Below are 103144 nucleotides of genomic sequence, written 5' to 3'. Positions count from 1 at the left end.
TGCAACACAAAACAGCAATACCAACAACACAATACAACAACACCACCGTAGAACACGACAATACAAACATACACGATGCAAAATACAGCATGAACGATGCAAGGACACCATAGAACAAGATAATACAAAACTAGACGGTGCAAAACACTACCATACAAACAAGTCAATCATACACAACAATACACCATTTAAATAGAATACAGCTTGACAACAACGCCACAGTGCACACAATTACTTATGGGGGGGGAGGAGGGAGGTTTTTGTCCTTTTCCGAAATTATATTAAAATTGAACTACCATTACCATGAGCTGAATCTTCAGGAGTATAAACTGAGCAGTGCATTACCCCATTGGGGAAACGGCCCGCGGAAGTAAATACGAAGGAACTAGTTCTGAGATCCCGTGTATTCACATTTAGATGGCGTACGTGTACTTCATCAGGACGGAATCGGAAGAAATAAATAAACTTCATGGGTACCCGAGGCTCCCTCAACGCAATGCGGGAAGGCGTCTGGCACAGTGTGGCGACAACTATCGTAGAGTGCGGTCGTGTCGCGGTTCTCTGCGGTGAGTACAATGTCTTTAAAAACAACGGCACTATGCCTCTAAATAAAATGAACGCCAATCGTGTGTGCGTTCCAAGATTCAGCGGTGAATGGGCTACCCACTCTGCAACGTGCAGACGTCTCGGAACAGGAAAGGGTTAAGTGACCTTCAGATTTCCACAGTTAAGCAGTGTGAGGATGGAATGACGAGGCTAAGTGTCTTGCAGTGAGATGATGAGGTGGTTGATGATGATCCCTGTCCAGTTTAAAAGTTCAAGTTGCAAGTTTATTTAATTTAACCAGGTGAGAATTTTCATTCATTCTGAATTGGGACATTCTTTGTGGGATATCGTCGAGGAGAAACGATGTCCTCACGCGGTGCTGAGGAGATCGCGACTTTCGCTCTTGTGGCATAGGCAGATCTGATCGCAGTAATTGTCAAGCTTTCCCTTCGGGGAAAGATACTGTCCCTCAAGATTGGACAGAATTTTGTTTGTCCACTCCATGAAGGTAAGTTCCACCAAGCCATGATTTGATTCCTGGACGATTTCCATTCTTTCTGCAGTGATCAACATCTTTGGAAAACTAAACTAAATCTAAAATAGCAAATTGTGAATTCTATAATGGCTCATCTTGTCCTGAACCAAAAGCGAAAACTGGCTTTCGGGAAAATGACAGCGCAACATCAGCCGTGGTCGATACCTTTAATTTCATTTTCAGCGGTGCCAGATATTATTCTGTGGTGCCTTATTGCTGGATTTCTGCAAAGCATTGGGCACCGCTGTTGATCCAGACATCCAATGCCCTGGGCCACATCAATGTATCTTGCGGTGCTCATAAACGGGTGGACAGCTACCTCTGAAATTGGTCTCAAAGGGTACACTAATGATGTATCTACTGTTTTTATGGAAATGATAAAAGGGCGTCACGCAGGGATGTGTTCTGCGACCTACCCTCTATATGTTAATGATCTTGGTCATGGTCTCAACCAATCACAAATGACCCGTTTGCGAAATGATTCGGTCATGTCGAAATCACTTGAAACATTTTCAATATAAACTTCACGTTGACTTTAGCCTCATCTACGATCTACTGATGTCACTCAAACCTGTTCTAAATGCGATCAAGACTACGCTTGTGTTTTCCGTATCAAATGAAGATCACCCATGTCTAGCCCACTGATTATGGCTCTGGAGTGGCAAGTGTATCGTCCAAACCACATGCTACAAATCGCTTGGCCTCAAGGTCGAGTTCTCTGAACTTCCACTCACATATTGACGTTTACGTTCAACAAAGTGAAATGTAAAGTATTTTTTTTCTCTGTAGAAGTAAGCACTACTTTCAGGACACCCGCCTTCCTATTCCTGAAGCTATACCACCCTACCTCTGACTACTGCGATGTAGCCTACAGATCAGTCGCAAACATTCTCCTTAACAAACGACATCCTCTTCCATCAGTCGGCTCCAAGATTCGGCTTAGATACCCCCTTATAGAGCTCATCAGGGTGAGCTTTACGCTCAAGATAATCTAGCCTCGACGGAGTTACGCAGAGGATCTACTGTGTGTGATCTTTATCTAAAAAAAGATCTTAAATACAATCAGCTCGGTCGTCTTTTGTAACCGACATCCCCCATCCATTAAACAATTCAAGCAACCTTAGATGCACCTCTGATTGCCTGGTGACCATTTCTCGAACCAGAACTCGGACTGGCTCCAAGGCCATATCCTGCACAGCACCTACAACTAGAATGTCCTCGTAAACCAATGTCACTGGTCCGTCCACGTTCACCACCTCTGCAGCGCAAATCGGCAGATTACTTTTTCTTACACTGATCACAGCACAATTACAGAACCAAGTTACACAGACACGAAACTAATATGTGAACAGACGAGGATGTATAACCTCCCGTTTTCTCTGAGAACGTGTCGAATCACTTTCAGCGACACTCAGAGTTGGACAAAATCCACCTCGGCTGTGTTTGGACAAGTACAAGGTCTCGTTAGAGCCCGTAGACTTTCGCTTCTGCAATAACACTGTGACCTTTTGATTTAAAGCTTTCGTGACTGCAGGGATTCATATTCTTGGTTCTTTCGGTAAAGTCAAGTAGAATGGAAACAATGCAATAATACAAATATAAAACAATAAAATTCTCACGACGTTTCGACTGCAACACAAGCAATCATCATCAGGTGTGAAAACTACACCAAGAATTTTATTATTTTATTGTTTCCCTTCTACATGACTTTACCGAAAGAACCAGGAATAACACTGTGACCCTTAAAATAAGGACAAAACATACTATATATGATTGGCAACGTTTCAGACAATGTCTCTTTTATAGTACATAAATAAAGGTCAGGCAGATAGTTATTAAGGAGGCTCATTGCCTCAAACGTCACCTATTTATTTCTCGTATAAGGCCACTGTTTTTGTCGAATGTTGAGGGTGAAGTTTGTTATCTGTGCTTATGCACCACTGCCAACGCAGGGGCAGAAGTAGCAAATAATGTGTATTATCTTTAGCAAGGTCTGGATGTGGCACACATACAGATGTAGTGACATGGAATGGGTCACTGCGTAGCATAGCGTGGTTTGCTGGCAGAGAAGGGGATCTGCAGTTGCAGCAGCTCTCTCAGTAGGTCACGTGATAAGCCAGAGAGAGGGATGTAGGGGAAAGGTAATAGAGGGGGCACGTGAGGTAAGCCAGGGAACCCATTAGTCGGTCCTAGAAGGGGGGGGGCGTGGCCGGGGTGGAGCGAGGCCACGCTGGGAGGATGAAAGGGGACTCCGAGCGAAGGCTCGGGGCTGTCGCTTGGAGTGGGATCTCCTCGTCGTGCTGCTGGGGTCTTCGTGGCCGTCAACGGCATCGTCAGGCAGTCTGCCAGCTCTCCTGACTGAGAGTTGTAGTTACCTCTTGTAACCGGTGAAGGCTGATAATAGAGTGCCTCCGACTCCTAGTGTCTCTGAGTGCGTCACGACACATACGTGCAAATATCCACACGTAACAAAGACAAAGATTCCCCGTATAGCCTTAACAGACTGTTGGGGCAAATCATGTTAGCGTGAACCTATGAAGGCCGGTGCGATACACAAGAGGGTGGATGGCCAGCACCACGCCCGACCGCCTTTGTCTCCCTAGTGGCGATGTTTTTACAACCGCACCAGGTACTAATTTGAGTCTGAGTCGACTTAGGGGAGGCCCAGGACCGGTTCAGATAATCGTCACTTGTGTTGGCCGTGATCGGGAATCAAACTCGGGTCACCGGGTGTAGCGCAGCGCGCTAACCGTTGCACTACCGCATTCATACATCGACATTAACACATACATTCACACAACAACAACCGCCATTCGCCACTAAGTGGCGGTGACGTCACCACGATGCTTGTGCCAGGCCATGTGCACCTTGAGGCCACGTAAAGTGTCGAACGCCCGCGGGCAGGAGGTCACGGGGCAGACCCAGGTGCCACGGGTCGACTGACTGAGATGACTGGCTGGTGCACCACCTGTGCCCCCTACTGTGCCAACCTACTGTGCTATAGCCACCCGGCGCTCCGCTCGTTGTGAGCGTCGGTTCTCCGCCCTCCGCTGTTGTTGTAGATCGACTGCCTCCAACTGCCCAATAGCGTCCTTCACGAGCCTCCTCCACAGAGGCCGATCTTGACACCGCTGGTACCAGTCATCGGCAAGTCCACTCAGCTCCACGTCCTCCTGTACCACATCACCCCATCTCTTCTCTAGCCCGTGCCGCGCCCGTTTAGCCCCCTCGATCCGGCCCGAGCAAAAGCTGTTTAGGCATGCGGTGGCTGGGCATGCGGGCTACATGACCCAGCCAACGCAGCCTTGCCTGCCGGAGGAGCTCACCGATGGGACCTTGCCCAGATCTTTCAAGAATTTGTGAGCTCACACAATCCAGCCTGGTTAAACCCAGGATGGATCGTAGGCAGGCTCGCCTAAATGTTTCCAACCGGCGAAGATGTTCCATTAGGGGGGTCCACGTTTCGCAAGCGTAGAGAAGGGAGGGAATGACCATGGTCGAGAAGACCTGAAGCTTAGTGCGGAGCGACAGGCCAGGTAGCTTCCACACAGCGTTACGCAGCCGATGAAAAGATATTGCCGCTCGACTGATTCGGAGTGAGACCTCTGCTGTTAAACTGGAGCCGGTCATAAGCACACTGCCCAGGTATGGGAAACTCTCCACTCTCTCCACAACTGCCCCATCACCGATTGGGAGTTGTGGGGGTGGAGTGTCCGATGGTACAAAATACCTAGGCAGGTGCTTAGTTTTGGTGGGGCTGATGGTAAGGCCCCATCTCTTAGTGGCACGCTCCAGTCCCAGCAGCAGCGTCTCCAACATTCACACATAGCACATACACATTCACTGAGCTCGTGGAACTTTAATTCAGGGGTGGGGAATATTTTCCTTTGGCCGAGCCACGCGTTAACAGCACACGAGCTTAGCGTTATCCAATAACAGCGCATACATAAGTAAATACACACAATCCTCAATCGCAGTGTTGCTTCCAGGTAGAAAATATTATTCTCTAGCGCAAGATTAGTACTGCTAAGATGCTTGTCGTGACGAATGAGCATGATCTCAAAGTGTTGGGTCTCGTGTGGCCGCAGGACGTCTGAAACGATGTTCCAGAATCCTGCTGTAAGTCAAGTCGAGCTCCCAGGTATTGTAAACGCTTGGAACCGTTGCATCAACGTTGGGCTAACGTTGGCACGTGTACTGAGCTGAACGTTGGAGGAAGTATTGTAGAATAAAGTTACGTGGGTGGCTTCTCGTCACACCTGGCGAGTTGAGTGTTTCGTGTCTGCAAGGGTCGCCCCGCTTTGGTTTCAGTGATACGTTTACCTTTCCTATACTTTGAACAGCTGTCGCGTTGTATTTGTCGTAACTTTCTGACCCGCCCCTACTGGACATCTGTGAAAAAAGGAGCGGCATAGCTCTTCGGATACCTTCTGCAGTATAAATAAATATTATGATCTTCCTAAAAGAACACGACCGTCTGTCAGCCAACGAAGCACTGCCACTGACGAAGGACCTCAAAATCCCTCCAGCCACACTCCTGAAATCAGGCAGCCCTTAACGGAATCCACTTCCAACCCTACAAACCCACGACAGCCCTAACCTCTCGATGGCGCAACTCTGGATTGACTGCAAACGTCACCAATTGTGCAACCCGGCGATAACTGACCCGACCGGTGAAGTCCCAAGGTTCAACCTTCCACGGGAAATTTGGGACCACCCTCAAGCGCTAGAGGACAGGGCCAGGGAAGAAAATGCGGTCACATGCCTGCACAAGTGGAGCATGAGGAGCGGAACAAATTGTGACCGTGGTCAACCACCCAAGTCATACGATCGTCCCACGTACTGAACTCCTGGCCCTGAGAGATCAATTCACGGTGGCATCGCGACCACTCACTTTGTATGTACTGTACGTTGAACTTCTTTCGCGCCGTACGTAGCCAACCGTGCTAATCGGCTGGATACGTGCGGTGCGTTTAATGCCTCACCTGAAGCCATTGAATGGACTGCTAACCTGGATATGAATCTATACCTGCTTGCCCAGTCATACGAAGATGATTCCCCGCTCTGCACTTTTAGGACTGAGTGGCTGAGTAAGTGGGGCTCATGGGTCGAGGTCGGAGCCGTGACCCTCACCCGTCGGTTAATTCCGTTCAGCCTCTCGGCACCCACACAAAGCTGACCGCGAGTGACCGACCGAAGGATCTACTCCCGAGGGCCATGTGATGAATGTGCTGGTCACTGACGATGATCGTGATAAAGATGGTAGGTGGTAGTGATGATGATGATGGTGTTGTTGGCGGTGGTGGTGATCGTAATTGGTGATGATAATTATGGTGGTAGAGTTTTTATCTTAGTGGTAATTGATGATAATGATGATGGTGGTGTGGTAGTGGTTTTGATGGCAAATGATGAATATGATAATGGTGGTATTACGAGTTGCGTTGGTGGTAAATGATGGTGGTGATGATGGTGACGATGATGGTGATGCTGATGGTGTTGGTGATGATGATAATGATGGTAATGATGATGGTGATGATGATGATGGCGATGATGATGATGATGGCGATGATGATGGTGATGATGGCGATGATGATGGTGATGATGGTGATGATGATGATGGCGATGATGATGGTGATGATGGTGATGATGGTGATGATGATGGTGATGATGATGATGGCGATGATGATGGTGATGCTGATGGTGCTGGTGATGATGATGGTGACGATAATGATGATGGTGATGATGATGGTGATGATGGTGATGATGATGATGGCGATGATGATAGTGATGATGATAATGATGGTAGTGATGGTGGTGATGATGATGGTGCTGGTGATGATGATAATGATGGTAATGATGATGGTGATGATGATGGTGATGGTTATGGTGATGATGGTGCTGGTGATGATGATGGTGATGATGATGGTGATGATGATGATGGCGATGATGATGATGGCGATGATGGTGGTTATGATGTTGATGATGATGGCGATGATGATGGTGATGATGATGGTGATGATGATGGTGATGATGATGGTGATGATGATGGTGATGATGATGATGGTGCTGGTGATGATAATGATGGTAATGATGATGGTGATGATGGTGATGATGATGGTGATGATGATGGTGATGATGATGATGGCGATGATGATGATGGCGATGATGGTGGTTATGATGTTGATGATGATGGCGATGATGATGGCGATGATGATGGTGATGATGATGGCGATGATGATGGTGATGATGATGGTGATGATGATGATGGTGCTGGTGATGATAATGATGGTAATGATGATGGTGATGATGGTGATGATGATGGTGATGATGATGGTTATGATGATGATGGCGATGATGGTGATGATGATGGTAATGATGATGGTGATGATGATGGTGATGATGATGGCGGTTATGATGGTGATGATGATGATGGCGATGATGATGGTGATGATGATGGTGGTTATGATTGACTCGGCGATTGAGTGCGACGTGTGCGTCATCACGCGCGCCGCTCGCTATCTCTCTCGGGTCACATCTGTTAATCGCGCTAATGCTCCCTGCCTGACCTCCCCACCCCCCACTCACAGCCGGGCTAAAATCCGCTTTTCACGGAGGAGAGCAGGGCGGGAGATGATAGAGCTCTCCACCCCACTAAACCCCCCCCCCCCCACCAAAGTTTTCCAACCCCCTCCCCCAACCAAAGAGCCCAATCCGCTTACAGTGAGGGAAAAAAGTATTTGATCCCCTGCTGATTTTGTACGTTTGCCCACTGACAAAGAAATTATCAGTCTATAATTTTAATGGTAGGTTTATTTGAACAGTGAGAGACAGAATAACAACAACAAAATCCAGAAAAACGCATTTCAAAAATGTTTTAAATTGATTTGCATTTTAATGAGGGAAATAAGTATTTGACCCCTCTGCAAAACATGACTTAGTACTTGGTGGCAAAACCCTTGTTGGCAATCACAGAGGTCAGACGTTTCTTGTAGTCGGCCACCAGGTTTGCACACATCTCAGGAGGGATTTTGTCCCACTCCTCTTTGCAGATCTCCTCCAAGTCGTTAAGGTTTCGAGGCTGACGTTTGGCAACTCGAACCTTCAGCTCCCTCCACAGATTTTTTTATGGGAACAAGGTCTGGAGACTGACTAGGCCACTCCAGGACCTTAATGTGCTTCTTCTTGAGCCACTCCTTTGTTGCCTTGGCCGTGTGTTTTGGGTCATTGTCATGTTGGAATACCCATCCACGACCCATTTTCAATACCCTGGCTGAGGGAAGGAGGTTCTCACCCAAGATTTGACGGTACATGGCCCCGTCCATCGTCCCTTTGATGCGGTGAAGTTGTCCTATCCCCTTAGCAGAAAACACTTTTAAAGCATTGTTTCCACCTCCATGTTTGACGGTGGGGATGGTGTTCTTGGGGTCATAGGCAGCATTCCTCCTCCTCCAAACACGGCGAGTTGAATTGATGCTAAAGAGCTCAATTTTGGTCTCATCTGACCACAACACTTTTACCCAGTTGTCCTCTGAATCATTCAGATGTTCATTGGCAAACTTCAGACGGGCATGTATATGTGCTTTCTTGAGCAGGGGGACCTTACGGGCGCTGCAGGATTTCAGTCCTTCACGGCGTAGTGTGTTACCAATTGTTTTCTTGGTGACTATGGTCCCAGCTGCCTTGAGATCATTGACAAGATCCTCCCGTGTAGTTCTGGGCTGATTCCTCACCGTTTTCATGATCACGAGGTGAGATCTTGCATGGAGCCCCAGGCCGAGGGAGATTGACAGTTCTTTTGTGTTTCTTCCATTTGCGAATAATCGCACCAACTCTTGTCACCTTCTCACCAAGCTGCTTGACAATGGTCTTGTAGCCCATTCCAGCCTTGTGTAGGTCTACAATCTTGTCCCTGACATCCTTGGAGAGCTCTTTGGTCTTGGCCATGGTGGAGACTTTGGAATCTGATTGATTGATTGCTTCTGTGGACAGGTGTCTTTTTATACAGGTAACAAGCTGAGATTAGGAGCACTCCCTTTAAGAGCGTGCTCCTAAACTCAGCTCGTTACCTGTATAAAAGACACCTGGGAGCCAGAAATCTTTCTGATTGAGAGGGGGTCAAATACTTATTTCCCTCATTAAAATGCAAATCAATTTATAACATTTTTGATATGCGTTTTTCTAGATGTTGTTGTTATTGTCTCTCACTGTTCAAATAAACCTACCATTAAAATTATAGACTGATCATTTCTTTGTCAGTGGGCAAACGTACAAAATCAGCAGGGGATCAAATATTTTTTTCCCTCACTGTACATCCCTCGCCACGTGCACACGACCGTATATGCCTTAGCCCACATTGCCGGTAAAGCCCACAGTGTGGGTGTGCAACGGTGATGATCTTGGGTGTAAATGTGCAGGCTCCACACGCGTGCACACGCAAAATTCACTCGAGATTCGTTCCAAGAAATTGTTTTGTGTGTGTTTTTGCGTCTCATTTGTCCGCCGCCTCGTTTGTATAATTTCTCGTTTGTGTATTATTAAACGCATTATTTATTTAGTCCCCCCCCCCCCTTCTTTTTTTGCCTCGTTTGTCCACTTGTGTTGTTCGCCCCCGTTATCGTCACCTGCATGTTATTTTGCATACAATATATATTTTTTTTAAATCTATTGCAATACGCGTGAATCGACCCAATCACTATCAACCGTCGAATCAATGCATCGTCTGTATTGATCAATCAGCAGCCATGCTCAATCCACTGATGGGCGAAGGCATCGCCATCTCTTATGGGCACGGAATGTAACTATTAAACTATTACTTTTATTTTACCAGGTAAGGCCCACTGAGCTATGTAGGTATTTTTCAGAAGCGACCTGGTCACAAATGACAGCTCAACGAAGTGGCGTATCACGTGGACATTTATTGCAGCCAAATACTCTAAACGCGTGATGTCGATTATAAATGTTGAGGGGAAAACCGAAGGACCCAGAGAAAAAAACACGCGACCACGGTGAGAGAGACACACAAACTCCAAACATACAACAGGCGTCAGGGTCGGGATCGAACCCACGACCTCCTGCATACCGGGCGAGGTAATTTACGTCTCGCCTGTTAACCCAATCTGGTTCTCCCTGCACAGGAGGCGGATTGCATCGCTCCAACTCTGCGGTGGGTGTCATCCAGAAGTTCAGCATCCATGCATGGATGCTGCATGGATGCTGAATTTCTTTCGCACCGTAGGTAGCCAACCCTGCTAATCGGAGGCACGGGCAGGGCACGCCGCCTGGAAAGGATGACACATGCATGGCATAGCCACTTAGCGTTTCTTCGCGGTCAATGTAATGTCTCCATGACCTGCGTATGTCTTCTGATTCACGTGCTCCTCTTTCTCTCAATGTAATTCCAAGCATGAGTCCACTTCCAAGCTGGAGTCCCCCGGGTTAAGTCTGATGGGTTGTCGAGATGCACTTTAAGTCACAGCCAATTATCTAATTGTTTAACGGTCCTAGCGGTGGCATTAGGCGCTTGGCTAATTAGTGATTACACCGCCAGTAGCTGTGTTCGCATTGCGTGTGTGTGCGCATCTAAATATAACTACCTCCTCACGTAATCTACAGGCAATGGGCCAACACGCGCTCTCATACCGAGGCATGGCCTAATGCGTCAAGACGTGGTGAAATGAGAAGTAATTGCTTGTGCTGATGTCTCAGCAGAAGCAGCAGCAGCGATAGCCATGGTCAATCCACTGCTGGATGAAGGCCTCCCCCAAGCCGCCGCCACCCACCACGATCCTGCGATGCAACAATCTACCCAGCAGCTGCACGCGAACTGATTCCATCGATCCATCTCCTCCGCGCTTGGGCGCCCTCTCGGATGCGTTCCGTGCCCTGGCTGCCACTCCGCTGTTCCTCTTGGCCACCGCTCATCATCGTCCCTCTGGGCCACGTGCCCTGCCAAGGCGCGGCTTTACTTACACGCAGTGTCAGTCCACTGCTGGATGAGGGCCTCCCCACTCCGTGCGGATAGGGGGGTTATTTTGATTGTACTTCAACCAGTGTGGGTTGAAGGTGGAGAGAGTATAAAAGTGGGAGCATAGACGTACAATACAACTGCACTGGTCCTCTGCTGCCCACCACGCAGCCACAGATCACCATATATGCGCCCGATTTGGGAAGCTAAGCGGGTCAATCCTGGACAGTGATTGGATGCTGCATTCCAGTTGTTGTAGACTGCACTGTACGCATACATCGAGTGGTATTCGCCAGCCAATGGTGGCGGTACGGTTACAGGACGATATTTTTGTTCGCATTTGGTACTCGAAACATTTACAACGTGTGCACCGGGGGCCGATGCATCCTGGGGCAAGTGTCGCGGGTTGCGTCACGTGACGCGTGCACGCACAATGGGGGTGAGCCGTTCTCAGCCAACGTGTGCAGGCGCGGGTCAATGCGAAGTTCCTGTTCAAGCCACGAGCCGGCGAGAGGACCCCCACTGGCGTACCCCTGAAAATGTTTTGGCACCGTTTACCAGTACGGTAAAAATTTCTCACCTTATATCGTAGCAGAGAAAAGTTTGAAAAATAACAGGATAGATTTCAGGCAAGGTTGTAGCAAAATATAGTTTTTTTTCTACATTTGTTTTGTGGAAAGTTCCTTACTGGTTAAAAAAACAAGCATATATTCTGTAAACATGTTTTATTGTTTTTTTTACTGGAATTGACAAAAAAAATGTCATTCCAAATATAGCATAATTTCCAAATATTGATTAAAAATGCGTAACATTCTCATCCGTTATCAACGCTAAGTGGCATTTTGAGAAAGGAATTTTTGCCTGCCATTTTATATATATTTTTTATAACTTGTGAGTTAAACTCTTGCAGCCTCCTTTAAAGACACGTGGGGAGAACGATGATCAGAAATGAAAAAAACTTAGCTTCGAATTAATCGATCACCTGAGTTGGTACGAGAAGAGTACGAGAAGGGTACGACCCAAAAAATACCGTACTTTCTCGTACCATACCCGGTGAATAAATATCCTACCGTAATTTCGTACCGTACTACCTACCCCCCATGTAGCACCGACTGATGAAGCCGGCATGGCGCACTGGAGTGTAAGTTGTGGCCATCACCACTCTCGGCTGCCTTTGTCTTTTCCTTTGTGCTGATGTTCACAGACAGCACCGGGCACACATTTAAGGTTGAGTCGATCTACGGGAGGCCCGGAATCGTGTCCGATGCACATCGTCACTCACGGCACCCGAGGGCCGGGATTCGTGAGGGAGGTCGCCCGGTTTGTAACGCAAATGTCTCGCTGAAGCCACTGTTGGCGGAATGACCTCTACGATATTGGATGATTTAGCGAATGCTTTTACACGTGACGTTTACGCATAAAACCAGATACAAACAAAGACTATTAATGAATGCATGTGTATTTTGGAGCAGTAGCGCAGTGGTTCGTGCGCCAACCAGACACACGTGGAACACAAGGAGCGAGTGCGGACAGCGGGTTCAGTGCATTTCAAATTGGTTTATGTAGAGAGCACCACACAGATTTCGGGAAAAGCATTCTGTGACGACGCAGGTCGTGTAGTCGGATAGAAACTCACACACACGCACACACTAGGAGGACAAAGATACCTAAATTTGCCTTAACAGACTGTTGGGGAAAGTGCTGTGAGCGAGTAGCGCCTATGCAGACCGGCACGGCACAAGGGGGAGTGGCTGGACAGTGCCACGCCTGGCCGTCATCTGTCTCCCTAGTGGCGATTTTGACACAGCGCCCAAGGTTCTGTACTCGTTTGAGGCCGAGTCGACCTAGGGAAGGACCGGTTTAGCAGTGCGCTAATGACTACACTACCGCTCCTCCCACAAAAAAAGAAAGACAAAGATCCCCCGTATAACCTGAACAGACTGTTAGGGGCAAGTGCTGTTAGCGAGCACCTATGAAGGCTGGAACCGCACACAAGGGGGTGGATGGCCAGGACCACGCAGATCGCCTTTGTCTCCCCAGTGGCGATGCTTACTACACACCGCACCAGGTACTCACTGGAGGCTGAGTCGACCAAGGGGAGGGCCCAGGACCGGTTCAAATAATCATCACTGATGTTGACCGTGAGCGGGAATACGAACTCGGTTCGTAATGCAACGCGCTAACCACTACACTACCGCTCCCCCCCCTCCCCCCCACACACAGACACACACAAACACACGAAATCATGGCACATGCAGCAAACACACGAGAGACGTGCACATTTTAAAGTGGAGCTTTATTAACAGAATCACCGTATTCCCGGGATTATACGACGCACTGTTTCTCCTGCGTTTGGAAGCAAATGTTTCGAAGCGTCTAATAAACCCGGTAGCTGTGTGCGTATGAGAGAGAGACACCAGATTGTTGTGTAACTTCACTGACAACCGGGCACACGTTTTTCGGGTGCGTCTTACAGTCCCAACGGGTCTTGCAATCCCGAGATTCGACAACGTCTTATGCAAAACAACAACTTTAACTCACTAAACTGCCCCATCGAGTTTCATCGCAAAACCAATCGCGGTTCCTGAATGACGTCGACAACCCGAAACGTCGGATAAGATATTCGAAACATATTTTTTTGGCAGTTTTTGGCATTAATAACAATAATTATTACGACATATTTCTGTGTATATTTGCTAAATTGCCTCCGATTGTTCTACGCATACCCATGAGTTGAACTCTAACGCCGTCACTGAAATCCTCTTCGCCCTATACACCGCCGATGAACACACTGCGTCGCCAACACCACGGCAATGCCCAACGGGCACAGAGGCCAGCCGTGGCGAACAGACGCGCCGCGCCGCACGCATTTTAACCGCGTACATCGAGAGCGATCCGTTTATAGATACTACACTCATCTCTATTTCATCGCCTCTTACTTGCAATGGGGCGATATCAATCCACCCCCCCCCCCCCCCCCCCCACAGTAGCTACACCACGGTTCGTCGATCGGCAGCGGTCGCCTGTGATGGGGGTAAAGTGTGGGTAACTCGCACATCCTTCCAAGACGTCTGGTCATCGTGGAAGAGTAGACCAAGGTAGTGGAGGTCCTTTCGCCGGCGGTGGCTTGAGCAGGAACTTCGCCGTGGCCCGCGCCTGCACACGTTGGTTGTGAACGGCTCACCCCCATTGCGCGTGCACGCGTTACGTGACGCAACCCGCGACGTTTGCCCCAGGATGCATCGGCCCCGTGCCAACGTTGTAAATGATTCATTCATACACCGCGGATGCACGTGTTGCGTATTTCACACATATACCGCGTACATGGGCACACCGAGAGTGTACTGTTTTGCTGTACATCGGCTCTATGCAGTATTTGTATACACACTGACATATCATGGTACCTTTTTTGCCAACATCAAAGTATGAAAAATAATAGGTTTTACCCAAAGACAATGTCTATACTAATTATCAGAGCATGTTTTGTTTCCATGTTCGCCACAAGTGCGTGTGGTTAACGCAGTACTTTATTCCTTGCATAAAGGTATCGATTTGGTGTTTGAACATCTTAACACCCTGTCTTATTTCCAGAAAGGGTAAAACCTATTCTTATTATGTTTGTACACTCACAGTCTGTGTTCGTGCAACGCCTTAAACGGGCTAAAAGTTAAAACCATAGCAATAATTAAGCACGTGATGTCAATTCACCATACATTCACAAATACAATGGTCCCCCGTGTAGCCTTTAACAGACTGCTGGGGCAAGTGCTGTTCGCGAGCACCTATGAAGGCCGGCTGCCTTTGTATCCCTAGTGGCGATGTTTACACACCACACCAGGTACTCATTTAAGGCTAAACCGATCTAGGGGAAGCCCAGGACCGATTCAGATAATCGTCACTGCTGTTGGCCGTGAGTTGGAATCGAACTCGGCTCGCCGGGTTCGTAGCGCAGCGCGCTAACCGCTACCTAGAGAGCACACACACAGACACACAGACACACACACAGACACACACACACAGACACACACACATACACACAGACACACACACAGACACACACACAGACACACACAGACACACAGACACACACACAGACACACACACACAGACACACAGACACACACAGACACACAGACACACACAGACACACAGACACACACACACACACAGACACACACACATAGACACATACACACACAGGCACACAGACACGCAGACACACACACAGACACAGACACACACACAGACACACACACACAGACACACAGACACACACAGACACACAGACACACAGGCACACAGACACACAGACACACGCGTATACTCACATTTATAGACAACCATATGCACACGCACACACATCCACACACACATCTGTACGTGCGCAACGATCTCCCCGCCTCCCAAATCGTAGACATATTCGTGTCCTCCACGCTTCATATTTTAGATATTGTAGTCCTGCAGGTTTAGTAGTATTACACGCCAATCCCAGCGTGATCCACCAAACCAGGCTTCGCTAAGCTGGAGTGAGGCTTGCATTGAAAACCTCCTGGAATGTGAGCCCCTCCTGACCTATTGACCTCATGACCTCTACTGACCTCATTGACGCCTGTCCGACCTCTTGTAAGTGAACACCCCAATGTCAACGCAGTGACTTTAATCTGTGCAGACATTTGGTGATTCGGATCAGCCGCAGTTCTCCCGCGTGCGATGCCGACGACGCCTTCTTGGCATCCGATGGTTTGACTTTGTCAGAAATGGTCACCGTTGCGTCTGCGACCGGTCTCTGAGCGATCTCGAGAGCTGAGTTCGAGGGAGGAGACAGACGGCTGTGGTGTCACTTTGTGGACACGTCGCCCCGTCTTGGTGCGCAAAACTCCAGCAGCAAGTTGCGCTCACTTCGGTTGGCGGTCGACGTTCGAAGTTTACACTGCGACGACTCTCAAAGGAATGGCGCCGCCCCCCCCCGTGCCCCCCCCCCCCTTCCCGTGATACGTGGATCAAACAAATCACTCGAGACGTCGGGGTATGGCAGCAAGAGGTCGCACGACGTTCGGCGCAACGCTCCTTCGCTGCTGACTGCGCGCGATGGGTACATTGAGACCTTGGTGGCCGTCCTGAGACCATCAACTCGCCACGCATGGGGGAACCCGGTTTCATCACAGGCCGTGACTGAGACCCCCAATCGAACCCAGGTGCTCAGCGGCGCCGGCTCGGTGTTTTCTGTGTGACACGGATCATTGCGAACCCCACCGAGGCAGCCGTGGGCTCTTTTTTTTTACGAAAGGGATCGTCCATAAATGACGTCACGCGATTTTGGACAATTTTTGACCCCCCCCCCTCGTCACACGGCGTCACAAAAAGTCAGACCCACCCTCAAATATGACATCACAAAGCTCTGCCCCCCCCCCCAAAAAACCATATTTCCATTTTGAAAATACAACATGCTTTAAATCGCTTTAAAGTATTGCCATTGTAGTGCGTATTTAATGTGGCGCTGCACTCTGATGTTGTAGGAGAAAACATTTATTAAAATTATAATTAAGTAAAACGTGTTGTCTATAGTAATTTAAAGTTGCACATTTTGATGTGATGTCACATTTTTCAACCCCCCCCACCTCGTCACACATCGGCACAAATGTCTGACCCCCCCCCCCTCCTAGGTGCGTGACGTCATTTATGGACGGCCCCAAAGGAGGAAACGCAACGTTCGCCGCGTAGATGGAGCTACGCAACCAGCTCATTGTGCAGGAAGGAGCCAGACAGTTTGTCGCATTGCAAGCCCGTTCGAGGAAATGGGGGCGACGGCTTTGGGCAGGAGGTCTTCATCCAGCAGTGGATAGATCACGGCTGGTGATCGTCAACCCACCGGCCACCATCCGAAACCCAATCTCAACGACACGTCTTGCCCTCCTGACATCCGCTCGCCTCACAGCGTGGTGACCTTACCGCACCGTCTGACGCTCACGACGCCTCCTCTCGAGGGTGCAGGCGGTGCAACTGCATCGGGGCCCAGGCCCCTGGCTGTAAAGTGCGTGGGGCGGTGTGGGGGGGGGGGGGTTGGACAGAGGCGGAGGGGGGGGGGGTCACGACTTGCACCTGGACGGTCTAATCCAACTGCTCTGCTCTATTGACCTCCTTTACTCCTCCTCCTCCTGACGTCACACACCCTGACGTATATAGTATGTATGTTGAACTTCTTTTGCACCGTACGTATCCCTTGTCTAACGTGCATTGTATAGTGCCGCTTGATGCTGGCCGCTGGGCGATTTTTTTTTTGGGGGGGGGGGTAGGGCCTTTGCGTCCTGTGCTCAGAAATCGGGATATTGGTTTAGTTTGGTTGAAATCGATTTCTTGACCCCCCTTCCCACCCCTGCGCCCCCCCCCCCCGTTCACCCCCACCCCCCCCCCCCCCGTCTCATGCGAACATGACCACGGCTGCGGCGAGCACGAGGGCGAGCAGCAGCGCCCCTCCGCAGAACGCGGCCACGAGTCGGCGGCCCGGGTCGCAGCACGGCTCCCCGCGGGCCCCCTCTTCCGTGAGCATGGCCACGGACGAGCCGCTGGCCGTCGAGTGAAGTTCGGCGCCGGGTTCCCGCGCGGCCACCACGGACCAGCGCGGCACGTTCACCTTGTTCTCCATCTCGTTGAGCATCGTGCCGAGCTGCGGAGGGGTCAGAGGAGACAGCGAGGAGACAGCGAGGGGGAGGTTAGCAAAGGCAGTTTGTCAGCTATTCGACTACTCCCGGGGTTCGACCCCCTAACACCAGCGATCTGTGGTCAGCACGGAACCGCTGCACAACAGGGCACGGCAGATGCGGTTACCTCCTCCGTCAACGTAAAATGAAGAGCGGTCCGCAACGTGACTCATGTGGTCACTAGAGCCAGACCGTGGATCAGCTGATCCCACACTGCTCCCTGCACCTCCGATTCACAGACCATGGATCAGCTGATCCCACACTGCTCCCTGCACCTCCAAATCACAGACCATAGATCAGCTGATCCCACACTGCCTCCTGCACCTCCGATTCACAGACCATAGATCAGATGATCCCACACTGCCTCCTGCACCTCCAAATAACAGACCATGATCAGCTGATCCCACACTGCCTCCTGCACCTCCGATTCACAGACCATAGATCAGATGATCCCACACTGCTCCCTGCACCTCCGATTCACAGACCGTGGATCAGCTGATCCCACACTGCCTCCTGCACCTCCAAATCACAGACCATAGATCAGCTGATCCCACACTGCCTCCTGCACCTCCAAATCACAGACCATAGATCAGCTGATCCCACACTGCCTCCTGCACCTCCGATTCACAGACCATAGATTAGCTGATCCCACACTGCCTCCTGCACCGCCGATTCGCGGGCAATGTCACCGAGATTCACCCAGCCTCCAAAGAGACCGCTGAGTGGCTTCATAACCTCGGTATCAACACAGATACCTCTGCTAACTTCACTTCGACATACACAGCAGCAGATGTTGTTATCGACTACAACTTTGATAATAGTGCTGTTTGTTGCAGGTCGCTTGACGTTTTGAGCCTTTGTATGTATGTTAAACTTTCTTCGCACCGTGCGTAGCTAACCGTGCTAATCGGAGGTGCGGAGACGGACAACAAACCAAACACAAAAAGCAGTTTTAAAGAAATTCGTTTTCAATCTCGATTTAAAAGTACATAGCTCCATTGGCTTCCTAATATCGAAAGGAAGAGCGTTCCAGACGGCCGCAAAAGCGCATCTGAAAGTGCGCGATGCAGTGACCGTCTTTGTTCGATGGCGGGGGGGGGGTCAAGTCTATCCATATCCACTGTTGACTTTCTCACAAAGTTGTACTAATTTTATCGACCCCGGAAATAGGGAAGGATGATGGGTTGAAGTCAACAACCGCATGAGCCACGTGGCTGGATGATTTCACTTGCCGATGTTGAGGTGAAATCGTTATTTTTTATGCGTGGGCTGCCTTTACGGCCAATACAGTATTATGATAAAAAAAATTAGTCTATTTCTGGTCAAATCGTCGTGTGTTACATGTCGATTTTTAACCAGAACCCTCCACCACCCGCCAGAGCTAAGTTAAGTTGTCACACCATGGGCAAATGTGCCAATTATAATATATCTGTATCCTTTTTTTTTTAAAGCAAACCGGATTGCTTGCCTATACAGTAGACACCTGACAGTTCATCACCGTTGATTCAAGCAAAACCTGTCTCTGCTGCCGATGAGACACTGAATGTCGAAACGGGTCTAGGGTTTGTTTGTCTTGATTACCAATGCCGCTGCCGAGATACACTCTCAGAAGGCCGTGCGGCTGATGGGATGTGCAAAACCACTTTTTTGTCATATGTATATATTTATATTGTGGACACAGCTATGCGAAGACAGCTAATTGTCTGCTTATCTCCATACATATAAAAGGGAAATTTGTGAATGTGTGTCTGTTCAAAATGTTTAGCGTACTTCCTGACATGCAACAAACTGGAAATTTGCCATGGGGGTACTTTCCAGACTGTACACCATGCAAAAATTATAAAAATATATTTTTTTCTTTTTGGGGGGGGGGGGGGGAGCTCAATAATGCATTTATTTTTTGCACGGCAAGTGAGTTGGACATCAAATCTGTCACGTGACCCACGCATGTGAAAGCGTAACGCATTGTAGTGTAGTGGTTAGCGCGCCGTGCTACGAACCCGGCGACCTGAGTTCGATTCCCGCTCACGGCCACCACCGATGACGATTATTTTAACCGGTCCTGGGCCTCCCCAGCCTCAAACGACTAACTGCTGTGGTGTGTGAACATCGCCACTGGGGGGGACAAAGGCGGCCGGGCGTGGTGGATCCAAGTCCCGAGCGAAGCCTGGTAGTACAGTTAGTCTATAGCACAAGGTGCTTAAAATGTGTTATACTAAAATGGGACTATCGTTTTTTAATGGAAAAAGAACGGATAACGCACTGTAACATGATAACAAATGTACGTGAATAGCTTGAAAAAAGTCCAAGTCTCCCACTTGTTCACTGCACATTTCGTCATTTGTTTCCACTGTTGTGCCAAATGCCCAAGCAGTGGCCACATCTTTCGATCGCTCTTGTGACGTCGTCCTCAAGGCATTGTCCGTTAGGTATTCCTCTCCTTCCGGTTCATTCCATTTTTTGTTGTTTTATTTTCGTGGAGAGGGAGGCAGCCGTGGTTCGGAGACTAATTGCGATCACATCTCGAGAAGCTGTAGAGAGACAGTGGGTGCGTTGATTTGATAGAGAGGTGGGGGGGGGGGTTAGTTGGTCAGAGGTTAGGGCATTCCAGACAATGGGCATAGCAGAGAAGAATGAGTGACCCTCCACCCCTCCCCCCGCCACGGACCAAAGGTTGAACGGAGCACTTCGACTGCAAGCATTGGATGTTGGAGCAGAGAGTGCGTGGAGGGGAGTAGAGTGAGATGAGAGGGGAGAGGTAGGAGAGTGCGTGGAGGGGAGAAGAGTGAGTTGAGAGGGGAGGGGTAGGAGAGTGCGTGAAGGGGAGTATAGTGAGATGAGAGGGGAGAGGTAGGAGAGTGTTTGGAGGGGAGTAGGAGTGAGATGAGAGGGGAGCGGTAGTAGAGTGCGTGGAGGGGAATAGAGTTGGAAGAGAGGGGAAATGTAGGAGAGTGCGTGGAGTGGAGGATAGTGAGCTGAGAGGGGAGAGGTAGGAGAGTGTGTGGAGGGGAGTAGAGTGAGATGAGAGGGGAGAGGTAGTAGAGTGCGTGGAGGGGAGTAGAGTTGGAAGAGAGGGGAGAGGTAGGAGAGTGCGTGGAGTGGAGGATAGTGAGCTGAGAGGGGAGAGGTAGGAGAGTGTGTGGAGGGGAGTAGAGTGAGATGAGAGGGGAGAGGTACGATAGTGAGTGGAGGGGAGTAGAGTGAGATGAGAGGGGAGAGGCAGGGGAGTGCGTGGATGGGAGTAGAGTGAGTTGAGAGACGAGAGGCAGGGAAGTGTTTGGAAGGGAGAAGAGTGAGATGAGAGGGGAGAGGTAGGGGAGTGCGTGCAGGGGAGAAGAGTGAGTTGAGAGGCGAGAGGTAGGAGAGTGCGTGGAGGTGAGTAAATTGAGATGAGAGGAGAGAGGCAGGGGAGTACTTGGAGGGGAATAGAGTGAGATGAGAGGGAAAAGGCAGGGGAGTGCGGGGAGGGGAGTAGAGTGACATGAGAGGAGAGAGGCAGGGGAGTGCATGGAGGAGACTAGAGTGAGCTGAGAGGGGAGAGGTAGGAGAGTGCGTGGAGGGGAGTAGAGTGAGCTGAGAGGGGGGAGGTTGGAGAGTGCGTGGAGGGGAGTATAGTGAATATGAGAGGAGATAAATAGGAGAGTGCGTGGAGGGGAGTAGAGTGAGCTGAGAGGGGAGAGGCAGGAGAGTGCGTGGAGGGGAGTAGAGTGAGATGAGAGGGGAGAGGTACGAGAGTGAGTGGAGGGAAGTAGAGTGAGATGAGAGGGGAGAGGTAGGGGAGCGCGTGGAAGGGATTAGAGTGAGATGAGAGGGGAGAGGTAGTGGAGTGCATTGAGGGGAGCAGAGTGAGATGAGAGGGGAGATGTAGTAGCGTGCGTGGAGGGAAGTAGAGTGGGATGAGAGTCGACAGGTAGGAGAGTGTGTGGAGGGGAGTAGAGTGAGATGAGAGGGGAGAGGCACGGAAGTGCGTGGAGGGGAGAAGAGTGAGATGAGAGGGGAGAGGTAGGAGAGTGTGTGGAGGGGAGTAGAGAAAGTTGAGAGGGGAGGGGTAGGAGAGTACGTGGAGGGGAGTAGAGTGAGATGAGAGGGGAGAGGTACGAGAGTGAGTGGAGGGAAGTAGAGTGAGATGAGAGACAAGAGGCAGGGGAGTGCTTGGAGGGGAGAAGAGTGAGATGAGAGGTAGGAGAGTGCGTGCAGGGGAGGAGAGTGAGTTGAGAGGTGAGAGGTAGGAGAGTTTTTGGAGAGGAGTAGAGTGGGATGGGAGAGGAGAGGCAGGGGAGTTCGTGGAGGGTAGTAGAGTGAGATGAGCGGAGAGAGGTAGGAGAGTGCGTAGAGGGGAGTAGAGTGAGGTGAGAGGGGAGAGGTAGGAGAGTGCATGGAGGGGAGTAGAGTGAGATGAGAGGGAAGAGGCACAAGAGTGCGTGGAGGGGAGTAGAGTGAGTTGAGAGACAAGAGGCAGGGGAGTGCTTGGAGGGGAGTAAAGTGAGATGAGAGGGGAGAGGTAGGAGAGTGCGTGGAGGTGAGTAAAGTGAGATGAGAGGAGAGAGGCAGGGGAGTACTTGGAGGGGAATAGAGTGAGATGAGAGGGGAAAGGCAGGGGAGTGCGGGGAGGGGAGTAGAGTGAGATGAGAAGGGAGAGGTAGGAGAGTGCTTGGAGGGGAGCAGAGTCAGATGAGAGGAGAGAGGCAGGAGAGTGTGTGGAGGGGAGTGGAGTGAGTTGAGAGGGGAGAGGTAGTAGAGTGTGTGGAGGGGAGTAGAGTTGGAAGAGAGGGGAGATGTAGGAGAGTGCGTAGAGGGGAGGAGAGTGAGTTCAGAGGCGTGAGGTAGGAGAGTGCGTGGAAGGGAGTGGAGTGAGCTGAGAGGGGAGAGGTAGGAGAGTGCATGGAGGGGAGTATAGTGAGATGAGAGGGGAGAGGTACGAAAGTGATTGGAGGGGAGTAGAGTGAGATGAGAGACGAGAGGCAGGGAAGTGTTTGGAGGGGAGAAGAGTGATTTGAGAGGGGAGAGGTAGAAGAGTTGCATGGAGGGGAGTAGAGGTGGATGAGAGGGGAGAGGTAGGAGAGTGCGTAGAGGGGAGTAGAGTGGGATGAGAGAGGAAAGGTAGGAGAGTGCGTAGAGGGGAGTAGAGTGGGATGAGAGAGGAGAGGTAGGAGAGTGCGTGGAGGGGAGTAGAGTGGGATGAGAGAGGAGAGGTAGGAGAGTGCGTCGAGGGGAGTAGAGTGGGATGAGAGAGGAGAGGTAGGAGAGTGTGTGGAGAGGAGTAGAGTGAGTTGAGAGTCGAGAGGTGGGAGAGTGCGTGGAGGGGAGTAGAGTGAGATGAGAGGAGAGAAATATGAGAGTGCGTGGAGGGGAGTAGAGTGAGATGAGAAGGGAGAGGTACGAGAGTGAGTGGAAGGGAGTAGAGTGGGATGAGAGGAGAGAAATATGAGAGTGAGTGGAGGGGAGTAGAGTGAGATGAGAGGGGAGAGGCAGGGGAGTGCGTGGAGGGGAGTAGAGTGAGATGACAGACGAGAGGCAGTGGAGTGTTTGGAGGGGAGAAGAGTGAGATGAGAGGGGAGAGGTAGGAGAGTGCATTGACGGGAGCAGAGTGAGTTGAGAGGGGAGATGTAGTAGAGTGCGTTGAGGGAAGTAGAGTGAGATGAGAGGGGAGAGGTAGGAGAGTGAGTGGAGGGGAGTAGAGTGGGATGAGAGTCGACAGGTAGGAGGGTGCGTGGAGGGGAGTAGAGTGGGATGAGAGGGGAGAGGTAGGAAAGTGCGTGGAGGGGAGTAGAGTGAGATAAGAGGAGAGAGGTAGGAGAGTGTGTGGAGGGGAGTAGAGTGAGTTGAGAGCGGAGAGGTATGAGAGTGAGTGGAGTGGAGTAGAGTGAGATGAGAGGGGAGAGGTACGAGAGTGAATGGAGGGGAGTAGAGTGAGATGAGAGGGGAGAGGCACGGGAGTATGTGGAGGGGAGAAGAGTGATATGAGAGGGGAGAGGTAGGAGAGTGCGTGGTGGGAAGTAGAGTGAGATGAGAGGGGAAAGGTAGTAGAGTGTTTGGAAAGGAGTAGAGTGAGATGAGAGGGGAGAGGTACGAGAGTGAGTGGAGGGGAGTAGAGTGAGATGAGAGGGGAGAGGCAGGGGAGTGCGTCGATGGGAGTAGAGTGAGTTGAGAGACGAGAGGCAGGGAAGTGTTTGGAGGGGAGAAGAGTGAGATGAGAGGGGAGAGGTAGGAGAGTGCGAAGAGGGGAGTAGAGCTTGAAGAGAGGGGAGAGGTAGGGGAGTGCGTGCAGGGGAGGAGAGTGAGTTGAGAGTCGAGAGGTAGGAGAGTGCGTGGAGGTGAGTAAATTGAGATGAGAGGAGAGAGGCAGGGGAGTACTTGAAGGGAATAGAGTGAGATGAGAGGGAAAAGGCAGGGGAGTGCGGGGAGGGGAGTAGAGTGACATGAGAGGAGAGAGGCAGGGGAGTGCATGGAGGAGACTAGAGTGAGCTGAGAGGGGAGAGGTTGGAGAGTGCGTGGAGGGGAGTATAGTGAATATGAGAGGAGATAAATAGGAGAGTGCGTGGAGGGGAGTAGAGTGAGCTGAGAGGGGAGAGGCAGGAGAGTGCGTGGGGGGGAGTAGAGTGAGATGAGAGGGGAGAGGTACGAGAGTGAGTGGAGGGAAGTAGAGTGAGATGAGAGGGGAGAGGTAGGGGAGCGCGTGGAGGGGATTAGAGTGACATGAGAGGGGAGAGGTAGTGGAGTGCATTGAGGGGAGCAGAGTGAGATGAGAGGGGAGATGTAGTAGCGTGCGTGGAGGGAAGTAGAGTGGGATGAGAGTCGACAGGTAGGAGAGTGTGTGGAGGGGAGTAGAGTGAGATGAGAGGGGAGAGGCACGGAAGTGCGTGGAGGGGAGAAGAGTGAGATGAGAGGGGAGAGGTAGGAGAGTGCGTGGACGGGAGTAGAGTGAGTTGAGAGGAGAGAAATAGGAGAGTGCATGGAGGGGAGTAGAGTGAGGAGGTGAGAGGGGAGAGGTAGGAGAGTGCGTGGAGGGGAGTAGAGTGAGTTGAGAGTGGAGGGGTAGGAGAGTACGTGGAGGGGAGTAGAGTGAGATGAGAGGGAAGAGGCACAAGAGTGCGTGGAGGGGATTAGAGTGAGTTGAGAGACAAGAGGCAGGGGAGTGCTTGGAGGGGAGAAGAGTGAGATGAGAGGTAGTAGAGTGCGTGGAGGGGAGTAGAGTTGGAAGAGAAGGGAGAGGTAGGAGAGTGCGTGCAGGGGAGGAGAGTGAGTTGAGAGGCGAGAGGTAGGAGAGTTTTTGGAGAGGAGTAGAGTGGGATGGGAGAGGAGAGGCAGGGGAGTTCGTGGAGGGTAGTAGATTGAGATGAGCGGAGAGAGGTAGGAGAGTGTGTGGACGGGAGTAGAGTGAGGTGAGAGGGGAGAGGTAGGAGAGTGCATGGAGGGGAGTAGAGTGAGATGAGAGGGAAGAGGCACAAGAGTGCGTGGAGGGGAGTAGAGTGAGTTGAGAGACAAGAGGCAGGGGAGTGCTTGGAGGGGAGTAAAGTGAGATGAGAGGGGAGAGGTAGGAGAGTGCGTGGAGGTGAGTAAAGTGAGATGAGAGGAGAGAGGCAGTGGAGTACTTGGAGGGGAATAGAGTGAGATGAGAGGGGAAAGGCAGGGGAGTGCGGGGAGGGGAGTAGAGTGAGATGAGAAGGGAGAGGTAGGAGAGTGCTTGGAGGGGAGCAGAGTCAGATGAGAGGAGAGAGGCAGGGGAGTGTGTGGAGGGGAGTGGAGTGAGTTGAGAGGGGAGATGTAGTAGAGTGTGTGGAGGGGAGTAGAGTTGGAAGAGAGGGGAGATGTAGGAGAGTGCGTAGAGGGGAGGAGAGTGAGTTCAGAGGCGTGAGGTAGGAGAGTGCGTGGAAGGGAGTAGAGTGAGCTGAGAGGGGAGAGGTAGGAGAGTGCGTGGAGGGGAGTATAGTGAGATGAGATGGGAGAGGTACGAGAGTGATTGGAGGGGAGTAGAGTGAGATGAGAGACGAGAGGCAGGGAAGTGTTTGGAGGGGAGAAGAGTGATTTGAGAGGGGAGAGGTAGGAGAGTTGCATGGAGGGGAGTAGAGTTGGATGAGAGGGGAGAGGTAGGAGAGTGCGTAGAGGGGAGTAGAGTGGGATGAGAGAGGAAAGGTAGGAGAGTGCGTAGAGGGGAGTAGAGTGGGATGAGAGAGGAAAGGTAGGAGAGTGCGTGGAGGGGAGTAGAGTGGGATGAGAGAGGAGAGGTGGGAGAGTGCGTGGAGAGGAGTAGAGTGAGATGAGAGGAGAGAAATATGAGAGTGCGTGGAGGGGAGTAGAGTGAGATGAGAAGGGAGAGGTACGAGAGTGAGTGGAGGGGAGTAGAGTGGGATGAGAGGAGAGAAATATGAGAGTGAGTGGAGGGGAGTAGAGTGAGATGAGAGGGGAGAGGCAGGGGAGTGCGTGGAGGGGAGTAGAGTGAGATGACAGACGAGAGGCAGTGGAGTGTTTGGAGGGGAGAAGAGTGAGATGAGAGGGGAGAGGTAGGAGAGTGCATTGACGGGAGCAGAGTGAGTTGAGAGGGGCGATGTAGTAGAGTGCGTGGAGGTAAGTAGAGTGAGATGAGAGGGGAGAGGTAGGAGAGTGAGTGGAGGGGAGTAGAGTGGGATGAGAGTCGACAGGTAGGAGAGTGCGTGGAGGGGAGTAGAGTGGGATGAGAGGAGAGAGGTAGGAAAGTGCGTGGAGGGGAGTAGAGTGAGATAAGAGGAGAGAGGTAGGAGAGTGTGTGGAGGGGAGTAGAGTGAGTTGAGAGCGGAGAGGTATGAGAGTGAGTGGAGTGGAGTAGAGTGAGATGAGAGGGGAGAGGTACGAGAGTGAATGGAGGGGAGTAGAGTGAAATGAGAGGGGAGAGGCACGGGAGTATGTGGAGGGGAGAAGAGTGATATGAGAGGGGAGAGGTAGGAGAGTGCGTGGTGTGAAGTAGAGTGAGATGAGAGGGGAGAGGTAGTAGAGTGTTTGGAGGGGAGTAGAGTGAATTGAGAGGGGAGCGGTAGTAGAGTGCGTGGAGGGGAGTAGAGTTGGAAGAGAGGGGAAATGTAGGAGAGTGCGTGGAGTGGAGGATAGTGAGCTGAGAGGGGAGAGGTAGGAGAGTGTGTGGAGGGGAGTAGAGTGAGATGAGAGGGGAGAGGCAGGGGAGTGCGTGGATGGGAGTAGAGTGAGTTGAGAGACGAGAGGCAGGGAAGTGTTTGGAGGGGAGAAGAGTGAGATGAGAGGGGAGAGGTAGGAGAGTGCAATAAGGGGAGTAGAGCTGGAAGAGAGGGGAGAGGTAGGGGAGTGCGTGCAGGGGAGGAGAGTGAGTTGAGAGGCGAGAGGTAGGAGAGTGCGTGGAGGTGAGTAAATTGAGATGAGAGGAGAGAGGCAGGGGAGTACTTGGAGGGGAATAGAGTAAGATGAGAGGGAAAAGGCAGGGGAGTGCGGGGAGGGGAGTAGAGTGATATGAGAGGAGAGAGGCAGGGGAGTGCATGGAGGAGACTAGAGTGAGCTGAGAGGGGAGAGGTTGGAGAGTGCGTGGAGGGGAGTATAGTGAATATGAGAGAAGATAAATAGGAGAGTGCGTGGAGGGGAGTAGAGTGAGCTGAGAGGGGAGAGGCAGGAGAGTGCGTGGAGGGGAGTAGAGTGAGATGAGAGGGGAGAGGTACGAGAGTGAGTGGAGGGAAGTAGAGTGAGATGAGAGGGGAGAGGTAGGGGAGCGCGTGGAGGGGATTAGAGTGAGATGAGAGGGGAGAGGTAGTGGAGTGCATTGAGGGGAGCAGAGTGAGATGAGAGGGGAGATGTAGTAGCGTGCGTGGAGGGAAGTAGAGTGGGATGAGAGTCGACAGGTAGGAGAGTGTGTGGAGGGGAGTAGAGTGAGATGAGAGGGGAGAGGCACGGAAGTGCGTGGAGGGGAGAAGAGTGAGATGAGAGGGGAGAGGTAGGAGAGTGTGTGGAGGCGAGTAGAGTGAGTTGAGAGGCGAGAGGTAGTAGAGTGCGTGGAGGGGAGTAGAGTTGGAAGAGAGGGGAGTTGTAGAAGAGTGCGTGGAGGGGAGTAGAGTGAGTTGAGAGGCGAGAGGTGGGAGAGTGCGTGGAGGGGAGTAGAGTGAGATGAGAGGAGAGAAATAGGAGAGTGCATGGAGGGGAGTAGAGTGAGGAGGTGAGAGGTAGGAGAGTGCGTGGAGGGGAGTAGAGTGAGTTGAGAGGGGAGGGGTAGGAGAGTACGTGGAGGGGAGTAGAGTGAGATGAGAGGGAAGAGGCACAAGATTGCGTGGAGGGGAGTAGAGTGAGTTGAGAGACAAGAGGCAGGGGAGTGCTTGGAGGGGAGAAGAGTGAGATGAGAGGTAGTAGAGTGCGTGGAGGGGAGTAGAGTTGGAAGAGAAGGGAGAGGTAGGAGAGTGCGTGCAGGGGAGGAGAGTGAGTTGAGATGCGAGAGGTAGGAGAGTTTTTGGAGAGGAGTAGAGTGGGATGGGAGAGGAGAGGCAGGGGAGTTCGTGGAGGGTAGTAGAGTGAGATGAGCGGAGGGAGGTAGGAGAGTGTGTGGACGGGAGTAGAGTGAGGTGAGAGGGGAGAGGTAGGAGAGTGCATGGAGGGGAGTAGAGTGAGATGAGAGGGAAGAGGCACAAGAGTGCGTGGAGGGGAGTAGAGTGAGTTGAGAGACAAGAGGCAGGGGAGTGCTTGGAGGGGAGTAAAGTTAGATGAGAGGGGAGAGGTAGGAGAGTGCGTGGAGGTGAGTAAAGTGAGATGAGAGGAGAGAGGCAGTGGAGTACTTGGAGGGGAATAGAGTGAGATGAGAGGGGAAAGGCAGGGGAGTGCGGGGAGGGGAGTAGAGTGAGATGAGAAGGGAGAGGTAGGAGAGTGCTTGGAGGGGAGCAGAGTCAGATGAGAGGAGAGAGGCAGGGGAGTGTGTGGAGGGGAGTGGAGTGAGTTGAGAGGGGAGAGGTAGTAGAGTGTGTGGATGGGAGTAGAGTTGGAAGAGAGGGGAGATGTAGGAGAGTGCGTAGAGGGGAGGAGAGTGAGTTTAGAGGCGTGAGGTAGGAGAGTGCGTGGAAGGGAGTATAGTGAGATGAGATGGGAGCGGTACGAGAGTGATTGGAGGGGAGTAGAGTGAGATGAGAGACGAGAGGCAGGGAAGTGTTTGGAGGGGAGAAGAGTGATTTGAGAGGGGAGAGGTAGGAGAGTTGCATGGAGGGGAGTAGAGTTGGATGAGAGGGGAGAGGTCGGAGAGTGCGTAGAGGGGAGTAGAGTGGGATGAGAGAGGAAAGGTAGGAGAGTGCATGGAGGGGAGTAGAGTGGGATGAGAGAGGAGAGGTAGGAGAGTGCGTGGAGGGGAGTAGAGTGGGATGAGAGAGGAGAGGTAGGAGAGTGTGTGTAGAGGAGTAGAGTGAGTTGAGAGTCGAGAGGTGGGAGAGTGCGTGGAGGGGAGTAGAGTGAGATGAGAGGAGAGAAATATGAGAGTGCGTGGAGGGGAGTAGAGTGAGATGAGAAGGGAGAGGTACGAGAGTGAGTGGAGGGGGGTAGAGTGGGATGAGAGGAGAGAAATATGAGAGTGAGTGGAGAGGAGTAGAGTGAGATGAGAGACGAGAGGCAGGGAAGTGTTTGGAGGTGAGAAGAGTAATTTGAGAGGGGAGAGGTAGGAGAGTTGCATGGAGGGGAGTAGAGTTGGATGAGAGGGGAGAGGTAGGAGAGTGCGTCGAGGGGAGTAGAGTGGGATGAGAGAGGAGAGGTAGGAGAGTGCGTGGAGGGGAGTAGAGTGAGTTGGGAGGGGAGAGGTAGGAGAGTGAGTGGAGGGGAGTAGAGTGGGATGAGAGGGGACAGGTAGGAGAGTGTGTGGAGAGGAGTAGAGTGAGTTGAGAGTCGAGAGGTGGGAGAGTGCGTGGAGGGGAGTAGAGTGAGATGAGAGGAGAGAAATATGAGAGTGCGTGGAGGGGAGTAGAGTGAGGTGAGAGGTAGGAGAGTGCGTGGAGTAGAGTGAGATGAGAGGGGAGAGGCAGGGGAGTGCGTGGAGGGGAGTAGAGTGAGATGACAGACGGGAGGCAGTGGAGTGTTTGGAGGGGAGCAGAGTGAGTTGTGAGGGGAGATGTAGTAGAGTGCGTAGAGGGAAGTAGAGTGGGATGAGACGGGAGAGGTAAGAGAGTGTGTGGAGGGGAGTAGAGTGAGTTGAGAGGGGAGAGGTATGAGAGTGAGTGGAGGGGAGTAGAGTGAGATGAGAGGGGAGAGGTACGAGAGTGAATGGAGGGGAGTAGAGTGAGATGAGAGGGGAGAGGTAGGAGAGTTGCATGGAGGGGAGTAGAGTTGGATGAGAGGGGAGAGGTAGGAGAGTGCGTGGAGGGGAGTAGAGTGGGATGAGAGAGGAGAGGTAGGAGAGTGCGTGGAGGGGAGTAGAGTGAGTTGAGACGGGAGAGGTAGGAGAGTGAGTGGAGGGGAGTAGAGTGGGATGAGAGGGGACAGGTAGTAGAGTGTGTGGAGAGGAGTATAGTGAGTTGAGAGTCGAGAGGTGGGAGAGTGCGTGGAGGGGAGTAGAGTGAGATGAGAGGAGAGAAATAGGAGAGTGCGTGGAGGGGAGTAGAGTGAAGTGAGAGGGGAGAGGTAGGAGAGAGCATGGAGGGAAGTAGAGTGAGATGAGAGGGGAGAGGTAGGAGAGTGAGTGGAGGGGAGTAGAGTGAGATGAGAAGGGAGAGGTACGAGAGTGCGTGGAGGGGAGTAGAGTGAGATGACAGACGAGAGGCAGTGGAGTGTTTGGAGGGGAGAAGAGTGAGATGAGAGGGGAGAGGTAGGAGAGTGCGTGGTGGGAAGTAGAGTGAGATGAGCGGGTAGAGGTAGTAGAGTGCATGGAGGGGAGTAGAGTGAGATGAGAGGGGAGAGGTAGGAGAGTGAGTGGAGGGGAGTAGAGTGGGATGAGAGTCGACAGGTAGGAGAGTGCGTGGAGGGGAGTAGAGTGGGATGAGAGGGGAGAGGCACGGGAGTGCGTGGAGGGGAGAAGAGTGAGATGTTAGGGGAGAGGTAGGAGAGTGTGTGGAGGGGAGTAGAGTGAGATGAGAGGGGAGCGGTAGGAGAGTGCGTGGTGGGAAGTAGAGTGAGATGAGAAGGGAGAGACAGGGGAGTGCGTGGAGGGGAGTAGAGTGAGTTGAGAGGCGAGAGGTAGTAGAGTGAGTGGAGGGGAGTAGAGTGAGCTGAGAGGGGAGAGGTGGGAGAGTGCGTGGAGGAGAGTAGAGTGAGATGAGAGGAGAGAAATAGGAGAGTGCGTGGAGGGGAGTAGAGTGAGTTGAGAGGGGAGAGGTAGGAGAGTGCGCAGAGGGGAGTAAAGTAAGTTGAGAGGGGAGAGGTAGGAGAGTGCGTGGAGGGGAGTAAAGTGAGATGAGAGGAGAGGGGCAGGGGAATCCATGGAGGGGAATAGAGTGAGATGAGAGGGGAAAGGCAGGGGAATGTGTGGACGGGAGTAGAGTGAGTTGAGAGGGGAGAAGTAGGATAGTGCGTGGAGGGGAGTATAGTGAGATGAGAGGAGAGAAATAGGAGAGTGCGTGGAGGGGAGTAGAGTGAGATGAGAGGGAAGAGGCACAAGAGTGCGTGGAGGTGAGTAGAGTGAGTTGAGAGACAAGAGGCAGGGGAGTGTTTGGAGGGGAGAAGAGTGAGTTGAGAGGGGAGAGGTAGGAGAGTGCGTGGAGGGGAGTAGGGTGAGGTGAGAGGGGAGAGGTAGGAGAATGCGTGGAGGGGAGTAGAGTGAGCTGAGAGGGGAGAGTTAGGAGAGTGCGTGGAGGGGAGTATAGTGAGATGAGAGCGGAGAGGTAAGAGAGTACGTGGAGGGGAGTAGAGTGAGATGAGAGGAGAGAAATAGGAGAGTGCGTGGAGGGGAGTAGAGTGAGATGAGAGGGGAGAGGCAGGGGAGTGCGTGGAGGGGAGTAGAGTGAGATGACAGACGAAAGGCAGTGGAGTGTTTGGAGGGGAGAAGAGTGAGATGAGAGGAGAGAGGTAGGAGAGTGCATAGAGGAGAGCAGAGTGAGTTGAGAGGGGAGATGTAGTAGAGTGCGTGGAGGGAAGTAGAGTGGATGGAGAGGGTAGAGGTAGGAGAGTGCGTGTAGGGGAGTAGAGTGGGATGAGAGGGGAGAGGTAGGAAAGTGCATGGAGGGGAGGAGAGTGAGATTGGAGGGGAGCGGCAGGGGAGCGCGTGGAGGGGAGTAGAGTGAGATGAGAGGTAGGAGAGTGTGTGGAAGGGAGTAGAGTGAGATGAGAGGGGAGAGGTAGTGGAGTGCATGGAGGCGAGTAGAGTGAGTTGAGAGGTGAGAGGTAGTAGAGTGCGTGGAGGGGAGCAGAGTTGGAAGAGAGGGGAGATGTAGGAGAGTGCGTGGAGGAGAGTAGAGTGAGTTGAGAGGGGAGAGGTAGTAGAGTGCATGGAGGGAAGAAGAGTGAGATGAGAGGGGAGAGCTAGGAGAGTGCGTGGACGGGAGTAGAGTGGAATGAGAGGGGACAGGTAGGAGAGTGCGTGGAGAGGAGTAGAGTGAGATGAGAGGAGAGAAATAGGAGAGTGCGTGGAGGAGAGTAGAGTGAGGTGAGAGGGGAGAGGTAGGAGAGTGCGTGGAGGGGAGTAGAGTGAAATGAGAGGGGAGAGGTAGGAGAGTGTGTGGAGGGGAGTAGAGTGAGATGAGAGGGGAGATGTAGGAGAGTGCGTGGAGGAGAGTAGAGTGAGTTGAGAGGGGAGAGGTAGTACAGTGCGTGGAGGGGAGTAGAGTGAGATGAGAGGGGAGAGGTAGGAGAGTGCGTGGATGGGAGTAGAGTGAGTGGAGAGGGGAGAGGTAGGAGAGTGCGTGGTGGGAAGTAGAGTGAGATGAGAGGGGAGAGGTAGGAGAGTGTTTGGAGGGGAGTAGAGTGAGATGAGAGGGGAGATGTAGGAGAGTGCGTGGAGGAGAGTAGAGTGAGTTGAGAGGGGAGAGGTAGTACAGTGCGTGGAGGGGAGTAGAGTGAGTTGAGAAGTGAGAGGTAGTAGAGTGCGTGGAGGGGAGCAGAGTTGAAAGAGAGAGGAGATGCAGGACAGTGCGTGGAGGAGAGTAGAGTGAGTTGAGAGGGGAGAGGTAGTAGAGTGCGTGGAGGTGAAGTAGAGTGAGATGAGAGGGGAGAGGTAGGAGAGTGCGTGGAGAGGAGTAGAGTGAGACGAGAGGCAGGGGAGTGGTTGGAGGGGAGTAGAGTGAGATGAGAGGGGGGAGGTAGGAGAGTGCGGGGAGGGGAGTAGAGTGAGATGAGAGGCGAGAGGTGGGAGGGTGCGTGGAGGGGAGTAGAGTGAGATGAGAGGGGAGAGGCACGGGAGTGCGTGGAGGAGAGTAGAGTGAGTTGAGAGAGGAGAGGTAGTAGAGTGCGTGGAGGGAAGTAGAGTGAGATGAGAGTGGAGAGGTAGGAGAGTGCGTGGAGGAGAGTAGAGTGAGATAAGAGGAGAGAGGCAGGGGAGTGCGTGGGGGAGAGTAGAGTGGGATGAGCGGGGAGATGTAGTAGAGTGCGTGGAGGGAAGTAGAGTGAGATGAGAAGGAAGAGGTAGGAGAGTGCGTGGAAGGGAGTAGAGTGGAATGAGAGGGGGCAGGTAGGAGAGAGCGTGCAGGGGAGTAGAGTGAGTTGAGAGGGGAGAGGTAGGAGAGTGTGTGGAGGGGAGTAGAGTGAGATGAGAGGGGAGAGGTAGGAGAGTGCGTGGAGAGAAGTAGAGTGAGATGAGAGTGGAGAGGTAGGAGAGTGCGTGGAGGGGAGAAGAGTGAGATGAGAGTGGAGAGGTAGGAGAGTGCGTGGAGTGGAGTAGAGTGAGATGAGAGTGGAGAGGTAGGAGAGTGCGTGGAGGGGAGAAGAGTGAGATGAGAGTGGAGAGGTAGGAGAATGCGTGGAGTGGAGTAGAGTGAGATGAGAGGAGAGAGGCAGGGGAGTGCGTGGAGGAGAGTAGAGTGGGATGAGCGGGGAGAGGTAGTAGAGTGCGTGGAGGGGAGAAGAGTGAGATGAGAGGGGAGAGGTAGGAGAGTGCGTGGAGGGGAGTAGAGTGAGATGAGAGGGGAGAGGTAGGAGAGTGCGTGGAGGGGAGTAGAGTGAGATGAGAGGGGAGAGGTAGGAGAGTGCATGGAGGGGAGTAGAGTGAGATGAGAGGAGAGAGGCACAAGAGTGCGTGGAGTGCAGTAGAGTGAGTTGAGAGACAAGAGGCCGGGGAGTGCTTGGAGGGGAGAAGAGTGAGATGAGAGGGGAGAGGTAGGAGAGTGCGTGGAGATCAGTAAAGTGAGATGATAGGAGAGAGGCAGTGGAGTCGTTGGAGGGGAATAGAGTGAGATGAGAGGGGAAAGGCAGGAGAGTGCGGGGAGGGGAGTAGAGTGAGATGAGAGGAGAGAGGCAGGGGAGTGCGTGGAGGGGAGTATAGTGAGATGAGAGGAGCGAAATAGGAGAGTGCGTGGAGGGGAGTACAGTGAGATGAGAGGGGAGAGGCAGGGGAGTGCGTGGAGGGGAGTAGAGAGAGATGAAAGGGGAGGGGTAGTGGAGTGCATGGAGGCGAGTAGAGTGAGTTGAGAGGTGAGAGGTAGTAGAGTGCGTGGAGAGGAGCAGATTTGGAAGAGAGGGGAGATGTAGGAGGGTGCGTGGAGGTGAGTAGAGTGAGTTGAGAGGGGAGAGGTAGTAGAGTGCGTGGAGGGAAGTAGAGTGAGATGAGTGGGGAGAGGTAGGAGAGTGCGTGGAGAGGAGTAGAGTGGAATGAGAGGGGACAGGTAGGAGAGTGCATTGAGGGGAGTAGAGTGAGATGAGAGGGGAGATGCAGGGGAGTGCGTGGAGGGGAGTAGAGTGAGATGAGAGGGGAGAGGTAGTAGAGTGCGTGGAGGGGAGTAGAGTGAGATGAGAGGGGAGAGGCAGGGGAGTGCGTGGAGGCGAATAGAGTTGGAAGAAAGGGGAGATGTAGGAGAGTGCGTGGATTAGAGTAGAGTGAGTTGAGAGGCGAGAGGTAGTAGAGTGCGTGGAGGGGAGTAGAGTTGGAAGAAAGGGGAGATGTAGGAGAGTGCGTGGATTAGAGTAGAGTGAGTTGAGAGGGGAGAGGTAGTAGAGTGCGTGGAGGGAAGTAGAGTGAGTTGAGAGGGGAGAGGTAGGAGAGTGCATGGAGGGGAGTACAGTATAATGAGAGGGGACAGGTTGGAGAGAGCGTGGAGGGGAGTAGAGTGAGTTGAGAGGGGAGAGGTAGGAGAGTGTGTTGAGGGGAGTAGAGTGAGATGAGAGGGGAGAGGTAGGAGAGTGCGTGGAGAGGAGTAGAGTGAGATGAGAGAGGAGAGGTAGTAGAGTGTTTGGAGGGGAGTAGAGTGAATTGAGAGGGGAGCGGTAGTAGAGTGCGTGGAGGGGAGTAGAGTTGGAAGAGAGGGGAAATGTAGGAGAGTGCGTGGAGTGGAGGATAGTGAGCTGAGAGGGGAGAGGTAGGAGAGTGTGTGGAGGGAAGTAGAGTGAGATGAGAGGGGAGAGGCAGGGGAGTGCGTGGATGGGAGTAGAGTGAGTTGAGAGACGAGAGGCAGGGAAGTGTTTGGAGGGGAGAAGAGTGAGATGAGAGGGGAGAGGTAGGAGAGTGCAATAAGGGGAGTAGAGCTGGAAGAGAGGGGAGAGGTAGGGGAGTGCGTGCAGGGGAGGAGAGTGAGTTGAGAGGCGAGAGGTAGGAGAGTGCGTGGAGGTGAGTAAATTGAGATGAGAGGAGAGAGGCAGGGGAGTACTTGGAGGGGAATAGAGTAAGATGAGAGGGAAAAGGCAGGGGAGTGCGGGGAGGGGAGTAGAGTGATATGAGAGGAGAGAGGCAGGGGAGTGCATGGAGGAGACTAGAGTGAGCTGAGAGGGGAGAGGTTGGAGAGTGCGTGGAGGGGAGTATAGTGAATATGAGAGAAGATAAATAGGAGAGTGCGTGGAGGGGAGTAGAGTGAGCTGAGAGGGGAGAGGCAGGAGAGTGCGTGGAGGGGAGTAGAGTGAGATGAGAGGGGAGAGGTACGAGAGTGAGTGGAGGGAAGTAGAGTGAGATGAGAGGGGAGAGGTAGGGGAGCGCGTGGAGGGGATTAGAGTGAGATGAGAGGGGAGAGGTAGTGGAGTGCATTGAGGGGAGCAGAGTGAGATGAGAGGGGAGATGTAGTAGCGTGCGTGGAGGGAAGTAGAGTGGGATGAGAGTCGACAGGTAGGAGAGTGTGTGGAGGGGAGTAGAGTGAGATGAGAGGGGAGAGGCACGGAAGTGCGTGGAGGGGAGAAGAGTGAGATGAGAGGGGAGAGGTAGGAGAGTGTGTGGAGGGGAGTAGAGTGAGTTGAGAGGCGAGAGGTAGTAGAGTGCGTGGAAGGGAGTAGAGTTGGAAGAGAGGGGAGTTGTAGAAGAGTGCGTGGAGGGGAGTAGAGTGAGTTGAGAGGCGAGAGGTGGGAGAGTGCGTGGAGGGGAGTAGAGTGAGATGAGAGGAGAGAAATAGGAGAGTGCATGGAGGGGAGTAGAGTGAGGAGGTGAGAGGTAGGAGAGTGCGTGGAGGGGAGTAGAGTGAGTTGAGAGGGGAGGGGTAGGAGAGTACGTGGAGGGGAGTAGAGTGAGATGAGAGGGAAGAGGCACAAGATTGCGTGGAGGGGAGTATAGTGAGTTGAGAGACAAGAGGCAGGGGAGTGCTTGGAGGGGAAAAGAGTGAGATGAGAGGTAGTAGAGTGCGTGGAGGGGAGTAGAGTTGGAAGAGAAGGGAGAGGTAGGAGAGTGCGTGCAGGGGAGGAGAGTGAGTTGAGATGCGAGAGGTAGGAGAGTTTTTGGAGAGGAGTAGAGTGGGATGGGAGAGGAGAGGCAGGGGAGTTCGTGGAGGGTAGTAGAGTGAGATGAGCGGAGAGAGATAGGAGAGTGTGTGGACGGGAGTAGAGTGAGGTGAGAGGGGAGAGGTAGGAGAGTGCATGGAGGGGAGTAGAGTGAGATGAGAGGGAAGAGGCACAAGAGTGCGTGGAGGGGAGTAGAGTGAGTTGAGAGACAAGAGGCAGGGGAGTGCTTGGAGGGGAGTAAAGTTAGATGAGAGGGGAGAGGTAGGAGAGTGCGTGGAGGTGAGTAAAGTGAGATGAGAGGAGAGAGGCAGTGGAGTACTTGGAGGGGAATAGAGTGAGATGAGAGGGGAAAGGCAGGGGAGTGCGGGGAGGGGAGTAGAGTGAGATGAGAAGGGAGAGGTAGGAGAATGCTTGGAGGGGAGCAGAGTCAGATGAGAGGAGAGAGGCAGGGGAGTGTGTGGAGGGGAGTGGAGTGAGTTGAGAGGGGAGAGGTAGTAGAGTGTGTGGATGGGAGTAGAGTTGGAAGAGAGGGGAGATGTAGGAGAGTGCGTAGAGGGGAGGAGAGTGAGTTTAGAGGCGTGAGGTAGGAGAGTGCGTGGAAGGGAGTATAGTGAGATGAGATGGGAGAGGTACGAGAGTGATTGGAGGGGAGTAGAGTGAGATGAGAGACGAGAGGCAGGGAAGTGTTTGGAGGGGAGAAGAGTGATTTGAGAGGGGAGAGGTAGGAGAGTTGCATGGAGGGGAGTAGAGTTGGATGAGAGGGGAGAGGTCGGAGAGTGCGTAGAGGGGAGTAGAGTGGGATGAGAGAGGAAAGGTAGGAGAGTGCATGGAGGGGAGTAGAGTGGGATGAGAGAGGAGAGGTAGGAGAGTGCGTGGAGGGGAGTAGAGTGGGATGAGAGAGGAGAGGTAGGAGAGTGTGTGTAGAGGAGTAGAGTGAGTTGAGAGTCGAGAGGTGGGAGAGTGCGTGGAGGGGAGTAGAGTGCGATGAGAGGAGAGAAATATGAGAGTGCGTGGAGGGGAGTAGAGTGAGATGAGAAGGGAGAGGTACGAGAGTGAGTGGAGGGGGGTAGAGTGGGATGAGAGGAGAGAAATATGAGAGTGAGTGGAGGGGAGTAGAGTGAGATGAGAGACGAGAGGCAGGGAAGTGTTTGGAGGTGAGAAGAGTAATTTGAGAGGGGAGAGGTAGTAGAGTTGCATGGAGGGGAGTAGAGTTGGATGAGAGGGGAGAGGTAGGAGAGTGCGTCGAGGGGAGTAGAGTGGGATGAGAGAGGAGAGGTAGGAGAGTGCGTGGAGGGGAGTAGAGTGAGTTGGGAGGGGAGAGGTAGGAGAGTGAGTGGAGGGGAGTAGAGTGGGATGAGAGGGGACAGGTAGGAGAGTGTGTGGAGAGGAGTAGAGTGAGTTGAGAGTCGAGAGGTGGGAGAGTGCGTGGAGGGGAGTAGAGTGAGATGAGAGGAGAGAAATATGAGAGTGCGTGGAGGGGAGTAGAGTGAGGTGAGAGGTAGGAGAGTGCGTGGAGTAGAGTGAGATGAGAGGGGAGAGGCAGGGGATTGCGTGGAGGGGAGTAGAGTGAGATGACAGACGGGAGGCAGTGGAGTGTTTGGAGGGGAGCAGAGTGAGTTGTGAGGGGAGATGTAGTAGAGTGCGTAGAGGGAAGTAGAGTGGGATGAGACGGGAGAGGTAAGAGAGTGTGTGGAGGGGAGTAGAGTGAGTTGAGAGGGGAGAGGTATGAGAGTGAGTGGAGGGGAGTAGAGTGAGATGAGAGGGGAGAGGTACGAGAGTGAATGGAGTGGAGTAGAGTGAGATGAGAGGGGAGAGGTAGGAGAGTTGCATGGAGGGGAGTAGAGTTGGATGAGAGGGGAGAGGTAGGAGAGTGCGTGGAGGGGAGTAGAGTGGGATGAGAGAGGAGAGGTAGGAGAGTGCGTGGAGGGGAGTAGAGTGAGTTGAGACGGGAGAGGTAGGAGAGTGAGTGGAGGGGAGTAGAGTGGGATGAGAGGGGACAGGTAGTAGAGTGTGTGGAGAGGAGTATAGTGAGTTGAGAGTCGAGAGGTGGGAGAGTGCGTGGAGGGGAGTAGAGTGAGATGAGAGGAGAGAAATAGGAGAGTGCGTGGAGGGGAGTAGAGTGAAGTGAGAGGGGAGAGGTAGGAGAGAGCGTGGAGGGAAGTAGAGTGAGATGAGAGGGGAGAGGTAGGAGAGTGAGTGGAGGGGAGTAGAGTGAGATGAGAAGGGAGAGGTACGAGAGTGCGTGGAGGGGAGTAGAGTGAGATGACAGACGAGAGGCAGTGGAGTGTTTGGAGGGGAGAAGAGTGAGATGAGAGGGGAGAGGTAGGAGAGTGCGTGGTGGGAAGTAGAGTGAGATGAGCGGGTAGAGTTAGTAGAGTGCATGGAGGGGAGTAGAGTGAGATGAGAGGGGAGAGGTAGGAGAGTGAGTGGAGGGGAGTAGAGTGGGATGAGAGTCGACAGGTAGGAGAGTGCGTGGAGGGGAGTAGAGTGGGATGAGAGGGGAGAGGCACGGGAGTGCGTGGAGGGGAGAAGAGTGAGATGTTAGGGGAGAGGTAGGAGAGTGTGTGGAGGGGAGTAGAGTGAGATGAGAGGGGAGCGGTAGGAGAGTGCGTGGTGGGAAGTAGAGTGAGATGAGAAGGGAGAGACAGGGGAGTGCGTGGAGGGGAGTAGAGTGAGTTGAGAGGCGAGAGGTAGTAGAGTGAGTGGAGGGGAGTAGAGTGAGCTGAGAAGGGAGAGGTGGGAGAGTGCGTGGAGGAGAGTAGAGTGAGATGAGAGGAGAGAAATAGGAGAGTGCGTGGAGGGGAGTAGAGTGAGTTGAGAGGGGAGAGGTAGGAGAGTGCGCAGAGGGGAGTAAAGTGAGTTGAGAGGGGAGAGGTAGGAGAGTGCGTGGAGGGGAGTAAAGTGAGATGAGAGGAGAGGGGCAGGGGAATCCATGGAGGGGAATAGAGTGAGATGAGAGGGGAAAGGCAGGGGAATGTGTGGACGGGAGTAGAGTGAGTTGAGAGGGGAGAAGTAGGATAGTGCGTGGAGGGGAGTATAGTGAGATGAGAGGAGAGAAATAGGAGAGTGCGTGGAGGGGAGTAGAGTGAGATGAGAGGGAAGAGGCACAAGAGTGCGTGGAGGTGAGTAGAGTGAGTTGAGAGACAAGAGGCAGGGGAGTGTTTGGAGGGGAGAAGAGTGAGTTGAGAGGGGAGAGGTAGGAGAGTGCGTGGAGGGGAGTAGGGTGAGGTGAGAGGGGAGAGGTAGGAGAATGCGTGGAGGGGAGTAGAGTGAGCTGAGAGGGGAGAGTTAGGAGAGTGCGTGGAGGGGAGTATAGTGAGATGAGAGCGGAGAGGTAAGAGAGTACGTGGAGGGGAGTAGAGTGAGATGAGAGGAGAGAAATAGGAGAGTGCGTGGAGGGGAGTAGAGTGAGATGAGAGGGGAGAGGCAGGGGAGTGCGTGGAGGGGAGTAGAGTGAGATGACAGACGAAAGGCAGTGGAGTGTTTGGAGGGGAGAAGAGTGAGATGAGAGGAGAGAGGTAGGAGAGTGCATAGAGGAGAGCAGAGTGAGTTGAGAGGGGAGATGTAGTAGAGTGCGTGGAGGGAAGTAGAGTGGATGGAGAGGGTAGAGGTAGGAGAGTGCGTGTAGGGGAGTAGAGTGGGATGAGAGGGGAGAGGTAGGAAAGTGCATGGAGGGGAGGAGAGTGAGATTGGAGGGGAGCGGCAGGGGAGCGCGTGGAGGGGAGTAGAGTGAGATGAGAGGTAGGAGAGTGTGTGGAAGGGAGTAGAGTGAGATGAGAGGGGAGAGGTAGTGGAGTGCATGGAGGCGAGTAGAGTGAGTTGAGAGGTGAGAGGTAGTAGAGTGCGTGGAGGGGAGCAGAGTTGGAAGAGAGGGGAGATGTAGGAGAGTGCGTGGAGGAGAGTAGAGTGAGTTGAGAGGGGAGAGGTAGTAGAGTGCGTGGAGGGAAGAAGAGTGAGATGAGAGGGGAGAGCTAGGAGAGTGCGTGGACGGGAGTAGAGTGGAATGAGAGGGGACAGGTAGGAGAGTGCGTGGAGAGGAGTAGAGTGAGATGAGAGGAGAGAAATAGGAGAGTGCGTGGAGGAGAGTAGAGTGAGGTGAGAGGGGAGAGGTAGGAGAGTGCGTGGAGGGGAGTAGAGTGAAATGAGAGGGGAGAGGTAGGAGAGTGTGTGGAGGGGAGTAGAGTGAGATGAGAGGGGAGATGTAGGAGAGTGCGTGGAGGAGAGTAGAGTGAGTTGAGAGGGGAGAGGTAGTACAGTGCGTGGAGGGGAGTAGAGTGAGATGAGAGGGGAGAGGTAGGAGAGTGCGTGGATGGGAGTAGAGTGAGTGGAGAGGGGAGAGGTAGGAGAGTGCGTGGTGGGAAGTAGAGTGAGATGAGAGGGGAGAGGTAGGAGAGTGTTTGGAGGGGAGTAGAGTGAGATGAGAGGGGAGATGTAGGAGAGTGCGTGGAGGAGAGTAGAGTGAGTTGAGAGGGGAGAGGTAGTACAGTGCGTGGAGGGGAGTAGAGTGAGTTGAGAAGTGAGAGGTAGTAGAGTGCGTGGAGGGGAGCAGAGTTGAAAGAGAGAGGAGATGCAGGACAGTGCGTGGAGGAGAGTAGAGTGAGTTGAGAGGGGAGAGGTAGTAGAGTGCGTGGAGGTGAAGTAGAGTGAGATGAGAGGGGAGAGGTAGGAGAGTGCGTGGAGAGGAGTAGAGTGAGACGAGAGGCAGGGGAGTGGTTGGAGGGGAGTAGAGTGAGATGAGAGGGGGGAGGTAGGAGAGTGCGGGGAGGGGAGTAGAGTGAGATGAGAGGCGAGAGGTGGGAGGGTGCGTGGAGGGGAGTAGAGTGAGATGAGAGGGGAGAGGCACGGGAGTGCGTGGAGGAGAGTAGAGTGAGTTGAGAGAGGAGAGGTAGTAGAGTGCGTGGAGGGAAGTAGAGTGATGAGAGTGGAGAGGTAGGAGAGTGCGTGGAGGAGAGTAGAGTGGGATGAGCGGGGAGATGTAGTAGAGTGCGTGGAGGGAAGTAGAGTGAGATGAGAAGGAAGAGGTAGGAGAGTGCGTGGAAGGGAGTAGAGTGGAATGAGAGGGGGCAGGTAGGAGAGAGCGTGCAGGGGAGTAGAGTGAGTTGAGAGGGGAGAGGTAGGAGAGTGTGTGGAGGGGAGTAGAGTGAGATGAGAGGGGAGAGGTAGGAGAGTGCGTGGAGAGAAGTAGAGTGAGATGAGAGTGGAGAGGTAGGAGAGTGCGTGGAGGGGAGAAGAGTGAGATGAGAGTGGAGAGGTAGGAGAGTGCGTGGAGTGGAGTAGAGTGAGATGAGAGTGGAGAGGTAGGAGAGTGCGTGGAGGGGAGAAGAGTGAGATGAGAGTGGAGAGGTAGGAGAATGCGTGGAGTGGAGTAGAGTGAGATGAGAGGAGAGAGGCAGGGGAGTGCGTGGAGGAGAGTAGAGTGGGATGAGCGGGGAGAGGTAGTAGAGTGCGTGGAGGGGAGAAGAGTGAGATGAGAGGGGAGAGGTAGGAGAGTGCGTGGAGGGGAGTAGAGTGAGATGAGAGGGGAGAGGTAGGAGAGTGCGTGGAGGGGAGTAGAGTGAGATGAGAGGGGAGAGGTAGGAGAGTGCATGGAGGGGAGTAGAGTGAGATGAGAGGAGAGAGGCACAAGAGTGCGTGGAGTGCAGTAGAGTGAGTTGAGAGACAAGAGGCCGGGGAGTGCTTGGAGGGGAGAAGAGTGAGATGAGAGGGGAGAGGTAGGAGAGTGCGTGGAGATCAGTAAAGTGAGATGATAGGAGAGAGGCAGTGGAGTCGTTGGAGGGGAATAGAGTGAGATGAGAGGGGAAAGGCAGGAGAGTGCGGGGAGGGGAGTAGAGTGAGATGAGAGGAGAGAGGCAGGGGAGTGCGTGGAGGGGAGTATAGTGAGATGAGAGGAGCGAAATAGGAGAGTGCGTGGAGGGGAGTACAGTGAGATGAGAGGGGAGAGGCAGGGGAGTGCGTGGAGGGGAGTAGAGAGAGATGAAAGGGGAGGGGTAGTGGAGTGCATGGAGGCGAGTAGAGTGAGTTGAGAGGTGAGAGGTAGTAGAGTGCGTGGAGAGGAGCAGATTTGGAAGAGAGGGGAGATGTAGGAGGGTGCGTGGAGGTGAGTAGAGTGAGTTGAGAGGGGAGAGGTAGTAGAGTGCGTGGAGGGAAGTAGAGTGAGATGAGTGGGGAGAGGTAGGAGAGTGCGTGGAGAGGAGTAGAGTGGAATGAGAGGGGACAGGTAGGAGAGTGCATTGAGGGGAGTAGAGTGAGATGAGAGGGGAGATGCAGGGGAGTGCGTGGAGGGGAGTAGAGTGAGATGAGAGGGGAGAGGTAGTAGAGTGCGTGGAGGGGAGTAGAGTGAGATGAGAGGCGAGAGGTAGTAGAGTGCGTGGAGGGGAGTAGAGTTGGAAGAAAGGGGAGATGTAGGAGAGTGCGTGGATTAGAGTAGAGTGAGTTGAGAGGGGAGAGGTAGTAGAGTGCGTGGAGGGAAGTAGAGTGAGTTGAGAGGGGAGAGGTAGGAGAGTGCATGGAGGGGAGTACAGTATAATGAGAGGGGACAGGTTGGAGAGAGCGTGGAGGGGAGTAGAGTGAGTTGAGAGGGGAGAGGTAGGAGAGTGTGTTGAGGGGAGTAGAGTGAGATGAGAGGGGAGAGGTAGGAGAGTGCGTGGAGAGGAGTAGAGTGAGATGAGAGGAGAGAAATAGGAGAGTGCGTGGAGGGGAGTAGATTGAGGTGAGAGGGGAGAGGTAGGCGAGTGCGTGGAGGGGAGTAGAGTGAGATGAGAGGGGAGAGGTAGGAGAGTGCTTGGATGGGAGTAGAGTGAGTGGAGAGGGGAGAGGAAGGAGAGTGAGTGGAGGGGAGTGGAGTGAGATGAGAGGGGAGAGGTAGGAGAGTGCGTGGAGGGGAGTAGAGTGAGTGGAGAGGGGAGAGGTCGTAGAGTGTGTGGAGGGGAGTAGAGTGAGATGAGAGGGGAGAGGTAGGAGAGTGTTTGGAGGGGAGTAGAGTGAGATGGGAGGGGAGAGGTAGAAGAGTGCGTGGAGGAGAGTAGAGTGAGTTGAGAGGGGAGAGGTAGTAGAGTGTGTGGAGGGAAGTAGAGTGAGCTGAGAGGAGAGAGGTGGGAGAGTGCGTGGAGGAGAGTAGAGTGAGATGAGAGGAGAGAAATAGGAGAGTGCGTGGAGGGGAGTAGAGTGAGTTGAGAGGCTAGAGGTAGTAGAGTGAGTGAAGGGGAGTAGAGTGAGCTGAGAGGGGAGAGGTGGGAGAGTGCGTGGAGGAGAGTAGAGTGAGATGAGAGGAGAGAAATAGGAGAGTGCGTGGAGGGGAGTAGAGTGAGTTGAGAGGGGAGAGGTAGGAGAGTGCGCAGAGGGGAGTAAAGTGAGTTGAGAGGGGAGAGGTAGGAGAGTGCGTGGAGGTGAGTAAAGTGAGATGAGAGGAGAGAGGCAGGGGAGTCCATGGAGGGGAATAGAGTGAGATGAGAGGGGAAAGGCAGGGGAATGTGTGGACGGGAGTAGAGTGAGTTGAGAGGGGAGAAGTAGGATAGTGCGTGGAGGGGAGTATAGTGAGATGAGAGGAGAGAAATAGGAGAGTGCGTGGAGGGGAGTAGAGTGAGATGAGAGGGAAGAGGCACAAGAGTGCGTGGAGGTGAGTAGAGTGAGTTGAGAGACAAGAGGCAGGGGAGTGTTTGGAGGGGAGAAGAGTGAGTTGAGAGGGGAGAGGTAGGAGAGTGCGTGGAGGGGAGTAGAGTGAGTTGAGAGGGGAGAGGTAGGAGAATGCGTGGAGGGGAGTAGAGTGAGCTGAGAGGGGAGAGTTAGGAGAGTGCGTGGAGGGGAGTATAGTGAGATGAGAGCGGAGAGGTAGGAGAGTACGTGGAGGGAAGTAGAGTGAGATGAGAGGGGAGAGGTAGTAGAGTGTGTGGAGGGGAGTAGAGTGAGATGAGAGGGGAGAGTCATGGAGTGCGGGGAGGCGAGTAGAGTGAGCTGAGAGGGGAGTAGAGTGAGATGATAGGGGAGAGGTAGGAGAGTACGTGGAGGGGAGTAGAGTGAGATGAGAGGAGAGAAATAGGAGAGTGCGTGGAGGGGAGTAGAGTGAGATGAGAGGGGAGAGGCAGGGGAGTGCGTGGAGGGGAGTAGAGTGAGATGACAGACGAAAGGCAGTGGAGTGTTTGGAGGGGAGAAGAGTGAGATGAGAGGAGAGAGGTAGGAGAGTGCATAGAGGAGAGCAGAGTGAGTTGAGAGGGGAGATGTAGTAGAGTGCGTGGAGGGAAGTAGAGTGGATGGAGAGGGTAGAGGTAGGAGAGTGCGTGTAGGGGAGTAGAGTGGGATGAGAGGGGAGAGGTAGGAAAGTTCATGGAGGGGAGGAGAGTGAGATTGGAGGGGAGTGGCAGGGGAGCGCGTGGAGGGGAGTAGAGTGAGATGAGAGGTAGGAGAGTGTGTGGAAGGGAGTAGAGTGAGATGAGAGGGGAGAGGTAGTGGAGTGCATGGAGGCGAGTAGAGTGAGTTGAGTGGTGAGAGGTAGTAGAGTGCGTGGAGGGGAGCAGAGTTGGAAGAGAGGGGAGATGTAGGAGAGTGCGTGGAGGAGAGTAGAGTGAGTTGAGAAGGGAGAGGTAGTAGAGTGCGTGGAGGAAAGAAGAGTGAGATGAGAGGGGAGAGCTAGGAGAGTGCGTGGACGGGAGTAGAGTGGAATGAGAGGGGACAGGTAGGAGAGTGCGTGGAGAGGAGTAGAGTGAGATGAGAGGAGAGAAATAGGAGAGTGCGTGGAGGAGAGTAGAGTGAGGTGAGAGGGGAGAGGTAGGAGAGTGCGTGGAGGGGAGTAGAGTGAAATGAGAGGGGAGAGGTAGGAGAGTGTGTGGAGGGGAGTAGAGTGAGATGAGAGGGGAGATGTAGGAGAGTGCATGGAGGAGAGTAGAGTGAGTTGAGAGGGGAGAGGTAGTACAGTGCGTGGAGGGGAGTAGAGTGAGATGAGAGGGGAGAGGTAGGAGAGTGCGTGGATGGGAGTAGAGTGAGTGGAGAGGGGAGAGGTAGGAGAGTGCGTGGTGGGAAGTAGAGTGAGATGAGAGGGGAGAGGTAGGAGAGTGTTTGGAGGGGAGTAGAGTGAGTTGAGAGGGGAGAGGTAGTACAGTGCGTGGAGGGGAGTAGAGTGAGTTGAGAAGTGAGAGGTAGTAGAGTGCGTGGAGGGGAGCAGAGTTGGAAGAGAGAGGAGATGCAGGACAGTGCGTGGAGGAGAGTAGAGTGAGTTGAGAGGGGAGAGGTAGTAGAGTGCGTGGAGGTGAAGTAGAGTGAGATGAGAGGGGAGAGGTGGGAGAGTGCGTGGAGAGGAGTAGAGTGAGACGAGAGGCAGGGGAGTGGTTGGAGGGGAGTAGAGTGAGATGAGAGGGGGGAGGTAGGAGAGTGCGGGGAGGGGAGTAGAGTGAGATGAGAGGCGAGAGGTGGGAGGGTGCGTGGAGGGGAGTAGAGTGAGATGAGAGGGGAGAGGCACGGGAGTGCGTGGAGGTGAGTAGAGTGAGTCGAGAGAGGAGAGGTAGTAGAGTGCGTGGAGGGAAGTAGAGTGAGATGAGAGTGGAGAGGTAGGAGAGTGCGTGGAGGAGAGTAGAGTGAGATGAGAGGAGAGAGGCAGGGGAGTGCGTGGGGGAGAGTAGAGTGGGATGAGCGGGGAGAGGTAGTAGAGTGCGTGGAGGGAAGTAGAGTGAGATGAGAAGGGAGAGGTAGGAGAGTGCGTGGAAGGGAGTAGAGTGGAATGAGAGGGGACAGGTAGGAGAGAGCGTGCAGGGGAGTAGAGTGAGTTGAGAGGGGAGAGGTAGGAGAGTGCATGGAGGGGAGAAGAGTGAGATGAGAGTGGAGAGGTAGGAGAGTGCGTGGAGTGGAGTAGAGTGAGATGAGAGTGGAGAGGTAGGAGAGTGCGTGGAGGGGAGAAGAGTGAGATGAGAGTGGAGAGGTAGGAGAATGCGTGGAGTGGAGCAGAGTGAGATGAGAGGAGAGAGGCAGGGGAGTGCGTGGAGGGGAGTAGAGTGAGATGACAGACGAAAGGCAGTGGAGTGTTTGGAGGGGAGAAGAGTGAGATGAGAGGAGAGAGGTAGGAGAGTGCATAGAGGAGAGCAGAGTGAGTTGAGAGGGGAGATGTAGTAGAGTGCGTGGAGGGAAGTAGAGTGGATGGAGAGGGTAGAGGTAGGAGAGTGCGTGTAGGGGAGTAGAGTGGGATGAGAGGGGAGAGGTAGGAAAGTGCATGGAGGGGAGGAGAGTGAGATTGGAGGGGAGCGGCAGGGGAGCGCGTGGAGGGGAGTAGAGTGAGATGAGAGGTAGGAGAGTGTGTGGAAGGGAGTAGAGTGAGATGAGAGGGGAGAGGTAGTGGAGTGCATGGAGGCGAGTAGAGTGAGTTGAGAGGTGAGAGGTAGTAGAGTGCGTGGAGGGGAGCAGAGTTGGAAGAGAGGGGAGATGTAGGAGAGTGCGTGGAGGAGAGTAGAGTGAGTTGAGAGGGGAGAGGTAGTAGAGTGCGTGGAGGGAAGAAGAGTGAGATGAGAGGGGAGAGCTAGGAGAGTGCGTGGACGGGATTAGAGTGGAATGAGAGGGGACAGGTAGGAGAGTGCGTGGAGAGGAGTAGAGTGAGATGAGAGGAGAGAAATTGGAGAGTGCGTGGAGGAGAGTAGAGTGAGGTGAGAGGGGAGAGGTAGGAGAGTGCGTGGAGGGGAGTAGAGTGAAATGAGAGGGGAGAGGTAGGAGAGTGTGTGGAGGGGAGTAGAGTGAGATGAGAGGGGAGATGTAGGAGAGTGCGTGGAGGAGAGTAGAGTGAGTTGAGAGGGGAGAGGTAGTACAGTGCGTGGAGGGGAGTAGAGTGAGATGAGAGGGGAGAGGTAGGAGAGTGCGTGGATGGGAGTAGAGTGAGTGGAGAGGGGAGAGGTAGGAGAGTGCGTGGTGGGAAGTAGAGTGAGATGAGAGGGGAGAGGTAGGAGAGTGTTTGGAGGGGAGTAGAGTGAGATGAGAGGGGAGATGTAGGAGAGTGCGTGGAGGAGAGTAGAGTGAGTTGAGAGGGGAGAGGTAGTACAGTGCGTGGAGGGGAGTAGAGTGAGTTGAGAAGTGAGAGGTAGTAGAGTGCGTGGAGGGGAGCAGAGTTGGAAGAGAGAGGAGATGCAGGACAGTGCGTGGAGGAGAGTAGAGTGAGTTGAGAGGGGAGAGGTAGTAGAGTGCGTGGAGGTGAAGTAGAGTGAGATGAGAGGGGAGAGGTAGGAGAGTGCGTGGAGAGGAGTAGAGTGAGACGAGAGGCAGGGGAGTGGTTGGAGGGGAGTAGAGTGAGATGAGAGGGGGGAGGTAGGAGAGTGCGGGGAGGGGAGTAGAGTGAGATGAGAGGCGAGAGGTGGGAGGGTGCGTGGAGGGGAGTAGAGTGAGATGAGAGGGGAGAGACACGGGAGTGCGTGGAGGAGAGTAGAGTGAGTTGAGAGAGGAGAGGTAGTAGAGTGCGTGGAGGGAAGTAGAGTGAGATGAGAGTGGAGAGGTAGGAGAGTGCGTGGAGGAGAGTAGAGTGAGATGAGAGGAGAGAGGCAGGGGAGTGCGTGGGGGAGAGTAGAGTGGGATGAGCGGGGAGAGGTAGTAGAGTGCGTGGAGGGAAGTAGAGTGAGATGAGAAGGGAGAGGTAGGAGAGTGCGTGGAAGGGAGTAGAGTGGAATGAGAGGGGACAGGTAGGAGAGAGCGTGCAGGGGAGTAGAGTGAGTTGAGAGGGGAGAGGTAGGAGAGTGTGTGGAGGGGAGTAGAGTGAGATGAGAGGGGAGAGGTAGGAGAGTGCGTGGAGTGGAGTAGAGTGAGATGAGAGTGGAGAGGTAGGAGAGTGCGTGGAGGGGAGAAGAGTGAGATGAGAGTGGAGAGGTAGGAGAATGCGTGGAGTGGAGCAGAGTGAGATGAGAGGAGAGAGGCAGGGGAGTGCGTGGAGGAGAGTAGAGTGGGATGAGCGGGGAGAGGTAGTAGAGTGCGTGGAGGGGAGAAGAGTGAGATGAGAGGGGAGAGGTAGGAGAGTGCGTGGAGGGGAGTAGAGTGAGATGAGAGGGGGGAGAGGTAGGAGAGTGCGTGGAGGGGAGTAGAGTGAGATGAGAGGGGAGAGGTAGGAGAGTGCATGGAGGGGAGTAGAGTGAGATGAGAGGAGAGAGGCACAAGAGTGCGTGGAGTGCAGTAGAGTGAGTTGAGAGACAAGAGGCCGGGGAGTGCTTGGAGGGGAGAAGAGTGAGATGAGAGGGGAGAGGTAGGAGAGTGCGTGGAGATCAGTAAAGTGAGATGATAGGAGAGAGGCAGTGGAGTCGTTGGAGGGGAATAGAGTGAGATGAGAGGGGAAAGGCAGGGGAGTGCGGGGAGGGGAGTAGAGTGAGATCAGAGGAGAGAGGCAGGGGAGTGCGTGGAGGGGAGTATAGTGAGATGAGAGGAGCGAAATAGGAGAGTGCGTGGAGGGGAGTACAGTGAGATGAGAGGGGAGAGGCAGGGGAGTGCGTGGAGGGGAGTAGAGAGAGATGAAAGGGGAGGGGTAGTGGAGTGCATGGAGGCGAGTAGAGTGAGTTGAGAGGTGAGAGGTAGTAGAGTGCGTGGAGAGGAGCAGATTTGGAAGAGAGGGGAGATGTAGGAGGGTGCGTGGAGGAGAGTAGAGTGAGTTGAGAGGGGAGAGGTAGTAGAGTGCGTGGAGGGAAGTAGAGTGAGATGAGTGGGGAGAGGTAGGAGAGTGCGTTGAGAGGAGTAGAGTGGAATGAGAGGGGACAGGTAGGAGAGTGCATTGAGGGGAGTAGAGTGAGATGAGAGGGGAGAGGTAGTAGAGTGCGTGGAGGGAAGTAGAGTGAGATGAGTGGGGAGAGGTAGGAGAGTGCGTGGAGAGGAGTAGAGTGGAATGAGAGGGGACAGGTAGGAGAGTGCATTGAGGGGAGTAGAGTGAGATGAGAGGGGAGATGCAGGGGAGTGCGTGGAGGGGAGTAGAGTGAGATGAGAGGGGAGAGGTAGTAGAGTGCATGGAGGGGAGTAGAGTGAGATGAGAGGGGAGATGTAGGAGAGTGCGTGGAGGAGAGTAGAGTGAGTTGAGAGGGGAGAGGTAGTACAGTGCGTGGAGGGGAGTAGAGTGAGATGAGAGGGGAGAGGTAGGAGAGTGCGTGGATGGGAGTAGAGTGAGTGGAGAGGGGAGAGGTAGGAGAGTGCGTGGTGGGAAGTAGAGTGAGATGAGAGGGGAGAGGTAGGAGAGTGTTTGGAGGGGAGTAGAGTGAGATGAGAGGGGAGATGTAGGAGAGTGCGTGGAGGAGAGTAGAGTGAGTTGAGAGGGGAGAGGTAGTACAGTGCGTGGAGGGGAGTAGAGTGAGTTGAGAAGTGAGAGGTAGTAGAGTGCGTGGAGGGGAGCAGAGTTGAAAGAGAGAGGAGATGCAGGACAGTGCGTGGAGGAGAGTAGAGTGAGTTGAGAGGGGAGAGGTAGTAGAGTGCGTGGAGGTGAAGTAGAGTGAGATGAGAGGGGAGAGGTAGGAGAGTGCGTGGAGAGGAGTAGAGTGAGACGAGAGGCAGGGGAGTGGTTGGAGGGGAGTAGAGTGAGATGAGAGGGGGGAGGTAGGAGAGTGCGGGGAGGGGAGTAGAGTGAGATGAGAGGCGAGAGGTGGGAGGGTGCGTGGAGGGGAGTAGAGTGAGATGAGAGGGGAGAGGCACGGGAGTGCGTGGAGGAGAGTAGAGTGAGTTGAGAGAGGAGAGGTAGTAGAGTGCGTGGAGGGAAGTAGAGTGAGATGAGAGTGGAGAGGTAGGAGAGTGCGTGGAGGAGAGTAGAGTGGGATGAGCGGGGAGATGTAGTAGAGTGCGTGGAGGGAAGTAGAGTGAGATGAGAAGGAAGAGGTAGGAGAGTGCGTGGAAGGGAGTAGAGTGGAATGAGAGGGGGCAGGTAGGAGAGAGCGTGCAGGGGAGTAGAGTGAGTTGAGAGGGGAGAGGTAGGAGAGTGTGTGGAGGGGAGTAGAGTGAGATGAGAGGGGAGAGGTAGGAGAGTGCGTGGAGAGAAGTAGAGTGAGATGAGAGTGGAGAGGTAGGAGAGTGCGTGGAGGGGAGAAGAGTGAGATGAGAGTGGAGAGGTAGGAGAGTGCGTGGAGTGGAGTAGAGTGAGATGAGAGTGGAGAGGTAGGAGAGTGCGTGGAGGGGAGAAGAGTGAGATGAGAGTGGAGAGGTAGGAGAATGCGTGGAGTGGAGTAGAGTGAGATGAGAGGAGAGAGGCAGGGGAGTGCGTGGAGGAGAGTAGAGTGGGATGAGCGGGGAGAGGTAGTAGAGTGCGTGGAGGGGAGAAGAGTGAGATGAGAGGGGAGAGGTAGGAGAGTGCGTGGAGGGGAGTAGAGTGAGATGAGAGGGGAGAGGTAGGAGAGTGCGTGGAGGGGAGTAGAGTGAGATGAGAGGGGAGAGGTAGGAGAGTGCATGGAGGGGAGTAGAGTGAGATGAGAGGAGAGAGGCACAAGAGTGCGTGGAGTGCAGTAGAGTGAGTTGAGAGACAAGAGGCCGGGGAGTGCTTGGAGGGGAGAAGAGTGAGATGAGAGGGGAGAGGTAGGAGAGTGCGTGGAGATCAGTAAAGTGAGATGATAGGAGAGAGGCAGTGGAGTCGTTGGAGGGGAATAGAGTGAGATGAGAGGGGAAAGGCAGGAGAGTGCGGGGAGGGGAGTAGAGTGAGATGAGAGGAGAGAGGCAGGGGAGTGCGTGGAGGGGAGTATAGTGAGATGAGAGGAGCGAAATAGGAGAGTGCGTGGAGGGGAGTACAGTGAGATGAGAGGGGAGAGGCAGGGGAGTGCGTGGAGGGGAGTAGAGAGAGATGAAAGGGGAGGGGTAGTGGAGTGCATGGAGGCGAGTAGAGTGAGTTGAGAGGTGAGAGGTAGTAGAGTGCGTGGAGAGGAGCAGATTTGGAAGAGAGGGGAGATGTAGGAGGGTGCGTGGAGGTGAGTAGAGTGAGTTGAGAGGGGAGAGGTAGTAGAGTGCGTGGAGGGAAGTAGAGTGAGATGAGTGGGGAGAGGTAGGAGAGTGCGTGGAGAGGAGTAGAGTGGAATGAGAGGGGACAGGTAGGAGAGTGCATTGAGGGGAGTAGAGTGAGATGAGAGGGGAGATGCAGGGGAGTGCGTGGAGGGGAGTAGAGTGAGATGAGAGGGGAGAGGTAGTAGAGTGCGTGGAGGGGAGTAGAGTGAGATGAGAGGCGAGAGGTAGTAGAGTGCGTGGAGGGGAGTAGAGTTGGAAGAAAGGGGAGATGTAGGAGAGTGCGTGGATTAGAGTAGAGTGAGTTGAGAGGGGAGAGGTAGTAGAGTGCGTGGAGGGAAGTAGAGTGAGTTGAGAGGGGAGAGGTAGGAGAGTGCATGGAGGGGAGTACAGTATAATGAGAGGGGACAGGTTGGAGAGAGCGTGGAGGGGAGTAGAGTGAGTTGAGAGGGGAGAGGTAGGAGAGTGTGTTGAGGGGAGTAGAGTGAGATGAGAGGGGAGAGGTAGGAGAGTGCGTGGAGAGGAGTAGAGTGAGATGAGAGGAGAGAAATAGGAGAGTGCGTGGAGGGGAGTAGATTGAGGTGAGAGGGGAGAGGTAGGCGAGTGCGTGGAGGGGAGTAGAGTGAGATGAGAGGGGAGAGGTAGGAGAGTGCTTGGATGGGAGTAGAGTGAGTGGAGAGGGGAGAGGAAGGAGAGTGAGTGGAGGGGAGTGGAGTGAGATGAGAGGGGAGAGGTAGGAGAGTGCGTGGAGGGGAGTAGAGTGAGTGGAGAGGGGAGAGGTCGTAGAGTGTGTGGAGGGGAGTAGAGTGAGATGAGAGGGGAGAGGTAGGAGAGTGTTTGGAGGGGAGTAGAGTGAGATGGGAGGGGAGAGGTAGAAGAGTGCGTGGAGGAGAGTAGAGTGAGTTGAGAGGGGAGAGGTAGTAGAGTGTGTGGAGGGAAGTAGAGTGAGCTGAGAGGAGAGAGGTGGGAGAGTGCGTGGAGGAGAGTAGAGTGAGATGAGAGGAGAGAAATAGGAGAGTGCGTGGAGGGGAGTAGAGTGAGTTGAGAGGCTAGAGGTAGTAGAGTGAGTGAAGGGGAGTAGAGTGAGCTGAGAGGGGAGAGGTGGGAGAGTGCGTGGAGGAGAGTAGAGTGAGATGAGAGGAGAGAAATAGGAGAGTGCGTGGAGGGGAGTAGAGTGAGTTGAGAGGGGAGAGGTAGGAGAGTGCGCAGAGGGGAGTAAAGTGAGTTGAGAGGGGAGAGGTAGGAGAGTGCGTGGAGGTGAGTAAAGTGAGATGAGAGGAGAGAGGCAGGGGAGTCCATGGAGGGGAATAGAGTGAGATGAGAGGGGAAAGGCAGGGGAATGTGTGGACGGGAGTAGAGTGAGTTGAGAGGGGAGAAGTAGGATAGTGCGTGGAGGGGAGTATAGTGAGATGAGAGGAGAGAAATAGGAGAGTGCGTGGAGGGGAGTAGAGTGAGATGAGAGGGAAGAGGCACAAGAGTGCGTGGAGGTGAGTAGAGTGAGTTGAGAGACAAGAGGCAGGGGAGTGTTTGGAGGGGAGAAGAGTGAGTTGAGAGGGGAGAGGTAGGAGAGTGCGTGGAGGGGAGTAGAGTGAGTTGAGAGGGGAGAGGTAGGAGAATGCGTGGAGGGGAGTAGAGTGAGCTGAGAGGGGAGAGTTAGGAGAGTGCGTGGAGGGGAGTATAGTGAGATGAGAGCGGAGAGGTAGGAGAGTACGTGGAGGGAAGTAGAGTGAGATGAGAGGGGAGAGGTAGTAGAGTGTGTGGAGGGGAGTAGAGTGAGATGAGAGGGGAGAGTCATGGAGTGCGGGGAGGCGAGTAGAGTGAGCTGAGAGGGGAGTAGAGTGAGATGATAGGGGAGAGGTAGGAGAGTACGTGGAGGGGAGTAGAGTGAGATGAGAGGAGAGAAATAGGAGAGTGCGTGGAGGGGAGTAGAGTGAGATGAGAGGGGAGAGGCAGGGGAGTGCGTGGAGGGGAGTAGAGTGAGATGACAGACGAAAGGCAGTGGAGTGTTTGGAGGGGAGAAGAGTGAGATGAGAGGAGAGAGGTAGGAGAGTGCATAGAGGAGAGCAGAGTGAGTTGAGAGGGGAGATGTAGTAGAGTGCGTGGAGGGAAGTAGAGTGGATGGAGAGGGTAGAGGTAGGAGAGTGCGTGTAGGGGAGTAGAGTGGGATGAGAGGGGAGAGGTAGGAAAGTGCATGGAGGGGAGGAGAGTGAGATTGGAGGGGAGTGGCAGGGGAGCGCGTGGAGGGGAGTAGAGTGAGATGAGAGGTAGGAGAGTGTGTGGAAGGGAGTAGAGTGAGATGAGAGGGGAGAGGTAGTGGAGTGCATGGAGGCGAGTAGAGTGAGTTGAGTGGTGAGAGGTAGTAGAGTGCGTGGAGGGGAGCAGAGTTGGAAGAGAGGGGAGATGTAGGAGAGTGCGTGGAGGAGAGTAGAGTGAGTTGAGAAGGGAGAGGTAGTAGAGTGCGTGGAGGAAAGAAGAGTGAGATGAGAGGGGAGAGCTAGGAGAGTGCGTGGACGGGAGTAGAGTGGAATGAGAGGGGACAGGTAGGAGAGTGCGTGGAGAGGAGTAGAGTGAGATGAGAGGAGAGAAATAGGAGAGTGCGTGGAGGAGAGTAGAGTGAGGTGAGAGGGGAGAGGTAGGAGAGTGCGTGGAGGGGAGTAGAGTGAAATGAGAGGGGAGAGGTAGGAGAGTGTGTGGAGGGGAGTAGAGTGAGATGAGAGGGGAGATGTAGGAGAGTGCATGGAGGAGAGTAGAGTGAGTTGAGAGGGGAGAGGTAGTACAGTGCGTGGAGGGGAGTAGAGTGAGATGAGAGGGGAGAGGTAGGAGAGTGCGTGGATGGGAGTAGAGTGAGTGGAGAGGGGAGAGGTAGGAGAGTGCGTGGTGGGAAGTAGAGTGAGATGAGAGGGGAGAGGTAGGAGAGTGTTTGGAGGGGAGTAGAGTGAGTTGAGAGGGGAGAGGTAGTACAGTGCGTGGAGGGGAGTAGAGTGAGTTGAGAAGTGAGAGGTAGTAGAGTGCGTGGAGGGGAGCAGAGTTGGAAGAGAGAGGAGATGCAGGACAGTGCGTGGAGGAGAGTAGAGTGAGTTGAGAGGGGAGAGGTAGTAGAGTGCGTGGAGGTGAAGTAGAGTGAGATGAGAGGGGAGAGGTAGGAGAGTGCGTGGAGAGGAGTAGAGTGAGACGAGAGGCAGGGGAGTGGTTGGAGGGGAGTAGAGTGAGATGAGAGGGGGGAGGTAGGAGAGTGCGGGGAGGGGAGTAGAGTGAGATGAGAGGCGAGAGGTGGGAGGGTGCGTGGAGGGGAGTAGAGTGAGATGAGAGGGGAGAGGCACGGGAGTGCGTGGAGGTGAGTAGAGTGAGTTGAGAGAGGAGAGGTAGTAGAGTGCGTGGAGGGAAGTAGAGTGAGATGAGAGTGGAGAGGTAGGAGAGTGCGTGGAGGAGAGTAGAGTGAGATGAGAGGAGAGAGGCAGGGGAGTGCGTGGGGGAGAGTAGAGTGGGATGAGCGGGGAGAGGTAGTAGAGTGCGTGGAGGGAAGTAGAGTGAGATGAGAAGGGAGAGGTAGGAGAGTGCGTGGAAGGGAGTAGAGTGGAATGAGAGGGGACAGGTAGGAGAGAGCGTGCAGGGGAGTAGAGTGAGTTGAGAGGGGAGAGGTAGGAGAGTGCATGGAGGGGAGAAGAGTGAGATGAGAGTGGAGAGGTAGGAGAGTGCGTGGAGTGGAGTAGAGTGAGATGAGAGTGGAGAGGTAGGAGAGTGCGTGGAGGGGAGAAGAGTGAGATGAGAGTGGAGAGGTAGGAGAATGCGTGGAGTGGAGCAGAGTGAGATGAGAGGAGAGAGGCAGGGGAGTGCGTGGAGGGGAGTAGAGTGAGATGACAGACGAAAGGCAGTGGAGTGTTTGGAGGGGAGAAGAGTGAGATGAGAGGAGAGAGGTAGGAGAGTGCATAGAGGAGAGCAGAGTGAGTTGAGAGGGGAGATGTAGTAGAGTGCGTGGAGGGAAGTAGAGTGGATGGAGAGGGTAGAGGTAGGAGAGTGCGTGTAGGGGAGTAGAGTGGGATGAGAGGGGAGAGGTAGGAAAGTGCATGGAGGGGAGGAGAGTGAGATTGGAGGGGAGCGGCAGGGGAGCGCGTGGAGGGGAGTAGAGTGAGATGAGAGGTAGGAGAGTGTGTGGAAGGGAGTAGAGTGAGATGAGAGGGGAGAGGTAGTGGAGTGCATGGAGGCGAGTAGAGTGAGTTGAGAGGTGAGAGGTAGTAGAGTGCGTGGAGGGGAGCAGAGTTGGAAGAGAGGGGAGATGTAGGAGAGTGCGTGGAGGAGAGTAGAGTGAGTTGAGAGGGGAGAGGTAGTAGAGTGCGTGGAGGGAAGAAGAGTGAGATGAGAGGGGAGAGCTAGGAGAGTGCGTGGACGGGATTAGAGTGGAATGAGAGGGGACAGGTAGGAGAGTGCGTGGAGAGGAGTAGAGTGAGATGAGAGGAGAGAAATTGGAGAGTGCGTGGAGGAGAGTAGAGTGAGGTGAGAGGGGAGAGGTAGGAGAGTGCGTGGAGGGGAGTAGAGTGAAATGAGAGGGGAGAGGTAGGAGAGTGTGTGGAGGGGAGTAGAGTGAGATGAGAGGGGAGATGTAGGAGAGTGCGTGGAGGAGAGTAGAGTGAGTTGAGAGGGGAGAGGTAGTACAGTGCGTGGAGGGGAGTAGAGTGAGATGAGAGGGGAGAGGTAGGAGAGTGCGTGGATGGGAGTAGAGTGAGTGGAGAGGGGAGAGGTAGGAGAGTGCGTGGTGGGAAGTAGAGTGAGATGAGAGGGGAGAGGTAGGAGAGTGTTTGGAGGGGAGTAGAGTGAGATGAGAGGGGAGATGTAGGAGAGTGCGTGGAGGAGAGTAGAGTGAGTTGAGAGGGGAGAGGTAGTACAGTGCGTGGAGGGGAGTAGAGTGAGTTGAGAAGTGAGAGGTAGTAGAGTGCGTGGAGGGGAGCAGAGTTGGAAGAGAGAGGAGATGCAGGACAGTGCGTGGAGGAGAGTAGAGTGAGTTGAGAGGGGAGAGGTAGTAGAGTGCGTGGAGGTGAAGTAGAGTGAGATGAGAGGGGAGAGGTAGGAGAGTGCGTGGAGAGGAGTAGAGTGAGACGAGAGGCAGGGGAGTGGTTGGAGGGGAGTAGAGTGAGATGAGAGGGGGGAGGTAGGAGAGTGCGGGGAGGGGAGTAGAGTGAGATGAGAGGCGAGAGGTGGGAGGGTGCGTGGAGGGGAGTAGAGTGAGATGAGAGGGGAGAGACACGGGAGTGCGTGGAGGAGAGTAGAGTGAGTTGAGAGAGGAGAGGTAGTAGAGTGCGTGGAGGGAAGTAGAGTGAGATGAGAGTGGAGAGGTAGGAGAGTGCGTGGAGGAGAGTAGAGTGAGATGAGAGGAGAGAGGCAGGGGAGTGCGTGGGGGAGAGTAGAGTGGGATGAGCGGGGAGAGGTAGTAGAGTGCGTGGAGGGAAGTAGAGTGAGATGAGAAGGGAGAGGTAGGAGAGTGCGTGGAAGGGAGTAGAGTGGAATGAGAGGGGACAGGTAGGAGAGAGCGTGCAGGGGAGTAGAGTGAGTTGAGAGGGGAGAGGTAGGAGAGTGTGTGGAGGGGAGTAGAGTGAGATGAGAGGGGAGAGGTAGGAGAGTGCGTGGAGTGGAGTAGAGTGAGATGAGAGTGGAGAGGTAGGAGAGTGCGTGGAGGGGAGAAGAGTGAGATGAGAGTGGAGAGGTAGGAGAATGCGTGGAGTGGAGCAGAGTGAGATGAGAGGAGAGAGGCAGGGGAGTGCGTGGAGGAGAGTAGAGTGGGATGAGCGGGGAGAGGTAGTAGAGTGCGTGGAGGGGAGAAGAGTGAGATGAGAGGGGAGAGGTAGGAGAGTGCGTGGAGGGGAGTAGAGTGAGATGAGAGGGGGGAGAGGTAGGAGAGTGCGTGGAGGGGAGTAGAGTGAGATGAGAGGGGAGAGGTAGGAGAGTGCATGGAGGGGAGTAGAGTGAGATGAGAGGAGAGAGGCACAAGAGTGCGTGGAGTGCAGTAGAGTGAGTTGAGAGACAAGAGGCCGGGGAGTGCTTGGAGGGGAGAAGAGTGAGATGAGAGGGGAGAGGTAGGAGAGTGCGTGGAGATCAGTAAAGTGAGATGATAGGAGAGAGGCAGTGGAGTCGTTGGAGGGGAATAGAGTGAGATGAGAGGGGAAAGGCAGGGGAGTGCGGGGAGGGGAGTAGAGTGAGATCAGAGGAGAGAGGCAGGGGAGTGCGTGGAGGGGAGTATAGTGAGATGAGAGGAGCGAAATAGGAGAGTGCGTGGAGGGGAGTACAGTGAGATGAGAGGGGAGAGGCAGGGGAGTGCGTGGAGGGGAGTAGAGAGAGATGAAAGGGGAGGGGTAGTGGAGTGCATGGAGGCGAGTAGAGTGAGTTGAGAGGTGAGAGGTAGTAGAGTGCGTGGAGAGGAGCAGATTTGGAAGAGAGGGGAGATGTAGGAGGGTGCGTGGAGGAGAGTAGAGTGAGTTGAGAGGGGAGAGGTAGTAGAGTGCGTGGAGGGAAGTAGAGTGAGATGAGTGGGGAGAGGTAGGAGAGTGCGTTGAGAGGAGTAGAGTGGAATGAGAGGGGACAGGTAGGAGAGTGCATTGAGGGGAGTAGAGTGAGATGAGAGGGGAGAGGTAGTAGAGTGCGTGGAGGGAAGTAGAGTGAGATGAGTGGGGAGAGGTAGGAGAGTGCGTGGAGAGGAGTAGAGTGGAATGAGAGGGGACAGGTAGGAGAGTGCATTGAGGGGAGTAGAGTGAGATGAGAGGGGAGATGCAGGGGAGTGCGTGGAGGGGAGTAGAGTGAGATGAGAGGGGAGAGGTAGTAGAGTGCATGGAGGGGAGTAGAGTGAGATGAGAGGGGAGAGGCAGGGGAGTGCGTGGAGGCGAGTAGAGTTGGAAGAAAGGGGAGATGTAGGAGAGTGCGTGGATTAGAGTAGAGTGAGTTGAGAGGCGAGAGGTAGTAGAGTGCGTGGAGGGGAGTAGAGTTGGAAGAAAGGGGAGATGTAGGAGAGTGCGTGGATTAGAGTAGAGTGAGTTGAGAGGGGAGAGGTAGTAGAATGCGTGGAGGGAAGTAGAGTGAGTTGAGAGGGGAGAGGTAGGAGAGTGCATGGAGGGGAGTAGAGTATAATGAGAGGGGACAGGTTGGAGAGAGCGTGGAGGGGAGTAGAGTGAGTTGAGAGGGGAGAGGTAGGAGAGTGTGTTGAGGGGAGTAGAGTGAGATGAGAGGAGAGAAATAGGAGAGTGCGTGGAGGGGAGTAGATTGAGGTGAGAGGGGAGAGGTAGGCGAGTGCGTGGAGGGGAGTAGAGTGAGATGAGAGGGGAGAGGTAGGAGAGTGCTTGGATGGGAGTAGAGTGAGTGGAGAGGGGAGAGGAAGGAGAGTGAGTGGAGGGGAGTGGAGTGAGATGAGAGGGGAGAGGTAGGAAAGTGCGTGGAGGGGAGTAGAGTGAGTGGAGAGGTCGTAGAGTGTGTGGAGGGAAGTAGAGTGAGATGAGAGGGGAAGGTAGGAGAGTGTTTGGAGGGGAGTAGAGTGAGATGGGAGGGGAGAGGTAGAAGAGTGCATGGAGGAGAGTAGAGTGAGTTGAGAGGGGAGAGGTAGTAGAGTGCGTGGAGGGAAGTAGAGTGAGATGAGAGGGGAGAGGGAGGACAGTGCGTGGAAAGGAGTAGAGTGGAATGAGAGGGGACAGGTAGGAGAGTGCGTGGAGGGTAGTAGATTGATTTGAGAGGCGAGAGGTGGGAGAGTGCGTGGAGGGGATTAGAGGGAGGAGAGGGAGGAGAGAGGGGAGAGGTAGGGGAGTGTGTGGAGGGGAGTAGAGTGATATGAGAGACGAGAGGCAGGGGGGTGTTTGGAGGGGAGAAGAGTGAGATGAGAGGGGAGAGGTAGGAGAGTGCATTGAGGGGAGTAGAGTGAGATGAGAGGGGAGAGGTAAGAGAGTGCGTGGAGAGGAGTAGAGTGAGACGAGAGGCAGGGGAGTGGTTGGAGGGGAGTAGAGTGAGATGAGAGGGTGGAAGTAGGAGAGAGCGTGGAGGGGAGTAGAGTGAGTTGAGTGGGGAGAGGTAGGAGAGTGTGTGGAGGGGAGTAGAGTGAGATGAGAGGGGAGAGGTAGGAGAGTGCGTGGAGTGGAGTAGAGTGAGATGAGAGGAGAGAGGCAGTCGAGTGCGTGGAGGAGAGTAGAGTGGGATGAGCGGGGAGAGGTAGTAGAGTGCGTGGAGGGAAGTAGAGTGAGATGAGTGGGGAGAGGGAGGAGAGTGCGCGGAAGGGAGTAGAGTGGAATGAGAGGGGACAGGTAGGAGAGTGTGTGGAGGGGAGTAGAGTGAGTTGAGAGGCGAGAGGTGGGAGAGTGCGTGGAGGGGATTAGAGTGAGATGAGAGGGGAGAGGTAGGAGAGTGCGTGGAGGGGAGTAGAGTGGGATGAGAAAGGAGAGGTAGGAGAGTGCGTGGAGGGGAGTAGAGTGAGATGAGAGGGGAGAGGCAGGGGAGTGCGTGGAGGGGAGTAGAGAGAGATGAAAGGGGAGGGGTAGGAGAGTGCGTGGAGGGGACTAGAGTGAGATGAGAGGGGAGAGGCACATGAGTGCGTGGAGGGGAGAAGAGTGAGATGAGATTTGATAGATAGGAGAGTGCGTGGAGTGGAGTAGAGTGAGATGTAAGGAGAGAGGCAGGGGAGTGCGTGGAGGAGAGTAGAGTGGGTTGAGCGGGGAGAGGTAGGAGAGTGCGTGGAGGGGAGTAGAGAGAGAAGAGAGGTAGGAGAGTGAGTGGAGGGGAGTAGAGTGGGATGCGAGGGGATAGGTAGGAGAGTGCGTGGAAGGGAGAAGAGTGAGATGAGAGGAGAGAGGCAGGGGAGTGCGTGGAGGAGAGTAGAATGAGTTGAGAGGGGAGAGGTAGGAGAGTGCGTGAGGGGAGTAGAGTGAGATGAGAGGGGAGAGGCAGGGGATTGCGTGGAGGAGAGTAGAGTGAGATGAGAGACGAGAGGCAAGTTAGTGTTTGCAGGGGAGAAGAGTGAGATGAGAGGGGAGAGGTAGGAGAGTGCGTGGAGGATAGTAGAGTGAGTTGAGAGGGGAGATTAAGGAGAGTGAGTGGAGGAGAGTAGAGTGGGATGAGACCGGACATGTAGGAGAGAGCGTGGAGGATTAGAGTGAGATGAGAGGGGAGAGGTAGGAGAGTGCGTGGAGTGGAGTAGAGTGAGATGAGAGGAGAGAGGGGGGGGAGTGCGTACAGGAGAGTAGAGTGGGTTGAGAGGGGAGAGGTAGGAGAGTTAGTGGAGGGAAGTAGAGTGAGATGAGAGGGGAGAGGTAGGGGAGTGCGTGGTGAGGAGTAGAGTGAGATGTGAGGAGAGAAATAGGAGAGTGCGTGGAAGGGAGTAGAGTGAGGTGAGAGATGAGAGGTAGGAGATTGAGTGGAGGGGAGTGGAGTGAGATGAGAGGGGAGAGGCAGGGGAGTGCGTGGAGGGGAGTAGAGTGAGATGAGAGACGAGAGGTGGGAGAGTGCGTGGAGGGGAGTAGAGTGAGATGAGAGGGGAGAGGTAGGGGAGTGCGTGGAGGGGAGTAGAGTGGGATGAGAGGGGAGAGGTAGGAGAGTGCGTGGAGGGGAGTAGAGTCAGTTGAGAGGGGAGAGGTAGGAGAGTGCGTGGAGGGGAGTAGAGTGAGATGAGAAGGGAGAGGCAGGGGAGTGCGTGGAGGAGAATAGAATGAGTTGAGAGGGGAGAGGTAGGGGAGTGTTTGGAGGGGAGAAGAGTGAGATGAGAGGGGAGAGGTAGTAGAGTGCGTGGAGGGAAGTAGAGTTGGAAGAGAGGGGAGATGTAGGAGAGTGTGTGGAGGGTACGAGAGTGAGTTGAGAGGCGAGAGGTAGGAGAGTGAGTGGAGGGGAGTACAGTGGGATGAGAGGGGACAGGTAGGAGAGTGCGTGGAGGGGAGTAAAGTGAGACGAGAGGCGGCGGAGTGGTTGGAAGGGAGTAGAGTCAGATGAGAGGGGAGAGGTAGGAGAGTGCGTGGAGGGAAGTAAAGTGAGTTGAGAGGGGAGAGGTAGGAGAGTGAGTGGAGGGGAGTAGAGTGAGTTGAGAGGGGAGAGGTAAGAGAGTGCTTGGAGGGGAGTAGAGTGAGGTGAGAGGTAGGAGAGTGCGTGGAGGGGAGTAGAGTGAGATGGGAGGGGAGAGGTAGGAGAGTGCTTGGAGGGGAGTAGAGTGAGGTGAGAGGTAGGAGAGTGCGTGGAGGGGAGTAGAGTGAGATGAGAGGGGAGAGGGAGGAGAGTGCGTGGAAAGGAGTAGAGTGGAATGAGAGGGGACAGGTAGGAGAGTGCGTGGAGGGTAGTAGAGTGATTTGAGAGGCGAGAGGTGGGAGAGTGCGTTAAGGGGATTAGAGTGAGGAGAGAGGGGAGAGGTAGGGGAGTGTGTGGAGGGGAGTAGAGTGATATGAGAGACGAGAGGCAGGGGGGTGTTTGGAGGGGAGAAGAGTGAGATGAGAGGGGAGAGGTAGGAGAGTGCATTGAGGGGAGTAGAGTGAGATGAGAGGGGAGAGGTAAGAGAGTGCGTGGAGAGGAGTAGAGTGAGACGAGAGGCAGGGGAGTGGTTGGAGGGGAGTAGAGTGAGATGAGAGGGTAGAAGTAGGAGAGAGCGTGGAGGGGAGTAGAGTGAGTTGAGAGGGGAGAGGTAGGAGAGTGTGTGGAGGGGAGTAGAGTGAGATGAGAAGGGAGAGGTAGGAGAGTGCGTGGAGTGGAGTAGAGTGAGATGAGAGGAGAGAGGCAGTCGAGTGCGTGGAGGAGAGTAGAGTGGGATGAGCGGGGAGAGGTAGTAGAGTGCGTGTAGGGAAGTAGAGTGAGATGAGAGGGGAGAGGGAGGAGAGTGCGCGGAAGGGAGTAGAGTGGAATGAGAGGGGACAGGTAGGAGAGTGTGTGGAGGGGAGTAGAGTGAGTTGAGAGGCGAGAGGTGGGAGAGTGCGTGGAGGGGATTAGAGTGAGATGAGAGGGGAGAGGTAGGAGAGTGCGTGGAGGGGAGTAGAGTGGGATGAGAGGGGAGAGGTAGGAGAGTGCGTGGAGGGGAGTAGAGTGAGATGAGAGGGGAGAGGCAGGGGAGTGCGTGGAGGGGAGTAGAGAGAGATGAAAGGGGAGGGGTAGGAGAGTGCGTGGAGGGGAGTAGAGTGAGATGAGAGGGGAGAGGCACATGAGTGCGTGGAGGGGAGAAGAGTGAGATGAGATTTGATAGATAGGAGAGTGCGTGGAGTGGAGTAGAGTGAGATGTAAGGAGAGAGGCAGGGGAGTGCGTGGAGGAGAGTAGAGTGGGTTGAGCGGGGAGAGGTAGGAGAGTGCGTGGAGGGGAGTAGAGAGAGAAGAGAGGTAGGAGAGTGAGTGGAGGGGAGTAGAGTGGGATGCGAGGGGATAGGTAGGAGAGTGCGTGGAAGGGAGAAGAGTGAGATGAGAGGAGAGAGGCAGGGGAGTGCGTGGAGGAGAGTAGAATGAGTTGAGAGGGGAGAGGTAGGAGAGTGCGTGAGGGGAGTAGAGTGAGATGAGAGGGGAGAGGCAGGGGATTGCGTGGAGGAGAGTAGAGTGAGATGAGAGACGAGAGGCAGGTTAGTGTTTGGAGGGGAGAAGAGTGAGATGAGAGGGGAGAGGTAGGAGAGTGCGTGGAGGATAGTAGAGTGAGTTGAGAGGGGAGATTAAGGAGAGTGAGTGGAGGGGAGTAGAGTGGGATGAGACGGGACATGTAGGAGAGAGCGTGGAGGATTAGAGTGAGATGAGAGGGGAGAGGTAGGAGAGTGCGTGGAGTGGAGTAGAGTGAGATGAGAGGAGAGAGGGGGGGGAGTGCGTACAGGAGAGAAGAGTGGGTTGAGAGGGGAGAGGTAGGCGAGTGCGTGGAGGGAAGTAGAGTGAGATGAGAGGGGAGAGGTAGGGGAGTGCGTGGTGAGGAGTAGAGTGAGGTGTGAGGAGAGAAATAGGAGAGTGCGTGGGAGTAGAGTGAGGTGAGAGATGAGAGGTAGGAGATTGAGTGGAGGGGAGTGGAGTGAGATGAGAGGGGAGAGGCAGGGGAGTGCGTGGAGGGGAGTAGAGTGAGATGAGAGACGAGAGGTGGGAGAGTGTGTGGAGGGGAGTAGAGTGAGATGAGAGGGGAGAGGTAGGAGAGTGTGTGGAGGGGAGTAGAGTGAGATGAGAGGGGAGAGGCAGGGGATTGCGTGGAGGAGAGTAGAGTGAGATGAGAGACGAGAGGCAGGGGAGTGTTTGGAGGGGAGAAGAGTGATATGAGAGGGGAGAGGTAGGAGAGTGCATTGAGGGGAGTAGAGTGAGATGAGAGGGGAGAGGTAGGAAAGTGTGTGGAGGGGAGTAGAGTTGGAAGAGAGGGGAGATGTAGGAGAGTGTGTGGAGGGGACGAGAGTGAGTTGAGAGGCGAGAGCTAGGAGAGTGCGTAGAGGGGAGTAGAGTGAGTTGAGAGGCGAGAGGTAGGAGAGTGAGTGGAGGGGAGTACAGTGTGGTGAGAGGGGACAGGTAGGAGAGTGCGTGGAGGGTAGTAGAGTGAGATGAGAGGCAGGGGAGTGGTTGGAGGGGAGTAGAGTGAGATGAGAGGGGAGAGGTAGGAGAGTGCGTGGAGGGAAGTAAAGTGATTTGAGAGGGGAGAGGTAGGAGAGTGAGTGGAGGGGAGTGGAGTGAGATGAGAGGGGAGAGGTAGGAGAGTGCGAGGATGTGGAGTAGAGTGAGTTGAGAGGGGAGAGGTAAGAGAGTGCGTGGAGGGGAGTAGAGTGAGGTGAGAGGGGAGAGGTAGGAGAGTGCGTGGAGGGGAGTACAGTGAGTTGAGAGGGGAGAGGTAGGAGAGTGCATGGATGGGAGTAGAGTGAGATGAGAGGGGAGAGGAAGGAGAGTGCGTGGAGGGGAGTAGAGTGAGACGAGAGGCAGGGGATTGGTTGGAGGGGAGTAGAGTGAGATGAGAGGGGAGAGGTACGAAAGTGCGTGGAGGGGAGAAGAGTGAGATGAGAGGGGAGAGGTAGGAGGGTGCGTGGAGTGGAGTAGAGTGAGATGAGAGGAGAGAGGCAGGGAGTGCGTGGAGGAGAGTAGAGTGGGATGAGAGGGGAGAGGTAGGAGAGTGCGTGGAGAGGAGTAGAGTGAGTTGAGAGGCGAGAGGTGGGAGAGTGCGTGGAGGGGAGTAGAGTGAGTTGAGAGTGGAGAGGTATGAGAGTGAGTGGAGGGGAGTGGAGTGAGATGAGAGGGGAGAGGCAGGGGAGTGCGTGGAGGGGAGTAGAGTGAGATGAGAGATGAGAGGTGGGAGAGTGCGTGGAGGGGAGTAGAGTGAGATGAGAGGGGAGAGGTAGGGGAGTGCGTAGAGGGGAGTAGAGTGGGATGAGAGTGGAGAGGTAGAGAGTGCATTGAGGGGAGTAGAGTGAGATGAGAGGGGAGAGGTACGAGAGTGCGTGGAGGGGAGTAGAGTGAGATGAGAGGGGAGAGGCAGGGGAGTGCGTGGAAGGGAGTAGAGTGAGATGAGAGACGAGAGGCAGTGGAGTGTTTGGAGGGGAGAAGAGTGAGATGAGAGGGGAGAGGTAGGAGAGTGCGTTGAGAGAAGTTGAGTGAGATGAGAGGCGGGAGGTAGGAGAGTGCGTGTAGAGGAGTAGAGTGAGACGAGAGGCAGAGGATTGGTTGAGGGGAGTAGAGTGAGATGAGAGGGGAGAGGTAATAGAGTGCGTGGAGGGAAGTAGAGTGAGATGAGAGGGGAGAGGTAGGAGAGTGCGTGGAGGGGAGTAGAGTGGGATGAGAGGGGAGAGGTAGGAGAGTGCGTGGAGGGGAGTACAGTGAGTTGAGAGGGTAGAGGTAGGAGAGTGCGTGCAGGGGAGTAGAGTGAGATGAGAGGGGAGAGGTACGAAAGTGCGTGGAGGGGAGAAGAGTGAGATGAGAGGGGAGAAGTAGGAGAGTGCGTGGAGTGGAGCAGAGTGAGATGAGAGGAGAGAGGCAGGGAGTGCGTGGAGGAGAGTAGAGTGGGATGAGAGGGGAGAGGTACGAGAGTGAGTGGAGGGGAGTAGAGTGAGATGAGATGGGAGAGGCAGGGGAGTGCGTGGAGGGGAGTAAAGTGAGATGAGACGGGAGAGGTAGGAGAGTGCATTGAGGCGAGTAGAATGAGATTGGAGGGGAGAGGTTTTAGAGTGCATGGAGGGAAGTAGAGTGAGATGAGAGGGGAGAGGTAGGAGAGTGCTTGGAGAGGAGTCGAGTGAGACGAGAGGCAGGGGAGTGGTTTGAGGGGAGTAGAGTGAGATGAGAGGGGAGAGGTAGGAGAGTGCGTGGAGGAGAGTAGAGTGAGTTGAGAGGGGAGAGGAAGGAGAGTGAGTGGTGGGGAGTAGAGTGGGATGAGACGGGACATGTAGGAGAGTGCGTGGAGTGGAGTAGAGTGAGATGAGAGGAGAGCGGCGGGGGAGTGCGTAGAGGAGAGTAGAGTGGGTTGAGAGGGGAGAGGTAGGAGAGTGCGTGGAGGGAAGTAGAGTGAGATGAGAGGGGAGAGGTAGGAGAGTGCGTGGAGAGGAGTAGAGTGAGTTGTGAGGAGAGAAATAGGAGAGTGCGTGGAGGGGAGTAGAGTGAGGTGAGAGGGGAGAGGTAGGAGAGTGTGTGGAGGGGAGTAGAGTGAGTTGAGAGTGGAGAGGTAGGAGAGTGAGTGGAGGGGAGTGAGATGAGAGGGGAGAGGCAGGGGAGTGCGTGGAGGGGAGTAGAGTTAGATGAGAGACGAGAGGTGGGAGAGTGCTTGGAGGAAAGTAGAGTGAGATGAGAGGGGAGAGGTAGGGGAGTGCGTGGAGGGGAGTAGAGTGGGATGAGAGTGGAGAGGTAGAGAGTGCGTGGAGGGGAGTAGAGTGAGATGAGAGGGGAGAGGCAGGGGAGTGCGTGGAGGGGAGTAGAGTGAGATGAGAGGGGAGAGGTAGGAGAGTGCGTGGAGAGAAGTTGAGTGAGATGAGAGGGGGGAGGTAGGAGAGTGCGTGTAGAGGAGTAGAGTGAGACGAGAGGCAGAGGATTGGTTTGAGGGGAGTAAAGTGAGATGAGAGGGGAGAGGTAGGAGAGTGCGTGGAGGAGAGTAGAGTGAGTTAAGAGGGGAAAGGAAGGAGAGTGAGTGGAGGGGAGTAGAGTGGGATGAGACGGGACATGTAGGAGAGAGCGTGGAGGGGAGTAAAGTGAGATGAGAGCGGAGAGGTAGGAGAGTGAGTGGAGGGGAGTAGAGTGGGATGAGAGTGGAGAGGCACGGGAGTACATGGAGGGGAGAAGAGTGAGATGAGAGGGGAGAGGTAGGAGAGTGCGTGGAGGGGAGTAGAGTGAGATGAGAGGAGAGAGGCAGGGGAGTGCGTGGAGGAGAGTAGAGTGGGATGAGAGGGGAGAGGTAGGAGAGTGCATTGAGGGGAGTAGAGTGAGATGAGAGGGGAGAGGTAGGAGAGTGCGTGGAGAGGAGTAGAGTGAGATGTGAGGAGAGAAATAGGAGAGTGCGTGGAGGTGAGTAGAGTGAGGTGAGAGGTAGGAGAGTGCGTTGAGGGGAGTAGAGTGAGATGAGAGGGGAGAGGCAGGGGAGTGCGTGGAGGGGAGTAGATTGAGATGAGAGACGAGAGGCAGGGGAGTGTTTGAAGGGGAGAAGAGTGAGATGAGAGGGGAGAGGTAGGAGAGTGCATTGAGGGGAGTAGAGTGAGATGAGAGGGGAGAGGTAGGAGAGTGCCTGGAGGAGAGTAGAGTGAGTTGAGAGGGAAGAGGAAGGAGAGTGAGTGGAGGGGAGTTGAGTGGGATGAGATGGGACATGTAGGAGAGAGCGTGAAGGGGAATAGAGTGAGATGAGAGGGGAGAGGTAGGAGAGTGCGTGGAGGTGAGTAGAGTGAGTTGAGAGGGGAGAGGTAGGAGAGTGAGTGGAGGACAGTAGAGTGGGATGAGAGGGGAGAGGTAGGAGAGTGCATTGAGGGGAGTAGAGTGAGATGTGAGGAGAGAAATAGGAGAGTGCGTGGATGGGAGTAGAGTGAGTTGAGAGTGGAGAGGTAGGAGAGTGAATGGAGGGGAGTGCAGTGAGATGAGAGGGGAGAGGTGGGAGAGTGCGTGGAGGGGAGTAGAGTGAGATGAGAGGGGAAAGGTAGGAGAGTGCGTGGAGGGGAGAAGAGTGAGATGAGAGGGGAGAGGTAGGAGAGTGCGTGGAGGGGAGTAGATTGAGATGAGAGGTGAGAGGCAGGGGAGTGTGTGGAGGAGAGTAGAGTGAGTTGAGAGGGGAGAGGTAGTAGAGTGCCTGGAGGGGAGTAGAGTGAGACGAGAGGCAGGGGAGTGTTTGGAGGGGAGTAGAGTTGGAAGAAAGGGGAGATGTAGGAGAGTGAGTGGAGGGGAGTAGAATGAGATGAGATTGAGGAGGTAGGAGAGTGTGTAGAGGGGAGTAGAGTGAGTTGAGAGGCGAGAGGTAGGAGAGTGCGTGGAGGGGAGGAGAGTGAGTTGAGAGGCGAGAGGTAGGAGAGTGCGTGGAGGGGAGTAGAGTGAGATGAGAGGGGAGAGGTAGGAGAGTGAGTGGAGGGGAGTAGAGTGAGTTGAGACGGAAGAGGTAGGACAGTGAGTGCAGGGGAGTACAGTGGGATGAGAGGGGTCAGGTAGGAGAGTGCAAGGATGTGGAGTAGAGTGAGTTGAGAGGGGAGAGGTAGGAGAGTGCGTGGAGGGGAGTAGAGTGTGATGAGAGGGGAGAGGTAGGAAAGTTCGTGGATGGGAGTAGAGTGAGAAGGGAGAGGAGAGGTACGAGAGTGTGTGGAGAGGAGGAGAGTGTGATGAAAGGGGAGAGTTAGGAGAGTGTGTGGAGGGGAGTAGAGTGAGGTGAGAGGGGGAGGCAGGTGAGTGTGTGGAGGGGAGGAGAGTGAGATGAGAGGGTAGAGGTAGGAGAGTGCGTGGAGGTGAGTAGAGTGAGATGAGAGGGGAGATTCAGGGGAGTGCATGGAGGGGAGTAGAGTGAGATGAGAGGAGAGAGGTAGGAGAGTGCGTGGAGGGGAGTAGAATGAGTTGAGAGGGGAGAGGTAGGAGAGTGCGTGGAGGGGAGTACAGTGAGTTGAGAGGGGAGAGGTAGGAGAGTGCGTGGAGGGGAGTAGAGTGAGTTGAGAGGGGAGAGGTAGGAGAGTGCGTGGAGGGGAGTAGAGTGAATTGAGAGGTAGGAGAGTGCTTGGAGGGGAGTAGAGTGAGATGAGAGGAGAGAGGTAGGAGAGTGCGTGGAGGGGAGTAGAGTGGGATGAGATGGGAGAGGCAGGTGAGTGCGAGGAGGGGAGGAGAGTGAGATGAGAGGGGACAGGTAGAAGAGTGCGTGGAGGGGAGTCGAGTGAGATGAAGGGGGAGAGGTAGGATGTGTGGAGGTGAGTAGAGTGGGATAAGTTGGGAGACGCAGGTGAGTGCGTGGAGGGGAGTACAGTGAGATGAGAGGAGAGAGGCAGGAGAGTGCGTGGATGGGAGTAGAGTGAGATGAGAGGTGAGACGTCGGCAGACATGGTTCCAATGGAAGATCTTCAAGAAGATGAGTGATGTTTTGAAATTGATCCGGGGCTGGATTAACAATCATAATCTCAGCTGGCAACGCACCTCCGCCTCACAGCGCTCGCTCGCCCTCGTCGAGCCAGCGAGAGAGAGGAGGGTGGGGGGGACGACTCAAGAGAGGCGAGGAACCGCAGACACACGGGAAGATCAACCACGCGGGTTGACGCGTAGGCTTTTACGACCACTATAATTCACAGGTTTTGTTGTTGTTGTTGGTTGTGTTTAGATCGCGTACAGTAAGTATAAATGTGTCGTTATCCCGCCACCACCCGACAATCGCTCGACGAGGCAGGTTGATGTAATTACCAGCGGAACGTCGTACAACTCAAATTGTGAATGTTGTGGATTTTACTCTCCAACACACCGGTGGGTTGAAGTGGTAACTAATTAGCACGTTTTGTTTACGTGACAAACCTTACTTGTTGGCTTTGTCGGGTGGTGGCGGGTTAACGACACATTTATATTTGGGTTATCATCAACCACGCGGCGAGCCGGCACGAACAGTAGCCCAAGCTCTGCGGTCCGCTCTATATATCTAAAAAAAAGTGTGCATACATGCGGGAGGAAACTGGAGCGCCCGGATATTTGGATCCAGCAAAGAGGGTGGAGGGGTGAGATTGTTGGGGTGCTGCCGCTATGAGGTCACAGTTACGGCGGGCGAGTGAGGAGTCTGAGAGCTACATTGCCATCAACTTATCAACGTAATTCCGTCGTAAGCCCTGGTAACTTCACGCGAGTGGATTAGATTCCTCTCGGTTTGGTTTATTTCGGGATACCAGTGCGAGACTGCCCCCTTTCTCCCCGCACCTCTTCAGCACTGCAGTGGAACCTGCAGCGAGGGATTCGCACGGTTCCCTATTCGTGCCAGCAGCTCAATGAGCCAGACGAAGGCACCCTGGCACATGGTTGCCAACTCTGACTGAAGCTATTCCGAGGGATGCTTTTTTCTTTACCCAACATAAGGTAATGTCATTCATTGGACGACTGCTCATCCCGTTCACACTCAAAGGCATCGTTTTATTGTGTGTGGCTGTAAGGAGTGTCATTGATTAAAATTAACTTGTTTACGAATTATGTGCATTCATCGAATTAATTAATTTTCTCAAAATATCATACGATTAAAATCTCACAGATTGCTTTCAATAGTCGGCAGGAGATCGCCGGTAGAGACTCCCGGTCAATCTGGAAGAGTTGGCAAACCCTCCTTCTACAGGGTTCGTATGCTTAATTATCCATGCAAAACCCTCATGCAGTCACACTGGGATACCTTTAGCCGTTGCCGGGTTCAGTATTAATGTAAGAGGCTCACAGATACAGCAGCTTCGAGAGTGGCACAACCGGAGGGAAGCAATGAGTGAATTATTTCTACATCAATACACACCCAGTAAACATCGAGTCAAACGTTAGCACGTGGTTCGAAACGTTGGACCAATGTTGGCCCAACATTCCATGTTTACCGGGCTGCTGAGATCAAGCTGTTTGACTTGGTCATGTTGATTACAATTTAGAATGATTATAATGATCATAATTTCAAATAATCATCATTGTCATCATCGTTATTAACATCATCAATCTCATTCAAGCTTCGCGTTGAATGGTGATCATCAATCAAGGCATGGTGACGCACTCCGTCTCTCGAACAGTTTTTTTACTGTTTTAAACGTGTTGTCCTTGCCCCGCACCTCCGATTAGCACAGTTGGCTACGTACGGTGCGAACGAAGTTCAACATACGTCACGCGTGCACTCCCTTCCCGCTACACAGACGGGTTCACGAACCCTCTGCCATCTCCTGGTCACCTCGCGGCGGCACGGCGGGTTTGGAAAATTCATAATCATCTCCGCGTGATGCACCAACCCTTGCCTTCACATGCGCTGGATCGCGGCAGTGCAACCACCGCGCCTGACCATCAGACGATCCTCCTCCGTGTCATCCAAGCCGATCGGTAGCCAGATTATCGATAGCCAAAGGAAGGACCTCATAGCAGATCCTGGTGATGGTGAAGACGATGAACTAGAAACACTAGAAATTGTATTTATTTATTTTACCAGCTAAGGCCCACTGAGCTATTTAGCTTTTTTTCAGACGCGACCTGGCCGAAAATGATAGCTCAACGAAGTGGCTTACCGTGTGGACATTTATAGCAGCCAAATACTCCAAAAAGCGTGATGTTGATTCTTAATGTGGAGGGAAAAAACCGGAGGACGCAGAGAGACAAAACCACACGATCACAAGAAGTGAGACGAAAACTCCAAATATACAACAGGCGTCAGAGTCGGGATCGAACCCAGGACCTCCTGCATACCAGGCGAGGTAGTTAACATCTCCTAGGCACCGTGATGATGATGAGAGAGAGAGAGACACGCAAGCTCCAAATATACAACAGGCGTCACGGTCGGGATCGAACCCGCGACCTCCTACATACCAGGCGAGGTAGTTAACATCTACTAGCCACCGTGATGATGATGAGAGAGAGACACGCAAACTCCAAATATACAACAGGCGTCAGAGTTGGGATCGAACCCAGGACCTCCTGCATACCAGGCGAGGTAGTTAACATCTCCTAGCCACCGTGGCGCCTTCGCACAGTCTCATCGTCATGAGCGGCCCGTGGAAGTCTGTATCGACTTTGCAGCGATTTCTGAATCGAGAGCTAGAGATATCACTGGCTGTGATGACCTTTTACCCTGTACGTAACTCGGCACTTACCACCAAGATGTGTCCGTCCACCTTGGCTGGCAGCAATTGGAATGATATATGGTGGGATACGACGTCTGGCCATTCATGCAACATCTCGAGTGCAGTGTTAGATAGATACGGTGTGGATGCTGCATCTGGATGGAATGCGACGTTTGGGGTTGCGTTGTAAATCTAGATTTGAAGCTTTCGTGACTGCAGAAATCCATACTCTTTGGTTCTTTCGGTAAAGTCACGTAAATAGAACATTAATAGATCACGACGTTTCGATCGCAACACAACACGCGACCGTCTCTTACCTAAAGACGGTCGCTTGTGTTGCAATTGAAACGTCGTGATCAATGCATTTTCTATCTACGTGACTTTACCGAAAAAACCAAAGAGTATCGTAAATCTAGTTGCATGCAACATGTGGTTGCATATTATATCTAGTTGTATGCACATTCTGGTTGGATATATCTCTTTGACTGCAATATCTGGCGAATTTCCATTAACAGACAACTTAACGCCACACGCACACACACGCGCGCACAAAGACCCCCCGTGTAGCCTTTAACAAACTGTTGGGGCAAGTGCTGTTACGAGCACCTATGAAGGCCGGCGCAGCACACGAGGGGGTGGGTGGCCAGCACCACGCCCGGTCGCCTCTGTCTCCCCAGCGGCGATGTCTACACACCGCACCAGGTACCCATTTGAGGCTGTGTCGACCTAGGCCCGATTCAGATACTCGTCAGTGGCCTTGGCTGTGAGCGAGAAATCCAACTCGGCTCGCCAAGTTCGCAGCGCGGCGTAGCGCTAACCGACAGCGCACCACCGCACCGTCCCAGTAGGTTCAGCAAACGCAACGGTTACCTCTTGCACGTCCTTCTCCAGAGCCTGCGTGTCCTCGAGCCCACCACCTGCAGCAGCAGCAGCAGCAGCCGCGGCGCTCCTCACGTCCTTGGCGCTCAGCGCCCTGGAGGCGATCGCCACCGTGGTGCCGCTCATGCCCGTGCGGACGCGCGCGGCACCCACGGGGAACTGGCCGCTGATCTCCAGCGCGCGTCTCATGTCGCCCTCGAGCAGCTCCAGGCAGCAGGAGAAGGAGACCCAGAGCCTCTCGAGCTCCGCTCGCCTGTCGCCCACCACCGCCTTATCGCGCAGGAGGAGCGTGAGGGCGACGCGCGTCGCGTCCGCCACGCCGTGGGCGCGCTCCCGCGTGCAGCGAAGCTCCTCGCGGAGGCGCGCGCAGTCCGCCGAGCCGCCGAGGCTCACGGCGAGGTGGTGGTGGCACGCGGTCACCTTGTTCAGCGACTGCACGAGTGCGGCGCACTGCGAGTCCGACTCGGCGGCGCCCACCGTCGCCATGGGTGCGTGCGGATTGATGATGATGATGATGATGGGGATGATGATGATGGGGATGATGATGATGATGGGGGTGGTGATGGGGGTGGTGATGTGGTGGTTTGAGATGAGAGAGGGGGACAGATCCGAGCCGACCAAGTGTCACCGAACTGCAAGTAGATTTGAATCCTCCTAACCAGACGTTGTCCGACTAGTCCAGGTGTGATCCGCCGACCAGGTCCGATCCGATGATGTCTAACATCAGTCCAGATGTGATGGTGGCAGTCAGATCAAGGAGAAGGTCAGATGGACAGGACGCTGGGTTGGAGTGGGTGGCGAGGGTGAGCTCAGGGATGAGGTAGCGGTGCCATGAGATTCCAGCGAGGGAGACGCGGAGAGTTGATCCGAATCCCAGGTATGGGCGACTCAAGACGAAGTAACTCCGATCAGAGGGGGCCGACCCCGGAACGGAACCCCGACTCCAACTGGAATGCGATCCTCGACCCGTACCGAGACTTGAAACCGGCCGTTCTCGATGTGCGCGGAAGCATCACTCCGTGGTCTCCACGAGAGCCACGGACTCTCTTTCTCTGTCTCTCTCCTCTCTCGCCTCAGCGCGACTCTTAGCCGCTCTCGCGACGGCCCAGGGAGGGAGACGACGGACGACAGAGAGAGAGACGGGAGAAGGAGACAGGGGATAGAGACAGAGAGACGGGGCTGGGACACGAGAGACGGAGTTGGGATACGAGAGACAGGAGATAGACGAGAGAGACGTGGTTGAGACAAGGAGGAGAGAGAGAGAGACGGCTGGACGCGCGGTGCTTCCTGCGCCCAGGTGCGGGTCGCGCAGCACTACGCGGAGATTAGAGACCCAAACACCCCGACCCCCCGACTCCCCACCCCTCTCACCCTTCACACCATCAAACCACCCGACCAATCAATTGTCCACTCAACCACGCAGCCAACTAACCAATTACCAATTACTCACCACTCACTCAACGATACCCAACCACCTACCCCAAACAACCACCCACTCACCTAACCACCACCCGACTATCCAACCACCCACCCACCTAACCACCGTCACCACTACCACAGATAAACACCCAAGCCCTAGATTTGGGATTGCGATGAGATTATTCAAACCGAGTTCCACTCCGCCCTCTGATCCCACCGCCTCCCTCCTCGTGTGCCCCATCCATAACCTCATTCACACCCCCGCCTCGCCGCGGACAGCCCCCTAACTCCTGCCCCACCGCCGCCTCCTCCCCGTGCCCAACCTCCACCCCCGTCTCGTCCCATTCGCTCACGCAGCACTGGGATTTTAATACCTCTGCAATCGTCAAATCCGACGTCGCACACCCAGCCCCACCCAAGAACCCCCATGCCCCCTCCTTCTCATGACGCCCCTCCACCCCCTCCTCACACTCCTTAAGTCTGTCCCAGTCTCACTGCTGCTGTCTCCATCCCTCACACTCTCTCGTCTCCCTCTCAACCCCCTCTCCTCCTATCCTCATCTCCCTCGTCTCTCCGTCCATTCTTTTCGCCCCTCTCTCTCTCATCGCTTCTCTCCCAATTCAATGTCCGTGTCTAGCTCACCCCCTAGTTGCTCTCTCGTCCCTCCCCCCCGCTCTTTCTCTTACTCCCCCCTCTCTAACCCCCCCCCCCCGCCTCTCTCTCCAGAGCCGTGGCTCCGCTCTCCCCCCTCCTCGCCCCTCCTCTCATTGCTGCCGGTGCTCCCGGCGCCCTGCGCAGACGACGCGGCTCACTTCGCCTGGCAGTAGCCGTGACGACCACGAGTGGGGAGAGGGGGCGGGGTAGGGGGAGGGAGGCGGCGGGGGGGGGGGAGCATGCGTCTGTCGTCGGGGTTGTGATTGTGGAAGGGATTCACGGGTTGTCCTTTGCCCGGACAGCATTCGAGGTTATTAATAAAAGGGGGGGGGGGGTGAGTGGGGGTGGTGACACTCTAAGGGGAGGAGGGGTTGGGGGTGGGGAGAGGGAAGGGCGGAGGGAGGGGGGCGGGCGGGGAGGCTGATGTTAATGATGATCGTGATTTTGTGCGATGATGGTTTTCGATGTTTCGCCATTACCATTGCTGCCGATGATGATGGTTGGTGAATAAATCTGGAATTGATTATAAATAAAAAAATATATATCGATGACGTTTGGATTGTGATGGACTGTGGGTGATTATGAAGATGGTGATATTGATGGTAACCATGATGATGGCCATAACATTGCATGGATGTTGAACTTCTTTCGCACCGTACCGTACCATTCGTGCTGACAACATCATCGCTTATTGATGCTTGAAGCTCTGGAGAGAGAGAGAGGGGTGAGTGGTGTTGGGGCGGAGCAAAACCGGTTCTGATATCACTCGCCAATGACGTTGGCCGTGGTCTTGTCATCTAACTCAGGTCATTGCCACGGTGGCTAGGAGATGTTAACTACCTCGCCTGGTATACAGGAGGTCGTGGGTTCGATCCCGACCCTGCTGCTGCTGTATATTTGGAATTTGCGTGTCTCTCTCCCCGTGGTCGCGTGGATTTTTCTCCGGGTCTTTCGGGTTTTCCCTCCACATTTAGAATCAACGTCACGCGTTCAGAGTATTTTCGCTGCTATACATTTCTACACGTGACAAGCCACTTTGTCGAGCTATCATTTGTGACCAGGTCGCTTCCGAAGAAGAGCTACGTATTTCAGTGGACCTTACCTGGTAAAATAAAAAATAAAAACACGTTTAAAGTAAAAACTATTTCTATATTTTTTTAAAAGTTTATAACCGGTTCTGATATCACTCGTCACTGACACAGGCCGTGGTCTTGTAATCTCACTCAGGTCGCCGGGTTTTCATGGCGCAGTGCGACAGCCACTTCTACCGCCACCGCTGCCACGTGGCTGCCACGGGGTTTTAATTAAGTCGCGCGCACCGCCCCTCTAATCACCCCCCCCCCTCTGCGGAGGTAGCTCTCCCCACCTGGGCTCCCATCGGGACAGGAGGTAATGAATCTCGACGGACCTCACGCGTGGTGAAGTAAAGCAAGGAAGGACGCTTCGCTGAGTCCGAACCACAATCACCCCAAGTAACGAAGACCCCAATTAGGGTCTCCAGATACAGATGTGACGAGACAACCAGGTCCGTCCTGTCGTCGCCTTAGCTACATAATTATGTTTACACAAACACTTATATTTCCACAACAAAGACAAAGATCCGCCGCGTAGCCTTTAACAGACTGTTGGGGCAAGTGCTGTTAGCAAGCACCTATGAAGGCGGGCACCACGCCCAGTCGCCTTTGTCTCCCTAGTGACGATGTTTACACACCGCAGCAGGTACTCATTTGAGGCTAAGTCGACCTAGGGGAAGCCGAGGACTGGTTCAGATAATCGTCACGAGTAATGGGCGAGAGCGGGAATCAAAGTCGCGTCCCTGGGTTTGTAGCGCAGCGCAGCGCTAACCGCTACACAACTGCTCCCCCTAACAAACCCACACGTATATTTACACGCATATATACAAAGACACACACACCATTGTACAGTATATATACTGTATTGCCCTCATACCCTTTGGTTCTTTCGGTAAAGTCACGTGTGGCGATCGAAACGTCGTGATCTATTATTATTTTTCTACCTACGTTACTTTACCGAAATCACCAAAGAGTATGGATTCCTGCAGTCACGAAAGCTTCAAATCAAGATTGCATTGCCCTCGTCTCTTAGTTAAAAGGTAAGGGCGCAGCCCTGCAACTGCTCGCTCTCACCACTGCTGGCGGAAGGGCCATCCACTGGAGGGATCTCCACCAGAGAGGCATAGCGGCCGACTCTCGTCCACGACGACCAGACGTCTTGGAAGTGGTGGCAGTACCCACACTTTACCCCACCACACGCGATCTTCCAATCGACTCACTGTGGAGTAGCCCACTTGCTGTGCTGTATACTGCTGGGTGGACACAGGCAGAGCGTTTGGGGACCGGGAAGGTGTTGGATGGGGGTGGTCAGGCATATTTTAAAAAATGTGCCCATTTTTACAACTGCCGTTTTTGGGAGATTGAATCAAAACGGCGACCTCTGGATTTAAAACTATTTAAATTATTATTTTATTTTACCAGGTAAGGCCCACAGATATGTGTCTCTTTATCAGAAGCGACCTGGCCGCGAATGATGGCTCAAACGTAGTGGCTTATCACATGGAAATTTATAGCAGTAGCCAAATCCTCTAAACGCACGTTTATTCTAAAGGTGATAGGAAAAAAACCGGAGGACGCCTAGACAAAACCACGCGACCACGGGGAGAAAGACGCAAACTCCAAATATACAGCAGGTGTCAGAGTCGGGATCGAACCCACGACCTCCTGCATACCAGGCAAGGTAGTTAACATCTCCTGGCCACAGTGGCGCCCAGATCCAGTGCCGCTAACCGATTCACCGCTTTGGCGGCTGCCTTCATTTCTTCGTCAGAACCGTTGCACACCTTCATCGAGATGGTGTGGTGCCGCCGCAGCAGAGCTGCTCCGTCGGGGCCGTACCCACCGCCGTGACGCCGCCACCGGTGCCTCGGATTTCCCGGCACTCTCCCGAGGCCGGTGCTCTCTCAGACGTCCGCTTTTTACCCTCTACACAGTTGTGGTGCCGCCGCAGCGGAGCCGCTCCATCGGGGCCGTGCCCACCGCCGTGACGCCGCCACCGGGGAGTGACGGCGCCGACACGGCGCGCCCCTCGCCGCCCCCCCGCACGAATGCACGCATACCCCACATATAGCCGGGCGGGAAGATCACCCGGCTGACAGGTTTTCATCCAGAAGCCCCTAATGGGATCAAGCTTCATGGTTTCCTACGGCCGGGAAATTGGGCGATCTACCCCCGAGGCTGACATGCACCGCGGCGCCGTGACCTGATATTAAAGTTGCGTGGTCATGGCAGGGGCCGTTGAGCCACCGCGAGTGGAACCACACACACACAAACACTAGTCAGCGGGCGGATAGCGGGAAGAACGGAAAGCGGACGTCCAAGAAACCACCGCGGTGATGCCACCAGCGCTAGGATACGGGTTTCAAAAGGGCGGGAAAATCTGGGCCCATGATTGGACAGGGGGGCACGGGGTGCGGAAACAGCGGGGTGCCTTTGTTATAGGTAGGATTAGGGATCCGAATATCAAAGGGACAGGAATAGCTAGGCCTCTGAATGGACAGGGCGGCACGGGTGCGGGAGCAACTGAATGCCTTTTGTTATAGGTGGGATTACGGATCCGAATATCAAAGGGACAGGATAATCCGAACCTCTGATTGGACGGGGGTGGGGAAGGGGGGGCACGGGTGCCTACACCGCGGAATGCCTTTGTGATAAGGGGGATAAAATGAGAAGGATTTGGACAGTGCAAAAACAGAGTCCTTCAAGTCATCAAAGTCATCGGAGTGTTGGAGCCAGCCATTTCGAATCGTCCGTGTGACAAGCTTGAACGCAGCCAGGCACAATCCTCCATGGAGACGACCCACGGCATCACCGTTCCGCAGCTTCTGCAGCATCATATTGGGAGTAAGGTGAGTGCGGGCTAATTGATCAGAGGGAAGAAAGCGGAGAGGCAGGATAAGTTGAGCCCAGGATCCCCGAGGTATAAGCTAAAGTCTGCTGACCCACACAATCATGCATAGTTTAGCGGGTTACTCACAGTGAATAAAATAGCTGGTAGGGGGATAAACTGTGTCGTGTGGTCTTTGTGAGTGTGAGTGTCTTGCGTTCGCGTGCACGCGCGGTTGTTTACGAGGCGGAGTGCTTAGCGTGCGCGTGCCTGTGTGGCTGTTTACGGGAGTGCTTAGCGTTCGGGCTCCTGTGCGACGGTTTACGGGAGTGTCTTGCAGTCGCGTGCATACGTGGTTGTTTATAGCGAAGTAGAGAGCTAAGTACCTGGTGTGCGCGTACACGCGCGGCTGTTTAAACGGCCCTTTAAATTGGGGCGGAGTGACTCCCTTCAATCAGCGGCGCTCGCACAGCGGACACCCCTGCCCTCTAACCCCTAACCCCAAGTCCCCCGCGTATGATTGGGGTACGGAGCCGGGTAGGTAGCGGAGTCGGGTTTGATAGTGCCTGGGCACGTAGGGCGTGTGCGCCAACAGATCCCGGGAGGCTAAGCGCCGGTCGCGGAGTCACGCGTCGGCACGCCGTACCCCTATTGTTTACGCACAAGACGGGGTTTTACTGCACGGGCGTGCTCACCGCAGCGCGCCCGCCGCCGAGCCGCGTAGCGCGTCGTAAGTGTAGAGAAGTCGGCCCCACCAACTGAACCATGCCTACACGGGCAGCAACAAAGTCGGGGGCACAGGGGGGCGAGGAGTTGGAGGTCGGTAGCCCGAACCCGACAGAGCAGTTGGGGGGTAGTAGTACGATTGCGACGGAGGAGCGGGCGACGGAGGGATTTGGACGGAGGAGGGGGGGGGCAGTAGCCCCCGCATATTGGCGTCAGAAGCAGTACGAACCCCCACATTACCCCACGCAAAAATAAGGCATATATTTACCGGCCGAGGGACCTCTTCGTGGAAAGCATTCGCCCATAACGTAATAGGGGCTAAAGAAATTGATGGGTGGACAGACGCACAGGCGTTACGCCAACTTATTATGAACCTGGATGGGCGGGCAGCCGACTTTGTGGAAGCCCTACCAGCAAGCGCACAAACACAGCTAGAGGAGCTGATGCACCGACTTGATCTGCGTTTCGGTACGCGTGATGAAGAGGAGGCAAAAGCAGCCTTAGAGGCATGCCGTCGCCAACCCGGCGAGGACCTGCGTGACTATGCCGAGGATGTGCACAAGCTAACAAAGATCGCACGCCCGGGGTACACGACAGAGGTAATTGAGGAGCTTGCCGCCGAGAAGATCCAGTGGTACTTGGCTCTCGCACGTCGTGGTGGCAGCCAGACATGAGCTGTACACGTCTCCCCTTTAACGCCCTTGTCGAGCGCGCGCGTAAATGTGAAAGAATTTCCAGCGAACGCGCGCAGCCCCGTGGGCTGGGACGAGAGCGCACCATCGCAAGCCTGTCCACAGAGGAGGAAGAGGAGGAACAAGAGCTCGCCAGGACGGTAAGGGGTCGGGAAAGGGAGCCTCCGGTATCCCGCGAGACAACCCCGGGATGGGTAGCGGGGATACAGACGGGCATAAAGGATGTAGCCGGCCAGGTGACCCAAGTAGGTGACAGGGTGACCCACGTACGTTAGGAAGTGAGCCGGAACATGACCAAACTACAGTCCACAGTGGAGACCATTCAGTCGGAAATGGGGGAACTGCGCTCCACGGTAGGGGGGCTAACTGGAAGGATGGCCCGACTAGAGGCAGAGTCTGGGTAGCGGCGTGCCGGAGGGGAAAGAGGGAGCGAGCGGGGAGGCTCCAATGGGGCCACCGCCCTCCCCTGAGCGTGTTACCTATGCGACCGTCGAGGGCACCTCGTGAGAGACTGTCCTCAGATCGCCCGCGCTAGACAGGCGCCAGGGTTAAACGCCAATGCCCCCTAGAGAGTGGACCACCTAGGGGTGCAATCAACGAGGTCCCGAAACAAAACGACGATAGTAATAATGATGAGCGAGTGACCTCCGCACAGATTCCGACCACAACACCCAAGGACGTGGTGAGAACGGGCGACTGGCTACGGGAGCTGGTGGTGGGGATCACGGGGGCCACGTCACTGGTAGAAGGACAGGTGAACGGGCAGCGCACCCTGATCCTACTGGACACGGGGGCAGTAGCCTCACTCGTGAGCGCCACACACTGTAGCGTGCTTGGGGTTGACGTGAGCCGCCTGCAGGCCCCGGATCGCGCGCTGCACACAGCGAGCGGAGCCGGGATGGGGTTGCTGGGAAGGATCTCCCTTGAGGTCTGTCTCAGACACCAGGTGTGCACATAGGAATTCTACATCTCGAGTGTGTTGTGCCATGAGTGTATTGCAGGTACGGACCTCCTGGAGAAACTGGGACTCAACGTGCAGCCCCGCCATCGATGTGCCACCGTGGAGGGCAGCGGGGAGCGGATTCCGTTCCTGGGACCCGAGCCAAATCGCCCTCGCTCCACACCCGTGGCCGTGAAGCTGGTGTTTGCCGTCACCATCGGGCCGCTCGCCGAGATGCTGATGCCAGTGGCAACCCTCTCCACCGACCCCACACACCGACCATCGGGCGAGGTAATGCTAACTCCTCACCCAGAGTTGGCGGCGCGGTACGGAGTTGTGGGGTCAGCCACGCTGGTAAACGCAGATGGGGGCCGACTGTTTATGCGGGTGTTTAACCCACACAGTACCCCGGCAATGCTACGACGATGCACCACGGTAGCCACCATACACCCCCTGCACGTGCGCCACTCTAACGACTCGGTGTTTGCACTCTGGGCGGAGGACCCTGGCCGCCCCGAGGACAACCAGGACCTGGCCTGGCGAGTCGGCCCGACTCCCCGAGCCGAGATCGTCCCCTTGCGTGATGCGTTACATGTGCCTTGGGCAGATTTACCTAAGGGGGAGGCCGACCAGCTGCGTGGGTTATTGCAGGAGTACGCCGACGTGTTCAGTGAGCACGATTCAGATGTGGGCCGGACAGACCTTGTTAAGCACCAAATTTACACAGGTGCAGCCCGACCCATCAAACTTTCCCGCATACCGAGTGGGCGCGCCTGAACAGACCCAGATCAAAGAGGCAGTCGCGGATATGCTACGTGATAACATAATCCAGCCCTCGGCGAGCCCCTGGTCTGCCCCGGTCGTGCTAGTGACGAAAAAGGATGGGTCGACCCAATTCTGTGTTGATTACCGAAAGTTGAACGCAGTCACCCTCGGCAACGCCTTCCCCATACCACGCATCGACGACACCTTTGACAGCCTCGCAGGAGCACGGTATTTTTCCACCCTCGATCTGGCGTCCGGGTACTGGCAGGTGGAAATGGCGGAGGAGGATTGGCCAAAAACCGCATTTACCACCCCGATGGGACTGTTCGAGTTTCGAGTGCTTCCGTTCGGACTGACTAACGCACCCGCGACGTTCCAGCGGTTGATGGAGTTGGTGATGCGAGGCTTGCAGTGGGAACAGTGCCTGATTTACCTGGACGACGTGATAGTGTTCAGTAGATCTTTGTCTGAACACTGGTCCAGGCTGCGAGAGGTGTTCCAGCGATTACGAGCAGCCCATCTCAAGCTCAAGCCATGTAAGTGTTACCTTGCGCAGCGCGAGGTAGGGTACCTCGGACACCGAGTCAACGAGGCGGGGGTGCGCACCGATCCGGGGAAGGTGCGCGCCGTAGTGGAATGGCCACGGCCAAGGAACCTGACGGAGATCAGATCATTCTTGGGGCTCGCCACCTATTATCGTCGATTTGTAAAGGGATTCAGCGAGATTGCACGCCCCCTCACCCAACTCACCTCCCCTAAGAACCCCTATCAGTGGATGGAGGCCTGCCAGACGGCCTTCACCACCCTCAAAGAACTCCTCACCCACACCCCCACCCTGGCTTTCCCCGATTTCACCACTGATTTTATTTTAGACACCGACGCCTGCAGCAGTGGGCTGGGCGCGGTGCTGTCACAGGTGCAGAGTGGGACGGAGCGGGTCATCGCATACGCCAGTCGGACCCTGAGTGGGGCCGAGCTGAATTATTGCGTGACCCGTCAAGAACTGTATGCTGTGATCTTCGCGTGTAAACAGTTCCGACCGTATTTGTACGGCAGGAAATGTCGGATGCGCACCGACCATTATGCCCTGCAGTTCCTCCTTACGTTCAAGGAACCACGAGGGCAGATGGCCCCCGCTGGTTGGCGCAGTTGCAGGAGTATAACCTGCAAATTGAGTACCGAGCGGGGCGGACGCACGCAAACGCGGACGCCTTGTCGAGGCGGCCCGTGGTGTGCGCCGAGGCAAGGACGGAGGAAGCCTGCCCATGCTTCACGGGGGGACGTTGCCGGCAGGTGGCGGGCCTCCAGGAGCGCGCTGAGACTAACCCTCCTCCGATGAGAGACAGTGCAGTATGTGCCACAGAGACCCCGGCAGGAGGGACCAGGGACCCGGAGGACCACCCGGCGGGCACGGAGCCCACACCCCGGGGCCCGACGGGTCGCTCAACCCCACCCGATCGGATCCAGGAGGACATCGGCTGCACCTTCCCGGGCCTGGACGACGAGCAGCTGAGACGGACCCAGCTGCGGGATCCAGATCTGGCGGCGGTGGAAGCGGCCCTAAGGGACAAGGACGCCCTACCAGGACCCTGAAGTGGTTTGTATGCCCGGTTGTGCGTGCAGAACGGGGTGGTACGGGAGCTAACCGAAGCCGGCCAGCCGGGGTGCATCTGCGTTCCCGCCCAGGTGCGACCCCAGCTGCTAAGACTGGTGCACGACCACCCACTCGGGGGCCATGACGGGGAACGGCATACTCGGGAGACCCTGCGTCGCCAGTATCGCTGGCCCAAGTTAGCACAAGACGTGGCTGCCTGGGTACAGGGCTCCCGCGCGTGTCAGCAATGCGGGCCGAAACCAGTGTGATATCAGGTACCCCTGAGACCGTTCCGCGTCAGTCGAACGAATCAGCTGGTTGGGATCGACCTACAAGGGCCATTCCCGCGATCCCACCAGGGAAACCGATATATTCTCGTAGAATACTTCACACGCTACCCCATAGCGGTGGCCATACCCGATAAGACAGCCCTCGTGGTGGCCCGAGCATTCGTGGAGCACTATGCACTTAAGCACGGGATCCCCGAACGAGTCATTACTGACCAGGGTAGTGAGTTTGAGGCGGAACTATTCCAGGCGCTGTGCCGGGAGTTCGGGATCCAGAAGGACCGAACTACGGTGTATCACCCCCAGGCAAATGGGATGGTGGAGAGGATGAACCAGACTCTAGCCGGGAAGCTTAAACGCATGGCGGCCGCAAATCAACGGGACTGGGATGAACACCTCCCCTATGCTCTGTTCGCCTACGCTACCACGGTACACACATCTACGGGACAGACCCCATTCCTAATGATGTTTGGTCGCGAGTCTCACCTACCCACAGATCTGCTGTTCGGTGTTCCTCCGCAGCAACGGGAGGAAGGGAGCCGCCTCGTGGAGCACCTGATGGAGACCCTACGAGGAGCTAGGGGCCGGGCATACCCGCAAGGCGAGGCCACACACCAGCGGCAGAGCAGGGCGCCCGACCCCGAATGGAACCCCCTTCTACTCGGTGGGCTCTAAGGTATGGCTGCACACCCCTCGCGTCGGGGCCGGACAGGTGGGGAAACTAACCACCTACTGGCGGGGACCCTGGACCATGGGACGACAGATCTCCCCCTGGATGGTACTGATTCAGGGGGGAGAGAGAGGCCGGGAGATAGTGGTCAACGTCCGGCGACTAAAACCATGGAGGGCGGCCCCAGCGAGGGAGAACCCCACCATTCGAGTACCCCGAAACCCCGGGGTCCCCACACCCCCCATATCCGGGGGCCTCACACAGTATATGGGCCCCATGGAGCCCCAGGCCCAAGGGGGTCCCGACCCGAGCCAGGGGGGATGGGGACGATGGCCCCCGAACCCTAACGCCCCCGAGTTTGTCTCCCAGCCCGCAGGTACCAAGGACCGAAGAAAGCCACTGGAGTGGAGGAGGAGACCGCCGCCGGAACCCCGAGAGACGGAGCCACCACCGCCGAGACCAGCCACGAGAGCCGGATGAGTCCCGCGGATCCCACGTCGCTACCTCGTGGGGGCGACCCAGGCGAGGTGCTCCAGTCAACCCGGGACGGGGACTGGCACCTCGGGGGGCTGTGTGGTGCCGCCACAGCGGAGCCGCTCCGTCGGGGCCGTGCCCACCGCCGTGGCGCCACCACCGGAGAGTGACGACGCCAACGCTGCGCGCCCCTCGCCGCCCCCCACATGAATGCACGCATACCCCACATAGGGCCCAAGGGGGGAGTCACCTGGACGACAGGTTTTCATCCAGAAGCCCCTAATGGGATCAAGCTTCATGGTTTCCTGCGGCCAGGAAATTGGGCGACCTACCCCCGAGGCTGACGTGCACCGTGGCGCCATGACCTGATATTAAAATGGCATGGTCATGGCAGGGGCTGTTGAGCCACCGCGAGTGGAACCACACACACACAACACGAGTCAGTAGGCTGATAGCGGGAAGAACAGAAAGCGGACGTCGAGGGAACCACTGCGGTGACGTCACCAGAGCAGGGATCCGAGTTTCAAAAAGGCGGAAAAATCCAGGCCTCTGATTGGACAGGAGGCTAAGGGGGGTACAGCATCGGAATGCCTTTGTAATAGGTAGGATAAGAGGAGGGGGATTCAGGCAGTAAAGGTTAGAGTCCTTCAAAGCATCGAAGTCAGCGGGGTGTTGGAGCAGCCGTTCGAGTCGTCCGTGTGACGAAGTTTAACGCAGCCAAGCCCAACTCTCCACGGAGTCGACGCACGGCATCGCCGTCCACAGCTTCTGCAGCATCAGATTGGGAGTAAGGTGAGTGTGGGCTAATTGATCAGAGGGAAGAAAGGGGAGCGCCAGGCAGGATAAATTGAGTCTAGGATCCCTGAAGGATAGGCTAGTTAGGGTCTGCTGACCCACACAATCACACGTAGTTTAGCGGGTTACCCACAGGGAATAAAATAACCAGTAGAGAATAAACTGTGTCGTGTGGTCTTTTGTGAGTGTGAAGAGGAGGGTGGAGTGCCTTGCGTTCGCGTGCATGCGCGGCTGTTTAGACGGCCTTTAAATCGGGGTGGAGTGACTCCCCTCAATCAGCGGCGCGCGCACGGCAGACACCCCTATCCTCTAACCCCTAACCCCAAGTTCCCCGCTTGTGATTGGGGTACGGAGCCGGGCAGGTAGCAGAGTCGGGTTTGTTAGTGCCTGGGCACGTAGGGCGTGTGCGCGAACAGATCCCGGGGGGCTAAGTGCCGGCCGCGGAGTCACGCGTCGGCGCGCTGTACCCCTATTGTTTACGCACAAGACGGGGTTTTACTGCACGGGCGTGCTCACCGCAGCGCGCCCGCCGCCGAGCCGCGTAGCGCGTCGTAAGTGTAGAGAAGTCGGCGCCACCAACTGAACCATGCCTACACGGGCAGCAACAAAGTCGGGGGCACAGGGGGGCGAGGAGTTGGAGGTCGGTAGCCAGAACCCGACAGAGCAGTCGGGGGGTAGTAGTACGATTGCGACAGAGGAGGCGGGGGACGGAGGGATTAGGACGGAGGAGGTGGGGGGCAGTAGCCCCCCCATACCCTATGTTTGTACCCTATGTGTGTACCATATGTGTGTACTTTATGTGTGTACCCTATGTGTGTGCCCTATGTTTGTACCCTATGTGTGTGCCCTATGTTTGTACCCTATGTGTGTGCCCTATGTGTGTCCCCTATGTTTGTACCCTATGTGTGTACTCGATGTGTGTACCCTTTGTGTGTACCCTACATGTGTACTCGATGTGTGTACCCTATGTGTGTTTGGTCGCCGACAGCACTTGCTCCAACAGTCTGTTAAGGCGACATTGGGGCCACACGGGGGATCTTTGTGTTTGGGGAGCGGTGGGCGTGGTGGGGAGCGGTGGGTGTGGTGGTTAGCGGTGGGCGTGGAGGGGAGCGGTGGGCGTGGTGGTTAGTGCACTGCGCGACGAACCCGGCGACCCATTCCAGCTCACGCCCAATCTGAGTGACGAAAATCTGCACCGGTTCTGGGCCTCCCCTCCTCGCGTGCGTTGCCCACCTTAATAGGTGTTCGCTAACATCACTTTCCCCAATAGTCTGTTCACGACTATACGGGGGATCTTTGTCCTTGTGTATCATGAATAACCAGAATATGTATTTATACTGGAGGAATCCGATTACCTATGAAGCTCTTTGGAGTGCCAGGTGGCTCAGATTGTCGAGCGAGCGGCTCGCAATCTGAAGGTTGCGACTTCTAATCCTGGTTGGAGGTTGACTCAGCCAATCATCCCGCCGGGGTGACTAAATCGAGAACCGCTGATATGAGGAGCGTTATCAACAGTGGTTGTCCTATGGATGGTCTCTTGGCCGTCATAGGAATGCGGAATTTCTGACCACAGGCTCAGGATTGTAAAGAGGATATGAGCACCAATGCTTCGATGCTCGTTTGAGTAGGAAATCACTTTGACTATACGAGTGTTGGTGTGTGTTTATGAGTGTGTATGATGAGTGTGTATGATGAGTGTGTATGATCAGTGTGTATGATGAGTGTGTATGATGCGGGTATATGATGAGTGTGTATGATGAGTGTGTGTGTGAGGGAGTGTGTATTATCAGTGTATGAGTGTGTTTATACTGGTAGGAACCTCCTGGTTACACCAGCCCACAGAGGATTATTGTGTCTGTCCGTCGTGCATCCAAAAATGGGAGGGGTGGGGCTGGGTGGAGAGGAGAGGGTGGGGAGGGGCTGGGTGGGGAGGGGAGGGTGGGGAGGGGCTGAGTGGGATGGTGGGGCTGGGTGGGGAGGGGAGGGTGGGGAGGGGCTGTGTGGGGAGGGTGGGGAGGGGCTAGGTGGGGAGGGTGGGGCTGGGTGGGGGGTGGGAGGGTTGGGGCTGGGTGGGAAGAGGCTGGTCACCCCGTGGTGCCCTTATAAAACTCAACGTTTAACCTACTCATGCCGGCTTGTGCCCGCCCTCACAGTCGGGCATATTTGCGGAATACACCACGTGCCGCCGTTGACCCTGGCAATTGACCGAGCAACCCAACGTTCCTACCAGCTCCCTCCGCAGGAATGTGTTGAGTGTGTATGATGAGTGTGTATGATGTGTGTGTTTGTGAGGGAGCGGTAATGTAGTGGGTGCGGGGGGCTGGTAGCAGATCCACCTTCTATTTAATTACCACAAAACCACGTGCAAAAATGTCCAACTAAACTAGTGTCAGAGGCCCCAAGGGGACAGGCGTCTATTACGTTTCCTGGCCAATCCCCATTTGGCAGAGCCAGGAGGCTGAATCCTTGCCCTCGGGGCTCCTCCAGAAACAACAAAAGCCATGGCAGGTGGCCACGTCGAATGTTCGAAAACTCACTGCGGAGGAGAGGCTGCCACTCCTCTGTCGGGAGCTGGACTGGTAACGCCTGGATCTCTGTGGTATTCAGGAGATCCGGTGGACCGGCTCTGGATCCTGCCACCTTGAGGGGTGGACAGTCCTCTACTCGGGACAGGAGACTGCCAAACAACAGGGAGTGGCTCTTCTTCTGAGCAAAATAATGAAGGAGTGGGAGCATGGTGGTGAGGTGTGGGAAGCTGTAAGCCCCAGGCTACTCTGGGCTTGTCTTCCCATAAACCAGAGGCGAGCAGTGGTGGTTGTGGTTATTCATGCCCCACCGAAGATGAGCATCAGTGTAGGGATTGAGGCAAGGTCGATGAGTCAGATGACTTCTATGACCTCCTGTCACAGGTGCTTGCTAAAGTGGCACCTCGGGATAGAGTCATCATGTTGGGTGACTTTAATTCCCGAGTTGGTCATGATTATGGCACCTGGTCTGGAGTGATTGGAAGGCATGGGCCAGATCAGCTCAATAACAACGGTAGGAGGCTGCTCGACTTTTATGCACATGGGTCCAAGCAAGAACATCTGCTGGACTACATAGTGATGGAACAGCGGATGCGGGCCCATGTCCTTGAAACCAGGACCTACCGTGGAGTTGATCTGCCCACTGACCATTGGTTTGTCATCTGTAAGATGCGCCTGTCATTCTTCCACTCCGGTGGTGGTATACACCCAGGACCCCATTCAAACTCACAGTGGCCTGGTCTCCGCTAGCTGATGAAATTTGCAAGCGAGAATTTCATCATCGCTTGCAGCTGGGGTTGGCATCGTCCCCCACTCCTCCTGATGCCGAGGGGAAATGGGCGAGGTTTAGGACTGTGGCTCATGCAGCTGCAATGGCTGCGTTGGGTACACGATCCAGATCTCCCCAGAGACCATGGCTGACAAAGGAGGTGTTCAGGCTGACTGAGAAAAAGCGACAGGACCACTCTCACCGTCTACAGCATCCCACTTTAGAGAATGAGGAGGCTTACTGCAACCGTCGCTCGGAGGTTCGGAAAGCCGTGAGGTGCTGCAAGGATGGGTGGTGGTCGCGGGTTGATGAGGAGATGGAGTAATTTTCAGTGCCACACCTATCATCATCATTAGGGGAAAGAAAGGTGTTCCGATCTCCAACCCCCAGGAACAGGTTTGCAGATTTTCTGAGCATTTGTGTGAGGTCTTGAGGGAGGGGAAATCCCTTAGTCTGAAAAACATCATGGGGCAAAGTGTAGAGGTAGTCACCAGCTGTGAGTGGCTGGCTGAGGTGCCATCTGTTGAGGAGGTACAAAAGGCGATCCAGAGTCTGAGACCGTCAAAAGCACCGGGCAGAGATGATATCCCAAGCAAATGCTGAGGGAGGGTGGCGTTTGTGCCCAGACTGCCCTACATGACATCATAATAAGTCTGGACCACTGGACAGGTTCTGCAGGATTGGAAGTATGCCCTGGTGGCCCCCCTCTTTAAGAAGGGGGACCGCACAGACTGCAACAACTACAGGGGCATCTCCCTCCTTAGTGTGCCGGGAAAGGTCCTGACAAGGATTATTCAACATCGCCTTGCCAGGCACGCTGAGGAGAGGCCTGCGGAGGCCCAATGCGGTTTCAGGAAAGGGCGGTCCTGCACAGATCCCATATTTTCTGTCCGTCTACTACAGCAGAGATGTAGGGAATTCCAACAGGACCTACATATTTGCTTAATTGACCTGGTCAAGGCCTATGATACCATCAGTAGGCCTGGGCTCTGGGTTGTTCTTTGTGCTTTCGGAGTCCCTGACTCTACTCACAATCATTAAGGACCTTCATGATGGTGAGCAGGCCCGGGTAAAACTACGTGGCCGGGAGTCGGAGCCATTCCCTGTTCACTTTTGGGTGCAACAGGGATGTCCTCTGGCTCCCATATGATTTAACATCTATTTTTACCGCGTAGTTCGTGAAGCCTTCAATGGCTGTACCGGAGGAATTTCCATCTGGTACAGATACAATGGGAGGCTAATTAATTCCCGGATGCGGTCAAGGGACGGCTCTCTATTGGTCAACCATGTTATGTATGCCAATGATCTGGTGATTGCTGCTCACTTAGAGGTGGAGTCGGAGGCGCTGCTGCTGCATCTGCTGCGTGCCACTAAGAGGTGGGGTCCTATCATCAGCCCCACCTGCCTGGATATTTTGTACCACCAGATACTCCACCCCCACAACTCCCAATTGGTCATGGGGCAGTTGTGGAGAGAGTAGAGAGTTTTCCATACCTGGGCAGTGTGCTCATGACCGGCTCCGGTTTGACAGCAGAGGTCTCGCTCCTAATCAGCCGAGCAGCATTATCTTTTAATCGGCTACGTAACGCTGTGCGGAAGCTACCTGGTCTGTCGCTCCATACGAATCTTCGGGTCTTCTTGCCCATGGTCATGCCCTCCCTTCTCTATGCTTGTGAAACGTGGAACCCGATAATGGAACATTTGCGTCGGTGAGAAATATTTAGGCTGGCCTGCCTACGATCCATCCTGGATTTAACCAGGCTGTATTGTGTGAGGAGCTCACAAATACTTGAAAGATCTGGAAAAAGTCCCATGGGTGAGCTCCTTTGGCAGGCAAGGCTGCGTTGGCCGGGTCATGTAGCCCGCATGCCCAGCCACCGCATGCCTAAACAGATTTTGTTCGGCCAGATAGAGGGGGCTAAACGGGCGTGGTACGAGTTAAAGCAGAGATGGAGTGATGTGGACCAGGAGGACTTGGAGCTGAGCGGACTTGCCGATAACTGGTACCAGCGGTGTCAATATCAGCCTCTGTGGAGGAGGCTCGTGAAGGACGCTACTGGGCAGTTGGAGGCAGTCGCCCTCCAGCAACAACGGAGGGCAGAGGAGCAACGCTCACAACAACGAGCGAAATGCCAGGTGGCTGAAATACATCAAGTTGGCACAGTATAGGGCACAGGTGGTGCATCGGCTAGTGATCTCAGTCAGTCGACCCATGGCACCTGGGTCTGGCCTGTGACCTCCTGCCAGTGGGCTTTCGACACTTCACGTGGCCTTCACGTGAACATAGCCTGGCACAAGCGTCGTGGTGACGTCACCGCCACTTAGTGGCGAATGTTGTTGTAAGCGGTTAGCGCGTCGCACTCCGAACCCGGCGAGCCGAGTTTGACTCACGGCCAACACCAGTGACGATTATCTGAACCGGTCCTGGGTCTCACCTAGGCAGACTCAGCCTCAAATGATTACCTGGTGCGATTTGTGTAAAAAAAACATAGCCACTAGGGAGGTGTTGGCCACCTACCCCCTCGTGTGCGTGCCGGGCTTCATAAGTGCCTCGCTAACAGCACTTGCCCCAACAGTCTGTCAAGGCTATACCCAGGATATTTGTCTTTGTTATGATGTGTGTGTGTGAGGGGCGGGTGTTGTTGTGTGAAGTTAAGTCAGCTCCCTCCCTCCCTCCTCCCTTCCCTCCCCCATTCCTCCTCTCCACTGATCACGGTCTCCACTCACGGCCAGCAGTCCGCCACGCCAGCGTCAGGAACAGCTCAACTCGGGGAATCGTCGGGGGTATCAACGGGGACCTCATCGCACCCCCGCGTCTCCCCCCCGAGTCCATTCCATGGGGGTTAAGGTGTGGGAGCGAGGAGAGGTTCGATGCCACCACCAGCTCCGACTGAGGTTTGAGCCCGCGGGTCGCCGCTGTCATCCAGCGGTGAGCGTGTGGCGGTGGATCGTGAGAGTGACCACGAGGTCAAGGTCGAGAGGTCGTCACGGCCAAAGTCGTTGGTGGCACCGCACCTCGCCATCGCTTCCTACCTGCTGCCAGATCCTGCGGCGGTTGCGAAGTCAACGGCCGACGTTCAAGGTCCGCTCTCACAGTCTCATCATCGTCGTCATTATCGTTATCATCGTCGTCGTCATCACCCCCATGATCACAGACGTCCTCTGGGTGCCAGTAACCTGCCCTACTCCACCCTGCACGGGTGTCCCAAACATCACCCCCCACCACCACCACCCTTCCTCCCGTTTACACCTACAGCAGATTTCTGTGTTGCATTCTATTCTGAACCTCCAAATTGCTTACCCCATTACATCTGTCTATCATTATTGTATCATTCCTTTGCCTTTAGGTCAATTACCAGCATTGGATATCGTCCCTTCTAGCGATGCGTTCTGCCCAAATCCACGTTTAACTTTTCCTAACCCTCCATAGATATATCTGCCCTGCTGCATGTGTCAACCTATGATGCGTGTGCTCCCCCTTTCTGCCTATGGGTGTTGTAATTATTATTCTAATTTACATTTCTAAGGCGTATTTTATCCGCAGAACCAAATGCGTGAGAGTGTATGGACAACAGAAAATAAACAGAACCTGCAGGGCAAACGGCCAGAACGAAGAGGTAAAGGCCAGTTGAAAGAGGCGCGTTTTCAAGACGGCACTTGAATATCTCAAACAGCTCTGATTGTCTTCTTAGCAAAGGCAAAGCGTTCCAAAGATTGAGAGTTGCACTGGCAAAAAAGCCCAATCACGCCCGCAGGAAATGAGCTTGACTCCGAACAAGAAGACGATTCGGAGATCTCAGGGGACACCTCGTTTGAGTATGAGAGATGGGCCAGTTCCTCTGCATAATTCCAAGCGTTGCGCCACCTCTTCACGATACTTTGCGCACTTTTCATCCTGCGTGCTCCCAATGGCGGAGCAAGGATTTTCAGGTAGGCGGGGCAACCCCTCCAGCAATGAAAAATGATAGAGGAGTTGCTAGTAAGTAAGAAGTTGTTTGTAAGTAAGGAGTTGTTAGTGAGTAAGGGCTTGTCCCTTGCTTTTTATTCGACGCGTGTGCGGCGATGGCGCAGCCATCGATCGAGGGTCGAGTTCGAACCGCGTTGTGTGATCGGCATCGCACTCGCTGAAGGTGAATGCCTTCAGGGAAGTCGTGGACTGTATACGCAACTGCGCACAATTCTGAGTCACTTATAACCGCTTTGCCGTTACTTATTGCCAATTATGGACTCGGACTATTGTCCTATCATCTCATAGAGTCCCTGGCACGTAATAATATGCTAGACAGTGGCAGTGGGGGTCGCAAAATGCCGATTACTAATAAACCCCAATTATCAGATCGAAATTATGGATTTCGATCGGCTCATCGTATTTACGTATGTGTATGTTAAAACTTATTTCGCACTGTCTGTAGCCAACCGTGCTCATCGGATGTGCACCGCTGTCTCTCCGTTCTCTTCCGTGCGTGCGCGTGACGATGGCAGCGGCAAGATGTTCAGGAGTTCGATGCCAATGTTGAGGTCTGCTGCGCTCGCCACAACGAGAGGGCTTCGAGAGAGAGAGTTTGTGTCGTTTTGCTGTTCCTCCTCCTCCGTTGAAGGAGCGCAGACTACAGCGGTTTACTATATGATCCATAGTTTCGTCTACAGCGACACACTCCACTGCTCCTGACACGGTTATCTGGCTTGGCTACCTGAATGTGAAATTGTAGTTTTTGCTCTGCGTCTACATCAGCCTGAAGAAAGAAGTTGGGTTTACATGGCCATAATCGCACTACTTCGGCTCGTCTTTAATGTATGTATATGTATCTATGTGTCTCTGTGTATCTCTGTCTGTAGCTCTACGGGTCTCTGTCTGTATCTCGATGAGTCTCTATGGGTTTACTATACGGTCCGTAGTTTGGGTTGCATGGCCACAAGCGCACTCCTGTGGCTCATGTCTTTAATTCACCATTCATGAAGGTGATGTGCGCCTGTTGGTGATGTTCTTAATGGGGCTGATGGTTCCACCGGTATCTTCGAGGAGGAATGTCAAGGCCACGAGGTGTGTGATGATGTTTGGGTCTCAAATGAGGAGGTGTTTATTGAGGACGTCCGCCTTTTTCCACTCTTTTCACCGCCAGCAGCAGCGTTCCTCCGGATTTGCCTTTCATCATCAAGTTCAGCTGTTCTTACTTGGACAAATAACAATGAAACGTCCTTCTGTCAGATTACTGCCGGATGAAGGTCTTAACACGCCATGTAGATCATGGGGAGGGTGGGGGGGGGATGTTGACCATACTTCACCACGCTGACCAATGCGGATTTGTGGCCGGGGGCAGGACCGGTCCAGACGCCTTGGTTGATCCGTACGGATGATGCGATGTGGATGTTACGCCCATGTGATGTAGTAAGGAGCTGGGTCGATTGTTACATCGCACCGGACCCCGCGAGAGGTGATGGCGGATTCGAGAGGCCTTCATCCAGCAGTGGATTGACCATTTATGCTGATAATCCCCGATTAAATTGAGCCGTGGGAATTATCGGGCCCCACATGTTATGCTTAAGTACCCCCCCACCCCACTTCCTCGTAGAGTTTTGAGCTCTCCGCTCGCTCCACTTTTCTCACCACTTACCCTGCACCACCCGGATGTGAAGTGAGCAAGGAGGAGATGGGGGAATGGGGAGGGTGTGAAGTCTTTAAAGAGAAGTGCCTCTGAGCCTTTGTTGTAATAATTCAATTATTGACTCGTTCGAGTGCGTGCGGTGCAGAGAACGAATATAAGAATGGGATGTTATCTGTGTCTCCGTGTCTCGTTGACTCTATGCACCCATGTCCCGTGTCTCTTTGACTCTATGCGCCCATGTCCCGTATCTCTATGACTCTATGCGCCCATGTCCCGTGTCTCTATGACTCTATGCGCCCATGTCCCGTATCTCTATGACTCTACGCGCCCATGCCCCGTGTTTCTATGACTCTATGCGCCAATGCCCCGTGTTTCTATGACTAATGTGCCCATGCCCCGTGTTTCTATGACTAATGTGCCCATGTCCCGTATCTCTGTGACTCTATGCACCCATGTCCCGTGTCTCTGTGACTCTTTGCGCCCATGTCCTCGTGTCTCTGTCTCGTGTTTCCGTGTGCCCAGGACTCCATGTGCAAACCTCTCTGCGTCTCTGCCTCCACGTCCTTCCACCGTATTCATCTTGCTCCCCCCCCCTTTCGCTCCTGCTTGCTCCTCTTTCTTACCCTCCCTCCTATTGCTTCCCTCCTCCCCCCTAACCCTTGCCTCCTCGCCCCACCTCAACCTTGCTTCCTCCTAGCCCTTGCTCGCTCCTCATCACTGCCCTCTTCCCTCGTCTGGACTCCTTCCATTCTGCCCCCCGCCCCTCCGCGCTATACCTACGATCCACTCCTGCACCCCCCCCTTCCCTCGGCCCTGCCTTCACCTCGCTGCCCCTCAATTTCCTTGCCCCCTTTTGCCCCCTTTTGCCCCCTGTATCACCCAGATGCGCTGCCGCTCCTCGGGGGAACTGGCCAGCGTCGCCCTCTCGATCCCGTTCACCGCGTCCCTGTGTCACCTTCCCCCCCCCCCATCCCACCTTCATCTGCTTGCTCCCTCTCCTACCCCCTTGGGCCCCCTGACCCTCCGCCCCGACCCCCAGATGCGCTGCCGCTGCTCGTGGCAGCTAGCGCGCGCCGCCGTCTCGGCGCTGTTCGCCGCCTCTCTCCTCGCCTCCATCACGGCCGCATACGCCGCGGGGTTCCGCCTCGCCTCCTCCGAGCGCTGCCACCTCTCGTTCGGCCTCTACGGCGCCGCGCTGATGCTGCACCTCGTAGCGCAGTCCGTGTGCGCCACGCTGGGGCACCGCGAGATGAGGCACCTCGCCCGGGTGCCACCCGCGCAAAGGGGCAGCGTGGCCCTCTGCATAGCGGCCTTCCAGGTCAGGGTTCACGATCGCGGTCTGGGTCTTCACTTCGTTGTCCTTCGACCCGCACCGCCGATGAGCACGGTCGGCTACGTACGATGCGAAAGAGGTTCAATGTAATACGTTGCCTCACACAGAGAGCCATAGACTCACACAGAGAGCCACAGACTCACACAGAGAGCCACAGACTCACACAGAGAGCCATAGACTGCTGCTACTCTACATTTCCACGTGACGATAAGCCACTTTGTTGGGCTATCATTTGTGATAGCCGGGTCGCTTCTGAAAAAAAGAGCTCAGTGGGCCTTACCTGGTACAAAAAAAAGTTTCAATATATAGTTTCTAGTTAATCCTTCCCCTGGCGTCGCCGCCTCTGCCGCCGCAGGAGGACCCCTGCTACCTGCGCGAGTGCCTCCTGTCGGCACGCCGCATCGCCTACCCGGACCTGCGCGTGCTCATGGTGGTGGACGGAAGCGCCGACGAGGACCAGTACATGGGGGACATCTTCGGCGAGGTGATGGGGGGCCCCGCCGACTCGCGGTGCCGCTGGGAGGGGAACTTCCACTCGGGGGCCCAGGACTCGGACGGGGAGTCCCGGGTGCGCGACGCCGTAAGGGCGCACCGCTACGCGTGCGTCATGCAGCGATGGGGAGGCAAGAGGGAGGCCATGTACACGGCCTTCCGCGTGCTCGCAGAGTCCGTGGACTACATACAGGTGAGTTCCGGCGGGGAGATGGTACGGGGTAGAGAAAGGGATGAAGCGGGGGGCGGGGCACGGGGTGGTGGTGGGGGGGGGGGCACGGGGAGGGAGAGAGGGTGCAGCAGACGGGGAGAGCGAAGGATGAAGAGCAGCACGGGAAGGGATCACGGGGAGGAGAGGGGGTGAAGATTCGGGCGGTGCGGATAAGGCAGAATGGCAGGGGTGGGATAGGCGGAGCAGAGTGGATCGGATGTGGGGAGAATGCGAGGGGCTTGAGAGGTCGGGGAAAGGGAGATGTAGGGGGTCATTGGATCACAGGGATGAGTGTGCGTGAAAAAATAGCTTCATAACTCATCGGATTCCTCCAGTCTAAATACAAATTCTGATTCTGAAACACGGGGGAATCGCATTGGGGGGGGGGGGGGGGGGAGGGGTTGACGTCGCAAAGGGAGGAGGAGGCGAAGGGAGAGTGCCTAGGGAGTCGTCCAACGCGCCCCTCCCCCGCCCAGGTGAGCAGCGTTACGTGTGCGCGCGCGCGTGCGTCTCAGGTCTGCGACTCGGACACCGTGCTGGACTCCGCGTGCACCCACGAGCTCGTGAGGGTGCTGGAGGCGGACCCCTGCGTCGGCGGGGTCGGCGGGGACGTCCAGGTGAGACAGGGGAGGGGACGTGCAGGTGAACGGTGGGGAGGGGATGTGCAGGTGGGGGTGGGGAGGGGACGTGCAGGTGACGGTGGGGAGGGGACGTGCAGGTGAACGGTGGGGTGGGGATGTGCAGGTGAGGGTGGGGATGTGCAAGTGAACGGTGGGGAGGGGAAGTGCAGGTGGGGAGGGGATGTGCAAGTGAAGGTGGGGGGGGGGGTAAAGTGCGAGGGGGTGGGGGAGGAGTGGAATTGTGGGTGGCGCTGCCGTGAAAAACACTGACGACGCCAGAGTTGGTGTTGTGGCCGTGGGGCATGGTAATGGGCGTGATATCTGCTAGCATGGAAGCAACGGGAAGGATGGGATTAGGGTTCGGGATAAAGATCGGGTTATGCTTCGGGTGGGTGTACAATAATTTCTCAGAAGAGTGGTGTTTTGTTACACTACAGTCTCATATTGATAAATTATCCCTTCACATTTGCTGCACGTAGGTGCCAGCGATGGTCCAAGGGTAATTTGATCGCCCGTCTGTAGCCGCCCATCTCCAAGTCCCTCCGTCTGCTTGCTTGTTTACCTGTCTGCCTGTATGTCCGCCTCTTCGTCTGCCCGTCTACTTGTTTATCCATCTGTCTACCTTCCTCCATCCCTCCATGCCCGACCGCTCGCCCGTCTATCCATCCGCCCCTCCCCCCCCTCCTTGGCTGCCAGATCCTCAACCGGTACGCGTCGCTGCTCGCCTTCCTGAGCAGCGTGCGCTACTGGGTGGCCTTCAACGTGGAGCGCGCCTGCCAGTCCTACTTCGGCTGCGTGCAGTGCATCAGCGGCCCCCTGGGCCTCTACCGCAGCTCGCTCGTTCGTGAGATCCTCGAGGCCTGGTACGGGCAGCGCTTCCTCGGCTCGCCGTGCAGCTTCGGCGACGACCGCCACCTCACGAACCGCGTGCTCGGCCTCGGCTTCTCCACCAAATACACGGCGCGCGCGCGCTGCCTGACCGAGACCCCCGCGGGCTATCTGCGCTGGCTCAACCAGCAGACGCGCTGGAGCAAGTCCTACTTCAGGGAGTGGCTCTACAGCGCCACGTGCTTCCACAAGCACCACCTGTGGATGACTTACGAGGCGGTCGTCACGGGCTTCTTCCCCTTCTTCCTGGCCGCCACGGTGGTGCAGCTCTTCTACCGCGGCAGCGCATGGGCCATCCTTACCTTCCTGCTCATCGTGCAGGTGGTGGCGCTGCTCAAGGCCGGCGTCGCGTGCGCCCTGCGCGGCCGCGTCGTCATGATCTTCATGTCGCTCTACTCGCTCCTCTACATGAGCAGCCTCCTGCCGGTCAAGATTTGCGCCTTGGCCACCGTCAGCAGCGCCGGTTGGGGCACCTCGGGCAGGCGGACGATGGTCACCAACCTCGCCGGGCTCGTGCCCGTGCTCGTCTGGGCCGCCGTGCTGGCCGGCGGCGTGGTTCGCACGGTGAACAAGGAGATGGCCTCGCCTCCGGCCCCGTCGGAGCGGTCTTTGGTGTGGGCCGGCGCGGCGCTGTATGCGAGCTTCTGGGCCGTGCTCATGGCCCTGTACCTGGGGCTCGTGGCCAGGTGGTGCTGTCGAGGGAGATGGAGGCAGCACCTGTACGAAGTGCAACCGGACGTTTGATTGGATGGAAATTAATTCGAGAGATAGAGGAGGTAATAAGATGACTGCCACGTGGCCTCGTTTGGCCGGAGCAGTCGGGGTTCCAGCAGTGGATGGAGCATGGCTGATGAGATGATAAGAACTGCCAGAGGACCTGGTTGACCGGGACCAGTCCTGGTTGTTTTTCAGAGACGCTGCTCCGTTAACATTTTGTTAAAATCATGGAGTGGTGGCACAGTTGTTCAGCACCCCACAGTGTGAACGACATCGCAGGTGACCTGAGAGTGGCATATGAGATCTGGTCCGGGCCTGGTACAACTCCTTTCACCAACTTACATTGACCAGCATGGTGAAGTATGGTCAATCAACCCCCCATGACCGACACGGCGTGACGCGGCCTGTGGGAGGAGGCCTTCATCCAGCAGTGGATTGACAAGGGGATTGTAATTACCACACGCATGCACAGTATTTATAAACACGGTACATTCATGTTTTACAGATTTCATGAAAGGATATCGTTGCACTTCATATTAATAAAGCATTATTGTTGAATAAAGATATTTGTACACCAAATTAGAGGTGTTCGCTTTACGCCTGCACACACATGGAGTGTGGCTGTTGTAGCATTTGTATAGTTGACGTGCTCAGCATTCGATTGTATGTTGAACTTCTTTCGCACCGTACGTAGTAGCCAACCGTGTACATCCGCGGTGTGGTTCTTTCAGTTGGCGCTGCGTGGACTGAATACCCGTGAGTGTAAGACTCGTATTTTTCGATTCAAATATATTGTACGATCCTGCCAGCCCACTAGAGGCCGCTAAATCTACGGTAATATTTTGGACAACCATATATTTTTTTACCCTGCGGCACCCCACAGAAAGGAGAGCGAGAGCCAAGGACGTGATGCATGGAAAAGGGAAGAGAGAAAAATGGGAAATAAAACTATTTTTTATTTTACCAGGTAAGGCCCACTGCGCTATGTTGCTCTTTTTCAGAAGCGACCTGGCCACATATGATAGCTCAACGAAGTGGCTTATGTAGAAATGTATAGCAGCCAAATACTCGAAACGCATATTTATAAATGTGGAGGGGGAAAACGGGAGGACCCGGAGAACAATCCACACGACCAGGGGTAGAACATGCAAACTACAAATATATACAGGCGTCATGGTCGGGATCGAACCCGCGGCCTCCTCCATACCAGACAAGGGAGTTAACGTCTCGCCACCACGCGCCCTAACGATAAACTAAATCTGAAAAGTGTGCAAAGCAGCATGGAGAGATGTGTGCTTTCAATGACACCGAGACATGCAAATCGGAGAAAATATTGACAGAAAATAATTGCTGTATTGTGAAGGGTCATTTCCCGAAACGTCACCTACTATAGGCGCCACGGTGGCGAGATGTTCATTACCTCGTCTGGTATACAGGAGGTCGTGAGTTCGATTCTGACGCCTGTATATTTTGCGTTTTGCATGTTCTCCCTGGGGTCGCGTGGATTTTTCTCCGGGTTCTGGTTTTTCGCTCCACATTTAGAAACATGCGTTTAGAGTATTTGGCTAATATTAATTTTCACACGATAAGCTACTTCTTTGAGCTATAATTTGTGGCCAGGTCGTTTCTGAAAAAAGGCCTACAGTATATAGCTCAGCGAGCCTTACCTGGTGAAATAAAAAAAAAGTTTTAAGATATGTTTTTTTTATTTTTAAATCAGTACTTTTGATGAATGTATTTAATTTATGTTATCTGTGCACGTGCACCACTGCCGACGCAGCAGGAACAGCATCACTAAATAAATTTGTAATGGGTTCCAGGAGACTTGCGACGTAACTTGGAGGCAACACTTAAATTTATAACGACGTAACACGGCACCCTTTTTCCCCGCTCTCTAAGGAGGTACAGCCTCCGGGCTAACGTGCCCTATCACTCGGGGTAACCTAGCGCCCTCTGGCTAGGGGTGACCTACGACCCAGCCCAGGTACGGGTCCTGACCACTAGTCCGTACTCGGGCCCGGCCCTTACAAGGACGTTGTGTCCCGAAGTCCCAGGGTCCTAGCTAGGGAGGCCAGGCTGACCCGACCCAACGAAGGTATGGGTCCTGACGACTGGTCCACGCTCGGCCCCGGCCCTTACAAGGACGTCGGGTCCCGGGTCCCAGGGTCCTAGCCTAGCTGGTCTTCAGTCTTCGTAGCACTCCTCGAGCCGACCTGCGAGCCGCCTTTTATACACGTCCCGGGGACTCTCCCGCCCCCGGTACCGCCCCCTTTCTGGAACCTTCCAGGGGATCCTGGAAAGCCCCCCCCCCAGCACCTCACCTGGAGTTGGGGAGGGGAACCCGGCCTCTCTATGGTCCGGCTCTCTCTCTATCCCCTTAAACAGGTTGGCGCCCCCTACAGACCCCTGGCCGCAACTGCAGGTAAGTGAACAGGCAGTGTGTGCATACGTATTTCCGACGCTACACGTTGATGAAGCAAGTCGGTTTGGGTAGGGGACACATCATGGCGAGATGGTAGTGGAGGGTCGAGACTAAGAACGGAGCAGCAGCCAAAGGAGAGATCACGCCCGACAGGGCATCCACGGCGAGAGATGGGAGCTATGCAATCAGCCCGTGCGCAGGGGCTATGGGTGGATTGGTGCGTCACAAAACCGTGAAGAGATGGCGACTGTTTGGATAAATCTTCATTCAATAGTGGATTGATCATGGCTGATGTTGATGATTCAAGAAAATCGATTATTGAGTGGTAGCGCCACCTCGAATGGAATCGATACACCCAAAGCGGTTACGATAATGACAGTATTCACGATTAAATTTTGATTTAAAGCTTTCGTGACTGCAGGGATTCATATTCTTGGTTCTTTCGGTAAAGTCACGTAGAAGGGAAACAATAAAATAATAAAAATATAAAACAATAAAATTATCACGTTTCGACTGCAACACAAGCAATCATCATCAGGTGTGGTTTTCACACCTGATGATGATTGCTTGTGTTGCAGTCGGTACTTCCGATTAGCACGGTTGGCTATGTACGGTGCGAAAGATGTTCAACATACATACATATGTATTGGCTGGACGTGCCACCACTTCTTTCGCACCGTACGTGGCCAACCGTGCTAACCGGATGTGCAGGGGAAGGACAGCTAAACACAAAAAGCGGTTCTCAAGAAATGGGTTATGAATTTACTTGATTTAAAAGTATATAGCGCCAGTGGCTTCCTAATATCGGAAGAGCGTTCCAGACGGCTGCAGAAACGCGTCTGAAAAAGCGCGATGCAGTGGCAGTCTTGGTCTATGGCCAGCCAAAAGGCGCTGCGAGGATGACCAGAGTTCGCGTGATGATGGTTTATGCTACTTGACAAGATCAGCAAGATGTTTGTGGTTTATTTGTGGCCAAGCACTTTTGTGTGCAATGAGTGCGACCTTATGGGACGTCACTAGAGCCCCATATTGATTGGCACGCTGGATCGTACCCTTAAATGTATACAATATATACCATTGACGATGTTTGAAACTCTCGCGTCGAACAACCCGGGGATACCCAGTCTCCCGTAGGATAGCTACGAGATATGAGCCGCTTCTGTTTTGTGTTGCATCTTCCGCTGCAGCATCGTAGCAGCATTTGAGTCGTTTTATGTGCTACGAAGAAGGACCATTTCCCGACACGTCGCCTATCATATACAGTATTTAAATGTTAAGGCCACACACAGTTTTATGGACCAATGAGTGATTTTATTTTGTAAATAAGTGAGCAGGGAGGAGCAGAGCTTGGGCAAATCCTCCGGTGACGGGGGATTCCCCAGTGACGTCACTCGATATTCAGAGTGCGCGAGGCTTGGGCTGAGTGTACGACGTTTCATTCTCAGGTCCTCGTCTCACCTCTTCATCTCGCCAGTCACGAGTCATCTCCATTACCAAAGCTCACCTCATCTTCATATGTCCGAATCACATTACTCACCTCTTCACATCTCATAATCTTATATTCGTAACCTCTTCATTTACCACAGCTTAACTCATTTCACCTCGTCTCAGCTATCACCTAATCTCACCACTATCTCCCATCTCTCATCATTATCTCATTTCTCACCTCAACCTCATGACTCTTGGAGTCGAAGATGTTAATGTATATGCTAATGAATGTCTTATTGTACGGTAATGCATATGTTAATGTATATGCCAATGCATATGTTAATATACATGTTTGTTGTATGTTTTGATACTGGTAGGAACCTCCTGGTTACACCAGCCCACAGGGGATTATTGTGTCCGTCCGTCCGTCGTGCATCCAAAAATGGGAGGGGTGGGGCTGGGTGGAGAGGGGAGGGTGGGGAGGGGCTGGGTGGGGAGGGGAGGGTGGGGAGGGGCTGGGTGGGGAGGGTGAGGCTGGGTGGGGCTGGGTGGGGAGGGGCTGGGTGGGGAGGGTGGGGCTGGGTGGTGGGTGGGAGGGGTGGGGCTGGGTGGGGAGAGGCTGGTCACCCCGTGGTGCCCTTATAAAACTCAACGTTTAACCTACTCACGCCGGCTTGTGCCCGCCCTCACAGTCGGGCATATTTGCGGAATACACCACGCCGCCGTTGACCCTGGCCATTGACCGAGCAACCCAACGTTCCTACCAGCTCCCTCCGGAGGAATGTGTTTTATGTGGTTATGTATATGTTAATGCTTGTTTAAGTGTGTATGCA

General features: G+C 54.6%; 2 protein-coding genes across 2 annotated transcripts; one reads left to right on the top strand and one right to left on the bottom strand.

The window, feature by feature from the left end:
* Positions 1-17463: 17463 nt before the first annotated feature.
* On the bottom strand, positions 17464-74194 carry RGS9BP (regulator of G protein signaling 9 binding protein). The gene is made up of 2 exons (XM_076069540.1): positions 72379-74194; positions 17464-17709 (listed from the first exon to the last, which is right to left on the bottom strand). The coding sequence occupies exons 1-2, from the start codon at positions 72871-72873 to the stop codon at positions 17464-17466; spliced, it is 741 nt and encodes a 246-aa protein (XP_075925655.1). The 5' UTR covers positions 72874-74194.
* Positions 74195-85889: 11695 nt separating this feature from the next.
* Positions 85890-99029, top strand: LOC116945789 (hyaluronan synthase 3-like). Its single transcript, XM_032960322.2, has 5 exons — positions 85890-86033; positions 95240-95518; positions 95889-96218; positions 96752-96853; positions 97553-99029. Exons 1-5 carry the CDS (start codon positions 85890-85892, stop codon positions 98486-98488), a joined length of 1791 nt encoding a protein of 596 aa, XP_032816213.2. The 3' UTR covers positions 98489-99029.
* Positions 99030-103144: the final 4115 nt, after the last annotated feature.

The sequence above is a fragment of the Petromyzon marinus genome, chromosome 25 (genome assembly GCF_048934315.1).
Source record: "Petromyzon marinus isolate PM22_M1 ecotype Great Lakes invasive population chromosome 25, UKy_Petmar_22M1.pri1.0, whole genome shotgun sequence".
NCBI lineage: Eukaryota > Metazoa > Chordata > Hyperoartia > Petromyzontiformes > Petromyzontidae > Petromyzon > Petromyzon marinus.
Note: the sequence above shows the minus strand (reverse complement) of the source record. Positions and strands in the feature narration are given on the sequence as shown.

What these genes read in the sequence shown, in the direction of transcription:
- RGS9BP (XM_076069540.1), bottom strand. Translation starts at nt 72,873, where the DNA reads ATGGCGACGGTGGGCGCCGCCGAGTCGGACTCGCAGTGCGCCGCACTC. An exon ending in TGGAGAAGGACGTGCAAGAG is followed by an intron (nt 17,710 to 72,378) that starts GTAACCGTTGCG and finishes ACCCCTCCGCAG; the next exon opens with CTCGGCACGATGCTCAACGA.
- LOC116945789 (XM_032960322.2), top strand. Translation starts at nt 85,890, where the DNA reads ATGCCTACACGGGCAGCAACAAAGTCGGGGGCACAGGGGGGCGAGGAG. An exon ending in TCTGCATAGCGGCCTTCCAG is followed by an intron (nt 95,519 to 95,888) that starts GTCAGGGTTCAC and finishes CTGCCGCCGCAG; the next exon opens with GAGGACCCCTGCTACCTGCG. An exon ending in AGTCCGTGGACTACATACAG is followed by an intron (nt 96,219 to 96,751) that starts GTGAGTTCCGGC and finishes CGTGCGTCTCAG; the next exon opens with GTCTGCGACTCGGACACCGT.